The sequence below is a fragment of the Oncorhynchus clarkii genome, chromosome 24 (assembly GCF_045791955.1).
Source record: "Oncorhynchus clarkii lewisi isolate Uvic-CL-2024 chromosome 24, UVic_Ocla_1.0, whole genome shotgun sequence".
In the NCBI taxonomy this organism is placed as follows: domain Eukaryota; kingdom Metazoa; phylum Chordata; class Actinopteri; order Salmoniformes; family Salmonidae; genus Oncorhynchus; species Oncorhynchus clarkii.
The window spans coordinates 4,797,088-4,941,266 of record NC_092170.1 but is presented as its reverse complement, the minus strand read 5'-3'; the positions used below and the strand labels follow the sequence as shown (position 1 = coordinate 4,941,266).

Genomic DNA, 144,179 nt, shown 5'->3' with positions numbered 1-144,179 from the left:
CGTGTAAAGACATGGGGGCGAAGACCAAACAAACACGTAACAAAACACAGGGTAGAAACCCAAAACAAAAGAGCGAGGAGTACCTCGAATAAATAACACACGAGCACAATGATTAACCCGTAATCATCCGCGCAATCCACAAGGGCACGAAAGCCCAAAACACACAGCACGGGTACTCACACGCACCAACAGACATGGGAACAATAATGGACAGCACCATGGTGAACAAAGGGAACATATATACAGTCAGTGGGAATAGGGGCCAGGTGTGCGCAAGGAAAGTTCCAGAGGGATCCGTGACAGAACCAGTGGACTGACTAGTCTGGCTACATAATAGGTTGACGTTCTCTTGTAAAAGCTCCTGGCTTGGCTTGGCTTTCGAATAGTTCAAAATATGCTTCAGACTAGTTTAAAACTCTGTCGTAGGATAACATCAGTGATGTAGGTAAGAGCAGTACATGCTCCAAAGTGATGTATTTGTTCCAGGTCTGATTTCAATAAAACTCACAACAGCAGTTCAGTGGTGTCACAAAGGTTTCCATGTACTCTATCAGACCTGGTTTTCAATCACGGATCACCCCACATGTAAAATATATGATAGATATCCTGTTTCATAAGATAAAACCCTCAATAGCAGCTGTGGTCAAAGCCTCCCCAGCTAGCATGTTTGGTTCCTTGGAAGTTGTGGGAACGAAGCAAACGTTTTTTTAATATTCTGAGAACGGAAGTGAAAACTTTGCCTGGTTCTGGGAATGTGAATTTTTTTAGGTCACAGAGAGGTTCTGAGAGCGTTTTATTCTGGTTTCTAGAGGTTTTATTAATGGAAATGATAGGGGATTTGAAGGTAGTTAAATAGCATTCTGGGAACAGAATTGTAATTACACTGCTAGCTTATGTTAACTCTTTTGGCCTCCAAGCAGAGATAGGACACATGAATTTGCTTAGGCATTAATCACGCAAACACACATCTTTTTTATTGTGGCACTGCATCAATGAGATTCAAACCTATGATCTTCGTTTTTTTTTTTATTCATGGAATTAGTCCACAGCGCCACCGGGATGGAGCTAACATGCCATGTTTTTTTTACACAAAGATGTTTATTTTAGTTTATTCAAACAGACCCCATTTCAAAGGAAACTAGCACTCATTGAGAGTAGGTGTGGCCAATTAGTGGGCGTGGCCAACACACCTGAACACATTAAACAAGAAAAAAGATAAGAGTTTTGTTGACGCCGAGAACAGAATGTATACGTTTTGAAATAGGCCTTGGCTACTGATACAGATTTTTCACCCACTCCCCTCCGGAAACCTATTTCTTAACCGGATCATGTCCTGCGCATGTGTTATTTTACGCACACATTCGTTTTTCTAACATACCTGCTGCTCACACTCCCCCCTCACTTCTCTCTTTACACAACGTCGCTTTGCCATCAGCGTCGTGTCAATGTGATGTTCTACCTGCTACACAGAATGCGTTGCTTTGAGAGCGGAGAGGAGCAGAGGAAAAGAGCGTTTTTGTTACGTTATTATTTTTTGCATGGGCAAATTGGGATACAGAAACTCAGTATCCGTAGCCACTCCGTTCTTTGAACGTTATTCATGTTTTCCTGTGTTTTTTATGGAACGTTTTGTTAATGTTATTAGCGCATTACTTTAAATAGAACCATGAGGAAAACTGTAGAAAAAGATATGCTGAAGTATTGACATTCTGAGAGAAGAACATTGTTTCTTAACGTTCTGTGAACTATTTGAGAACATTCCCAATGTCAAACCAGTTGGAGAACGTTCCCAGAACACTACCAACGTGTAAATGCAATTGAACCATGTTTGAACATTTAGGAAATGTTCTGTTAAAGTAATGAAATACCAATAAATAACTTTTTTTTGGTTAAGTTCCTTAAATGTGCTGAGAATGTTCCAAAGCCAAGCAAATATCCTGAACCATTCCAAGAACGTTGTGGAAAGATTGTGTGCAAGATAAACATATGATAAACACGCTCTCACCAAGCTCTAAGAAACGCATGGTCTCAGAACGTTATGTGGTAGCTGGATCCAGTTTGCTGAGTTGGTGGTTGGCCTGGAACACAGAAAATAGATAGCCAGGGTTTTGGGTTTCACCTATGGGCTTCAAAAATGGACCCATTCTGGAATGAATGACAAAACATTGACCTCTGGGTGAGTGGGTCACAGAACAAGGCAGGTGCTGCGGAAGCCAGCCTGTCATGAAGCTGGGAAGGCTGACCCCAATCCCCATCCTGGAAGCAGACCGGAGCGCCAGGAGTGTGTGACTCCTGGGGTGGGAGTCACAGGGTCTGGGATTGGTATGGTGGGCTGGGGGTGGTTTGTGGAATTGGGGGATGATGGTGTGGGTAAATGGGGGTTATGGAGGTTTGTTTGGGGGATGAGTTAGGACCAGCTTGTGGTCTCTGTTTGTGCGTGTTGCATCCCTGTATCCCATTTCTTCCTGGAATCCCTGTTGAAGTCTTGTACCAGAGTCCTCGCCATGGAAATGCAAGGCTGGATAACGACTTAGGGGCGAGAGAAAAGCATGAATTCCCCCCCCCCCCCGCCCCCAGTCCCCACCCTCCAGCCAGCCATGCTCCCGTTCCCCCTCCGTTTCTCCCCTTCCCTCCTCCCCTCAGTCCCGGGATGAAAAATTATGTTTTTACAGGTGTCTCACGATGCGGATGCTGTCTGCACTCGAATGGAAATCGCATTCGTCCCTCCCTTCCCACCGTCTCTCCTGCCATACTCTCCCTTCTGCCGGCCTTTGCTTTGCTGTCAACACTGGAAGCGGGCGTTAAGGGGAAATATATCATCAAAGTTGAGAGGGGGGAGGCGATCTTCCTTAAGTGTTGCTTTAATGAGCAACTTGTTGACAATAAAGGCAGTGTTTTGAATCCTGTCATTACCTCAACCCCTAAACTCCTCACTCCTTCATCCCTTCAACCCCCCACCGTGTAGACCAGACCCTCGCTTCTCTATGGGACAGCCCCCTTAATTACCTGATGCTCTTCTAACCCTAACTCCCAGAGAGGGGCTTCAGACGAGCCCCAGATACACCCTCCTCATCTTTCCTAACTGACTGATTCAATTATCTGCCCTATTTAGTTTTTAACTTGATCTGGCCCTACAAACAAGCCAAACATCCATCAATAAGCTTCCTGGGAGAGAGGGTGGTATGGAGAGGGACACACAGAAAGAAAGAAAGAAAGCGCGAGAAAGAGAAAGGAGCCGGTGGAGGACAGCTAATGGTCTGTTTACTTGGCTGTCACTCTTCTCCAGATGTTCTGAATCCCACAGAGGAAAGGGCGTGGGGGGACAGAAGCGAGAGATGGGGGGGGGGGGGGGGGGGGGGGGTTTGTGGGTCGTTGCCAGGATAGAATCATCATAGAACGCATTTCATGACTTTCACATTCATTGTGCTACGTGGTCAGGTACTGAGGGTCAACAGTAGGAGTACCCGGCCCCGGGGCCCCTGGTCTGTGGCAAACACATTCCAAACAGTCAGAGCCCAGCAACACAACAAAAAAACAGAGCTTCCCTGTCCAGCTGCTCTCCTTGATTAACTCACTGATGTGTTTGTTTTTATATGCCTACATATGATAGATATCATTGTGTTGTATATTGAATCGGTCTCCAGTACTGTACAAATGATGGGTCATAGCAGACACCATTCCCACTTACTTCTATACACTTCATTAGACTCTCACGTCATTGATATTATTTGTGGACGTTTCTGATAGTACTTCTGTGTCTTGTCTAGCGTGTCTGGGGTGATACAGGTTAAACCACAGGGTTGAGGTTTGCAGTCACATTAGGAGAGTACAGTTCCTGAACATGTACATCCGTTGAGTCGGGGGGAGCTGTCACTATATTTCAATGGGGTTACTGTATTAGACAGACTACTCTTTCTCCCTGGCAAGAGATTGAAGGAAAGAGGAAAGGGAGAATTGTGGCGAGGAAAGGACAAAAGGGGGAGGAAGGCAGAGACGGGAGGAGAGAGGGATTCGGTAGTCAAAATTCAAAGTATGCCCTTAAACATATCCAATATTTTACTATGCGGTGGCAATACGATCCCTTTGGTTCTTTACCGGGAGCAAAACTGTAACATTTTGATAGTCAGAATATGGGTAAAGGAGACATGGATAAGCTGAATAACTGCTTGAGTAAAAAATGTGAGTTCATCGAATGTGATGAATGGTCTCCAGGGGTGACATAACTAAACAAGAAACAAGCCCCTCCCTCCCTTCTTCTTCACGTTTTTTTAAGGTGGCTTTGTGTTTTGCCTGAGTGAGTAGGGATATTTTTATCTCCTTTTTTTCAGGCAAATCTCCCTCATTGCATTAGCACATGTGTCTAAGCCTGAGAACAGGGCCGATAACAGGCGCATGAATAACTGCGGGCAATCTCTGAGCAGTACACGGTGCTCCTGAGGAACATTAACATGGGCTTCAGCCCATCCAGAGTTGAGAAACAAGGAAGAGAATCAAGAAAAAAGGAGGGAAGGGAGAGAGGAGGGGGGAAAGGCCTGGCATAGAGATTAGATTAGCACTTTAAAACATCTGTGAATTTGTCCGGCCCAAGCTACCGCTTCCCGACAGATCTGGGCCCGATCTCACATTCTCTTCCCCCTCCCGCCATCCTCCACCGCCCTCATCCCCTCTGGTTTGTCTGTTCTGTTTTTTCTCTGTGTGAGTGCGGTTGTTTCTTTTTGCGGCTCTTCACTTCCTTCAGCCATTCATCTCCAAGCTGCAAATGTTAAATTGGTACAATTTATATAAAACAAATGTCTACAGAGCATAGATCCTACAACAAAATGGTTGGATGCTTTGGTGCCTCTTGTGCCTCCGTATAAGTCAGCGTTTCCCAACCTAGGGGTCGTGGAAAAAAATTGGGAAAAGAAATGGGTGCTTGGTTCATAGAACCGGGGTTACTTGAGTAACCTCCGGTAGCCGCTAAGTACTTTTGTTATACGGTTGTTTCTGTTTTCTTCCTAGAAATGTGGCTCTAACTTTTGAACGGTTTACGCTACAAATGATTATGACCGCATTCCTGAAAGATAACTCTCACAAACACATCCGCATGGTTTGTTTCCGTCAGAAACCCTAGAACAGAGTGTACAGGACCAGCCAAAAAAATCAGACTGGTGAAGACCGGTGGTAAAAGAACATCATTAATGATGATGTTCTTTTCTACACAGAACATCATACACAATTATTGCCCAATGATCTTCCTTGATGTTTTCCTGAACTTCCCAATACCTTTCTGATGCATTTCAAACCATGCTTCCTTCAGATTAAAATATTATTACAAATCATTCTAAAGCAGTTTTTGTCATAGCTTCAATTTTTTTTAAAGTTAAATTTTTTTGACATGATGGGGTTGATATTATCAATTTTCTTTTATATATCTTAATGGGGTCACGGAACAGAAGCATTTGGGAACCCCTGTTATAAGCCTTTGTCTGACACTATACAGACCATACCCATGACATAGCCCAATAATGTACAACTAACTACTTCAAGCATTGTACTAATAATCTGTTTCTGATTATTCTTCCTCAATACCACACCCATCACTAAACACCACCCCGTCAAGGGGACCGGACCTGTTGAGTGCCTCATTCTATCATACAGCTAACAAGGCTCACCCCCATGCAGTGTTACACCATCAACACTCCCAGTGATGAAGGTCCAGTGACCTGTTTCTAAGGCATGACAATGCTTGATATACGCCCGGACAATCCAACCTAGTGAGAGAGGGTGTGAAAGGATAACATCCCCCCCCCCCCCCCCCCCCCCAACACAGAGAAGGCGTGGGCCTGGTTTGGCGCAACCTACGCCATTCCCTTCCCTTTAATTACGACCTCTCTCCCAGCACCATTGAGCTAAGACTCCAAAGGGAGGATGGGTTGGTACGGCGTGAAGACAAAGCTATAGGGAGGCTGGTACGGTATATACCCTCTTATCTCCAGGGGTGGGCCGACCAGGGCTTAATTACTCTGGCCGAGTCACCGCGCTGAGACTTTTCTGGGAGGAGAGTAGCTAACAGGTGCTAACAGCTAACGCTAATGTAATACACTGTTAATGGAGTTGCAAGCTAACTGAAGCATGCTACCTAAGCACCTCCCTGGAAGCCCAGGCCCAATCTCCACGCCAAACTAGTTCTTGGAAATATAGCGTACCGTATCCTCACTGGCCAGTGAACTCAGTCTGCTGGCTACTGCTGTACTTGGAAGTGTAGCACTCTCTCTCTTCCTCTCTCCTTCCTCCACGGACTGAAGACTCAACAGCAAGGAGAGGGATGACTAACATTGTTTCACCCACAGGAGGTTGCTGACACCTTAATTGGGGAGGACGGGCTCGTGGTAATGGCCGGAGTGGAATTAGTGGAATGGCATCAAATACATCAAACACATGGTGTCCATGTGTTTGATGCCATTCCATTCACTCCGTTCCAGCCATTATTATGAGCCATCCTCCCCTCAGCAGCCTCCACTGGTTTCACCCCAAGATCTGGTGATGCCTATGGAATGTTCTCTAGTGACAGAAACTCAAATGTCACTCAGCCGAACTCAAATGCCACTCTTGTCATATGTGTCAAATACAAATCTCTTGCTGTTTCCACCTTGTTTCCAACCACATTTTACTATAGGAGACATAGATGGGAAATATCCTCCATCAACACATAAACCACATGGTCTCTGCTTTCCATAACGTACTGTAAATCACGTTCAGGTGTATAGCCGACTAGCCCACATGTTTTCACATGTGGGTGATTCAGACTCCGAGCTCAACTGCGAAGGAAGAGAAAGAGAGGAAGCCCCACTACCTCAGCTTGCGCATCATCCAAAACGCTTATTGGCTACGGACAAAGCCTCCGATAACAATGAGAGCTATAACAGCGCACCGTGACCAGTGTCGTGTCTTTGGCTATGCCGGATAAGTGATATGACATGCTATTCTATAAAATCCTTTCTCCGTAATTAATTTTACCTGATTGAGCTAATCATGTACATGTAATTAACTAGAGAGTCGGGGCACCACAAAATAATATTTATAGAGCTGTTATCTTCCGAATAAACTCTTAAAGACCTAGTAATATTTTACATCAATAGCAGTCAATATTAATCGTCACCTTAATTCAGTCACACCTGAAAGTTGTAAATTCTTGGTTATCTTCACAAACCCTGGCTAACAAGTTGAATCAGCAATGCAAAATTGGGTTTAATTATTTATTTACTAAATACCTAACTAATCACACAGAATTACATATACACAGAATTAATCATACCTTGATTACAAATGACGTCATAAAGGAAAACGTCCCTAGCGGGCAGAACAGATATGACAGCTGGTTACACAAAAGAAAAGGGGCTGGGTTTGAGCGAAAGAGCGGGAAGACTGAGGGACAAAGGGAGAAGCTGTGCTATCGTAAATACAGTATCTTATGCATTCTAAATTACCTCCCATTTGGAAAAGGAAAATGCAATAAATATTTACTCTGAGCTGCGCTTCGGTAGGTTGGTGGTAGATGGAAGGCCGTGTTGCCAAACCGAGTCCTTTGTCCTTTGGAGAATGTCTCTGGTGGTCAATTGGATACGTTGTAGTAACATCATTGTGTGGTAGACAGGATACTCTGTCTGTTCTTTCCTAGCCCACGTTTGCAGCTGCTGTGGCTAACTCAAGGGCTAGGAGGTATCACTTCTGCAGGGAATAAGAGTTCAAAGTTCATACCATTCGCAACCAAAGCTCACGCTGAGGTTGGCTTAGTTCTGTAGTTGACATGTTAGTCCTTTTAACGCAGAGGCTGCAGACCTCACGTACTTGGAACAGGAGGTTACATTTTCGTCAAGGCTTTATATAGTGGAGCGAGAAGGGTGTGTCTGAAAAGTTTTATAACCCATGTCTCTTCACAGGGCCGGGCCACTGGTTGAGCAAAGCCCTAACCTTATGAAAACACAAAACTCTCATTTGGAAGCTGAAATTACATTTAATCTTTTCATCAATAATTTTATATTCAAACATTTAAATTTAACAACAATTCCATGTGAATCCGATAACTCTGGGGAGGGGCGGCATGGTAACCTAGTGTTTAGAGCGTTGGACTAGTAACCGGAAGGTTGCATGTTCAAATCCCCGAGCTGACAAGGTACAAATCTGTCGTTCTGCCCCTGAACAGGCAGTTAACCCACTGTTCCTAGGCCGTCATTGAAAATAAGAATTTGTTCTTAACTCACTTGCCTAGTTAAATAAAGGTTAAAAAACCTCTAGATGCGTAGACTTTCCACTGTAGAGTTTATGTCATCCTATCATTGATGAGAATGTCTCAGATGACAACCAAACTGACATCATATTCAGTAAGTACCACCGCATATGTTCAATTGGTCGGATTACCAGAATATAGTTCATTTCCCCCCACCTTCTGATGTTCCCAGAATCCCTATGTTAACCAAGGGGTTTTCAAATGTCACATCAGTAGGGTAGAGAGAGGAAAAAGATGGGAAGAGGTATTTATGACTGTCATAAACCCAGGCCAACGTCATGACCAGATTGTCCTTATTTCACAGTCACCTGGCACAGAGCTCGATGGAAACATTATTACACGGTTTCCTTTTAATATGTGACTGACTGTATTTTGTTTCATTGCATAGGGAACCTGGGGTAGATTGTGGTTGCTTATGGCAAGACAACACCAAAACATCCACCTCCAAGGAGGAAGTGACAATGTCAACATGGTGATGACTGGTCCATTTACTACACATTTCCTGGCTGCTACTAGGGCCAGACACAATCCAAAAGGTCAGCCTTACTCTACACCAACACCAGACACACAGTCAAAAACGTAAGGTCCTGCAAAACTTCGATTGAGCAATCAACACCTGTTTTCCTCCATTGCACTGTCCCTCCGTCCTGTTTTGCCTGAGCAATAGCACAATAAGATAAATCAATCACAGAATGAGAAAAACAAGCCTGGGAGAATGTTCTAGACTATGCATCTGCCTTCCCAGACCTCCAAGCTCTCTACACAAACACACACACACACACACACACACACACACACACACACACACACACACACACACACACACACACACACACACACAAACAAACACAGGCATGAGAAGGGCCTTGTGCAGTCATCAGAGGGACCTCCATCCTCCTGCAGGTTATTTTTATAATCATTGACAGGCACAGAGGGACCGACCTGAGCCCTGTAAGGGAAGGAAGGAGGGAGGGAGGGAGGAAGGGAGGGAGGGAAGGCAGAGGAGAGGAGAGGAGAGGAGAGGAGAGGAGAGGAGAGGAGAGGAGAGGAGAGGAGAGGAGAGGAGAGGAGAGGAGAGGAGAGGAGAGGAGAGGAGAGTGTGGAAGGGGAGAGGAAAGGATGTAAAGGGAGAGGGCGAGAGGAGGAAGAGGACAAGTAAACGGGAGACGTTATGAGAAGTACAGTTACCTCTCTTTCCCCTATGCGACTGCAGACAGGGAGGTTGAGTGGAAACGATCGACCACAGAACCAGATCAGTTCCACAGACGTCCATGTCCCCCATTTCCATCCTCTCTCCCTTCGTCTGCGCATCGTCTGTTCTGGACCACCTCTGAGAGTCTGGGCTCTTCCTTGACTGAGATTTGTGGTCGCCATAATGTCCGGTTTTCTTGTCTGTTCGTGGCTTTGTGGTGTCAATGTGTACATCTATTTCAAATCTGAGACCATAGAAAATGTACCTAAGTTATTATGAATCTAAAACACGTTGTGTTTATATTGTTTAGGCGTTATTTTTGAAGCCACGCAGAAATAGTTTTGATGGAGAAAAACATCTGGAACGATCATGATTGGCAGCACAAGGGTGGTTTGTGGTTTTTCAAATCTTGTTAGGCCCTTTTATTGGATGTCTGTCCTAGGAATCATACCGTACAAATTCTCGGAAATATCCAGCTGTGAAATAGACTAATATGTTTAGTATATTAGAGGTGAGCCATAGAAGTTGTCCTGGTGATGAAGGGATAGAGTCTGTAAGAAGGAAGAGGTTAGCACAACAACTATTCCATAACAGAATCCCAAGGCCACTAATGCTAAATTAACAGTGACCTGTATGGATGGGGACTCTCACTTTCTCACTTCCCTAACCCTATTCTCACTTCCCTAACCCTATCCTCTAGCTGGGAATAGGAACGGGGAAAAAATGGGATTGGGACACAATGCCATGGTTTTCAGGGAAGTGAGAACACTGCGAACAGGAAACCCTTCAGAGCATATCCCAGTCAGACGGAAATTAACAAAAAAAAAATGTGTGTGTGTGTGTGTGTGTGTGTGTGTGTGTGTGTGTGTGTGTGTGTGTGTGTGTGTGTGTGTGCGTGCGTGCATGTGTGTGTGTGTTGGAGGGACAGGAGAAGCAGGAGACAAGAGAGAAATCTCTACTCAAGAAGAATGATTGAGGGATATAGACATGGGGTGTGAAAGAGAGACCCAGCAAGTTATGGATAGAGAGAGGAAGAAGGGATAGAGAGAATAAACAGATGGTGGAATAAAAGGCAGGAACGGACGGAGGCTTAGCACAGGTGGGATGGACGGGTGGCTGGATGGATGGATGGATGGATTGCAGTGTTGGAAAGCCTCCCACTCTTTCTTCCCTCTCTTTTTCTTCTAATGACGTGGCAGTGGATCCGAAGCACCTCTCTGTTCCTCATCAGTCCCCACACACAGGTGCTCAGTGACAGATCAAATCCTCATTTGATTTTATATCTCTCAGGACCCGCCTTGTATTTTCATAATGTTTAAAGAGAAAAGCGTTTAGATTGGGAAACCGGGTGGACATATGGTAGCCATTAGAGTTGGCTTAAAGCTGCAATATATAACTTTTTAGGCGACCCTACCAAATTCACATAGAAATGTGAGTTGTAGACCTGTCATTCTCATTGAAACCAAGTCTAAGAAACAGTAGATCTGTTCTATCTGCATTTTTCTATGCTTCCCGTTCTCACGTTTCGTTTTTGCGTCTTTTACTTTTGTGCACCAGCTACAAACAGCTGGAAAATATATTTGACAGCCGTTTAGATTGTACAAGGATTCTCAACACTATATTTGCTTGTTTTGTGAAATATTGAAATTAGGCAAACTTTTAGAATTTTAGCAACCAGGAAATGTCAGAGCGATTTCTGCATAGTGCATCTGTAAGACCTGAGGAGAGGAGAGGGCTACCATCAATAACGCCCCTGTACCTACCCCTACGCTAACCTCCCCGACTAGGGCTTCCTCTCTCCAGACTCCCCTAAAACAGAGGAGATCCAGAAATACATTGCACAGGAAAGACCAACTCTGGAGACAGAGCATGCATATAGATATTACATTCCCAGAACGAGACTGGTCCTATTTTCAGGATGGAAGAATACTGAACGAACACACAGAAGTTCTCTAACAAAAGTAGTTCCAGTTTATCATGATGACATTCAGGACTACTGTACTACCACAGACAGACAGAGTTTTGGGAAGCAGCAGAGCATCCTCAGCAATAGTAAACCTCTGCCAGAGACAGCAATCTTCATCAAAGCAAAGTGACACAAGACACAAGAGTAGTGAAACACCTTTAAAAAATGTCAACCCTGCTGGAAAAAAACGGCATAGACCAGCATAAATTTCAAGCTAGTCAATGCTGGCCCGTGCTGGTCAAGCTGGTCTGACCAGCATGGTCTAGCTGGTCAAGCTGGTCTGACCAGCGTGGTCTAGCTGGTTTGGCTGGCTGACTAGCTGGTCATGCTGGTATGCTGGTATACTGGTGACCAGTTTATGCTGGCATGCTGGTGACCAGCTTATGCTGGTGAGCAGTTTATACTTGCATGCTGGTGGTCTATCTGGTCAAGCTGGTCTGCAAAACCACATCCTTCATATTTCCCAGCATGCTCTATTGCAGTTAGATTTTAGGAATGGTTTGTTTCAATATGTTTTTTTATTTGTTGTGTTTTTGCATGTCCATTGATTGATTATTGACTTTAAAATAAAAAAAAACACAGTGAAGGCTGGTCAGCAGCAAAAAACACAGAGAAGGCTGGTCAGCAGCAAAAAACACTGTGAAGGCTGGTCAGCAGCAAAAAACACAGCGAAGGCTGGTCATCAGCAAAAAACACTGTAAAGGCTGGTCAGCAGCAAAAAACACAGAGAAGGCTGGTCACCAGCAAAAAAACACAGCGAAGGCTGGTCAGCAGCAAAAAACACTGTGAAGGCTGGTCACCAGCAAAAACACTGTGAAGGCTTGTCCCCAGTGTCCAAAACAGAGCAAAGGCTAATCACCAGCATATGCTGGTATATGCAGTGCGTTTCACATTCCACCACTATAGTTAATTTTCATTCATGCTCTTTGAGTGCCCGTGTGTTTCTCCAGCTCTGTTGAACATTCCTGTCACACACTGGTTGAGTCAACGTTGCGGAATAGACGCTGAACTGACGTCTGTGCCCAGTGCCCTCTGAAATGGCCAGAGTTGGCCTCTACATCAACGCTTGGAACAGGGTTGCTCCCCATCATACGGCCTGGAACTGGGTGTGTGTAGTGTGAATATTCATGTATTTGTGAGTTTATGTATTTGCGTTCATGTGTGTGAAGATTTGTGTGTTTGTGTGTGCCAACAAGTGTGTATTTTAGTCTGTAGTGTGGTCTGAGTTTCTTATTGACAGTTTACGGTGTGTGTTTGTGTACATAGAGGTCATAGATCAAGTTGCATCCCCTGGTCAGCTTCCGGGTTGGATGCGCTCTGTGTTAAGAAGCAGTGCGGCTTGGTTGGGTTTCGGAGGACGCATGGCTCTAGTTTTTTAGATATATATTAGATTTTTTTTACCCCCTTTTTCTCCCCAATTTCGTGGTATCCAATTGTTAGTAGTTACTGTCTTGTCTCATCGCTACAACTCCTGTACGGGCTCCGGAGAGACAAAGGTCTTCCGAAACACAACCCAATCCAGCCAAGCCAAGCCAAAATCTAATATATATCTAAAAAACTAGAGCCATGCTTTCTCTGAAACCCAACCAAGCCGCACTGTTTCTTAACACAGCGCGCATCCAACCCGGAAGCCAGCCGGTGAGACAAGGATATCCCTACCGGCCAAACCCTCCCTAACCCGGACGACGCTAGGCCAATTGCTGCGACAGAGACCGGCTGGACAGAGCCTGGGTTCGAACCCAGAGTCTCTGGTGGCACAGCTAGCGCCTTAGACCACTGAACCACCCGGGAGGCCCTTGGTCAGCTAGTTTTTAAGTACAATTTCTGTAACTCTCTCTGTCTCTGCCTGCCCCTAATTCTCTCTTTTTTTGGTGTCTTGGTACAAAGCGATACAATTCATTTTTCATATCTGGTGTACCCATGTACAATTTCAATCAGGAAAGTCCTGGCCATCAGGTTTCAATGTTCAAATCACAATTTTATTTAAAGTGCATTTATACAAAGTCTCCACACACTTTACAATAAAAAAAAGTCAAAACAACAGAGAAACGGACATACAGACAGTACATTGGCACCAAAAACAAAAAAGTACAGGGGCAATACATGGGGTTAAGACAGTAAAACACGAGGGACATTAGTTGTTTATCATGTTCAATGGGAGGGAGGACAGCTCCACCCAGTGACAGAGGCCATGGTAAACCAATCATTAACAGCCGAGCCCAATTATCCCTTAGGGGACGTGGGAGAAGGGGACAATTGGAAGGGCCCGCAGGACCAGGTGACTTAAGAGACACAGGCTCCACAGTGGGTGGCCATAAAGACTATCCATGGGTATTGTTGTTAGTGACACATCAGCCAAACTGTGGAAGTTGTAATTGGGTCATTACCACCAATTACAGGCAAGTAAGTCTATCTGTTTTGTTGCTGTGGTTACTGCATTATTATCACCATTGTCTGTGAATCTATGAAATGGGTTGTTGAATATTGTCCATGAAGAAAGACATTGCCAACGATACTCAAAAATTTGTAGAGGCTTGGTCATTCTCGGGGAGGGTTATTCCGTTTTAGCTATAACGCGGAGGCCCTTGATTCCACCAGCAGCACTTCCTTGCGTGTGTGAAACAGATCAGAGATTGACTCTTGGATTTGGTTTATTTAGAAGATTGATTCCTTCCTCGGGACCCAGGGCCGACCTCCCCCAGTCCTCGCCTGACATCTCCATAAAGCAGAGGAGAGGAAAAAGGCATGAGTCAAAGTAACAGTGCGAACCTCCTAGTCGCCACGTTCCAGGATTTATGACCGACTAGCGGGGGAGGCCCCCCTGACTGACTCCCATCCATGGAAGAGCTGCACTCAAGCAAATCACGCTCCCGTTCCCTGCACAGCACCTGTCTAGCCACAGCTACACACTTAAAACCGGCAGGTGGCTGTTTGTGACGACAGGTGTTATACCCAGGCGTACTATTGTCATCCTCTCCCATTGACGATGAGTGAATTGACGATGAATTGGACAATTGTATGGTTCAAAGAAAGGATGCACATGAGGTGGCAAACCATCCTTTTCGATGTTGCAAATAATACGTCTGAAAATGTGGACGTTAAATGACAACATTGAACAGTGAACCATCATATTTTTGTATGATCGATCTAATAAGGAAAGGGAAGGATTGTTGTTTTGAATTTGATCAAGTCAGTGTGGGAGAGTTGGAAAATTATTGTTATCCATTAATAAGGATAAGGCACCAGATTAAGACAACCCTTGATGGGAATCTATTGAGAATGTTAGGGACTGTATTGCCACCCCTATTTGCTATATCTTTAACCAAAGCCTAGATAAGTGTGTGTCCACAGGCGTGGAAGGACGCTAAAGTAATTCCACTGCCTAAAAATAGTAAAGCACCCTTTGCTGGCTCTAACAGCCGCCAATCAGTTTTCTGCCTGTTTTTAATAAACTGATGTAGAGACCAATTTCAGAGAGAACTACTGACTTTCAGCATGCATACAGAGAAGGGCACTCAACTTGTACTGCACTGACTCGGATGAATGATGATTGGTTAAAATAAATGGATAACAAGATAGTTGGAGCTGTATTGTTAGATTTCAGTGCAGCCTTTTATGTTATTGAAGAATCTCACTAGCTATGGCTTTACATCGCCTGCTGTGGCCGATGAGTAAGACGTTTAAGTGTGTTTGTTAACCCTCGCAAGGCTGCCAACCCAGAAGGCATCCCAAGCCTCGTCCTCAGAGCTTCTGCAGACTACTTAGCTGGAGTGTTTATAGACATATTCAATCTCTTGCCTATCCCAGTCTGTTGTCCCCACTTGCTTCAAGATGTCCACTGTTGTTTCTGTACCCAAAAAAGAGACGGTAACTGAACTAAATTAACTATATATATTAAAAAAGTTTGAAAAAGTGAATGTAGCCTCCTGGGTGGCGCTGTGGTTAAGGGTGCTGTACTGCAGCGCCAGCTGTGCCACCAGAGACTTTGGGTTCGTGCCCAGGCTCTGCCGTGACCGGGAGGTCTGTGGGGTGACGCACAATTGGCCTAGCATCGTCCGGGTTGGGGAGGGTTTGGCCGGTAGGGAAATCCTTGTCTCATCGCGCACCAGCGACTCCTGTGGCAGGCCGGGCGCAGAGCGCGCTAACCAAGGTTACCAGGTGCACGGTGTTTCCTCCGACACATTGGTGCGGCTGGCTTCCAGGTTGGATGGCGCTGTGTTAAGAAGCAGTGTGGCTTGGTTGGGTTGTGTATCGGAGGACGCATTACTTTCAACCTTCGTCTCTCCCGAGCCCGTACAGGAGTTGTAGCGATGAGACAAGATACTAGCTACTAAGCAATTGGTTACCATGAAATTGGGGAGAAAAAAAAAAGTGAATGTACGGGGGAAAATGTTTTATTAAATTAGTGCACTTGGTCCTTTAAATGCTTCTGTATGAGCGGAGCCGAGCAAAATTCCCCCCCAACTGAAGTGGATTTATCAAGTGACATCAATAAGGGATCATAGCTTTTGCATTGATTCACCTGGTCAGTCTATGTCATGGAAAGGGAAAGAGCATATTGTTTTGTACACCCAGTGTAAATAAACAGCACCTGCCTTCGGAAAGTATTCTGACCCCTTGACTTTTTCCACATTTTGTTACGTTACAGCCTTATTCTAAAATTGATTAAATAAAATACAAATACTCAGCAATCTACACACAATACCCCATAATGGCAAAACAAAACTTGTTTTTAGAAATTTTTGCAAATGTATAAAAGATAAAAAGTGAAATACTTTAATTACATAAGTATTCAGACCCTTCGCTACGAGACTCAACAGGACACCGACCCAACGCAGGACTGGCCTCTTGACAGTCTCTGAATATCCTTGAGTGACCCAGCCAGAGCCTGGACTTGAACCTGATCGAACATCTCTGGAGAGACCTGAAAATAGCTGTGCAGCAACTCTCCAATCCAACCTGACAAAGCTTGAAAGGATCTGCAGAGAACAATGGGAGAAACTCCCCAAATACATACCCAAGAAGACTCGATGCTGTAATCGCTGCCAAATGTGCTCCAACAAAGTACTGAGTAAAGGGCCTGAATACATATGTAAATGTGATTTCAGTTTTTACATTTTGTACAAATTAGCAAAAATGTCTAAACCTGTTTTGCTTTGTTATTATGGGGTATTGTGTGTGTATATTGATGATTTTTCTTTTGTTAATCAATTTTAGAATAAAGCTGTAATGTAACAAAATGTGAAAAAAATCAAGGGGTCTGAATACTTCCCGAAGGCACTGTATGTACAAAACATTAGCAACACATGCTCTTTCCATGACATAGGGTGACCTAGGTGAAAACTATGATCCCTTATTGATGTCACTTGTACAATTCACTTCAAACAGTGTAGATGAAAGGGATGTGTGCCATTCAGAAGGTGAATGGTTAAGACAAAATATTTAAGTGCCTTTGAACGGGATATGGTAGTAGATGCCGGGTGCACCAGTTTGTGTCAAGAACTGCAACGCTGCTGGGTTTTTCATGCTCAACCGTTTCCTGTGTGTATCAGGGAATGCTTGTTCTGATATTTCTTATTTTATTTTTATTTTGGGGATTTGTGTGTACTGTTTTGTACTGTTGGAGCTAGAAACATAAGCATATCGCTGCACCTGCAATTACATCTACAAAATATGTGTACGCGACCAATAAAATGTCATTTGATTGAGATTTTATCTCACCATATGGTAGGAGAGGTTATTTATCCAATAGAACCCAGAGTGTTCGTCAATGGAAGCTTCTCTAGCATAGGATACACTACATGACCAAAAGTATGTAGGCACCTGCTCGTCGAACATCTCATTCCAAAATCATGGGCATTAATATGAAGTTGGTCCCTCCTTGGCTGTTATAACAGCCTCCACTCTTCTGTGAAGGCTTTCCACTAGATGTTGGAACATTGCTGCAGGAACTTGCTTCCATTCAGCCACAAGAGCTAAACTGAGGTCGGGTATAGATGTTGTGCGATTAGGCCTGGCTTGCAGTCAGCGTTCCAATTCATCCCAAAGGTGTTCAATGGGGTTTAGGTCAGCGCTCTGTACAGACTGATCTCAACAAACCATTTCTGTATGGACCTCGCTTTGTGCACGGGGGCATTGTCATGCTGAAACAGGAAAGGGCCTTCCCCAAACTCTTGCCACAAAGTTGGAAGTGTCACGATCGTTATGAGAGACGGACCAAGGCGCAGCGTGCGTATAGTTCCACATCTTTATTAAACGTGAAACTTCAACGAAACAAACAACAAAACGTGAAGGTCGTGGTGCACAAAAACACTCACACAAAAAATATTCCACAACCACAGGTGGGAAAAATGGCTACCTAAATATCATCCCCAATTAGAGGCAACAATTGCCAGCTGCCTCTAATTAGGAACCATACAAAACACCAACATAGAAATATTGAACTAGAACACCCCCTAGTCATGCCCTAACCTACTACACCACAGAGAGACAAGGGCTCTCTATGGTCAGGGCGTGACAGGAAGCACAGAATTATCTAGAATGTCATTGCGTTAAGATTTCCCTTCACTGGAACTAAGCGGCCGAGCAGAACCATGAAAAACAGCCCCAGTCCATTATTCCTCCTCCACTAAACTTTATTGCTGGCACTATGCATTGGGGCAGGTAGCGTTCTCCTGGCATCCGCCAAACCAAGATTTGTCCGTTGGACGGCCAGATGGTGAAGCTTGATTAATCACTCCAGAGAATGCTTTTCCACTGCTCCAGAGTCCAATGGCAACGAGCTTTACACCACTCCAGCAGACACTTGGCATTGGTCATGGTGATCTTAGGCTTGTGTGCGGCTGCTCGGCCATGGAAACCCATTTCATGAAGCTCCCGATGAACAGTCCTCGTTCTGACGTTGCTTCCAGGGGTAGTTTAGAACTCAATAGTGGGTGTTGCAACCGAGGACGGACAATTTTAAAGCATACAAGCTTCAGCACTCGGCGGTCCCAATCTGTGAGCTTGTGTGGTCTACCACTTTGCGGCTGAGCCGTTGTTGCTCCTAGACATTTCTTCTTCACAATAACAGAACTTACAGTTGACCGGGGCAGCTCTAGCAGGGCAGAAATTTGACTGACTTGAAATAGCCAAACCCACTAATTTGAAGGGGAGTCCACATACTTTTGTATATATAGTGTATGTACTGTGCTGTGTCCCTCAGGGCAGTTGCCTTGGGCCGTTACTCTTCTCTATTTTTCCAAATGACTTACAACTGCTCTTACGCAAAACTAGAATGACTATGTATGCGGAAGTTTCCACAGTCTTTATGTCATCTCCCAAATCCAGTTAGTTGACTGAAATTGTAAATAAGGAGTTAGTCAGTATCAGAAAGGGTGAATAATAATAATAAACTGGTCTTGAATACATCTAAAACAAAACATTGTATTTTGTTTAAAACAATCTGTAAGAACGCAACTGGAGTTGTACATGAAGGGTGTGACCATTGAGCAAGTTGAGGAAGCTAAACTCCTAAGTAAACTCCTACGTAAACTGCTAGCTAAACTCCTAGGTAAACTCCTAGGTATAACAATGGATGGTCATGTTTTTTTTTTTACACAAAAATGAACTGTACTAGTTGGTCAGGCTCTGGTCTTGTCCCATCTTAATTACTGTCCGGTAATATGGTCAAGTACAGCAAAGAAAGACTTAGCAAATCTGCTCAAAACAGAGCAGCACGCCTTGCCCTGGACTGCACATGCAGAACTAAAATCAACAACATTCATGCCTGTCTTTCCTGGTTGAGGATTGACGAGAGAGCAACTGCTTCTCTTCTAGTTTTTATGGTACATATTATTGTGATAAATTCCAGATTGTCTGCATGATCAAATAACATTCAGCTCAGACACCCATGCATACCCCACAAGACATGCCACCAGGGGTCTCTTCACAGTCCCCAAGTCCAAAACGAATTCACGGCAACACACAGTATTATACATCGCCATGATCGCATGGAACTCCCTTCCATCTCCAATTACTCAAGCAAACAGCAAAATTATCTAAATGGATAAAACAACATCTCATGGCACAATAGGGATTGTGAAATGACACACACACAGGCACACTATCACACTCTAACACACAATCTACACGGCACATTATTTATTAGCTGTATTGTTTGTATATCGTTGTATTTTAAAGTTGTGAGACTGTTCTTGTCTATCAGTAAATCAGTGGTTTGTGACTCGTCTTGTTTTGTGTTTTTGTGTGAACCTCTGGAAGAATAGCTGCTCCTTTGGCAAAAGCTAACGGGGATCTGAATAAACCAATAATCTTATAGGGTGGAGTAGGGTGGAATAGGGTGGCAGCAGGAGTATTAGGTGTTGGAGAGGGTTTGATTTCTGCCATGACCAACTCAGTCATGGCTGAGTCATCCAGAGAGTACTGATTTGGCCTGCTTGGAGGAAAATTCATGACTACTCCAATATGGTTTGCATGAGTAATCTTGTTACCCCTGACCTTCTGAACTTTCCAAATGTGAGTTCCGACACTTTCACTGCTTTTCTCTAGTCTCTCTTCCATCTTCTCTCCTCACTCATCATCACACAGGCCACTGTGACCAGCTAGTGTCACTAATAAATAGGCCAGCTCCTGTCACTAATAAATACAGAGAGCCTTCCGCCCTTGTCCTGAGCACGACTCTCACAAGATACAGACAAAACAAATAGCTGGTCCCAACGATGACATCCCACATGATGAAAACCTAGACGGTCACATACGTTGATCCATTTTCGGCAGAATGAAAATAAATTGTGTTGGGATCTCCGCACAGTGTGATGGCTGGCTTCACTTTACACACACTCACTCACCGAACAGGAAGACCAGGCGGATCTGTAGCTAGCAGCCTGTCTATGACAGCTAGTGAGTCCTCCCCTATCTCCCACTTTAGAATCAGATCAAATCTGTCCAAGGACAACCTCTGGGAAGGTCCCAGCTTAATTTGTCTTCCCGTGGTGCAGCCGTTGGCCCAATGCCATGTTTAAAGTGAATCTGAACTTTTACTCAACCCCCCCACCCCTCTCTCTCTCTCCTCCACCTTTTTGCTTTTAGAATTTAGGGATAGGGAAACGCACAGCGGACACAGTTGGTTTTCCTCAAACTGGGCAACCAGGAGATTGGCAGTGACAAAGCAAGCCATTAATGATTGCTGAGGAAATAGAGTGCTTCCAATTTGATGTTAAAATATTTACTTTTGTCCACCCGTGGGAGGTCTCCGTTTCCCGTCCTGCTCTGTCTCTGCGCGCCAGCTTTCAACTAAATCCTTGTTCGTTGCATTAATCTGGGATCCCAGACACATTAGAGCGGCCTGGTAACTGTTTTCAGTCCTCATTCTTTTGCAGGGGGTCACGCACGACATGTCAGATGGTGTTGATGTATCGGGAGACAAACCCAGGGAACTGTAGGGTAATACACCAGCCTGACCATGTGGGGAGGCCATGATGATATTAACACCGCTCTGGAACTCTGTGTTAGACTCATTAATGTAAATAGACCTATTCCTTCATAATGAGGCATACATCCATCACAAAGACAGGGGGATGTTATGTTCAATACTCTATATCCTGCGTAGTAACAGACAAACAGGCAATATTTCTCTGCACCTCTCCATTACAGTTGCCTATGTTGTGTTTAGCGCTTCACAATGGTAATGCTCCAGATCATGTTAATCAATATGTCACGGGGGGCGCTTGGGAAAATGCATTCCATTATTAATAACTCATCGATGTAGTCCCCCGTTTTTCACTTATAAATCGATCGAAATGGCTCGCATTGAGCGATAGCCCTGGTTCCCACGGACACAGTAGTATATTTTTTTTGAGCCTGTGTGACATAAGATGTGCAATCTGAAACCACTTGAAGCTGGGATGTTCCTCCTACTGTTTCATTCACTCTTCCGACTATCCATCAACTCCTGGCTGAGCCTACCTCAAAGGCACTAACAAAGCACATGCCTGCAACCCTTACATCGTCGCACAGGAGATGAGAATGGTTTCATCACTGTAGCACAGTCAGAGATCGATTTACAGCCATTAATCAAAAATAATTCATTGATTTGAAACAAAAAACACTTTCTATTTATCATAGATGGACTAATATGAGATGAAAGGCGAGTTCCTATCGAGTTCAGGAAGCCAAGCTAGAGCTCTGTGAGACGCTCACAGCGATGGGGGCAGACGCTTTGATCAAGAGTGACCTTAACAAAATATGCACATTTTCTCTAACACTAAACATACAAATACTGTATGCATTTTACAATTATAAGAAAGGTGAAATCTTATAGTTAAGTCGTTTTCTAATTTTATTATACTATATTTATAAAGCATACAAGTCATTTCAAACAGTATTCAAATAGTTATGTTGAATAGGAAGTATACAATTTCATATTTGTATCATATTTGTACTGTTTACTTGTGCTTATGTCCTCAAAAGTGAGTACACCTCAGCCATTTACATACATTTTTACCAGAAAGATGAGATTTTAACCTGTATGAGTGTTCAGCATTAGTGTTTATTGTTTATGGCCCTCATGATAAATAATTACTTCTGGGGATCACATAGATTACATTTTGATTTACATTGAACTGGTTTTAATCAAACAAAGAAAGCGGCATGTGATTTGTGATTACACAGGACATGAGAAGGGTAAATAAAGCCATGAGTTGAGTATGTGTTTATAGTGTCCGAACGTATTGAATTAGGCTACATAAATCCACTTTCACCATCAATAAATGTTTCTTTATTTCTTTAAATAAAACCACCCAGGGACTTACTGCCCTCTAGTGTTATGATTGGTTATCAGACAATCATTCTGCTGTCAGGTTGGTCGAAATCCCGCTACTGGTATAATGTATTGTATTTCAGGATTAATGAGAAAAGTTCTCACAAAATGCAGGAAATGTTTCACATACAGTTGTTTGTGTACCTTGATACTGCGTCAATATCTTAAGATGAAGAATATGCACACCTGCCAACCAGGTTTGAGTAAGCTACTTTCTACTACAAATGTAATCCATTAGTTACTACTTACCTGTCTAAAATTGTAATCAGTAAAGTCACTTTAGGATTACCCAAACTCAGTAACATAATCTGATTACTTTCTGTTACTGTTACTTTTCCCTTAAGAGGCATTAGAAGACGACAAAAAGGATCCATCAAATGCATTTGGTGTGTCATCATAGTGCGGTTGTGGGTCAGACTCACTCAGGTGGAACAAACTTAAACTTTAGTCTTTTTTTCAATGAATGTCATTGAGAAAACAGAAAGGTGTCATAATGCAGTTGTTCTGCTTTATGAAGGACCCTACACTTCCCACTGGGCACACCACGTCATTTCAATGTGGATAACTGGGTACTCTTTGGTTGAGACGTTGATCAATAACATTTATACCTATATTCACCCCACTCAAAAAAAGAGCTCAAAGTTAGTTCAATTTCCAACGTGTTATCACTATGCTTTCAACCATTTAAAAGCACAACAACGTTCAAATGGGAATACAAATGTCAGATATTTTCTTTATTTCTTCAACAGATGAATGTGTTATCACTGTGCTTCAGCTAGCAGATCCAAATTACCTGGATTGCAGTAAAAAATATGACATTAAAAAGACATGGTGCAAGTGATCAATGCCTTTCGAGATGTTGGGTAGATTATTACAGCAATTGTCAAGATCTCCAAAAACCTGCAACGACCTATGCATGCCATGCTATCTTGAACTTGCACGCTTTCTATGATTACATAAGAAAATATTTTTTAGTTACAGTAACCTCAAAATGTGGCATGGATGTGTTACTCATTTTAAGGTTTAAAGTTACATGATTTGTTTAAAAAGGTACAAATTCAACATATTTATGCAAGGTTTGTCTATGGTGAATTGTGGTTACCATGTTTGTACTGCTATGTACATATTCTTTATCCCTTTACACTTGTGTGTATAAGGTAGTAGTTGTGGAATTGTTAGGTTAGATTACTCGTTGGTTATTACTAAATTGTCGGAACTAGAAGCACAAGCATTTTGCTACACTCGCATTAACATCTGCTAACCATGTGTGACAAATAAAATTTGATTTGATTTGATGTTTGAAATCCAACGTATTTTCCACGTAGACTCCACATTCACAATACATTGACAAATTACATTAAAACAACATTGATTCAAACAGATTGTGCCCAGTGGGCTAAGAGGTCTTCACGGGTCCACCTTTGCCCGAATACCCGAGACCTGACCCGTAGTAGTGGCGCGTCGGTAAAATCACTGGAGAAAAAAAAGCCATATTACAACCTATGTGTTTTGATAATTGAGTTTGCTCTATAACCTGTTAGTTCACCTACTGTACCTTGACACCACGCTAAATAGACCTAAGGCGGAGACAATAAGTAGACAGTGGCAGAATCAATTCAAACACACTTTTGTTTCATCACAAAACCTGAGAGCAACCTCTTGTCATCTGTCAAGTCCACAAAGCATATTGCATGTAACAAACAGTTACATGACCTACAGCATGGTCAAGGAAGTTCCTGTTTCTGACATTTTCGGACTACTAAATAACTATTGATTTACAACAACGGAGAATTACCGCAAGTCACAAAGAAAACAGGAGCTGCCTCCACTATTCCAGCACCATTTCAACATCATCAAATCACCTATGCTTAGTCTAATACAGTGACAAGTAAAATATGCCAAAATCTATTTAGTCCAATCAACGTAAGCAAAATATGATACGGCTGTCTATGGTTATGATTTTGTGTGTGTGTGTGTGCGTGCGTTCATGCATGTAGAAACAACATGTTGACGCACCCTACTTGTAGAGAAACGAGAAAGCTATCCTCTTTCACGAAACGGTCTATGACTCTCATATAGTACACGCTTTTATGTTTTGATGTCCTAGGTTACGCTAGCCTATTTTCCTTTCATGGACAATGTTAACTAGTTATAATTAGTCTTCTACGTATTGAACTTCCATCCTCTCAGGCCAGGGGCACAATGTCTGAATTTATGGTTGAATCAGAATTGCCGTTATAATCAATGGCCAGTACGGAGAATTAAGTAAAATCACAAGTCCAAATCCCTATCTCCATAAATGATAAATGGCTAGCTAGCTAGCCAACGGAGGACAACACAACAAGATGCACCAATTCAGATTGTTTCTGTCAATGACGTATGCCCTCGATGTGATTGGAGTGAATAAAAATCCAAACTGGTTTCCCTTGATACTTTTTTTGTGCGCCAGGGCCATTCACAGTTGAGCTCACTCAGTTTAGTTCAATGCCAATTGGCCATTATTTTGTACTCTTTTTATCAAGGGAGATCATATGCTGGCTTATCTTGCATTAAATGCTACAGGCGGCAAAAATGTCATAGTCATATGGCCTTAACATACAGAGGGGCACTGTTTCACTCACTCAGATGCTTTCTCCGCTGAGAGACATTCAACCTCGTGAGGGTTTTTGTCACGCCCTGACCTTAGATATCTCTGTTTTCTATATATTTTGGTTAGGTCAGGGTGTCTAGGGTGGGTACTCTAGTTTTTTTGTATGTCGAGGGGTTTTGTAGGTCTAGGGGTTTTTGTAGGTCTAGGGATTTTTGTATGTCTATGTTGGCCTGATATAGTTCCCAATCAGAGACAGCTGTTTATCGTTGTCTCTGATTGGGGATCATATTTAGGTAGCCCTTCTTTCCCACTTTCTGGTGTGGGATCTTGACTATGTGTAGTTGCCTGTCACCACTATTTTGTATAGCTTCACGTTTCGTTTGTTCTTTATTGTTTTGTTTCGTGAGTTTCAGTTTATTAAAATATGTGGAACTCTACGCACGCTGCGCCTTGGTCTCATTCATACAACGAACGTGACAGTTTTTCTCTATTTTTACTATTTTCTACATTGTAGAATAATAGTGAAGACATCAAAACTAAAAAATAACACATGGAATCATGTTGTAACCAAAAAAGTGTTAAACAAATCAAAATATGTTTATATTTGAGATTCTTCAAAGTAGCCACCCTTTGCCATGATGACAGCTTTGCACACTCTTGGCATTCTCTCAACCAGCTTCACAGGGTAGTCACCTGGAATGCATTTCAATTAACAGGTGTGCCTTGTTAAAAGTTCATTTGTGGAATTTCATTCCTTAATGCGTTTGAGCCAATCAGTTGTGTTTTGACATGGTAAGGTGGTATACAGAAGATAGCCCTATTTAGTAAAATATCAATTACATATTATGGCAAGAACAGCTCAAATAAGCAAAGACAAATGACAGTCCATCATTACTTTAAGACATGAAGGTCAGTCAATCCGGAACATTAAGAATTTTGAAAGTTTCTTCAAGTGCAATCGCAAAAACCATCAAGCGCCATGATGAAACTAGCTCATGAGGACCGCCACAGGAAAGGAAGGAGTTAAAGGAGTTACCTCTGCCGTAGAGGATACGTTCATTAGAGTTAACTGCACCTAAAATTTCATCCCAAACACATGCATCACAGAATTCAGGTAACAATCTCAACATCAACTGTTCAGAGGAGACTGTGTGAATCAGAAACATGAGCAATGGACATTAGACTGGTGGAAATCTGTCCTTTGGTCTGATGATGCCAAATGTGAGATTTCTGGTTCCAACCACTGTGTCTTTATGAGACGCAGAGTAGGTGAACGGATGATCTCCGCATGTGTGGTTCCCACCGTGAAGCATGGAAGAGGTGTGATGGTGTGGGGGTGCTTTGCTGGTGAGACTGTCAGTGATTTATTTCAAATTCAAGGCACACTTAACCAGCATGGCTACCATTGCATTCTGCAGCGATATGCCACCCCATCTGGTTTGCGCTTAGTGGGACTATCATTTGTTTTTCAACAAGACAATGACCCAAAACACACCTCCAGGCTGTGTAAGGGCTATTTGACCAAGGAGAGTGATGAAGTGCTACATCAGATGACCTGGCCTCCACAATCACCCAACCTCAACCCAATTGAGATGGTTTGTGATGAGTTGGACCGCAGAGTCAAGGAAAAGCAGGCAACAAGTGCTCAGCATATGTGGGAACTCCTTCAAGACTGTTGGAAAAGCATTCCAGGTAAAGCTGGTTGAGAGAATTCCAAGAGTGTGCAAAGCTGCCATCAAGGCAAAGGGAGCCTACTTTGAAGAATCTCAAATATATTTGGATTTGTTTAACACTTTTTTTGGTTACTACATGATTCCATATGTGTTATGTCATAGATGTCTTCACTATTCTTCTACAATGTAGAAAATAATAAAAATAAAGAAAAACCCTTGAATGAGAAGGTGTCTAAACTTTTGAGGTACTGTATTTCCTGCATCCTATATAACTACTGTCCATACACAGCATCATATACATTGTCTTATGAGTATTCTCACCCCTCGACTTATTCCACATTTTGTTGTATTACAGCCTGAATTCAAAATGTATTCATTTGTATTTTTTTCTTACCCATCTAGACACAATACCCCATAACAACAAAGTGAAACATGTTTTAAGAAATGTTTGCAAATTTATGGAAAATGAAATACAGAAATCCCATTTAGATATATTCACACCCATGAGTCAATACTTTGTAGAAGCACCTTTGGGTCGTCTTGGGTATGTCTGTATCAGTTTTGCGCATCTGGATTTGAGGATATTCCCCCATTCTTCCTTGCAGATTTTCTCAATGGGATTCAAGGCCCCTCAATGGCTTTCACATTTTTGTTCTGAATCCATTCCAGCATTGCTTTGGCTGTATGCTCGGGGTCATTGTCCTGTTGAAAAGTAAATATTTGCCCCAGTCTAAGGTAGTTTTCACTCTGAAGCAGATTCTCAAGTATTTGCCCGTATTTGTCTTCAATCAATGTTCCCTCAATCTTTACCAGTCTCCCAGTCCCTGCTGCTGAAAAGTATCCCGGTTGGCCATGATGCTGCCACCATCATGGTTCCCGGTGGGGATGGTATTAGACGGTGATAGTCTGTGCCGGGTTTTCTCCTGACATAGGGCTTTGCATTCAGTCCAAAGACTTAAATGGTTCTCTCATCATAACACAGACTCTTTTGCCTTATGCTCTCAGAGTCTTTCAAGTGCCTTTTTACAAACTCCAGGCGTGCCATCATGTGCCTTTTTCTCAGGAGTGGCTTCCGTCTGGCCACTCTCCCACAAAGCCCAGATTGGTGAAGTGCTGTAAAGACTGTTCTCGAATGTATGTAGGTAATGTTGTCAGTCTGGTGTAGAATGATTGTTCTACTCAGTTATATCACCATCACCAGTTGGGTGTTCTGTGTGCAATGAGTTTTGAATATTTGTTTTATTTCCCGGTTCTTCCACACCGTACTGACAAGGAACTCTGTATTTCTGTCAGAGTGGTCATTGGGTTGTTGGTCACCTCCCTGACCAAGGCTCTTCTTGCCCGGTTGTTCCTTTTGGTCAGACGGCCAGGTCTAGGCAGAGTCTGGGTAGTTCCATATTTTGTCCATTTCCCAACAATGGAGACCATTGTTCTCTTGGAAACTTTCAACACTCTATAAATTGTTTTATAACCTTCCCCAGATATATGGCTCATCACAATTTTATCTCGGTGCTCTAAAGACAGTTCCTTGTCTCTACAGACAGTTCCTTGTCTCGACATACAGTTCCTTCTGCTCTAACATGCACTGTCAACTGTGGGACCTTATATAGACAGGTGTGTTTTTTCCTAAATCATAAACAAACAATTGAATTGGCCACAGGTGGACTCCAGTCAAATTGAAGCGACATCTTAGGATGATCAAAATAAATTGGATGCACCTGAGCTCTGTTTGGAGTGTCATAGCAAAGGGATGTGAAAACTTAGGTAAATGAGATATTTCTGGATTTCATTTCCAATAAATGTCCAACAATTTCTACAAACATGTTTTCACTTAGTCATTGTGGGGTATTGTTTGTAGATGGGTAAGAAAGTCAGGCTGTAACACAACAATATGTGAAGTAAGTTAAGGGGTAAGAAATCTTTCTGAAGACAATACAGTATATACTGCAAAAATATATAAATGCAACATGCAACAATTTCAAAGTTACTGAGTTACAGCTGATATAATGAAGTCAATCAATTGAAATAAATAAATTAGGCCCTAATCTATGGATTTCACGACTGGGAATACAGATATAATGTTGATCGCAGAATAAAAAATAAAAAAATTAAGTAGGGGCGTGGATCAGAAAATCAATCAGTTTCTGGTGTGACCACCATTTGCCTCATGCAGTGCAACACATTTCCTTCGCAAAGAGTTGATCAGGCTGTTGATTGTGGCCTGTGGAATGTTGTCCCACTCCTTTTCAATGGCTGTGCGAAGTTGCTGGATATTGGTGGAAACTGAAACACGCTGTCATACACATCGATCCAGAACATCCCAAACATGCACAATAGGTGACCTGTCTGGTGAGTATGTAGCCCATGGAAGAACTGGGACATTTTCAGCTTCCAGGAATTGTGTACAGATCCTTGCGATATGGGGCTGTGCATTATCATGTTGAAACATGAGCTGATGGCATTGGATGAATGGCACAGAAATGGGCCTCAGGATCTCATCACGATATCTCTGTGCATTCAAATTGCCATCAATAAAAGGCAATTGTGTTCATTGTCCGTAGCTTATGCCTGCCCATACCATAACCCTACCGCCACCATGGGGCACTCAGTTCACAACGCTGACATTAGCAAACCGCTTGCCCACACATTGTCTGCGGTTGTGAGGCCGGTTAGAAGTACTGGCAAATTCTCTAAAACGATAATCTAGGCGGCTTATGGTAGAGAAATTAACATTCTCTGGCAACAGCTCTGGTGGACATTCCTGCAGTCAGCATGCTAATTGCACATTCCCTCAAAACTTGAGACATCTGTGGCATTGTGTTGTGTGACAAAACTGACATTTTAGAGTGGCCTTTTATTGTCCCCAGCACAAGGTGCACCAGTGTAATGATCATGCTGTTTAATCAACTTCTTGATATGCCACACCTGTCAGGTGGATGGATTATTTTATCAAATGAGAAATGCTCACTAACAGCGATGTAATCAAATTTGTGCACAGAACTTGAGAGAAATAAGATTTTTGTGCATATTAAACATTTCCTTGATATTTTGTTTCAGCTCATGAAATATGGGATCAACACTTTACAAGTTGTGTTTATATTTTTGTTCGGTGTATATTTATATTCCCGGACTCTGACTTTGCTCGTTCTGATATTTCTTAATTTTTGCTTTTGGGATTTGTGTGTATTGTTTTGTATTGTTATGTATTACTGCACTGTTGGAGCTATTACTGCACTGTTGGAGCTAGAAACATAAGCATTGTGACACCTTGTGACCAAAAGTATGTGGACATCTGCTCGTCGAACATCTCATTACAAAATCATGGGCATAATTATGGGGTTTGTACCCCCTTTACTGTAATAACAGCCTCCACTCTTCTGTGAAGGCCTTCAACTAGATGTTGGAACATTGCTTCAGGAACTTGCTTCCATTCAGCCACAAGAGAATTAGTGAGGTTGGGCACTGTTCGGCAATTAGGCCTGGCTCGCAGTCGGCATTCAAATTCATCCCAAAGGTGTTTGATGGGGTTGAGGCCAGGGCTCTGTGCATGCCAGTCAAGTTCTTCCACACCGATCCTGACAAAACATTTCTGCATGGACCTCGCTTTGTGCACGGGGGCATTGTCATGCTGTAAGAGGAAAGGTCCTTCCCCAAACTGTTGCCACAACGTTGGAGACACAGAATCGTCTAGAATGTAATTGTACGCTGTAGCATTAAGATTTCCCTTCACGGGTATTAAGGGGCCTAGCCCGAACCATGAAAAACAGCCCAAACCATTATTCCTCTTCCACCACACTTTACAGTTGGCACTATGCATTGGGGGCAGGTAGCGTTCTCTTAGCATCCGCCAAACCAAGACTCGTCCGTCAGACTGACAGATGGTGTTTCTACTGCTCCAGAGTTCAATGGCGGCGAGCTTTACACCACTCCAGCCAACGCTTGGCATTGTGCATGTTGATCTTAGGCTTGTGTGCTGCTGCTCGGCCATGGAAACCCATTTCATGAAGCTCCTAACAAACAGGTATTGTGCTGACGTTGCTTCCAGAGGCAGTTTGGAACGTGGTAGTGAGTGTTGCAACTGACAGCTGATTTTTACGTGCTACCTGCTTCAGCACTCTGCTGTTCTGTTCTGTGAGCTTGTGTGGTCTACCACTTCGCGGCTGAACCGTTGTTGCTCCATTGTTGATACACAGCTTCATTCTTGATACACTGTTGAGCGTGGAAAAACCCAGGAGTGTTGCAGTTCTTGACACAAACCAATGTGCCTGGCACCTACTACCATACCCCCTTCAAAGGCACTTACATGTTTTGTCATGCCCATTCACAGACTGAATGGTACACATACACAATCCATGTCTCAATTGTCTCAAGGCTTAAAATCCTTCTTTAATCCATCTCCTCCCCTTCCCTTGCAGGTGTCCTTAATGTTTTGTATACTCAGTGTATATTTTTGGTAAACACTACAGACATGAAAAATAATGTTTGATTCAGTATTCTGATTAAGTGCATAAAGAACTGATCACACAAAGAACACCTGGAAGGCGATTTGGCATTAGTTGTATTTTTTTCCAAGTCTGTCATTTCATTCTGTTCACATAATACTGTCATAAGGACACTGTAAGTGTGACCCAACAATCTAATCAATGAATTATTGTCCCAGAGAATTAGGAATAAGACTAGTAATTTAATAGGATATCTATGGACTGTCCTTCCTTAGGGGGAGATCAACAATTGACCCATTGTTCTGCCCATCCCAGTGTTCTATTGATTCAATCACTGGTAGGTCTATTCAGAGTTCACCAACACTACCATCTGAGTCTGTATGCAATGAGATGAATTGGGATTCGTAGGCGATGGAACTGTAAACAAAATTGTTTCTCAAATCAAATCAGTTCAAGTATCACTGTGTTGTCACCCTTGGTGGTACATGATGCAAAGATTAGGATATTTTCAAAGTTAGTTATCGTAATTACAGTATTGTCGTCATCATTCTGTACAGTTGTGTGGTGGTCACTATTGCCACAAAGTCATAAACCCTGCCTATTTCTACAATTGCTCTATTCTTTTCTACGATATAGACCATTTTAACTTTGTGGCTGTGTTATCTAGTGGAAACCCAGTTGTGTCCACATGTTACAATTTGATAAATTTGACTACAAGGGCCAAGGGGCGAGAATTTGTGAATGTGCATCACACTTTCTTGTCAGACATAGCACATTTTTGTAACACCTATTGCGACAATAATTATTTTTGTTTTAACTGACTGTATGTTTTAGGTGAAAGCGCTTACACCAAATGATCACGTAGCATCGTAATCATTCTCAGCAACATTTTAAAACGCTGCAAATAGAAATAGATGATATGAATTAGAAGTGTTCTACGTCAAACATATTAGCATACCTACGACCGTTCGATGTTGGCAGCGTATTGCATTTCTATTGGCGCTTGTTCTGCTACGTTGCGTCCACTGAACATGCCCCTGGGCGTCACTAGTTGCCACAAAGCAATAAACCACGCCCATTTCTACAATTTCTCTTCTTCAAATCTGATTGGCATGCTTTATACCTAACCATATTAAATTAAGACCAATATTGAATTTGTGGCTGTGGTAACTAGTGAACCTCCCCATGCCCACGGATTTGCGATGACGTAGAGACAACAAACAGTTGTTCGACTTGAGTAAGCTAATGCTAGTTAGCACACGGACGAGGAGATAAAACAGCATATTTGCATTCAAGCACTTCTCGGGGGAACGTCAATAAGCGGCACGTCTTTGTTTTACAGTAACAATCGAAAAGGAGAGTATTGCTCTACAGTTAAATCATTTTGGGCACGAACTAAAACATGCTCCGGACTGTGACGCTTGTTTTTTCCTTGCCTATTCGGGGATTGCGATGCGAGGTGCTCCGGTGAGACCGCGAGCGACATTAGGAAATCATTTTTAATGTTTTTTTTTAATAGAATGATAAACTCGAAAACAAAGCATTTGGATCTACCGAAAGGTGCATGAAACTAAACTGTTCTAGATGTCATTGTTGGGTAACTACTTTAGCTAGGTAGCTAGTTTGCTTAATGCACAATGCATAGTATTTTGCTAACGTAATGGAGGCACCGTGAGCGAATTGTACAGTTTTAGCTAGTTAGCCAGGTAACGTTAGCTGGTCACCCAATATATAGTTAGAACGTTAGCTAGCTTCCACATCCACTTTTAGAGCGCGCTGACGAACAAAATACAGAATACTTTAACTAAAAACGGCTATCTATGCACTTCATTATCTATCGTGGTTACCTAGCATTAAATTAGCTAGCTAAAGAAATATAAACTAGATTGAGACTAGCTACTGTCGCAGGATAATGTTATTTCTCGGTTAGGATTTGTTTGTCACAGTCGTTTGACACACGGTGTGTTGCCTTTAGGTCTTTATAATTTGACAACTATTTACAGTTGCTGGACATGGGATATGGTCGATTTATCAAAGGTTTTCTGAATTACAATTTCAGGCTATAAATATTCCGAACTGCAGGAACGCATCACGTATCGAACCAGTCAAGAAATTATATCTTGAAATAGTTGTGCATGTGAGCACAAATAGCTGTTTTGTCAACCAATTACTTTTAACACTCAGAATGCACTTTATATTGTCGTTGTCATAACAAAGTTGTAAACATTTTCGATGAAGGTACTTATTTTACAAATTGTTAGCTATTTTAGGAACGAAGACCAGCATTCAAAGGCTAGACTGAAATCAACCTTGTGTCAAGTGCAGAGTTCTCGAATCCCGTCAAATTGCTAGATCAATTGCCAACACTACCTTCCTGGAAATGAAAATATGAATATCGAGGAGCAAGCTCTAGATTTGTGCAATGTCAAAATGAAGAGTAATGTCGATGACAATACTACCAGTAACTCGGAAGAGATCATACCCCGGATTTCGGAACTGATGGATGGAGACTTGTGCAAACAAGGCATTGGCACCGAGGTCGCCGACACGTCCTCTCTAGCCAGGCTCACTGACAACCCGCGGGGGGAGGACAACCACTGGTCAAAAGAGACACTAGAAATCGACGAAGTGAACGGGAATAAGAACAACAGTGTCCCAAATACCCCTGCAATTGTCAGTTCTGCCATTTCTAATGACGACCAAGACCAAGAGGAGAGTATCAAGGATACAACACCATCGGCCCTCATGTTTGCTATTGAGGAAGGGGATGATGGTGGGGATATGGACATTAGTGTGGATTTGAGCCTGGATGAAAGTGGCATGTTGGAGTCAGAACCTACGGACCAGGGACCATCCCTAGCAGAGGAGACATTCTCAAGCGGTACCAATCCAGATTCATCTACCCCAGATGTTGTCACGGACAAGGAACCTGATAAACCCTCAGAACAGGAGGACTCGCCACCTGTCATTGCCACAGCAGAGGCCCTCTCTCCAGCCCTGGATGAGGGGGATGATAAACACAAAAATGGCAAGAGGGTGACTTTTCCTTCAGATGAGGATATTGTCTCTGGAGCAGTGGAGCCCAAGGACCCTTGGAGACATGGTAATTTCTCACTCAATTTTCTAAGCAATATTTGCTGATGTGACCCTTTCATATATTTTTAGGCCTTGTTTATATGGTGTCCTTAGCCTTGCTGGGGATGCCACACAGTGTAGACTGGCGCTCTACACTGACTGGCAGAGGGACACTGTCACGGAGTACCTTTCTGTTGTCCCGGCCCTAATAGAGGGTTGTTGCACTCACCAGACTTTGCGCTTTTACTGTTGGATTGTAGGGTAGTTGCACATTTTACTTATTGATGAAACCACTTGTAATGTTAGAAACAAACAGCATTATGTTGTTACCTAGAGTCAAAAACATTTTTTTGCAAGCTATAGCACCCACGATTTGACAAAGTAGGCTTTTATAGGGCCATAGTGTTTAGTCTAATCTTTTTTGCCATGAAATATCTGGTCTCGTAGTATCGCTATATTGATAGTGAATCCTATTGGATTGTTTCATTCGGTCTTGCTTCTCTGCCTTCCATGGTGACCATTGGGCCCATGTGATCACACCATTATACATTTCATATCGATTTCATCCCAAGGCAATACCTAGGCCCTGTATAAATTTGTCAGACCCCCTTGTAAAAATGAAGAATTTAATCATCAGAATACAAGGTGGGGACCAAAGCTAGTTCAACACCCAGGTCATTTTTTTGTTGTCACTGATGTCTTCAGGACTAAAAAGCCCACTAGTTGGCGTCATCCCTTTTTTCTTTCTTATACATTTGATAATGGTTCCACATGAGTTACTTAATTTTGAGCTGGTGGAGAAAGTTCCTTTAGGCGTCTTAGTCGTCAACCAGACCAGGCACTCCTTAAAGGTATGCCGTTTTAGTAGTGGGCAGTGTTTATTTCGTGAAAACATCTCAGTATTAGCCTATGTTGTTGTATGTGGCTTATAGTGATATTCCTTACATCTGATATGGGGGTAGAGGTGTATTCATTCTGAATGGACAATTTGTTTTTCAGTTTTGTTTCCGTTTTGCATACAGAACAAATCATGTAGGACTCCCAGTCAAGTATTTGTATGCCTGTGGGTTTATTCTTTTAAAGATTCTGCAGTTTCTCTTTATTGAACATTCCCGGTAGGCACCCCAAGCACTTGCAGACTAGGTTTATTTAACGTAGGAGGGTCGGGTGGGGAGGTTTCAGGTATTGCAAAAAATCAGCAAGGTTGACATGCATATTCAATTGAATTGAAATTGTATAGTTAACGTCATAGTACTATAACACCAAAACAAACCTACTCAGACAGTCATGTCCAATGAGTGTCAAGTGGATGACATTTACCATGTCATTAACTCAACACAGTTCAATTTGTTTTACGTTAGTTCCTAGATAGGAGAACATGACTAGAAATACCCTAATTTGTGCAATTTGATTTCACATCTAAACAGGAATTCGTTCAGTGAGTTCATTCATGGGTAACATTCACGGCGAATGCAAACGTCCAAATGGGCAAGTGAAAATTAAACTTAATCAGGTTGCAGGCGACGTCTCTCCCCGTTACATCATGGGGTTCCTGAGTTTACAGCCATGGTCGACAAGAAGTTATCAGTTTATTTAAGTTTCAAAGGTCCAGTGGCCGGAGAGGGAGGGTGTCAGGGATATCACATGATTCAAGATAACGTTCTGCCATCTAGGGTAGCGATATGACTTATCTTGATCAGTGAGTGCATTCCTATATTTCTATCAATACAATACTATCAGTCATGTCAGTTACTCTGCCGACTGTAAAAATGACTAAATGATAGTAGGGCTGGGGGATAAGGACAAAAGATCATATCACAATATCGTTGACATTTATGATGGTATTTGACGTTTTTTTAATAATATAAGTTCTAAATATGCTTTGAGTAGTTCATGACTCTAGGGTGGCAGCACATACATTCTAAGTGATTTCAATGGGTCTTTCTCCATTTTTATACTGTTCAATCTAACACGAAACAAAAAACGTTGTCAGCATTTTCATCAATTTCTGTGTTTCCTGTAGTTTTAGTATCATTTCCACACTGCCACACAGCATGAAATGTAAGGCCCAGTTAATTGGTGAACTGTTGGAAATCATGGAAATATAATGATTATTCTAATTCTATAGTTGGAGTAGAGTGGTCAGCTCCTTGAATACATTATTGTTTGACATGACAATGAATTAATAAACCAGGGAGGAATTATTGACAGGAACCAAAGTGTTTGTCAGTGTTTCCAGGTGAACCTAATTAGATGTTACATTACATGTTTTCTTTCTTCATGTAGCTAGCTAGCCAACATATTAATGTTTCGCCTATTACTCTGTAATGATAAGATAGCATTGCACAAACATGCTTATCTAGGCCGATACCAGCACTGGTACCAGGCGGTATTAGTTAGCTGTGTTTGCTCTGACCCGTGGTTCCTTTAGCAAGCTAGCTAGCTAACTAACTAGTGATTAGCATTAGCGGCTAACACAAATGATTTCAGCAACACCTTGCTAAGAAAAGACAAACTAGCAGATACACTATTAGTTTGTGCATAGAATGCTTGTAGAAAGCAGCATGTCACCAACATTGCTGCATCCATCTGACCATGCAAAGTGAACGACAAGAACGTGCCCGTGACTCTGTGGTCGAACAACTGCTCTCTCCTTGAGTGACGGGGCAGGGCTTGGTGGGGTTAGCGGCATGCAGGAAAGGAGGAGATGACTTATGTAGAAAATAGAGTAAACTATAAAAACTGACATTGAATACACCAGAGTTTCATATCACCTTTAACAAACCAAATTTGAAATGCAGTTTGAGATAAAGTAAAATCACAAACCAGTCCGTGCATCAATACCAGTATATAGTCAAATACGGTATACCGCCCAGCCCTAAATGGTAGATCAAACTCAGGCCAATGTTAAATGGCTTTAATCATGATGATAACCCATTTATTGTTAAATGAATCAGTCATGCTGTTGAAGGGTTCTGCAGAAGAATGAGTGATGTTGTATACTGCTGTTTTACTCCCTCGACACGTTCATTATTTCCATTTTCACCATCTGAAACCATCTGATCTAGACATCCTAGGAAGTTTGAGCCATAGGCCTAGTATTCGTAACAAGCCGGCATTGTGCTCAATCCCCATCCGGTACCCTTGTCTGTCTTTGTCTTTCCGTCCTCTTCACTGCTATTTCATGAAGGAGTAGGCCTAGCCCGGATCTCTCTCTCTCTCGTTGTCCTGATTTTAGCAGTCTTTCCCAGGGTGATGTTCACTCATGGAGAAGAAGTGTGTCTAAGAGGGTGTGATAGGCAGTGACTGAACTGAGGCCCAGTAAATGAAATGTATCTCCATCCCCGCCCCCAATCCTCTTCATGGTTCACTTGAACTCATCATTGCCACAATGGATCCGGCCTGGATACTTCCTTGACTCGCTGGCCTAGGATCAGCTCTTCACAGCCCAAACCTCATCTTAGCCATCAAGAGGAACAAAACTGGCCTCAAACAGGTGCTTGGTGCTGCTCTCTCCACCAGACCCAGCAATGGGATGCTACTCAGTATTAGACTAAACTGTAGGCTGTTATTTCCATAATGGTGTAGGCCTAGTTGTGATCGTAGCTACAAGTCATGCAATTATGTAGCCTTTCCTTGTTGTCTTACACGCTGACATTTTCAGAATGGTCACAGTTTACATGGCCATTAGGGTAACACTCACGATTGTCTGTTAAGTTTCTGCGGCGCGTCGCTAGTTCAAAGCATTGACGATGTGGATAGATCACTATGCAGTTTGCCACTGAAGTACAGATCCACTCAGCATTGTAGAGCCTTGATAACATTAAAGGTGAATTTTAGTCTGAACAAATTGATCGATGACTCTGCTCCCTACATGGTGTTTGTTTGCCGCCCTGCAGTGAGATTGTACATGGAATCCTAGCCTCTTTGTTTTGTAGAACTTGTCCCTTCCCTTCAGTCCTGGCTGGGCACATGTTGCATCATTTCCTCGGATTCCTGAGCTTCCCAGCATGACTCTTAGCCGCTTTGCTTCCTCTCCTCCCTCATTATTCCCCCTCTCCTTCCCTCTTTCATTCTTCCCCTTTCACCCTCTCATCCAACCTTTCTCCTTCTCTCGGGCTTACATGGGGAAACTCATGTGCCGACTCCTTACGTCAGTGGTTCCCAACTTTTTTTCGGTTACTGTACCGTCAACTGAATTTCTCCGCCCGGAGTACCCCGGAAGTACCCCCTCATGTGCATTTTACCAGTAAGCCTACGGGCTCATTAATATTCTTAACTACACCCTGTGGATATGCCAAGTACCCCCAGGGGTCCTAGTAACCCTGGTTGGGAACCACTGCCTTACATTATGCAAGAAGCATGTGGGCTGTCGTTGGTTTTCTATTGACATATTACATACCCAAATTAGATTAGTTGACAACTGTAAATATTTGGGTTTTGTAAACAAGTAAGAGTTATCTCCAATTTTATTTTTGTCAATTTCTTATCTAAGCTACACTGCATTTTGTTATGAATATAAGTGAAAGCATTTTCCCATTAATAAAATAATATGTAGAAAGCTGCATAGCCTACATGTGATCTCATGTCAACACAAAGGCCCACTTGGAAATTGGCACCAGTAATGATGTACCTTTGGACCTTAGAGGCTTAACTCTTGGTTGTTTAGCCTAGGCCAACACCTTTTCTTGGCTACAGTTTGTAGTGTGCTGTGTCTGTCCTTCTCTGCCCCTGTAGTTTGGGGTCATGACATGAACCCTGCCCTTTTAACTGTGTGTCTGTCTGAACTTCAGTCATGGACCTTGGGACTGCAGCCAGTGCAGTCAAAGGCCACCATTTTGACCAGTGTGTTTACAAGGGGGGGAGCTGCTCTGCTCCACTTCACTTATGAAAACAACATGCCTCTAGGAGTTTGTGGTGTTTAGGATGACAACCTTGTTTTTGTACTAAAAACTGTTCTTCAGCCACCTCTGTCCTTCATTATTTTTCTCTTTTGGAAACTGTAGGCTATTGAAGCACAATTTTTGCCTGAGGGATGGCTAGCTTCCCACATAAAACACCTATCACCCCTCTTATCTGTTTTAAACAGGGCTGGCCGACGCTCATCACAAAATGCCTGCTCACTTATAAATAGACAGGCCCGGTGGAGAGCCAGTTCAGTCATACTGTTTTTAGCCCATGATATTACAATCCTTCTTTGCCTGACAATGCCTCCGCTACTGTGTTGCTGTTCAGTGGCATCACAGTTACAGTGAAGCTGTCTTGAAATTGAAGTGTTTTTTTTTTAAATTAACCTTTTATTTAACTAGGCATGGCAGATAATAACATATTCTTATCTACAATGATGGCCTAGGAACAGTGGGTGAACTGCATTCACGGGCGGAACGACAGATTTTTACCTTGTCAGCACGGTGATTCGATCTAGCAACCTTGCGGTTACTACCTGCCGCCACAATTAATTACAGATTAACACGTCACTAAGATGGAAGAAAATATTTATCTTGCTTCCTCAGGAGTAGATGACCCTTATGACCTGTTATGATGACACGTTAATTCACTTATAACAGATGTTAACAAATTAAATTGGTGTATAATGCAACACTGCCTGCATCTAAAGGTGAAATCGCTCCCCTTGGGCAGTGAGAGAAACAGAAATTTCCCCTGTGTTACCGGAGAGGCTAAGTGCCCTCTGTTAATTATTGACAAGCAGGCTAGCTCTAAATTAGCGATGTTTCATAATCACGTTTCATGTGGTTCTGGGCACTTGATTCCCTGCTGTTGCTGGATCGACATCGTTACCAAATCCAGACATGCCGACTTTTCAGGAGGGAGAAAGTTGGAGGAGGTACAGAGGTGCCACTGTGTTTGTTTCTTCTAGACAGCCAGGCCTGGACATTGTTTGCTTGTTTCTCATAGTCATGTGTGTCCCTGAGTGAGTGGGGCCAGATGTGGTCCAGGGGGAAAAGCAGCACTCAGTCTGAGATGGTCAGTCAGCTGTTGGCCTTGGATCAGCCCAGGGGTGTCAGTCCAGTTGCTCAGGTGGGGTGGTGGGGGGGGGGGGGGGGGGATTTTAGAAACTGATCTTCCTTATTATCAAGCTTGGATTAATATAGGGTTCCTCCTAGGCTTGGGTGATATACCTGACTATAGCCACAGGATGATTGTTCAATACCCTCAATAGTTTTTTTTATTTTTATATATATATTTGCAGCTACTTTTTAAGTAAATACCTGCATTTAACTTGTGCAATACGTTAGAAGATAAAGCAGATCACGTTAATTTCATCTGTCACATTTTTACATTATAAAGCTTACCATAGTTCTCCAGAACAGTTTAGCCCAGTCACGCGATTGTTTGTAAAATAGCACACGGGAGAAAGCGGGAGCATGTGAGTCCAGCTGCTTATTGACGGGTGGCATTTTATATTGAAGGCCAACTTTCTTCTTTTTTTTTTTTGCTTCAATCAAGTGATCAGGGACGTGCAAAAAAACATTAGTGCAACGCATTCGGCAGAAGAGCTTCATTTCCATCAGATTACAACAGAAGTGCAATAAGTAAATGAGCATGCAACAGAAAGCAAGGTCTTTTTTGCAAAAACGATGCATGGCCATCATATTTCTAATGTTTATCATAGCAAGAATGTAGCCAGCTGCACTGACCAAATATATAAACGCAACATGTGAAGTGTTGGTCCCATGTTTCATGAGCTGAAATAAGATTCCAGAAATGTTGCATATGCACGAAAACCTTTTATTTCTCACATTTGTTTACATCCCTGTTAGTGAGTATTTCTTCTTTGCCAAGATAATTAATCCACCTGACGGGTATGGCATATCCAGAAGCTGATTAAAGAGCATGATCATTACACAGGTGCACCTTGTTCTGGGGACAATAAACGGCCACTCTAAATTGTGCAGTTTTGTCACAACACAATGCCACAGATGTCTGAAGTTTAGGTAGTATGCAATTTGCATGCAGACTTCAGGAATGTCCACCAGAGCTGTTGCCAGAGAATTTAATGGTAACTTATGGGGATGCACTGATATGACATTTTTGGCCGATATCCAATATTTTCCTTTCCAACAAACCCGATAACCAATATTACAATTTTGAGCGGCCTTTTAAGCATTCTAGTACAGTTAAATAGTTGAAACCCACACACTGACCAAAAAGTAATTTTGTTGGCATTTATGTACGTCCCCATTACCAGTAAAATATCAACCTATTTATTTCACTTTCTTACTGGGCTGTTTCGTTGTTCATTTGTTCAGTCGTTTCATTCCCAGACAGGATTTCATCATACGTGTCAAACAGTGAAGTTTCAGCTCTGTCAGTGGCCTCTTCTGTCGTGGGTCCTCTTCCTCGGTGCACACTGTCACTGTGTCTGTTTCCATCTTGTCCAGCTGTGTCTGTAACATTTTACGTAAACCCTGTTTCTTGTCTGCATCGAAGTAGCGGTCCTTGTACCTAGCATCGAGCATGGTGGCGACACAGTAAAGAGGCTCAGAGAGAATGCCCCTGAATCATTTGTTCACAGCCTCTAGTAGAGTACTTTTGCCAGTTTTAACCCCACGGTCTGTGTAGGCAGGTTTGTTGGCAGGCATTTCAATGCCATGGCAGAGGGTATCACGTCTGCTGCAGACTCAGTTGATGAGCTTATTTCTTGAGTCAGTAGTTCGAATGGAGCAAGGAGTGTATTCATTTTCTCAAATGCCATTGAAATGGCAGCAGCGGTATGAGAACCAGGAACATTTTTGTGCATGCAACATGGCTTTCCTCAGTACGAAATCCTTGTCGACCCGCTGTGCTTTCAGACTCGGCATGCTGATGGGGCTGACGTTGCTGGTCCAAATGTCAGTCGTGAAGCTAATAGCAGTGACGCCCATAGCAAGTAGCCCATGGATGTGAGTTTCAACAATACTGTCTAACGCCGGTAGGGCAACATCTGAAAAATGGAGCCTACTTGGTAGTGTGTACAGGTGCTCGACCAGTCGACGAAAGCCAACATCCATCCACGACAGAGAGCGGTTGATTATCAAGGGCAATGAATTCCATTATCTTGGCTTTAATGGATTTCGCCTTTGAGTTGTCTCGCTGAAATGTTCTTACTCTTTCAAATGACTGCTCGACTTTAACCTTTCTGGTGCAGGCGTTCTGCTAGCAACCCACCTCGAACAATCCGGTGAAATTGCAGAGCGCCAAATTCAAAATACAGAAATAGTCATAATAAACATTCATAAAAATACAAGTGTTATACATCGGCTTAAGGACTAACTTCTTGTGAATCCAGCCGCTTTGTCAGTTTTCAAAAAGGCTTTATGGCGAAAGCATACCATGCGATTATCTGAGGACAGCGCCCCCCCCCTTACAAAAGCATATAAACATTTTACAACCAAGTAAAGGAATTGCAAAAGTCAGATGGCGATTAAGGCAGTCAAAAGGCAGTCAAAACATATACAGACGAATACATCCTAATAGTACCGGTAAAGTTCATCAACATGTCAAATGATGTTTATAATTAATCCTCAGGTTGTCAATTGTCTAAATAATCGATAATATTTCACCCGGACAATAGCGTATTCAATAGAAAGGAAAAACAACAAAGGGCGCTCACTCGGTCACGTGCAAAACCAGCATTGCATGATTCTACAGTCCACATTCTACAGTCTTCTTCATTTTTTAGAAAACAAGCCTGAAACAGACTGACATTTAGTGGTTCTGTTATACACAGACATTTTAACAGTTTGGAAACTTTAGTGTTTTCTATCCAAATCTACCAATTATATGCATATCCTAGCTTCTGGGCCTGAGTAACAGACAGTTTACTTTGGACACACTTCTCATCTAGATGTCGTAAGAAGCCATAAGAAGTAAACTTTTTTTTTGTATATTTTTTTTTACCCCTTTTTCTCCCCAATTTCGTGGTATCCAATTGTTGTAGTAGCTACTATCTTGTCTCATTGCTACAACTCCCGTACGGGCTCGGGAGAGACGAAGGTTTAATGTCATGCGTCCTCCGATACACAACCCAGCCAGCCGTACTGCTTCTTAACACAGCGCGCATCCAACCCGGAAGCCAGCCGCACCAATGTGTCGGAGGCTACACCTGGCAACCTTGGCTAGCGCGCACTGCGCCCGGCCCGCCACAGGAGTCACTGGTACGTGATGAGACAAGGAGATCCCTACCGACCAATCCCTCCCTAACTCGGACGACGCTAGGCCAATTGTGCGTCGCCCCACGGACCTCCCGGTCACGGCCGGTTACGACAGAGCCTGGGCGCGAACCCAGGGACTCTGACGCCCTTAACCACTGCGCCACCCGGGAGGCCCTCATAAGATTGTTGGAAGAGTGGACTTCGTTCCACTTTTCTTCTAAGTAGTCGCTCAACGTCTGATGCACTTTCAAATGAGTAATTAGGTTTGTGGTATTGAAAACTGTCAATTGGAAATCATAGCAGCACAAACATTGCGTATTTTTTGTTCTTTTGAAATGTGAAAATGTATCCACACAGCAGACATTGTGTGCTAGGTTAGGACTGCTGTGTTGCACGTGTAACGCTGTACTCTTTTTGTGCCGTCATTACGTCATCTATCTACGTTATATAGGTATGCATGTCAGCTTTGACATTGGTTTTGTGTTTAAACTAGACATGCCGATGTTAGCACTTTTAGCTAGTATCGTCCGATTCCGATATGCTTACCCATATATTGTGCATCCCTATTCATTTCTCTATCATAAGCCACCTCCATTTGTTTTAGGCAATTTGGCAGTACTTCCAACCGGCCTCACAACCGCAGACCTCATCTAACCACACCAGCCCAGGACCTCCACATCCGGCTTCTTCACCTGCGGGATCGTCTGAGACCAGCCACCTAGACAGCTGATGACACTGTGGGTTTGCATAACCAAAGAATTTCTGCCCATACTGTCAGAAACTGTCTCAGGAAAGCTCATCTGCACAGAGATACCGTGACAAGATCCTGAGGCCCATTTCTGTGCCATTCATCCCACGCCATCACCTCCTGTTTCAGCATAATAATGCACGGCCCCATGTGTACACAATTCCTGGAAGCTGAAAATGTCCCAGTTCCTCTATGGCCTGCTTACTGGGATGCTCTGGATGTTCCCATTCCCGCCACTATCCAGGAACTTCGCACAGCCATTGAATAGGAGTGGGACAACGTTCCACAGAGCACAATCAACAGCCTGATCAACTCTATGAGGAGTGGTGTCGTACTCCATGAAGCAAATGGTGGTCACACCAGAAGTTGTGGCATTTTATATTTTTATTCAGTGTACATTTCCTATTGTTTGGCTAAAAGTTAATATTGCATTTTACTGGAGAAATGTATGCTAGCTACACCGAGAAAGTACCAAAGATGTTGTCTGCTGATGGAATGCTGTTTGAATTATCATCCGAATGGAGAAGTGCGACTGAAGCACAGAACACAGAATTCTGCGTTAACGCGACCCATAAGTTTAAATCGCTAGCTATCTAAGTAAGTGGCTGAATTAATAAGGTGACGGGGTGTCATATTGTGTTAGCACCTGCTGTGTTTGAGAAGTCAAAGCCCTTTGGATGAGTATTCTGTATATTGATTTCCTTGCTTGTTTTATTTTCTTCTCTTTGTTCTCGGCCCGTCTGCTCCTCCCCCATATTCTTCGAGCAGGCAGGCCTGTTGCCCTAGTGATTCCAGACTGCACACAGACCCAGTGTGTACACACGCTGTTCTTCCGTCATACAAGCATGCGTCAACTTTGTTCATTAGCACAATATCTCTTGTTCACATTCGCTTGTAAATGTCCTTACATTCGCTTGTTCGCTCTTACTTGTGCTCATTTTCTTAGCATTTTGGTTAGACGCCCAATTGGCTTTTTTGCGTTTTTTTTTTGGCGCCCTGCTATGTACTAAGCCGGTAATCCCGTAAATCCCATACTGAGAGGATGGTATGGAGATATGAATATCTGTATAAACTCAATCCTAGTTCCTACTATGTGAAATAGATTAACAACTACTTCCGCATGTGTTTCAGGTGGATTCAGTTATCCATCCACCTATATTTCCTCCCATGTAAAGCTGTAGGGGGCTCCCTTCTTTGTGAGATGTTGTTTTTCCATCCTGACCCTCCCCCCAGCAGTAGTGCTGACCCCATTTAGTCGACTGGTCGATAGACTGTTGGTCTTTTTTAGTCAAGCAGTCGCAAATGTATATATTTAATTATTTTATGGCACACGAGATAGGTGTCAATCAGACAGGTGTCTCACGCATGTCTCAGTGGACTAATCCATTGTGATGGCTCACCAGTATCAGTAGTACATTTACCGTTAATTCCTGTAATTTTTGTTAATGCTTTCAATATTGTTATTATTATTTTACTGTTCTCATTGTTGGAGTGGACATGTTTGAGGACCTCACAACCTAGGTTACACTTTGTGAGGAACAAGTTTTAATTATTATTTTTTTCACTTAAGAATTGTACATTTATTAATTGTCTTTTGTTTGTTAGCGCTCCTGTCAATCTTGAGTGAGGATGCGCACCTGATTATGGTTAAAGTAGGCCTAGGCTACTTGCCCTCCGCAAATGTAGGCCTATAAATGTGCCCATTTGGGAATCTGATAGTATTTCTGATTTGTTGTAACTCACCACCACTGTGGAGATTCTAACAGCAAGTTAACGGTTTGTTTTTACATCCATTGAGAATGTCAATAGTTCCTCAACATAGCCTATTTGAAAAATCTTTCCAGCTCTCTTTCAATAATCACTCCCGGCCACTTCAGCCCAGACCCAAGTTAATAGTTGATACAATGTTTCAAGTTCCTTGCAGACAGGCCAAGTGTGTAGCCATGTGATTTAGAGGATATTTATTTATCAGGATATTGTCTATGTTCATATGAAAATGTTCATATGAAAATCCTAATTGGCATGCAGGTCGGTAGAAATGGTAAAATTAAATTGGTACTCCAAATGGGAAAGGTTGCCGACCCTTGGTTTAGCTTATTACCGGCAACTTCAGGAGCTTAACGGCAGAATCTGCGAAGGCCAGCAGCAGCAGCAGAGGGTCATGAACTTTTTTTTTCTTCTTTTTTTTTCTTTTATTTTTTTTATCTCTGGCTCCCTCTTGAATCATTTGTCTTCATTCATTAATCACAGTGTTCTTAAAGCATCAAACAAGCTCAGTAACCTACATAGTTGATTTTTTTGGGAGAAACGCAGGGTGTGTCTATGTAGGGGGGGAAAATGGTTGAAAGATCAGACGACTAGGTCGACCAAGATTTTATTTTGTTGTGGACAGCCCCACCTAGCAGGCATCCATCCAGGGCACTGTCAGTATGGCTCGATCTGTAGCATAGGCTGTTCTCTGGCATGGACCATGCGTTCTTCTCCCCCTGTGACCAGCGTCAGCTGTCATGTGTGACTGACGCTGCTGCCACCCTGTGCAGCATGGTGGTGTGAAATGGCAGGGATGAGGCCCGGGGAGAGGGGGTGTGCTATTTTAGACTCTCTTAACACTCAGTTGTTAAGTAGGCGTCCGTTCCAGTCCCGGCCCCCCTCCCTCCTGGAGGCTCGTCCAGAGGGCGACTGCTGGCTGGCTGACTGACTGACCATTCCTCCTGTCTATTCCATCTGAACCCTACACCCAGTCCTGGTGACCTCTCAACTTTACAAAATGGCTGCTTTGCCATTTCTATTCCTCCTAGTCCCCTGAATGTGGGGGCCGATCGATACAGGTCACAGAATGAAATGGAGTGTCTATTAAAGAACCTGTGATGTTGCATGCCGCAGTGTTGCATGGATTTTCTCAGTGACAAGTGCAGTTCCTCATCAGGTGTGCCTAGCTCTACTCTTTTTCTCCTCGTCTCCTTTTCATCCTTTGTCAACCCTGATCGTTAGACCACCTTGTCTATTGGCATGGCCCAGCAAGTCTCAATCTCACCATGTCATCCACACCCTGAGTCACAATCAGTGTTCACCCTTCAGCCACAATTGATTAGCTCAGGTGACTTTCACTTTCCATTGTGCCCTGACTATAAGTTAGTCAAACATTCATGCTTTCTCTTCCATGCTAATTTGTCGGTCATTGCAGAACGGTAATATTAATTGACAGCCGAGATCATAGTTATGTTTCAGAAGAGATTATTTACCATAGAACATCAGAAGTAATATGCTGTTATCTTCAAAGCAGCATTCAGTCGTGCCCCCACTCTCTCTCCTCCTTTCTTCTCCCTCCCGTTTTAAGTGAAGACAACCCTATCCTCTGAAGTCTCAGTCCCACATGCGGTCCGCAGATGACTTGGATGCTCTAGCTAGTGCAGACACCTGGTCCCAGTACCTTCACATACACCGTGCCCAGCATAGAATTAGAATGAGTAGAATGGACATGGCTCTAAAATCTACAGGAGATGTCATTGTCCACGCAATAGAAAAGCATTGCTCCACATGTCAAACTGAGACTAGGCACAGAATTCTTACAGGTGTTGATAAACAAACGTTTAAACATGGACACAGCCGGTCCACCCTACCACAGAACATTTGCTTTTAATCTACTCAATCAAATTCTATGGCACTGACTGCTTTCCCTCTCTAACCCAGACAGTCCCCCTCAGCACTGATAAGTGTCTCCACACTCTGCTCTATGCTCCTCCCAGCCAATGTGGTGAAGGGAAAATGCACTGCACTGATGGCGAGTGTGTGTTTGCACTTTGTTCCTTGTCAACAAGAGACCGAGAGAGGAGGAAAAGAGGGAGATTGACACACAGGGAGAAGTTGTCAGACTGCACTTGGATTCATTTAAGAAGTCTGCATCTAGCTTGTTTTGCATTTGCTGTAGTAAACCCCTCCAAAGCAGTAGTAGCGTAAACATACTCCTAATACTACTTATAATTTTCAATAGGATGTAGGATGTATTTAAAAAAAAAAAATGTTACCCCCTTTTCTCCCCAATTTTGTGGTATTCAATTGGTAGTTTGTCTTGTATCATCGCTGCAACTCACGTACGGAGTCGGGAGAGGCGAAGGTCGAGAGCCGTGCATCCTCCGAAACACAACCCAACCAAGCCACACTGCTTCTTGACACAATGCCCCCTTAATCCCGGAAGCCAGCCGCACCAATGTGTCGGAGGAAACACCGTGCACCTGACGACTCTGGCAGCGTGCACTGCGCCTGGCCCGCCATGGATTAAAAAAAAAACTTTTAGTGCACGATGAGACAAGGACATCCCTGCCGGCCAAACCCTCCCCTAAGCCGGACGACCCTGGGCCAATTGTGCGCTGCCCCATGGGTCTCCCAGTCGCGGCCAGCTGCGACAGAGCCTGGACTCTAACCAGTATCTCAAGTGGCACAATGTAGACTGTATCTAGAGGTAAAAGGAGGCATTCCTGTCAGCTTAAAGGTCAGATTTGTTTAGACTGATTTAAATGACCGTTACAGTGCCTTCAAAAAGTATGCACACCCCTTGACATTTTGTTACAGCCTGAATTTAAAATGGATTAAATTGAGATTTTGTCACTGGTCTACACACAATAACCCATAATGTCAAAGTGGAATTATGTATTTTGACATTTGTTAAAATTAATTTAAAAAAATAAAAGCTGTCTTGAGTTGATAAGTATTCAACCCCTTTGCAAGCCTAAATATGTTCAGCAGTAAAAGTAGCTTAACAAGTCACATAAAAAGTTGCATGGATTCACTCAAGATTTTTGATTGACTACCTCATCTCTGTACCTCACACAAACAATTCTCTGTAAGGTCTCTCAGTTGAGCAGTGAATTTCAAGCACAGATTCAACCACAAAGACCAAAGAGGTTTTCCGATGCCTTTTGAACAGAAAAAATGTGGAATAAGTCAAGGGGTATGAATTCTTTCTGAAGGCGGTGTAGGTTTCTGAGTAAATAACTACTGCACAATATAAAATGCCCACCAAGACTGGCCCAGAGCATTGTATTTAGACTGGCCCCTTCCCTGCTGCCCTACCCAGACTAGTAACTCAATAGGGATTGCTCCTCTCCGTTCAGGCCCCAGGAGAAGCGAGCAGGTTCTGCCTGTTTCACCAGGGCTCACTTTTTAATGGCTTCTAATTGTTTGAGTCCTCTTCATATGCCAAGCCAAATTGTCCCGCACTTGTTGAAGACTCTTAGGAGACTGTACTCCCTTTTGGCTTGTGCTTTTGTTCTAGTTCTACCAACCTGGCTAGCTAGTGCAAAGGGATCAGGGCCAAGTGTCTAACACTTACTAGGCTAATTCTATGCCGCACCCTCAGTAGAACTGCCTGCCTTCTACCCTCTTTCTCAGTGGCCTGCTTGTATTCCCTCCATTCTTCACCCCTGTCTCACTTCCACATATCTGCTTACCCTCTTTGTTCTCCTTCCACCTTTTGGCTCGCTCTGCTGAGTTCTGTGCTGTCAGCAGGGTTTAGCAGAGCTCCTCGGTCTCCATCCAAGTCTTTTTCTTTACTCCCATCCTTCGTTCCTTCGTTCCTTCGTTCCCTCCTTCCCTATCATCTCTTTCTGCCTTACCTGCCTCACTGACTCTCGTTCAGTCCTGTCCTCTCCATGATGCAGTGGCCAATACCGTTTTTTATTACTCCCATCCTCCCTTGTTCCCCTAATAATGTTTCTCTCATTCACCTCTGTACACTGCCATATAGGCCTACAGTGTGTTGCCGGAGGGACAGTGTAGTGATGGTGCAATGTCTCTGATGGTGTACAGTGCCTTCAGGAAGTATTCACACCCCTTGACTTTTTCCACATTTTGTTGTGTTATAGCCTGAATTTTAAATGGATTCAATTGTGATTTGTTTTGTCACTGGCCTACACACAATACCCCATAATGTCAAAATGGAATTATGTTTTTAGAAAATTTTACAAATGAATTAAAAATGACAATTAAAATATCTTGAGTCAATCAGTATTCAACCCCTTTTGTTATGGCAAGCCTAAATAAGTTCAGGAGTAAAAATGTGCTTAACTCATTTAAGTTGCATGGAATCACTGTGTGCAATAAGTGTTTTAACATACTTTTTGAATGACTACCTCATCCCTGTACCCAACACATACAATTATCTGTAAGGTGCCTCAGTTGAACAGTGAATTTCAAATTCTTCCACAAAGACCAGGGAGGTTTTCAAATGCCTACCAATGATGGGTACCTATTGGTAGATGGGTAAAAATAAAAAAGCTAACATTGAATATCCCTTTGAGCATGGTGAAGTTATTCATTACACTTTGGATGTTTATATCAACAAACTCAGTTGTTGGAGAGGAAGTAAACCACTGAGGGATTTTACCATGAGGCCAATGGTGACTTTTTAAAACAGTTTTAGAGTTTAATGGCTGTTTTTAAAGGAGAACTGAGGATGGAATAACACTAGTTACTCCACAATACTAACCTAACTGACATAGTGAAAAGACTGTTCAGAAAAATACAGCTCTGGAAAAATGAAGAGACCCCTGCAAAATTACCAGTTTCGCTGGTTTTACTATTTATAGTTATGTGTTTGGGTAAAATGAACATTTCTGTTTCATTCTATAAACTACTGACAACATTTATACTAAATTCCAAATAAAAATATTGTCATTTAGAGCATTTATTTGCAGAAAATGACAACTGGTCAAAATAACAATGAAGATCCAATGTTGTCAGACCTCGAATAATGCATCGAAAATAAGTTCATATTAATTTTTAAACAACACAATACTAATGTTTTAACTTAGGAAGAGTTCAGAAATCAGTATTTGGTGGAGTAACCCTGATTTTTCAATCACAGCGTTCATGCTTCTTGGCATGCTCTCCATCAGTCTTTTCATATTGATGTTGGGTGATTTTTACGCCACTCCTGGTGCAAAAATTCAAGCAGCTCGGCTTTGTTTGCTGGCTTGTGACCATCCATCTTCCTCTTGATCACATTTCAGAGGTTTTCAATGGGGTTCAGGTCTGGAGATTGATCTGGTGGTCCTCCATCCACACCTTGATTGACCTGGCTGTGAGGCATGCAGCACTGTCCTGCTGGAAAAACCAATCCTCAGAGTTGGGGAACATTGTCAGAGCAGACGGAAGCAAGTTTTCTTCCAGGGCAACATTGTACGTGGCTTGATTCACAGGTCTTTCACAAAGACAAATCTGCCTGATTCCAGCCTTGATGAAGCACCCCCAGATCATCACCTATCCTCCACCACATTTCAATTTGCGAGACCTGGAGAGGCTTACAAGACAGTGTCTTGCAACCACTGTGACATTTGGCGGTGATGATCTGGGGCTGCTTCAGCAAGGCTGGAATCTGGCAGATTCAAAAACAACTTGGCAGTTTAAAAATGAATGGGCATTTATCAATAGTGTATATAAACTATTGTAAAATACTACGTGCGATCTAGTATGTTCGTACGCACAGAAAAAGCGTGATTTATCAAACAATCCCACGAGAGTCATACGTACACTGGTAGGAGAGAACCATCGATAAATACCAATGGTTCTCAGCCTCGGTGATCGTGCACGACCATGGCTATTTGCATTTCAAAATGATCCCTTTAAAACTCATGGGGAATATAAAACGCCCTACCGTGAGAGAGACTACGGCGCAAACAAAAAAGTGTAGAAAAAAATCACTTTTCAGCGACTGAAATAGAGGTGCTATTGTCAGAGGATGAGACGAGTACAGCCAAAATGTTTTCTTTGACTCGCTCAGTTGTGGCTTGACCAGTAAAACATTTTTTATTGAGGACCATAAACCATCCATCCTCAACAGCTCCCTCCTGGAGGCGTAAAGGCCAACATTGCTGTTCTGCAGAATGAACGAGTCGTGCGTTCCACCGGGCCACCTTGCCAGCACATTCAGCAGCATCTTTTGCGCATCACATAACCTGTCACTTTCACATTGTGGAAGCCTGTTCTGTTCACATGGTAACTCATTTTGGGTTGGTGCTTTTATGGCGATGTGGGTGCAGTCTATTGGTCCGTTTGTATTTGTGAACCCATTGATGGCAAAGAAAGCCCTCTTGCGATGGTGTATACTTTTTTTTATGTTACTGTTCTTTTTGCTTTTGATTGCCTCCAAAACATTGGCTCATTGGGGGCTGAGAGATTCCAGCTGAGAACTGCATGTTGCCAAACACCCAAGGGTGGATAGCACCGGAATGGCATGTTTGCCTTTCTGAAGTAGGTCTTTCATCCTCGCAAAAATCTTAAGGTTGGCTCATCAGATATCGTTTCCCAAAACCGATCTGTGCTTTCTGCAAAAAAGTTCCACCTCTCTCTAGAAACACGCTCTCTGCTAAATGCACAATGTGCCAAATCATCCAACAGAGCAAGATCAGCCATCTCATTCGATTTTTATAGTATTTCAAGAGTAGTTTCACTTTCACACGTGACTAATTCAACAAATTACTATACTTTATATGCACTGATGTGGTCCAATCATATGATATATGTTCCATGAATTCACAATTAACCTTTCTAGGGCAGGCTAGCGGAATGCTAGCGGAACCCCTCGACAACATTCCGCTGAAAAGGCAGCGCGCGTAAAATTCAAAACTATTTTTTTAGAAATAAGTAACTTTCATCCATTAACAAGTCCAATACAGCAAATGAAAAACTTCTTGTTAAATCGAAAAAATGATTTATTACTCTCAATTTCACAGATGTTCAACATATTTTCCCCATTCCACACCTTGACAAGCAAGTTCCCTTATTCCACCACTTGGCACTGCATACTCATGGTCATAGCTGTGCATAAAGTTACGCTCACTCTCAAGCAAATGTGTTCATATTGATAAATCTCACACCTCGAGTGGAAATGATTACAAGCATGGTATACGCACAGATTCGTGCCAACGCATGATTGATAAATGAGGGCCCAGGTGTGCAAAGCTCTTAGACTTTCCCCAGAAAGACTCACAGCTGTAATTGCTGCCAAATGTGATTGTGATGTATTGACACGGGGAGGTTGTTTACTTATCTAATTAAAATATATTAGTGTTTTATTTTTCATGAACCTTTAAAAAAAATTACAAAAATAATCCATTGTCATTCCATTCATAACAATGAAATGTGGAAAAAGTCAAGGGGTGTGAATACTTTCTGAAGGCACTGTACATAACTGATTTCTAATGGCATTTATTAGTTTTTCTTTCATATCCTGTTACCTAAGAGCTTAGTAAACACAACCAAATGATTATTTTTACAATAGCATATATGAGATGTATATATTTTTTTAAAGACTGTTCGCGTTGACGTCCAAAATATTTGTCAATAGCTCGTGGGGTCCCTCAAGGCCAGGCTTTTCTAGTGTTAATTTTTCGTGTTGTCGGCCCGATTTGATTAGGAATCAGCAAGCTAAGCTCAGGAGCTGGGAGCGGAGGCTCTGCAGCAGCACTTGAGAACTTGTGCATTCCATGGCGGCTTAATGAAGGCTGGCCAATACCTGCAGTAGTGTTGTAATCGCATAGCAGCCCCAGACTGTACAGGTTCTCTCGCCTGGCCTCCAGCTCACCACTGAGGTGAATTCTGTCATTGTTTATAACGTGTAGCCCAATTAGGGACCGTCTGTTGAACATTTGCTTGAACTCATAAAATATGGTTCAATGGCTCAAATACCTGCATTTGTGGTGAAGGGTTTAGGCTACATTGTTCCTGATGGGATATATTTAAATAAACCCAAATCTGCCAAACAAAGAAAAGGAATGCGAAAGACAATCGATTGTCATCCAATTTCTTTTGTTATTTCACAACAGTGTGAACGAACCCCAAAGGTTTTTGTGCAGCCAGGTGCCGTACAAACAAGTTATTGATGTCGGCAATAGATAATCCTAGTGACAGTACGTGTTGGTTTGTGCCTGCTGCCTGCAAATTTTTGTCATTTAAGGAGAGATAAAAGGGTGCGTTTGGCTTGTCCTCAGAGCTCAGACAGACAGCATCTCTCCTTTCAAACTGTATGTTGGTTTTAGGAGTCTAGTTTAGACCCAGGGATTGGGTGATACAGCCCCCCCCTCCATACAGTAGGGTTTGTGGTGCTTAAAGGTGAATTAGTGCTCAGTGCTGTTGCAGTAAAACCCACAGATTACTGGGGGAGGGGAGCAGCCCAGACTTTATGGCCCTGTAGCTTGTATTGCAAGTCTTTCCCTGCTTCTGTTGACCTTGAGCTGTACCTGGCCAGGCATCTATATGGTACACAGTGTGGCCCCTGGCCTCTCAACGGAACACTCTCCCATTCCAACTCTAGTTTCTTACTTGCTGAGTCCTAGCGCTCTACTGTACTGAGAGTAGGTAACAAGGTGATCATGAATATTCCAGAATGTTGTATGTGTGTGCATGCTGTGAGAACCAGCGGAGTTTCTCCACCTCTGGGCTGTGGGAATGATGCTCTCTTCCTGCGCCTCACGTCTCTCTACCCCCCCCCCCCCCCCCTCCGGAAAGTGTTTACGCTCACTCTTGCTCTACAACAACACTGCAAGCTAGACCAAATTCTTATCCAAGGACACACACACACACAGAGAGTGTTGACATGAGCTGACATGTACCTCAGTTTGTCTCACTTAGGCTTCACTTTCTAGAATGGAAGCGATATGTTCTATGTTGAGGTTGAATGTGTTTTTGGGTGTGACGTTGATGGCAAAAGAATGGTCTTAATTTGAGGGGGAGGGATCGTGACAGTCATTTCACAATCTGCTTCTAGAGATTTGGTTGGAAGGGAAGATGCTCGAGCTCTGTTAGTTTGAGGAGATCTCACAAGAGACTTTTGTGTTGTATTTAGAGACGGGTGATTATTGAGTTGCTGCCTGCCCTGGATGTCCAGCCAGGTGGTTCTAATACAATCCAGCCTCTCCTGGATCAACAGGTCTGGGTGCACACGCACGTAGCCTACACTCTTTCTTTCTTGCTCTGTCACACACACAATGCACTCACTCGCCCTCTCTTCAGACACATTTTGTTTTTGACCGCTTTTTAAAGCCTTGTCCCTCTGTTGTCCGCTCTGCCGTATCCTCATCAGTCCTAGGCCTAACACCTGATGCCCTGAACCTTTTGCTCAGTGTGTGTGATTGAGCGGTAGGTGTGTTGCATAGGCAGCGCAGCTCTGTTTATGTGCTTTCCAGGGCTCTTTAGAGCAGCCTGCCAGGCTGTTCTTTCATTCTGGGTCTGAAGGCTGGCAGAGCCTCATGGTACTGATCCCTGGCTGGGCCTGTCTGGCCTGCAGGAGAGCTTTAGTTCTGCTGCCATGGCCTGCTTCTATCTGCCTGCAGTTGCAGGTCATTAGAATTGGCACAGGAAGAGGACTGTGGGTTATAGGTGTTTGGAAATTGACTATCTGTTTTGATTACATGCTTTCGAGGGAAGCTAACACCTGAACTATAAGGTGGGTTTCTATCTCTGTCACACACACTGTTGTTGTCCGGTGGTGCTCTCTGGTCATGAGTTATTTGGGCTGTGATTGGAGGAGATCAGACAGTCGTGTGTGTGTGTGTGTGTTGGGGAACACTGAATAGTTGTCTCTACTGCAGACAGACAAAGCCACAGTATGTGACTCCCACTAGCAGATCACTTACACACACACACACACACACACCCTCTCATTCTCGCGCTGTGCACTGTACAGACTAACATCTGTTACACACCCACACACACACAGGCCTACACCTTGTGCATATGGACACACACACACTAACATGTTCGCACACATGATCTCTCTCTCTTAAGCACACACATGTCGACCCAGTAAGCCTAATTGTGGGATATTCCCTGGCGACTCATTGCTATTATTACATTGTCACTTGACTTTGAATGGGTTAGAATTACTAAAGCCTCAGGTTTCCTAGAAGCCACTAGGACACAGTGTTATCTTTGTTGTGGATTCATATAAAAAAAACTTGATGTGTTAAGATCCCACACTACGAAAATGCCCATGCAGCGCCTGAATGTCTGGGGTTGAACCATACTGTATGGAGTCAAATCGCGCGGAGTCTGTATGCATTGCATTTTTTATCTTCAACGTTCACTGCCTTAGACAATCCTTAGCCTGGTCCCGTGTCTGTTTTGTGCTTTTGCGTGATTCATTGGCAAGCTAAACATAAATTCCATTTGGAGTTGGCACGAGACTGACTGGCACCCGGGCTAGGGATGACTGGCCTGTCACTCAGGAGTGGGGCTGGGTTAGAAGGAAGAGGCAGAAGTCAAATGAAGGGTGGGGAAGAAAGGAGAGGGGAAGGGAAGAAAGGAGAGGGGAAGGGAAGAAAGGAGAGGGAGGAAGCGAAGAGAGGAGGCAATTTGTCTCACTTTAGTGTAAGTTGCCAAACTACTGATGGCAGCACAAAATATCAGACCTTTTATGCTGTGTGTGTGTGTGCGCGCACCCACCTCTACCCCTGTCCCGTTGTCTGCATTTCTCTCATTAGTCTCTCTGAGCTGAAACAATGGGGATAAATCTGCACCCCAGTCATCTGACGAGTTAGCTCTGAGCGAGATGGTATTGGGTGGCAGTCGGTCTCACACACACGGTGGACTCTTTAGAAATCTGCAGTACAGAGGCACCTTGAGGGGTATTTGGTATTTTATTAGGATCCCCATTAGCAGTTGCAAAAGCAGCAGTTACTCTTGCTGGGGTCCACACAAAACGTGAAACAGAACATTCATTGATAAAGGACAGAACTACATTAATTTAAAAATGGGGCGGCAGGGTAGCCTAGTGGTTAGAGAGTTGGGCTAGTAACTGTAAGTTGCAAGTTCAAATCCCTGAGCTGACAAGGTACCAATCTGCCGTTCTGCCCCTGAACAGGCAGTTAACCCACTGTTCCTAGGCCGTCATTGAAAATAAGAATTTGTTCTTAACTGACTTGCCTAGTTAAATAAAGGTAAAATAAAAAATTAATTTAAAAATGAAACTTAGTTTGTGTGCATGTATGCTGTCTTAATTAATGAAATGTGGAAAAAGTCCAGGGGTGTGAGTGGCTTATTTTTTTCCCTTTATTTAACTAGGCAAGTCACTTAACACATTCTTATTTTCAATGACGGCCTAGGAACAGTGGGTTAACTGCCTTGTTCAGGGGCAGAATGACATATTTTTACCTTGTCAGCTTGGGAATTTGATCTTGCAACCTTTCGGTTACTAGTCCAACTCTAGACTACCTGCCGCCCCATGTAGCCTAGTGGGGTGTTGCTTTATCTGTTGTTTTTTTTTAACCAGTTTTATTGTTCATTTGAGCAATATGAGATGGAAATTCCATACAATAATTGTTCTATGTAATACTGTACGCTTTCTTGAATTTGTTCTGGATTTGGTGACTGAAAAGGTCTCTGGTGGCTTATCTGGGGGGTAAGTGTGTGTGTCAGTCAGCTGTGTGTAAATTGACTATGCAATTTAGAATTTCACATTGACTGCATCACTACTTTTTATAAGAAACAGTCTCTCCTCAACTCTTAGGCAAGAGAGACTGGTATGCATAGTATTTATATTAGCCCTCTGATTACAATGAAGAGCAAGACGTGCCGCTGTGTTCTGGGGAAGGTCTTTCCTTGCAGCACTCGACCACACGAGTGGACAATAATCAAGATAAGACCAAACTAGAGCCTGCATGACATGCTTTTGTAAGTGCAGTGTCATAAAAGCAGAACTTCTCTTTATTACCATTGAATCTATATGTTTTGACCATGACAGTTTATAATCTAAGGTAACACCAATTCATTTAGTATCCTCAACTTGTTCAACAGCCACACCATTCATTACTAGATTCTGCGGAGGTCTAGATCGTAGGGAATGATTTGTACCAAATACAATGCTCTTAGTTTTATATGTTCAGGATCAGTTTATTATGAGTTGACATTCCAAAACAGACTTCAACTCTTTAAGGGTTTCAGTGACTTCATTAGCTGTGGTTGCTGATGCATATATAGTTGAGTCATCAGTTACATGGAAACACATGGTTTGTTTGATGTCAATGGTAAATATAGAAAAGAGTAGAGGGCATAGAGAGCTGCCCTGAGGTACACCACACTTTGCATGTTTGACATTAAAGAAGCTTCCATTTAGGAAAACCCTTTGAGTTCTATTATATAGATAGCTCTGATATGGCAGATGTTGAAAAGCCATAACACATACATTTTCACAACAGCAGGCTATCGTCAATAATGTCAAAGGCTTTTATTTTCAATTGATTTCAACCAATCATCAGTAGTTTGTGTCAGTGCAGTACATGTTGAGGACTTAAGCATGCTGGAAGTCTGTTAATTTGTTTACAGAGAAATAACATTGTTTTGATAAGAGCTGGCAGCAAGCTGATTGGTCTGCTGTTAAAGCAGCCTCTACTGGTTCTAACACTCTTGGGTAGTGGAATGACTTTGAGTTCCCTCCGGCCTGAGGACAAAGACTTTCCTCTAAGCTAAGATTAAAGACATGACAGATAGGAGTGGCTATAGAGTCAGCTACCATCCTCAGTAGCTTTCCATCTAAGTTTTCAATGCCAGGATGTTTGTCATTATTGAGCGATAACAATAATTTTTCTACCTCTCCCACACTAACTTTACAAAATTCCAACTTGCAATACTTTTCTTTCATTAATACTTTTTTTTATGCATATGTATGATGGCTCACTGTTCGTTGTCTGCACTTCCTGCCTAAGTTGCCAATGAAGGAATCAATTTAAATAATAGGCAACATCAAATGGTTTTGTAATGAATAAGCCATCTGATTCGATGAAAGATGGATTTGAATTTGTCTTTCTACCATTTACCATCAATCAATCAATCAATCAATCAAATGTATTTATATAGCCCTTCTTACATAAGCTGATATCTCAGTGCTGTACAGAAACCTAGCCTTAAACCCCAAACAGCAAGCAATGCAGGTGTAGAAGCACTGTGGCTAGGAAATCTGTTTCTTAACAGGTGCATGTTTATAAATAATTGGAAGAAGCAATTTCATAAATTCATCAAGTGCAGCATCTGGATGCTCCTTATTAATCACATCAGATCAACAAATATTTTCAACATTATCCACATAAATGTTTTGTATGATCTCTCATACACTATTTTAGGCCCAGTTTTCAGAACTTCGGCTTTCCTGGATATAGCCACTATATTGTGATCACTGCATCCAGTGGGTACAGATACAACTTTAGATTCAAGTTCTACAGTATTAGTGAAAATGTGATTAATACATGTGGATGATCTTGTTCCTGTCGTGTTTTTAAACACCCTGGTAGGTTGATTAATAACCTGATCCAGATTACAGGCACTGGTTACAGTGAAAAGCTTCCTCTTGAGCGGACAGCTTGATGAAAACCAGGCAATATTCATGTTTATTCTATATTCTATTTACATCGCATTTCAGAAGCATTATTTAGATACTGACTGTTAGCACTTGGTGGCCTATACCAACACCCCAAAAGAAAAGGCTTTAGATGTGCCAATAACACTTGACATAATATATTCTCTAAGCATTACAGGGATATATGTGTGCGTGTGCTGTGAGGTTGAAGCTATGAACCAATAGGCTTGTCTCTCTCATTCCTTCCAGGCTTTTGGGAGGGTGGACAATGAGCCTGTCATAGTGGATATAAGCAATGTCCCCAGTTATTTCCTCTTCTGGCGCACAGCGTCCGCATAGTCCTCGTTGAGGAAGATAAATGTTCCTGTCAAGTTCTTGGCTCTTTCCAGAACAGCTACCTTGTCCTTGAACCTCTGGAACTTTACCACTATCGCCCTGGGCCTGTCACCTGGGCCGGTGGTGTGTTTTCCAGTTCCCTTTGCGCGCTCCACTTCAATCTTCCTGTGGTCCATCATCTGTTTCTTCGAGATAATTTCCCTCACTTTGTCCTCAGACTCCGTCCAGGTCTCGTGGAGATTCTGCAATTCTGTCCACAACCATGTTCTGCCTTGATTGTCCCTATGTTACTGTTATCATGGATTCACATACAGTACTGATGTCCTCTCTCAATGACTTACAGATTGCTGTCCCAACTTGCCGTTATCCTGTTTATACTCATCGAGCTGACCCTGAAGAACTGCAAACTTCAGGTTCTGGACCTCTGGTCAGGTCGTCCATTATTTTATAAGTTGACTGCACCAGTATTTGGACACAGGACTTGAAGTTATTTTCTTGTTGTAACAACTGCTTGTAGAACTCTTTTTGTTTTTCTGATTGAGCGACGCCACTCTCCTCAACGGTACTCCAGCCGGCTTTAGCTTTTGTCGTTGTAGCAAACTTTGTTATGCTGTTACTCTACGCAGTTCCAGACAGGGCATGTCACAGGGAAGATTAAAAACAATAAACAGCAGGGATCTAGACAGCCACAAGCTCAGGAATATCTGCGGTCCCAGCCACAATAGCGAACCACATTGTGGGCTGCGTTCAAGCCCTCAAGAAAACCCTGCTAGCTAGTTAGCAGCTAGGCTAGTTGCTACGCCAAACAGCTCCTCAGACCCAGCCTTGGTCGGCAGGATCGAGGACAGATAGTAGCAGTCCCACCTACTGATGCTAACCACATCGCGGGATCCAAAAACAAAAGGTAGCTAGTTATTAAGAAACGTTTCAATAGACTTTCAAAAGGTTCCAAAACAACACACCGTACTCTCCCTCGTTCTGCGGGAGTCTCCATGTTGTGCCCCTCTCTCCACTGATGAGTCCGACGCAGTCTGAACACTGACACCAGCCATTTTATAGAGAGTGGATCCGATTGGCTTTGTTCCTTGTCCATTTGTTAAGGAGATGGCAAATCCCATATACTTACTGTCTCAAAATGCCACTTGTTTATGACTCACTCAGCCAATGTGTGAAATCACTGCATTTTTTTGAACTGTTTTAACTCACTTGCTGCAAATGTTTTATAAAGAGGTGAGAACATAACTAGAAAATTGGAGTGTTATGTCATTGTGTTGTCAATCGTACTGTGCTATAATGTCTGATGCAAACTAATGTCATCAACAGGCCACGTGTGTGTGTGTGTGTGGTGTGTGTGTGTGTGTGTGTAATCATGTCTCACCTTGTTGCTCTGACTCTTGTTTTTCAGCCCAGAATGTGACGGTGGATGAGATTCTCGCTGCCTACAGACAGGCCTGCGTGAAACTCAACTGTAAACTCATCCCCAAAGTGCTCAAACAGATGCAGGTAAACCTGAATGAAACGCGCACAGATATAGATAGAAAAATAATTCTCCATGTCACTACTTCAGTAGCCTAATAACAGCACTGAAACACCGGGCATCATTCAGGCTTTAGAGTCTTGTCGTAGAGCTAGATTAGGCCTACATCTGGACTTTAAATCCCCAACTCCATCACCACCTCATCGAAATCTGGTACCAGTGGAACCCTCTCACCCCTCATCACTCCTGGCACACAATCAAACATCTCAATCTCAAACCACCCTGCTGGGGCAGCTCACTCACACCCACCATGGGGATTGTCATGTTGCTAGCTGGGCTTTGCTGACAGCAGCAGGGGGGTTTATGTGCTGTGTCTTTCTTGTTTGTTGATGTTTGTTTTTCTGTTTGCAAGGTCATGTGTGCTCTAATCCCTAAGAATAAGCAGTTCCTGAGATCTGCTAGGGAATGCCTCTACTGTTTAAAAAAAAAAAGAACAAAAATATATATATATATATATATATATATATATATATATATATATATATATATATATATATATATATATATATATATATATATATATATATATATATATATATATATATATATATACACACACACACATATACTGCTTAAAATAATAAAGGGAACACTTAAACAACACAATGTAACAAAGTCAATCACACTTCTGTGAAATCAAACTGTCCACTTAGGAAGCAACACTGACAATAAATTTCACATGCTGTTGTGCAAATGGAATAGACAACAGGTGGAAATTATAGGCAATTAGCAAGACACCCCCCAATAAAGGAGTAGTTCTGCAGGTGGTGACCACAGAGCACTTCTCAGTTCCTATGTTTCCTGGCTGATGTTTTGGTCACTTTTGAATGCTGGCGGTGCTTTCACTCTAGTGGTAGCATGAGACGGAGTCCACAACCCACACAAGTGGCTCAGGTAGTGCAGCTCACCCAGGATGGCACATCAATGCGAGCTATGGCAAGAAGGTTTGCTGTGTCTGTCAGTGTAGTGTCCAGAGCATGGAGGCGCTACCAGGAGACAGGCCAGTACATCTGGAGACGTGGAGGAGGCCGTAGGAGGGCAACAACCCAGCAGCAGGACCGCTACCTCCGACTTTGTGCAAGGAAGAGCAGGAGGAGCACTGCCAGAGCCCTGCAAAATGACCTCCAGCAGGCCACAAATGTGCATGTGTCTGCTCAAACGATCAGAAACAGACTCCATGAGGGTGGTATGAGGGCCCGACGTCCACAGGTGGGGGTTGTACTTACAGTCCAACACCGTGCAGAACGTTTGGCATTTGCCAGAGAACACCAAGATTGGCAAATTCGCCACTGGCGCCCTGTGCTCTTCACAGATGAAAGCAGGTTCACACTGAGCACATGTGACAGACGTGACAGAGTATGGAGACGCCGTGGAGAACGTTCTGCTGCCTGCAACATCCTCCAGCACGACCGGTTTAGCGGTGGGTCAGTCATGGTGTGGGGTGGCATTTCTTTGGGGGGCCGGACAGCCCTCCATGTGCTCGCCAGAGGTAGCCTGGCTGCCATTAGGTACCAAGATGAGATCCTCAGACCCCTTGTGAGACCATATGCTGGTGCGGTTGGCCCTGGGTTCCTCCTAATGCAAGACAATGCTAGACCTCATGTGGCTGGAGTGTGTCAGCAGTTCCTGCAAGTGGAAGGCATTGATGCTATGGACTGGCCCGCCCGTTTCCCAGACCTGAATCCAATTGAGCACATCTGGGACATCATGTCTCGCTCCATCCACCAACGCCACATTGCACCACAGACTGTCCAGGTCTGGGAGGAGATCCCTCAGGAGACCATCCGCCACCTCATCAGGAACATGCCCAGGCGTTGTAGGGAGGTCATACAGGCACGTGGAGGCCACACACACTACTGAGCCTCATTTTGACTTGTTTTAAGGACATTACATCAAAGTTGGATCAGCCTGTAGTGTGGTTTTCCACTTTAATTTTGAGTGTGACTCCAAATCCAGACCTCCATGGGTTGATAAATTTGATTTCCACTGATCATTTTTGTGTGATTTTGTCAGCACATTCAACTATGTAAAGAAAAAAGTATTTAATAAGAATATTTAATTCATTCAGATCTAGGATGTGTTATTTTAGTGTTCCCTTTATTTTTTTGAGCAGTATACATGCATACATACACACACACACACACACACACACACACCGGTGCCTCGAACTTGTTAATGCGTGAGTGGGCATTGTTTGGGTTCGTTCAGTCGAAAGCCTGTTATGCAGAGACTTCCCTTCGTCTTGGCGACAGAACAGCAATGAATGGGGAAACCTGTGAAGGGCAGAACAGGGGGAGGGCTCATGATTGGATAACCGATTATGACACGGACCTTGCCAGTTTGTACTTGGCTTATTGCTGTAATTATATTGTCCAGTAGTCTTTTTCCTTTCCGTTCATGTGAGAGGTCAACCAATGCAGCATTGAGACCATGATATTTGCTTGTAAAGAGAGCAATCACAGATGGAATTAGTAATGTATTGATGGATGGAAATTAAGAGCAAGACCGTGGCACAGCCATAAGTAGCATAAGAGGGGGAGGGGGAGTGTGTGAACCTCCTACTGTAAGTTGCCACGGTTACCTGCCCAGCCACCCCTGCACTCCAGCATGTCTCTGTCTGCTGTGCCGTATCATTAGAAAGTTTGAGTGAGTATTTACGGAAGTGCTTACTCTTCAAGACCCACCCCAGAACTCTGGCCACCCATCCATCCACCCTTAACACACTCACGCATACGCCCACACATGCACACAGACATTCCAACAATTCTCAAACACACCCTTGAACAGTACAAACATACACACACACACCCACACGCTTAAGCTAAAGCAGCCTACTGTCAACATTCTGTTGATGGTCAATAGCCTTCTGTTGATGGTCAATACACACCCCCTTGCTTGCATACAGAAGTATAGGCGGGTTTTAATACCCACAGTATCTTCCTAAAGCCTCCTCAGCAGGTTAGTCTTTCTCTGTTGTGTCTTGTCTTAGCAAGACAATGGGCTTCAGGGTGTGTGAACGTGGGATGGCAGTAGGAATCTGCAGTGGGTAAGGATGAGCTCATATGGACGAGTCACTGAGGGTGAGTGACAGGCGGGCTGGTAGCAGCTTTGTTGTATAATTAAAAGTCAAATCCACAGCATTTAAAACAATCTATTGAATTCAGAGCTCCTGAAATTATACCTAGGCTGAATATATGCCTTCCACAACCTTAAGACCCACTAATAATTTAATTATTTTAAAAATGACCTTTTTGTTAGGGGATCCCGAGTGGCGCAGCGGTGTAAAACACCATCTCCGTGCAAGAGGCTACACTACAGACCCTGGTTCGATTCCAGGCTGTATCACAACCGGCCGTGATTGGGAGTACCATAGTGCGGCACACAATTGGCCCAGCGGCGTTCCGGTTTGGCCGGGGTAAGCCATCATTGTAAATAAGAATTTGTTCTTAAACTGACTTGATCAAGTTAAATAAATAAAAATATTTCACAAGCTCTGAATTCAGCTAACAAGGCAAAACCTTTGAATAGTTATGAACACAACCGTCTGTCCGTCTCCAACTGTTTGAACAGCATGCTAGCCTGTCCGCTTGGTTCAGATGTTGAAATCAAGTGGCCTATCTTATTTCTCAGAATGAGAACGAGTTGCCAATTCCTTTATATAATAGTTTTGTGCTTATTGCACAAACACTAAACAGCTAATATAACAATCTTTATTTGACCAAAATGATGCTAGCGAAACGTAATGCGCGCACAACAAACTAAGCATTCATTTTTCAGAGTCAATGTTCATTGGAATATCTGTTTTAGTAGTATCTGCTCTGCTTGAAATTTGAGTTGAAACATAAACAAGGTATGGTTAGAAAGGTTAACTTCTCTATTACAGTAAAATAATGTCTCCATGTGTTTCTGTGTCCGTATGACCAATTCTGTTGGACCAAACCTCAAATGCAAATAGCGAGTTAAAACCATTTGTCAGAGCGGATGGCGTGAGCTTAAATTTTTGTTGTTGTGGGTGGTAGGGGGAGGGGCTTGGGAGAAAGAGGCGAAGCGAGAGGTTTCACACCTGCCAAAATCTGTCCAAAATAGTCCCTATGTGCTTATTTTTAACCTAAGCTTGTCGCCTGCTTTCCCGCCTTTGGGACAACGACTCCCGTTGTTCTGGCAGAGACATGAGCATCTCTTTATTATATACAGATCTCTGGTGTAAATGGGAAGGTGTACACTGCACAGAAAGGAGCGGACGAGACCAGAAAGACAACATGAGAACACTCGGACATAAATGCTCATAAAAAAAAATTAAAAAATCAAATCAAAAAAAAAAAAAACAGGCATTTGGAATATCGTGCCGAAACATACATTCAAATTAATTGCATTCATTTGATATATTGCCCAGCCCTACAGGGGACACGCACTGTACAAACACACATGTTCCTGGTAGAGGAATTGCCTCCCCTTTACTTCCCTCTCAACCCTTGTATTGTTGCCGGTCTATCCCTCCTGCAGCTCTCTCTACCTCGCTCATTCCTCGCAAAAACAACTTGCTCAATCCGCCTTCTCTCTTTTTTGCTCTATCTTGCTTGTGTGTGTGTGGGTTTGTGTGTGTGACGGAGGTTCAGGGAATCTCCCATCACCCCACTCAGGCTGTGTTTAGTCATTGGCGAGAGAGGGGGTGACCTCACGCACACTTGTGGAAAGACTCATCACTGCGCTTAGCTGGCCTTCTGCTCGGGCCTTAAATAAAGCCTGAGTAACTTTCCACTGTGGGGTTAATAGCTAGTGAATACACTGTCGTCAGTGTGTTGGCTACTGGTCTGCTCTGATCCACTATGGCACAGTTTTTCTGCTTAGTCATCCTTGGGGGGAGGGGGAAACGGCTGTATAAACAGACCCGTCAAACAAAATGGCTTCCCAGAAAGAGGAGTTTTTAGTGGGCCACCCCCCCCTGTAAATGCACCCTTTATTTAGTGCGTTCTGTGCATGTGGTGTCCGGCCAGGGGCCTACAGGTTAACTACATTAAGTTTGTGTGTTTAAGGGACTCTAGCCTATTCGGTGGCTGTGTGGAATGCCTGAGCCTCAGTAGCCCCAACCAAAGCCCTCAGGGTCTGGACGCTTGGCAGCCCTGTGTCACATTTCTGCCTCTTCTGCTCCCCCTCTGCACAAGGACATTTAATCTCCCTCTGTCACACACACCCATACTGTACACACACAACTATAGATCTATACTCGCATGTACACTCACTCATAAGGACACAGATATTCACTTTGGCATACTCATGACTCATTAAAGTGTGTAGGCCTACACACACATACTCATTATTCAGGTACAGACATACCTACAGCCACACAGTCCTATTGTTTCTTGTTGTTGATGCCCTGTGCACTGCCGTATTGGGTTGCCTTTCCATAGTTCCTCCCTCACCCCTCTGAGACACACACACGTATGTGTGTATATATATACATATATACACTGCTCAAAATAATAAAGGGTGTGGGACTAACTCCCTATGTTTTTCCATCAGAAGACTATGATCGATAATGTAAAAAGCCGTACTGAAGTCTAACAAAACAGCTCACACAATCTTTTTATCATACATTTCTCTGCCAATCATCAGTAATTTCTGTAAGTGCCATGCTTGTTGAATGTCCTTCCCTATAAGTGTGCTGAAAGTCTGTTCTCAATTAGTTTACAGTAAAATGTAACCCGTTTCAGGAAACTAGGCATATGTCACAGGTCACTACTTTACAGGAGAGCCGTTTTTATATAACCTTTATTTAACTAGGCAAGTCAGTTAAAAACAAACTCTTATTTACAGTGACGGCCTACCAAAAGGCCTGCAGGGACTGGGGCCTGGGATAAATAAATAAAATACTATATAAATATAGGACAAACCACACATCACGACAAGAGAGAAGACTACATAAAGAGAGACCTAAGACAACATAACAACAACATGGTAGCAACACAACATGGTAGCAGCACAAAACATGGTACAAACATTATTGGGCACAGACAACAGCAATACATCGCGCAAAGCAGCCACAACTGTCAGTAAGAGTGTCCATGACTGAGTCTTTGAATGAAGAGATTGAGATAAAACTGTCCAGTTTGAGTGTTTGTTGCAGCTTGTTCCTGTCGCTAGTTGCAGTGAACTGAAAAGACGAGCGGCCCAGCGTTGTTTGTGCTTTGGGACCTTTAACAGAATGTGACTGGCAGAACGGGTGTTGTATGTGGAGGTTGAAGGCTGCAGTAGATAACTCCGATAGGGGGGTGTGAGGCCTAAGAGGGTTTTATAAATTAGCCTCAACTCGTGGGTCTTGCGACGGGTATACAGAGATGACCAGTTTACAGAGGAGTATAGAGTGCAGTGATGTGTCCTATAAGGAGCGTTGGGGGCAAATCTGATGGCCGAATGGTAAAGAACATCTAGCCGCTTGAGAGCACCCTTACCTGCTGATCTATAAATTGTCTCCGTAATCTAGCATTGGTTGGATGGTTATCTGAATCAGGGTTAGTTTGGCAGCTGGGGTGAAAGAGGAGCGATTACGATAGAGGAAACCAAGTCTAGATTTAACTTTAGCCTGCAGCTTCGATATGTGCTGAGAAAAGGACAGTTTGCCTTGGACTGTTTTCCAAAACAAACAGGGAGCAAATAGAAAGGTCATTGTTTTTCTGCTGTCGTCTGTAGTTTCTCACACTAATGGCTGTCTGGCTGGGTTATGTTCAACTCAAAAGTCGCATCCTAGCAGTGCTTTGGGACCATGATCCATTCTCAGCTATCTATCACTGCTGAACTTGAACAGACTTGGTTTTATTTTATTCTCTGCATTTTTAAGTATTGACATTAACATACATGCAGATGGCTCTAATCTTGGTCTTGGTTGTGTAGGTCAAATTTTTTAAATTTAAAGTTTTACCTTTATTTATACAGGTTTTTTGTCATTGAGATAAATTATTTTCCAAGAGAGACCTGGTCCAATAGCAGAGACCTGGTCCAATAGCACTCCGGTGAACTTTGCTTTTGATACGAGGACACGGGTCTGTTTTAGCTAATGTACTCAGCGTTGGCTAACTGATGAGCAGCCAGCGAACGGTGGTGGGGGAGGTAAGGTTATTGAGTGCATGTTCACTGTGCCGTGTAGTGCAGCGCAGTGGGATTTGCTGGGGGGGGGGGGGGGAGCCGCAGGTTTTGTCGGTGGGCTGGGGGAGGGTGGATTGGAATACACCCCCCCCCCGGTGGTGTCGTTTTCATCCCTAGAGTGGGAATACAATTCTTTGAATGCAGCAGCATTGACACTAAACGTGCAGAATAGAATTGGTTGCTGTGGAGTGAGGACACACACACGTCACGTAAACAGTCTTGTGGGGTGTATAGAGAGGTGACTGAGGGCAATATCTGCCAAAGGCCTCAATAATACACTGTAATCACAATGTGTCCAGCTCAGGTTTCATGGACCTGCTACATTTCAGATGGCAATATTTCCCTTGTCCTTTGAACGCGTGCATTTTATTGGCACAAAATGGCTGCCGTGCGTCAGTCAGGTGCATGTTTCAACCAATGTTCCCTCTAAAACTGCGTGTTTGGGCAGTAGCTCCGAGACTGCCGCACAGAAATATCAGCCCACAGAGAAGCACGAGATTGAACTTCACTCAAATTTCTAGAGCAGTGGTCACCAACTGGTTGATCGCATTCCTTGTCGATTGCCAAACATTTCTGTAAAAAAATATATATTTTTAAACGATAACTCCTTGTTCTTATTTATTTTTTTATCTTGGGCTGTTGGCGGTAGGAGCACCCGATGCAGTTACCCTGTGCCCGGGAGGGGAACAGTTGCCTTTTTGAACCATTGCATGTGTCTGAAGATCTAAACTCTGCCTTCCCAGGCCTACCGCTGGCCAATCAGATGGCTCAGATGACTGTGTCTACAGTAACGTAGCAGGTGCAAAAAAAGCTACAGCAAAAGTTGATACTTTGAGATTTCAAAACGTTTAAAACCATGACTAGAGACTGTCAACAAATGCAGCAAAGACTTGCTGTTTTTATGAGTGAGTTCATGTTTAAGTTCTTACTCAGCACTGTCAATACTTTGTATTCAACCGTTTTATAAGCCATAAAATGCGCGATCTTCCTATTTCCATTCAGCGCCTACAACAAGCACTGCAGCAGTACTGAATGAGTAGGAAAGTGTAGCTATAGGCTTGCGTTGTTAGCGGCTTGGGTCTTTTTTTAATATCGAGGAATATTTCACTTTTTCTGTTCACAACATGAGTTTGTGCATGAGACTGATAATTTCCCAGCTGGAAGACTGTGTCCCTTTTTGGTCAGTGTCAGTGGAGGGCTGTTGTGTGGCAAACCCTCAGTCTGCTGCTGCTCTCCCTCCGCTGTGACTGACCATCAGAGGCAGGCACCATCAGCCCAGAAAAATAAAAAGCAAATTATTTAAATGTATGTTCACTCTGCTGTGCTTCACAAGTAATACAACAACTAATCATGTAGCCTACCTCAAGTTTTAAAATAGATGTATTTTTAAATGTCCCAAACAACAATGCATTGGCAGGCCAGTTCAAGCAAAGCCAATATGCTGTGATAATGTATTGGTCCTATATGCTTATTGCACAAACCTCATTGCTATTGTACTGTTTTTAATTGGTTAATACCTCTTGAAGCTAGGGGGAACTATTTTTATGTTTGGAAAAATAATGTTCCCAAAGTAAACGGCCTATTCCTCAGGACCAGATGCTAGAATATGCATATAATTGACAGATTAGCATAGAAAACACTCTAAAGTTTCCAAAACTGTCAAAATATTGTCTGTGCGTATAACAGAACTGATATTGCAGGCGAAACCCTGAGAAAAATCAAACCAGGAAGTGGCTTCTATTTTGAAAACTCCATGTTCCATAGCCTCCCATTGCTCCATATCAACCAGATTCCTCTTCCTATCGCTTCCTCGAGGTGTTAACAGTCTTCAGACATAGTTTCAGGCTTTTATTTTGAAAAATGAGCCAGAACGATAACATCGCATTAAGTGGTCACATGAGTTTTGCTCACGCAACAAAGTTCAGATAGGTATTGCTTTTCCCTCTCCTACTGTGAAAGACATTTGCGGTTGATATATTACCGATTTATTTATCTTAAAAACAACCTGAGGATTGATTATAAAAACGTTTGACATGTTTCTGTGGACATTACGGATATTATTTGGAATTTGTCTGTTGTTGTGACCGCTCATTTGTTGTCTAACTTGGAGTCTTGTGAGTGAAAACATCTGAAGATTTTCAAAGGTAAACAAAATCATTTGATTGCTTTTCTGATTTTCGTGACCAAGCTACCTGATGCTAAGTGTACTTAATGTTTTGTCATGTGATCGATAATCTTACACAAACGCTGGGATTGCTTTCGCTGTAAAGCATAATTTCAAAATCTGAGACGACAAGTGGATTAACAAAAGGCTAAGCTGTGTTTTGCAATATTGCACTTGTGATTTCATGAATATGAATATTTTTTTGTAAAATTATTTGACTGGGGCGCTATGCTATTCAGCGGTTGCTGATGACAATTATCCCGCTTAAGGGATGGGTAGCGTCAAGAAGTTAATGTTCAAAAATAATAATAATATGAGTGGTAGATCTCGGATTGCTTTTTGACTCCGTGATCTTGACTCAGAAAAGGTTGGTGACCACTGTTCTAGAGTTTTCCCTGTTAACACTGTCAACCTTTCCCTCTACTATGGCAGTTTTGATCGACTCAACACCATAGTAGCCACTTTCAATGCAACATACCGGAAGGAAGAAAAAACAACGGAAGAGATTTTGTTGTAGGCATCGGAGTAGGATTCTATTGTATTGACACGCGCTTCTCAGCCCGTACTCTACACAGACCGCTGCGGCATAAACAATCAGAGCTGCAGTAAGCCTATATGCAAAATAGACAATTGACATATATGTGACCGACCACCTTGACTCGGTCTTATATATCACAATTTGAATTTGTCTTTTACATTGGATAAAAGCAGAGACGCAGAGTTATAAAATTGTATATTATACACTGCATTTGAGGAGCAATGGGAAAGTAATTTTGCTTTGAAAGTTGATAAACATGTAAGCTCACTTTTGAGAAAATGGCCTTTGAATGTTTTGGTACCTACTGGAGAGCTCTTCTTTGTCTACACCCTTCAGCATCAGTCGCACCCTCTTAAGCTTTAGCCCCCGCACAAACTGACCAGTTTACTCGCCCTAGCATAGCTGTTTAGGCTGTTTTTCATGTTATCCAGAGTGTTGGTGACTAACTGCTGCTGGCAACAATTTTAATTACGTTTTTTTTTGCCAACGTTTACTGACACCGGCCATATTCAACGAGTGTTGAGCGTTCTTAAATTTATCAGTTATTCTGTGCTCTGTCACACTCAGTCGAGAGTGCTCTGAAATCAGAGTAGATGGCCAGACTGAATTCCCGAACGCACCCGAAATGGTTACTTGCATTGTCTTTTTGTTAAGACATGTAGCTAGCTAGCTAAACAATGAACCATGACCACAACTCATGACGTTATTACCCTGCATGAATCTGCAGGTAGCTAACCAATATCTGAAAATGTAGCTAGCTAGACTATCTTACCCATATACATCATTCATTGATGGACACGTCTCCTTTCGGATGCCATTGTTGCCCTTTTAGTTTGAAGATGTAATCTGGAGACAGGTGTTTTCTCAATCTTCTTAGCTATCATACTCAATTTCCATTGATTTCAAAACTCTGTCCTCCAGAAAGTGGAGAGCAACACTTATGCAGGATTACCTAGACATACTGACTAGCTCAACTAGACAGAAGTGTGCTACAGTATATGGCAGACCAATCCAAACTCATCTGTCAGCATGTCCAGCCCACTCATTATCTCAGCCAATCATGGCCAGCAGGAAGGTTGTGGTCTTTTTCTGTGGTTAAAACCAACTAGGATCGTAATTTTAACAACTTGACTCATATTTACAGATGGCATACATGAAAGTTCACATGTTCAAGAAGGCATTTTGATTAAAAAAAATCAAGTTTACATTCAAACGGCACTCCTGTGAAGTAGTGACCCGCGACATACACCTAGTTTCCTGAAACTGATCACATATGGGTCTGTACCATTTGATTTGAACTGGACTGTGTTTACAGCATGAGCAGTCGTGAGTAGATGCAGCTCTCGCTTTGATCTCAAAAACAAGCGCATGTAGCCACGTGTGCACATGTTCACATCCTTTGCTAGTTAGTGAGTTATTAGCCCAGTTATAGATCATTTGTAGTCAGCAATAAGCACAAACCGTATACATTTCTAGACATCTTTGAAAAGCGAGTCAGGTAAAGAGCTTCTTTCTTTTTTTTGTCTTAAAGGGGCAATGTTGTATTTCGAGACACAGGCTTGAATAAGCTAAGTAGCCAAGAGGCAGAATGTAGCATTTGTTTGAGTTTGTAATAATGGTATGTGAATAATGCATTTTATTTTAAGTGGTTTATTGCATCAGTCAGTTACCTTGTCTGAAGGACAAGTGGATAAACAGGTTCATTTCAAGCCCTGCATTTTTTTATTTTTTTTTGTCTCATCGAATGAAGGCCTACGTTGAAGACCAAACATTGGCTGCTACCGTAGGCTGAATAATATATCAGCTTTTTCCATTGTTTTTGATGGGAGGCCACTATGGTAGGCCTACATTATGATCAAATAGCCACAGTAGCCTACATTGCCACTGTTTTAAGCTGTAACTTAAGGCAAGTACAGCGTCCGTGTTCACAGTAAACGCTCGCTGGAAGTTGCACAGAATTTTCACAACATTCAAGTTTGCGCTCAGCAGACAAATTTGCTCAGTGCTGGAAAAAATGAGGGAACATTGGTTACAACACACACACACACACACACACACACACACACACACACACACACACAGTGTGTGAATGGGAATAATCACCCTGTACCAATGTGAAGATCTGAGACATGTAACAGATAAAGACACTGGATATTATTATTGGCACTCTATCATACTATATGTCACTAGTCCAGATAACAGAAGAAATGCTTTGTCTGCCGTTTTCCTGTCTGTTCAGGCAGGTCTTGGCTTGATGTTGTATCCTGCTGATGTAAGAGTGCACACACGCACTTTAATCCCATTGAGCAATCGTATTTTACCGATCTGTTCTTCGTGTCAATGGTTTAGGTCTATGTACACAGGAGCAGTTTTTCATTTACATGGGTTCAAATTAGAGGTTGACCGATTATGATTTTTCAATACCGATTATTGGAGGACCAAAAAAGCCGATGGCGATTTTTATTTATTTGTAATAATGACAATTACAACTACTGAATGAACACGTATTTTAACTTAATATAATACATCAATAAAATCAATTTAGCCTCAAATAAATAATGACATGTTCAATTTGGTTTAAATAATACAAAAACAAAGTGTTGGAGAAGAAAGTAAAAGTGCAATATGTGCAATGCTATGTAAGAAAGCTAACGTTTCAGTTCCTTGCTCAGAACATGAGAACATATGAAAGCTGGTCGTTCCTTTTAATGAGTCTTCAATATTCTCAGGTAAGAACTTTTAGGATGTAGTTATTATAGGAATTAAAGGACTATTTCCCTCTATACCATTTGTATTTCATTTAACCTTTGACTATTGGATGTACTTATAGGTACTTTAGTATTGCCAGTGTAACAGTATAGCTTCCGTCCCTCTCCTCGCTCGAACCAGGAACACAACGACAACAGCCACCCTCGAAGCAGCGTTACCTATGCAGAGCAAGGGAAACAACCACTCCAAGGCTCAGAGCGAGTGACATTTGAAACGCTATTAGCGCGCGCTAACTAGCCAGCCATTTCACTTCGGTTACACCAGCCTCATCTCGGGAGTTGATAGGCTTGAAGTCATAAAGAGCGCAATGCTTGACGCACAACGGAGAGCTGCTGGCAAAACGCACAAAAATGCTGTTTGAATGAATGTTTACGTGCATGCTTCTGCCTACCACCGCTCAGTCAGATACTTAGATTCTTGTATGCTTGTATGCTCAGTCAGATTATATGCAACGCAATGCAGGACACACTAGATAATATCTGGTCATATCATCAACCATGTGTAGTTAACCAGTGGTTATGATTGATTGTTTTTTATAAGATAAGTTTAATCCTAGCTAGCAACTTACCTTGGCTTACTGCATTTGCGTAACAGGCAGTCTCCTTGTGGAGTGCAACAAGAGAGAGAGCCAGGTCATCATTGCGTTGGACTAGTTAACTGTAAGGTTGCAAGATTGGATCCCCCGAGCTGTCAAGGTGAAAATCTATCATTCTGCCCCTGAAATAGGCAGTTAACCCACAATTCCTAGGCCATCATTGAAAATAAGAATGTGTTCTTAACTGACTTGCCTAGTTAAATAAAGATTAAATAAAGGTGTAAAAAAATAAATAAAAATAAATCGGTGTCCAAAAATACCGATTTCCGATTGTTATGAAAACTTGAAATCGGCCATTCCGATTAATCGGTAGACCTCCTAGTTCAAATGTGTAACCTTTTTATGTGATCAAAGTCAAGTCTGTCTGTGTGGTGACATTTTCCTGCTGTGTCGTCTGTCTGAATGATTGGGTTTGTGTATTTGACTGAGGGTTGTTCTGTTCCACTGTGTTTCTTAGGAGCTGAAAGACCTAACTCATCGAAACGAATGCCTGGACCTTAAAGGTAAGCCTATACTAAGACACACGCATACAAAAACACGCACGTACACTACCGGTCTTACTTTAGGTGGAACTGTGTGTCCCTCCAGGTGAGAAGCTGGACTATAAGGCGTGTGAGTCCCTGGAGGAGGTGTTCAAGAGGGTCCAGTTTAAAGTGGTGGACCTGGAGCAGACCAGCCTGGATGAAGATGTATGTTTGTCCACACTCTTTCCCCCTCTTCTCCCTTCCCGGTTTTCCCCTACCATCTTCCATTTACCATGTCTCTTCAACTCTTTCTCATTATTTTTTCCCCTCCTTTGTCCCTGTCCTGTCATTCCCCCTCTGTTTTCCTCTCCCTCCCTCCCTTTGACAGGATGTCTAGTGTTTCCCAGGGTCGTGTGATTACTCTAGAGCTCTGAGTGTAAACACTATTCGAGAGGGGTTGGGTTGAGAGAGACGGACAGACGGTCAGACAGAGCTCTAGAGTAATCTGACCACTTATTTCCTCAAACAGATATTTGTAGGCTTGGCTCGATGAGCGGATGAGAGACACACACACACACATACACACACACACACACGGTCAGACACAGACAGACAGCTCTACTGTAGAGCAGAGGGACACAAACCGACGCTGCTGAGTCTGACCAGTTATTTCCTTTTGTAGACTTGGCTCCATGAGCTACTCGCTCATGTACAGTAAATGCACACACGTGTTGTCCATGCTTGCACAGACTATACTGTAGACCTACACTTTTATACATTCATGTGTGCATGCATAGATGCACCGACAGTACTGAAGAGATACGTCACGGTATAAATGCAGGCACACCCCCACACTTGAGTACCACACTCACTGACTGCCCTGAAAATGTTACTGAACTGACTAGGTGAGCTCATTTACCTTCGTTTCAGTGGCACTACCACGGAGTCTCTCCCCGGGGAAAAGGGTCATGGTAGGGTACGGGTTGGAGGGAGGCCTAACTTGGGCGACAGAGGGAAAGGCAGCAAAAGAGTGGGTGAATGAGAGAAGCAGTGGTTGCGGCAGGGCCATGGACCAGCCCAGTCGCTCTAGTGTGTTCCAGCTGCCTCACTTCATCAGGCTCACTGTTAATGAGACTTACTGGGCTGTCCTCCATTCTTGTTCAGGTAGTGTTGTAGCTACACCAGCCAGTCAGGGTCATCCATCAGGACTTATTTGTTTAGTTTCTTTACTTTTGGATGGTCCTCGGTCATGGTTCTGGTCAGATAGAATCTGGTTGTCTTAGCTTATTTAATTAAAGACAATGTTCTGTTTGATTTGCATGAATAATTCCACAGGCACAGTATTATTGCTGCCCTAGCCACAGTCATCTCGCCCGCACTCTCAACCACACGCTCGCACGCACACTCACCAACCAGTGGTATGTTCCAGCAGGCCCCCACCACCACCACCACCACCCTTGAGCCAGATAGCCGTTTCTGTAGTAAGCGGTTGTGCACAACACTGTCAGCCCTTCCTCCCATAACACCCCCCCCTCTACTTTTTTTTAATAACATACAGCGACACTTGTAGGGAATATGTTTAGGGAATATTTTTCTGATCTTATCTTAGTAGTTGGGACATAAGGCCAGTGTAAAGTGTGGCCTAACATTTGATCCTCTCTAAACATCTCTCCCCTCTCTTCCTCCCAGGGTGCGTCAGCTCTCTTTGACATGATTGAGTACTATGAGTCGGCCACACACCTCAACATTTCCTTCAACAAGCACATCGGCACCCGCGGCTGGCAGGCCGCAGCCCACATGATGAGGAAGGTGAGAGGTCTTGACCTCGAGGGGTGTGAAATTAATGGTAGAACAGAGGATGTGATGCATGATATTATCACCAACTATCTTTTATGGATTTTCTAAATGATTTTCTGAATGTTTTATTAGTCGTATGTACGGGATACACATGGTATATACTGTCCAACGAAATGTTTACTTGCAGGTTCATCCTCGACAAAGCAACAACCAATAAGAAAATATAAAAATACGGGCATGAAGGAAATGGCTCAGTAGAATAGAATAAACATTGTAGCATAAGTATAGTACAGGAAGTTGCGATTTTATAGTCCAATGTTTTGACTTTTAGGGATTGGGGTCAAGTGTTTTTAAATCTTGCATTATTTAGTAATCATAATAAGCAAGTGATGGGCTCTTCAATGACACAATGGGTAGAATCCAGCAGCATGTGTTGAATGCATTTAAACCAACGGGGTTTGCAACGTATCCTATCCCCTGAGTTGATGAAACACAGTGAGTCATTAACACTTAGTCCATGTCGGTTTAGAAAGACATCTCCCCTGGACATGTATGATGATGAGACTTGCCTGCGGTCTCCACCTTAAGCTCCCCCTGGGGCAGCGATCGGATGCTCGGGCATGCCAAAGGTTTTTTGTATTCATATGTTCAGTGCACATACACGCATGCGCTTTTTTGGCGTACGTGTTAGTGTAGCAGACAGGGATCTGTGAAACTCACTCCTCGGCGTGAAGCGCCGCCCCGTGCTCAATTTGAAGGCCTTTTTCAATAGCGCGATGTATAGAGACGTCACGGCAAGGCAGAGGTCCTGGGATTGAGCCTCTGAGCCAAATCGCAGGCGAAGAAATACTCTGAGCAAGCAGAGCGTTGTCCTTTACATTAGCAGAGGTGCTGTGCGTGTCTGGACATGGCTATGAATATGTCATCATCGCTGCATGGGAGTCGTATGTATTTGTTAGAGAATAATGGTATTGGCTTCCAGTACCAGCCAGGGGATAATGCTCTTAACTGGCACTGTGACGTGAGTCATCACTATCAGAGCTCTGATTACAGATTACGGGAGGTTGCTGGATTATGGAAGAGAGGTCAGGTCACAGTAAAACCCGAAGGGGTGTGTGTGTGCCTGCCTGCCTGCCTGCCTGCCTGCGCACGTTGTTCCCACACCCAGGGATGCTGGGAGGATTATCCAATATACATTTCAAGGACGTCCTCTATACGAGCGTGTTTGTGCACACGTGGTTCAGGGCACATCGAAATTTTTCCCCTAGCGACTTTTCGGTTATTGACACAATGCTCTAACCGCTAGGCTACCAGCCGCCCATATTAGCCCCAGCGTACAGTACGTGGGCTGTAGATCGCCGGCTTACTGAAGACGCAAGCAAAACTGTCTGCTGTCATGGGTTAGCATGTCTATGTAGCCGATGTGAAATGGCTAGCTAGTTAGCGGTGGTGCGCACTAGTGGCGTTTCAATCGGTGACGTCACTTGCTCTGAGACTTTGAAGTAGTGGCCGCGGCTTTTGTGGAGCGATGCTTCGAGGGTGACTGTTGACGTGTGCAGAGCGTCCCTGGTTCGCGCCCAGGTCGGGCGAGGGGACGGGCGTAAAGTCTATACTGTTACATCTACACGGAGGAGAAAATGTTGTTTCTACCTCTGATTGTAAGAAGGTGTCAGTGACTCATGAGGATGTCTGTATGATATCTAGAAAATGGGTCTCCTTTGTACAACTGCGTATGTAAAAAGGGCTAAATAAAATAAATATGATTTTTGAAATGTTGGTTTGTGTTTTTGTCTATCACCAGACGAGCTCTCTGCAGTACCTTGACGCCCGCAACACGCCCCTGCTGGACCACTCTGCCCCGTTTGTGGCACGGGCTCTCCGCATCAGCGGCAGTCTTGCTGTGCTGCACCTGGAGAACGCTGGGCTCTCTGGACGACCACTCATGCTGCTGGGTAAGAGGACGGAAAGAGGGGAGACAGGAAATCATCACTGTGTTAACTGAGAAGTTTTTTTGCCTCCATTTCCTCATCCTTCACTCATTTGTGTCTCCCTCCCTCCCTCTCTTCAGCCACGGCTCTGAAGATGAACATGAACCTACGGGAGCTGTACTTGGCTGATAACAAGCTGAACGGCCTGCAGGACTCTGCACAGCTGGGCAACTTGCTCAAGTTCAACTGCAACATCCAGATACTGGACCTCCGCAACAACCACATACTGGACTCTGGTAGGGATACAGCTCACTGCTATCATCTCACCAACCTCTTCACTCTGTTTCTCATCCAGTCATTTCTCACTCTTTCTCTCTCGCTCTCATTTTCTCTGTTTCTTGTCTGTCGCTCTCTCACACACCTTTTCTGCCACATCATGACAACCTCGTAACCCAGTGTTGAGTTTTCCGTCTCGTAGTCCAAAAGGTCAGGTCTACAGGTCTAGCCCTGCCCTCTCTCTACCTCTCCCTCTGTGTGGTGTACAGGTCTGGCCTATGTCTGTGAAGGCCTGAAGGAACAGAGGAAAGGCCTGGTCACTCTGGTGCTCTGGAACAACCAGCTAACGCACAATGGCATGGGCTACCTCGCAGCTGCACTGGTAAACACACACACACACAACAAAAATATAAGACGTTTTAATGTCACATACACAAGTACAGTGAAATGCGAAGCATCTTGCTCATGTGCGTGCACACACATACAAATGTAATACAGTCATTAGGGTTGAGGAAACTGTGGTTTGCATTTGCTCCCTGGACTCTGCTGATTAAACAGTTCTGTGTGTGTGTGTCTGGAGCCTGCCTCACATGTCCCCCATATAAAACTATGAATCTCTATGGGTTCCCTGCAGAACCATAGACATGCGTTTGCAGTTACATTGGACACCATTCTGTACATGAAGTTCATAACACGGTCGAGGCAAGCTATACAGTTAAATGAACTGTAAAGAATCCCACCCATATGGCTAATGTGACTGACGGTCAGTTTTTGCTTTCAGTGATGTCAATAGCAGTGCAATGTAACTCTTTGGTGTGCCCTTTCCCTCCCACTGCTATCTCCCCCGCCCAGCCTGTCTCTTGGCTTGTCCTGTCAAGACAGAGAAGCTGGGCTCAGCTTTAAAAGCTGGGCCTTGAATTAGGCATGGTAGTGATGTCTATATCTAGGCCTGTCAGTCAGTGGGATGGTGGCTCATGCACGTACTAGTGCTGCTCCCAACAGTCCTTTTATCTTAGAGAAAGGTCATGTTTTGAACTTGTGGAGGACTAGCAGGCCTGAGGGAGCGTGTTTTTCAGACTGGGTGGATGATATTGTGATTAGGGATACACGATATATCGTCCGACATTAGCTAAAAATTCCAACATCGGTATCGGCCTGGTGTCGAGTTTAACGCTGACGTTAAATCCCGATGTCAAAGCTACGGTGCATACCTATATAACGTAGGTGCATGACGTAATAACGCCACGTAAAATGTTGCGCTACAAGTGCAACACAGCATTCCTGACCTAGCCCACACAATATCTGCTGTGTGGATGGAGCAGTCATTTCAAAGAGTAAGAACATTTCAGCGAGACAACTCAAAGGCGAAATCCATTAAAGCCAAGATAATGGAATTCATTGCCCTTGACAGTTGACCGTTCTGTCGTGGGTGATGGCTTTCGCCGACTGGTCGAGCACCGGTACACACTACCAAGTACGCTATGTTTTCAGATGTTGCTCTACCGGAGTTGCACAGTAATAGCGTCACTGCCATTAGCTTCACGACATACATACTATGGAACGCCGTTTGGGTCTTTGCATGTCAAAAAAGATACAGTAGCACTGTCAAGGCTATACACAAAGTCTGCAAACACCGGTCACGAACGATGTGTTTACAATACCGCGTTGGTAATGAAGCATAATTTGTTCGACCGCAACTTCTGGGGTAGCTAACGTTAGTTTTAGCTTGGTACCTAGCTAGCACACATACAACCAGCCTGAAAACAATGACCAGTAGAAACTACAGTCATTTTAGTTATTCTTAGCAATGATTTAGGAATCCTAGTAAGTATTAGATAGGTTACCACTTTTTGTTCGCCTATTGAAATTGAACTGCAGTTCATGAAAATAAATAAATAGTTAGCCAGCTACTTAACCCTGTTGTCCAAAGCTAACGTTATAAACAGCCATCTGGCTAGTGAGGCTCAACCAGACCGGGTTATGTGTTGTGAAGCTAGCCACAATAAGGATTAGGCACAATAGTGCAATTTTGCCTTCAAAATAAAAGTATGTAATTTACAGTAATGCAAATGAATACAGATGGTATAATTATGCCATACTTTTATTTTGAAGGCTAACTGCAAAGTCGGCGGCTAATCCTTATTATGGCTAGCTTCACATAGATGGGTCTGACCCCCAAATAAGAACGGTCTTATAAATTAGGGTTATTTTAGATTACACCTAGCTATATAGTTACTGAAACAGATTGTTGTGTTATTTGACACGTCAACAGCACAGCAAGTAAGTGAAAGAAATAGGTTTTGATTATGTTTTACTGGTAATGGGGACATAGGTAAATGCCAACAAAATAACTTTTTGGTCGGTGTGTGTGTGTGTGTAACATTTATTTAACTAGGCAAATCCGTTAAGACTAAATTATTTACCATTTACAGATGACTATGGGCCAATTGTGCGCCGCCCTATGGGACTCCCAATCACGGCCGGATGTGATACAGCCTGGATTTGAACCAGGGATTGTAGTGGTGTGTGTGTGTGTTAACTATTTAACTGTACTAGAATGCTTAAAAGGACACCAGTATTTTAAATATCGGCTATTATCATCGTTTTTTTGCAAGGAAAATATTGGATATCGGTATCGGCCAAAAATGTCATATCGGTGCATCACTACTTGTGATTATACTGTATATTATCCAGTTGGCATGAAGGTTAGTTGGATCTCCAGGTGGACAGGTTTGGTACGACTGATACTTCCTACCTCACCATATCAAAATATAGAAATTTAAGGCAGCAGCTACTAGAATGATGTCCCTTTAGATTGGGGAGTGTTGGGAATACTGAGGCCTGGGAATGTTGGCACGTAGACACAAGATTCCGGGTCTTCGGAGAGGCCTGTCAGCTAGCATTCCCATCAGGGACTGGGTCCAGTGGTGCAGAAGACACGCTCTGGACATTCCTCTAACACTCATGCAAGAGATCCCATGACTGCAGACCTGCCAGCATGCACGCATTTTGCGTACCAACTACGCAATTCTCTGTCCATGTACGCAGGTATGAGATCCAAGTTAAAAGTACGCAGAAATTAATAGGGCTTGATTTATTTGTAGTTTTTTTAAACATTTTAATAATTAATAAATCCACTGAGTAAATCTAACATCCCGATTCTTGAGCTGCAACACAGACATGTACAGAGTTTGTGTCAATGGACATGGAGATTAATACATCATTATTTGACGTAGCTACCTCGTGTCTGCCCCTCCTGTTTGTTGTGATGCTGAGTTTGCCGACTGTCAGCTGTACGTAAACACATGGACAAATCCCTTTTCGAACATAAGATGGACATTCAGTGGGCTCTAAAGTGCCAGCAGTTAACTCACATTTGCTAGTGAGAGAAATTCAATGCAAATATGAAAAATAACTTGACGCATTTGTGCGGTTATGATACACACATAATTCTGCGTCTCATTAGTTGTATTTTCCACGTAACGTTACAAGGATCACGCAACCTGATAGACTGTACTGTAATTATGATCCGCATTACAAAAGTATAATCAAAAATAAATATAAACATCTTGGCATTAAATGGAGTCGGGAGTTTAGAAGACTGCCCGATGAATGAGTGTCCACTATTAGCTATAGAGGCAATGCTTCTAAAATGCCTTTGCACTAGATTTGCGAGTTGAATCTCCAATTTGGCTCGCGCATGTGGTACTCTAAAAAGTTGGACAGAGTTGGCAGGTCTGTGACTGCCTCCACTGCACTCTCATAATGGGAGAGAGACATGTGCATGTAGGTTTAGAACACCTACTCATTCAAGGGTTTTTCTTTATTTTACTATTTTCTACATTGTAGATTAATAGTGAAGACATCAAATTTATGAAATAACACATATGGAATCATGTAGTAACCAAAAAAGTGTTGATTTGTTTAAAATATTTTATATTTTAGCTTCAAAGTAGCCCCCCTTGATGACAGCTTTGCACACTATTGCCATTCTCTCAACCAGCTTCACCTGGAATGCTTTTCCAACCGTCTTGGATGAGTTCCCACATATGCGGAGCACTTGTTGGCTGCTTTTCTTTCACCCTGCAGTCCAACTCATCCCAAACCATCTCAATTTGTTTGAGGTCGGGTGATTTGTGCAAGGCTGGTCATCTGATGCAGCACTCCATCACTCTCCTTCTTGCTCAAATAGCCGTTACACAGCCTGGAGGTGTGTTGGGTCATTGTCCTGTTGAAAAACAAATTATAGTCCCACTAAGCGCAAACCAGATGGGATGACGTATCGCTGCAGAATGCTGTGGTAGCCATGCTGGTAAAGGGTGCCTTGAATTCTAAACAAATCACTGACATTGTCACCAGCAAAGCACCCCCACACAATCACACCTCTTCCTTGCTTCACGGTGGGAACCACACATGCGGAGATCATCCGTTCTTCAACTCTTCTCACAAAGACACACCGGTTGGAACGAAAAATCTCAAATTTGGACTCATCTGGCCAAAGACAGAATTTCACCGGTCTAATGTCCATTGCTCGTGTTTCTAGGCCCAAGCAAGTCTCTTATTGTTGTTGTCCTTTAGTAGTGGTTTCTTTGCAGCAATTTGGCCATGAAGGCCTGATTCACTTCTGAACAGTTGATGTTGAGATGTCTGTTACTTGAACTCTGACTCTAGTTTACATACACATACACTTTTAGCCAAATACATTTAAATTCAGTTTTTCACAATTCCTGACATTTAATCCTAGTAAAAATTCCCTTATTACGTCAGTTAGGATAACCACTTTATTTTAAGAATGTGAAATGTCAGAATAATAGTAGAGATTTATTTCAGCTTTTATTTCTTTCATCACATTCAAAGTGGGTCAGAAGTTTACATACACTCAATTAGTATTTTGTAGCATTCCCTTTAAATTGTTTAACTTGGGTCAAAATTTTGGGTAGCCTTCCACAAGCTTCCCACAATAAGTTGGGTGAATTTTGGCCCATTCCTCCTGGCAGAGCTGGTGTAACTGAGTCAGGTTTGAAGGCCTCCTTTGCTCGTACACGCTTTTTCAGTTCTGACCACAAATGTTCTATAGGATTGAGGTCAGGGCTTTGTGATTTACAAACAAGCTTCAACTTCCTGACTGATGTTGCTTCAATATATCCACATGATTTTTCTTCCTCATGATGTCATCTATTTTGTGAAGTGCACCAGGCCCTCCTGCAGCAAAGCTCCCCCACAACATAATGCTGCCACCCCCGTGCTTCACGGTTGGGATGGTGTTCTTCGGCTTGCAAGCCTCCCCCTTTTTTCCTCCAAACATAATGATGGTCATTTTGGCCAGACAGTTCTATTTTTGTTTCATCAGACCAGAGGACATTTCTCCAAAAAGTACAATCTTTGTCCCCATGTGCAGTTGTAAACCGTAGTCTGGCAAAGAGGCCCTGAGTTTGAAGGTAGGCCTTGAAATACATCCACAGGTATACCTCCAATTGCCTCAAATTATGTCAATTAGCCTATCAGAAGCTTCTAAAGCCATGGCATCATTTTCTGGAATTTTCCAAGCTGTTTAAAGGCACAGTCAATTTAGTGTATGTGAACTTCTGACCCACTGAAATTGTGATACAGTGAAACAATTGTTGGAAAAATGACTTATCATGCACAAAGTAGATGTCCGAACCGACTTGCCAAAACCATAGTTTGTTAACAAGAAATGTGTGGAGTGGTTGAAAAACGAGTTTTAATGACTGTACCTAAGTGTATGTAAACTTCTGACTTCAACTGTATATACATTTTGAAAGTGATCGATACAGCCATCTGGTGGCACTTTGTTGTACTTTCCTTCGTACGTAACAGTATATTTTCTGCCCACTGTCCTATGCTATGTGTAAACCCTGTTCCTCTCTCTCTCACTCTAGCCCTGTACCCAGAGTTTGGAGACCCTAAATATGGGCCATAACTCTGTGGGGAACGAGGGGGTCCACAAGCTGAAGGACGGGCTGATCTCCAACCGCTCGGTGCTCAGGCTGGGCCTGGCGTCCACCAAGCTGTCCTGCGAGGGTGTGTGTGTGTGTGCACGCATGTGGTGTGTGTGTGTGTGTCCTTGTTTTGCTATTTACAGCTATTACAATCATTTTGATTGAAAACAACTCATTGTGCATGTAAACGGAGCTGTTAGTGTGTGAAAAGGCATTGAACTGAGCCCTGTACCACCACCTCTCCCCCTGTACCACCACCTCTCCCCCTGTACCACCAACTCTCCCCCTGTACTGTATGTCAGGTGCCGTGGCGGTGGCTGAGTTCATCGCCGAGAGCCCCCGGCTGCTGCGTCTGGACCTGAGGGAGAATGAGATCAAGACGGGGGGCCTCATGGCCCTCTCCCTGGCCCTCAAAGTCAACACCTCCCTCCTACGCCTCGACCTGGACCGAGAGCCCAAGAAAGAGACTGTGAGAGAGGGGGGGAGGTGATGGGGAACTGAGGGGGAACTGTATGCAAATTGCCCTTTTGTAATACATTGTCAAGATGAATTGTGTTGTCCAGGGAAAATAAATGGGAAAATTAATTTGCAGGAATGGGGGGAGTAAGGTTAACGTAGATGGGGGAACATCAATGTATGAACCCCCGATATCTCCTAGTTCTCATCCCTCTGTTTTTTCCTTCTGTCTCCCAGGTGAAGAGCTTCATCGATACACAGCGTTCCCTGCTGGCTGAGATCCAGAACGGCTGCAAGCGGAACTTCATCCTAGCCAAGGAGAAGGAGGAGACCGAGCAGCAGATGCATTCAGCCTCAATGGCCGAGATAGCAACCGAGGACAGAACCGAAGAGGAGGATGGAGCTGATTCCGGCGAGCATGTTGAAAAAGATGGGAAAGACGGTGAGTGTGAGGGAGGAGAGGAAGGAGTAAAAGACACTGAGAGCCTGACTGACAGCCAATCTGCAGTGTGCTCTGAGGGAATAGTGTTGCCTTTGCTGTTGGAGTCAGACTCGGACACAGACGACGATGAGGAGGAAGAGGTGGTTCTCTCTAAAGCGCCCACCGTCTCCCCTGTCCCCAAACACACTGGCCCTTCACTCCGGGCAGCGACAAACCAGCACCCCCTCAGTGCCTCACAGATGCCAACCGTTCCCTCTACACCACCAGCTACGGGGGCTTTCATTTCAGGGATCACCGTCACGGAGTCCACGGGCCCCCCCGGTACGCCCCCTTCGCCGGGCCGCTGTATCTCTGTGTCGAGCCCCGGGAGGGGCCACAAGATCTTCATGGTGACCAGAGTAGAGAGCCCCTCTGACCAGCAGCAGGTTCTGGGGAAGATTGGCCTGTCCAACCCCCAGGCCTCAAAGGAGCCAGTGGTGTCACTAGTGAAGCAAACCACACATCGACCACAGCCCCCTTCACAACCCTCACAGGAGGAGGTGAGAACAGAACAGACACAACCCCAGACCACACCACTGACACAGGTGACACAGAGCCTGACAGAACAGACACAACCCCAGACCACGCCCACGCCACTGACACAGGAAGTGACACAGAGCTTGACAGAACAGACACAACCCCAGCCCACGCCACTGACACAGGTGAGACAGAGCCTGACAGAACAGACACAACCCCAGACCACGCCCACGCCACTTACACAGGAGGTGACACAGAGCCTGACAGAACAGACACAACCCCAGACCATGCCCACGACACAGGAGCTGGTCCAGAGTTTAGATGAATCACAGACAATAGATCCTAAACAGACGGAGCAGAGTCCTGTTGCGCCAGAGGAACCTTCTTCAGAGGAGGCCGTAGTAGAGACTCCTAATGACCCATCTGAGACACTAGAACTACCATCCAACCTCCTAACCCAACCCACAGAGGAGGAAGTTGAGGGCGTTCTAGACCGTTCGCAACCAAGAACAGCAGCCCAGCCGTCACACACACCGTCCCTTCCTACAGAAGATGTAGCCACTCAATCACTAGCATCACCCCAACAGACAGAGCAGATGGTAGAGACAACTACAGAGCCCCGGCTAGAACAGTCTGCTGTTGAGCAGCAGTCCACTGAAGCTGTGCTGGAAGGAGAGGAGGCGGTGGTAGAAAAGGAGGCGAGTCAGGACCCAGTAGAAGAGACATTTTGTGAACAGGCAGAGTCTCAAACCAACACAGAGGAAGATGAGATGCAGTCAGAACGGCTTCCACAGCAGGAACAGGCTAGCGACACAGTTCAGCAACCGTTAGCGCCTCAGCTAGCGATGCAGACTAATACTAAGCCCCTGGGGGGTCTCCTTCTAACAGCACCACTCAAGTCACAGCCTGAAACAGTGCAGCCAGACTCTGAGCTTCTGCCCCCAGAACAGGAACCGGCAGAGACACTTCCACAGGCACACCGACAGGTGGTGCCAGAGAGTCCCTCTGAGCAGGGAGCCACAGAGAGTGAAGCAGAACAGGAACTATATCTGTCAGAGGAGCAGCAGCAACTAGCACAACAGGCACTTCCTGTGCAGGTGGAGCAGCAGCAACAACAACGTCCTGTTCTAGAGCAACTACAGCAGCAGCCTCCCCAACCAGAGGGGCAATCACAGACCACCCTTCCCGCCGAGCCCTCACCTGTTCCAGCCGAGACAGACACTTCTCTGAAGGTGGAGGGCCGTAGCTCCCCTCCCAAGGCAGAGGAGTCCCCAGACGAGAGCTCCACAGACGAGGGGGAGAGCGTGGAGGAGATGATGGGCTCGGCCCTGCCCAACGGCCTGAAGCCAGAGTTCGCCCTTCACCTGCTGGATACCGAGGGCCCCAAGCCTGGGCCTGGCAGCTGTGTGATGGAGCACGGTGAGTCACAGGCTCTGAGGGAACACCCTGTCTGTAGTGTGACAACAGGGTTGTAACCGACACATGCATACAGTACACACACACAATAGACCTTCGGACACACACAAAGTCTGACGAAGTGTGTGTATGTGCATTCTCCAGTGAGTGTGACTGCAGAGCTGAGCTGTGGTCAGGATCTGGAGGAGCTGTTGCTGGAGGCCAGCCTGGAGACTGGGAGAGACGCACCATAGCCCTGTCATGGTACACCTACACTAACTACAACGACACATTTGCGGTAACGCACACAAAATGAGACGTCATTATTTGATATAGTGTCGGTCGGCCAATGTGTTCTCTAATGTTGGTCCTTTCTGTTTCTTCTGCAGTGGTTCTGTAGGAGAGAGGAACACGGGAACTCGTATCGTCTGTGCCTCGGTGACTCTTGTTGCTCCTACAATTAATTTTTTTCTCCCGTTGTCATAATCCCACAACTCACCACCGCCATGACAACAGAGGACCAGTTGTCATCTAAGTAATACACCTAAAAAAAAAATCAAAAAAGACACAACAATAATCATTGAGCTTCATCACAGCACGTAATGAATTAACTACGTCTTCAACCGAAGTGCGCGCACACACACATTTTAAAGAAAGTAATAAAAAAACAAGAAGAAAGTCACACTAACCTTTTGCCTATCACTACATTCCGTCAATCAGGAAACCACACTCATGCAGGTAACAGGGAGCTGGGGGGGAGGGGGTGAGAAAGAGGTAAAGAAGGAAGGAGGGGATTAATCACTGCTCTACCCCAAGACACAGGACACACTGCTCACCCCCTGCTCCACCCCGACCTGTGTTCTTGATATTGTCGTGAGCGTGCACACTGAGACACAACCTTACTATTGCCCTCTGCTGGAGGAAAGAGAATGTGCACAGCTGTGTGTGACAGTGTGGGACCCAGCCAAGAGGACCTGCTGGCTTTTTAGTGTGTCATTCTCTGACAATGACAGTTGGGCACAGAGGGTTTTATAACCAAGGAAGGTGTGACAGGAGAAGGCATTTGTTTTGTGCGTATTTGTCTTGTTAGTTTTATTTGCCCCCCCCACCTCGTAAGGGATCTCTGCCAAAGTGACCGCTTTCTTTTCTGTTCCTTCCGTTGGCTTTGTCCCCCTCAGGAATCGTCCCCTCCAGTCTCGCTCCAGCAACGCTCTGGAACATCCAAACCATCTGTCATCTGCCAAAAACACAGTGTCTCAATCAAAACTTATTTTGGGATCAGATAGCAGAATTACTCTAATCTAAAGCCTTCTGGAAACCTCTGTAAATGTTGGATAACAAAATGTCTGCCTTGATGGAGTAATGCCATTCATTAGAGTAAGTCTACTCTTCTTTTTTTCCTCCAGACAGTTATCGGACCGGACCGGACAGACCGGACAGTTATCTCAGACATTCTTTTCCAGACAGATTTTCATGTTTGTCCGACCAGAGTGATTAAATGTAGTGCGACACTCGATAGGAGTATAAAGAAAAAGTAGTTCTGACTTTGTCTTTCGTGTCCTCCCCTCTTTCTTTCAGTCTTCTGCTGGTACAACACTGTGCCATCTCTTTTCCCAGCTCTACGCAGGATTAATGTTGCCTTCGACTCGGCTAGGTTTAAATTTCATCTCCTTTTGTTTTGCTGCTTGGAGAAATCAGTCGTTTGTATTTATTTTATATGAGCCTTTTACTTTGTGTGATTTATTGTTCTCCCCTTCTCTCCCTCTTTTTATTAGTTATTTTCCATGGGGTTAGCTTTTAAAGATTTCCCCCCTTTGGTGTATATTTCAGATTCAAATTAGAGCAATTATTACGTTGAGTTTTTTTTGAGGGGGGGGGGGGATAAATGAGACTGCTGGGTGGAGGGATCAACGGTTATGGCAATAGGGAGGGAGAGTGCAGTTATGAAAATAAACGAAAAGGACGTTTTCTTAAGGAGGGGCAGTATGAGTGGTGGTTGACATCACTGACAACACACTGACTGAGAAACTATCCCTGTTTTGAGACATCACATCTTAAACACTACTGTGCTAGGTTAAGCTATGGCCACCTGGGGGCGCTGGGGCTGCTGGTGTTATCCTTTCTAGATGTAGACATACTGTATTACCCAACAGCAGTTACTGCTTAAGACTTTTGTAGGCCAGGAGGACATTGATTTGAACACAAACAGGTGGGTGAAAGTTTGAGTGGACTTCCCAACAACACTGAGGACATGTGAGCCCTGAATGCCCAACACTGTGAACCTATGGGCCAGCTACCAAGGGCCCTATTCAACTTGTATCCAAAAGATTCCAGGGTAAGGTAAAAACTTGCTTTCTTACAGTGCAAGAAGAATACAAGTTTGACTCAACCGCGGGATCCTCTGGATATAGGTTTTGGTTGAGTAGAGCCCCTTGTTTCAATCCCTCTGTTCTTTCACCCCTGGTCAACCAGGTTGTTTTTCAACCCAAATCCTCATTGCTGTGCTGCCCTCACTATTTGTAATGCTTACATTTTTTTTTGTGTCATTTTTAATTATTTGTTAAATGAATTGAAATGTGCTGGTAATCACAAAGATATGTATGGCAACTTTTTTTTTGTTCCTCTCTCAAATAAATGCATGTAATGACTAATGAAGTGACTGGGAGTGTTTCACTTAAAATACTCTTTGGGAACGGCATTGATTTATTGGATATTCTGAATGGAAGTGATTGGGAGTTTTCTGAAAATAATTCATTTGACGGACCATCATATTTAGTACAAAGTACTGTAGGTCTGAAAGTCTGTTCTACAATGCTATTCCGCTGGTAAGTACTATCCAATCACCAAGCAAAGTAAATGCTGCTAGTGTTTCCATGATATTGCTCTACAGTAATACTTTTTTTTGTATGTTTAAGCAAATTAGCCAATGGCCATATTTCATTTATTCCGATGTAGAGAAGAGGAATTTATTGGTCAACGTGGCATGGTCCTAAAAAGGCTTTCTATAAGAGGAAGGAAATGGCATGGCTTTAACTGACAATGTCACAGCACAACAGTTTTATAGAGACTCTCAAGTTAATAAAATAGGTATTTGTAGGAGGCCATTGTTAGTGTTTCATAGGCCTGTTACAAGAGGTTTCGAACCTACATTGTACAAATTTTGTAAATAGTACCGGTGGCCATTTGTTCAGCAGTCTTATTGCTTGGGGACTGTTAAGGAGTTAAGCTGTTAAGCTGTTAAGGAGCCTTTAGGTACTAGACTTGGCGCTGCGGTACGGCTTGCCATGCAGTAGCAGAGAGAACAGTCTGACTTGGGTGACTGGAGTCTGACCATTTTTGGGGCCTTCCTCTGACACACCTAGTATAAAGGTCCTGGATGTCAGGAAGCTTGGCACCAGTGATGTACTGGGCCGTTCGCACTACCCTCTAGTGCCTTACGGTCAGATGCCGAGCAGTTACCATACCAGGCGACGATGCAACCGGTCAGGATGCTCTCTGGTGCAGCTGTATAACGTTTTGAGGATCTGGGGATCTTTTCAGTCTCCTGAGGGGGAAAATGTGTTGTCATTGCCCTTTTTTTCTTTCTAACCTTTATTTAACCCGGTAGGCTAGTTGAGAAAGTTCTCATTTGCAACTGCGACCTGGCCAAGATGAAGCAAAGCAGTTTGACACGTACAACAACAGTTACACATGGAATAAACAAAGAGACAATCAATAATACAGTAGAAAAATCTATATACAACATGTGCATATGAGGTAGGATAAGAGAGGTAAGGCAATAAATAGGCCATGGTGGCGAAGTAATTACAATATAGCAATTAAACACTAGAATGGTAGAATGTGCAGAAGATGAATGTGCAAGTAGAGATACTGGGGTGCAAAGGAGCAAGATAAATAAATAAATACAGTATGGGAATGAGGTAGATTGGATGGGCTATTTACAGATGAGCTATGTACAGGTGCAGTGGTCTGTGAGCTGCTCTGTCAGCTGGTACTTAAAGATAGTGAGGGAGGTAAGAGTCTCCAGCTTTAGTGATTTTTGCAGTTTGTTCCAGTCACTGGCAGCAGAGAACTGGAAGGAGAGGCGGCCAAAGGAAGAATGGGCTTTGGGTGTGACCAGTGAGATATTTATGCTGGGGCGCGTGCTACGGGTGGGTGCTGCTATGGTGACCAGTGAGCTGAGATAAGGCGGGGCTTTACCTAGCAGAGACTTGTAGATGACCTGGAGCCAGTGGGTGTGGCGACAAATATGAAGCAAGTGCCAGCCAACAAGAGCATACAGGTCACCGTGGTGGGTAGTATATGGGGCTTTGGTGACAAAACAGATGGCACTGTGATAGACTGCATTCAGGGCGGGCAGGTGTGGGCAGCGATCGGTTGAAGAGCATGCATTTAGTTTTACTTGCATTTCAGAGCAGTTGGAGGCCACGGAAGGAGAGTTGTATGGTATTGAAGCTCGTTTGGAGGTTAGTTAACAGTGTCCAAAGAAGGGCCAGAGGTATACAGAATGGTGCCGTCTATGTAGAGGTGGATCAAAGAATCACCAGCAGCAAGAGCGACATCATTGATGTATACAGAGAAGAGAGTCGCCCTGAGAATTGAACCCTGTGGCACCCCCAGAGACAGCCAGAAGTCCGGACAACAGGCCCTCCGATTTGACACACTGAACTCTATCAGAGAAGTAGTTGGTGAACCAGGCGAGTCAATCGTTTGAGAGACCAAGGCTGTTGAGTCTGCCAATAAGACTGTTGTGATTGAGAGAGTCAAAAGCCTTGGCCATGTCGATGAATACGGCTGCACAGTAATGTCTCTTATCGATGGCGGTTATGACATCGTTTAGGACCTTGAGCGTGGCTGAGGTGCACCCATGACCAGCTCTGAAACCAGATTGCATAGCGGAGAAGGTACGGTGGGATTCGAAAGGGTCGGTTATCTGTTTTGTTAACTTGGTTTTCAAAGACCTTTAGAAAGGCAGGGTAGAATACATATAGTTCTGTAGCAGTCTGGTTCCAGAGTTCTCCCCCTTTGAAGAGGTGGATGACCGCGGCAGCTTTCCAATCTTTATGAATCTCAGGCGATACGAAAGAGAGGTTGAACAGGCTAGTAATACGGGTTGCAACAATTTCTGCAGATAATTTTAGAGAGAGAGGGTCCAGATTGTCTAGCCTGATTTGTAGGGGTCCAGATTTTGCAGCTCTTTCAGAACATCAGCTATTTGGGTGAAGGAGAAGTGGGGGAGTTTTGGGCGAGTTGCTGTGGGGGGTGGAGGGCTGTTGATCGGGGTAGGGGTAGCCAGGTGGAAAGCATGGCCAGCCTTAGAGAAATGCTTATTGAAATTCTCAATTATAGTGGATTTATTGCTGGTGACAGTGTTTCCTAGCCTCAGTGTAGTGGGAAGCTGGGAGGAGGTGCTCTTATTCTCCATGGACTTTAGTGTTTTTAGTTTGTGCTACAGGATTCAAATTTCTGCTTGATAAAGCTAGCCTTAGCTTTCCTAACTGCCTGTGTATATTTGTTGATACATTTATATGAATGTTCTTACGTGATGTGGACACCAAGGAACTTGAAACTAACGACCCGCTCCACTTCAGCCCTGACGATGTTAATGGGGGCCTGTTCGGCCCTCTTTTTCCTATAGTCCACGATCAGCTCCTTTGTCTTGCTCACAATGAGGGAGAGGTATTTAGTCCTGGCACCACACTGCCAGGTCTCTGAACACCTCCCAATAGGATGTCCTGTCGGTGATCAGGCCTACCACTTGTGTCATCAGCGAACTTAATGATGGTGTTGGAGTCGTGCTTTGCCAAGCAGTCTTGACTGAACAGGGAGTACAGGAGGGGACTAAGCACGCACCCCTGAGGGGCCCCCGGTGTTGAGGATCAGCATGGCAGATGTGTTGTTGCCTAACCTTATCACCTGGGGGTGGCTCGTCGGGAAGTCCTGAATCCAGTTGCAGAAGGAGGTGTTTAGTCCCAGGGTCCTTAAGTTAGTTATAAGCTTTGTGGCACTATGGTGTTGAACGCTGAGCTGTAGTCAATGAACAGCATTCTCACATAGGTGTTCCTTTTGTCCAGGTGATAAATGGCAGTGTGAAGTTCCATTGAGATTGCGTCATCTGTGGAGCTGTTTGCGCGTTATGCGAGTTGGAGTGGGTCTAGGGTTTCCGGCATGATGGTGTTGTGAGCCATGACCAGCCTTTCAAAGCACTTCATACTAATGTCCCGTTGGTAGGATAGTCTTAATCGTAGCTCGTCCAGTTTGTTTTCCAATGATTGTACGGAGGGTAGTGGTGGTTTACCTACTCTTCGGCGAACTCTTACAAAGCACCCCTTCCCCTTTTCCTCCGTCTTTTCTTCACGCTGATGGGGATTTGGGCCTTGTCTTGACAAACCAGTATATCCTTCGCGTCGGACTCATTAAAGAAAATCATCTTCTTCCGAGGTGAGTAATCGCTGTTCTGATGTCCAGAAGCTCTTTTCGGTCATAAGAGACGGTAGCAGCAACATTGTGTACAAAATTAGTTCCACAATGCGAAAAAACAAACAGCTGGTTAGGAGCCCTTAAAACGTCAGCCATCCCCTCCGGGGCCATTATTACACAATCTGGAACTACAATAACAATAGTGGAAGTCTGATTCGCATACCAGTCCAAGGCACAGTACAAGAGCTGACGGGGATAGTTTGGTCAGGCTAGTGACCCCTCTGTGCAATATGTGACCTTTCACCTTTCAAGGGAAGTATTGAGAGAACTGGATATGTCACTGTATATGCTGTTTTGGTTGCTTGCCATTGTTTTTTTTTATCGAATATCTTTTTTTTTGTCCATTGGACATGTGTACTGATAGAGATGGTTCTAAAAACAACAGAGAGACCACTCGGATCAGCGATTGCGTACTACAACGACATGGCATACTTGAAGTATAAAGTGGCATCTTGGCCAAGCATTCAGTACTATTCTGGTATGGATATTTATATTCTCTGTTATGTCAAGACTCAAAAGGTTTGTCTTTTAAATCAGATTTCAGGAGATGGCAGGTTCAGTCTTAACTTTCCAAAATGTGACCATGTTAAGATGGTACGTTGAGGGGTGAGGCGGTTCACCGGACCCCCTGAGACGGGCTCATGGGGCGAGGGTATTGTGTGTATGTGGGGGGGGGGGGGGGGGTCTGTTCTCTTTATATTACTAATTCTGTTCTGAAGGAATTCCAGCCAATACTAATCCAACCCCACCCTCCCACCCCCAGCCGCTTGAATGATCATGAGCTAGAGAGAGGAAAGGAGAGGGGGCTAGAGAAAGCCTTAAACAAACTTCAGAAGTGAAACTATATAGTGGATAAAAATGGAATGATCCTTCATTCCATTCTCTTTCTGTACAGTAGACTCGTGTGACTTGATTGGATAGAGAGACTAAGGGCAGAACCTGGAATTTAAAAAAACCTCAATAGCCATGTTAACATTTAAGAACTCTTTTTCTTTCATGTTTTGTTTCCCTTTTCCTAGTGTATCTATGCAAGTATTTCCTTTGTTCTACTTTTCCCCAGCCCAAACTGCCACCCATGAATTGGCTTAAATCCACAATGAAAGCAACACTGAAATCTAATTAAAACGCGACCTTCAGTTCTAAGTCTGCTTTTCTCAGCTTCCCCATTTTACCTTTCATTTCAGTAAACCTATAAGTAATGCAGTGGGTTTCAGCTCCCAGTACATCTCACCTGAAATACATTGGTGTTGTCTTTAGCGCACAGGCAGGCTGTTGAGGTGAATCATATAAGCAATGGCTGTGCAACATTGTGACCTGTGGTGTTTTGTAGCTTCACCTACGTCTCATAATGTGCTCTTCTAAACTATCTACGGAGGTGAAGTGTCACTTGTTTTTCTTTATTTGTGGTAAAAGTTTTTATGGGATTTGTGTATAACGTTGGTTGAAATTAAGGATTTCCTCATTTCCCGTGTCTCTTGGTTTCATGTTTGTTACCTTGCCTGACTCTTCTTTACAGCTAGGTTCATATGCACGTCTCCAAACTATGGGGGACAAAGCCTTCATGCTCCCTTGCCCCTCACCTATAGAATGCTCTCCCTGACCATCTGAGACCTGCTCTGTCCACGGGGGGGCTTTAAAACCCACTTTTACAGACTTTCTCAAAACCTAGATTGCTTGCCCACTGTTTTTATTGTATCTATATTTATTTTCCCTTGTTAGAGTTTCTGTCATGAAAAGTGCTTTACAAATTACATTTGATTTGTTATTTACTGTATTTTCCACAGGTGTCTTGGTGAAAAATTGTGTAGCATTTGTACGACAGAAAACCCAATGGGCAAACCTGCACGGTGTCAACCGTGTTTCTCAGCTGTGTTGAGCACTAGTGTTGTGGTTGACACTCTGCTCTAGTTTTCTGTTCCAGCAGACTGAGTGAAACCGGAGGTCAACAATCTGGTGTCTAGTTAATAAACCAATGTGGATGTCTTGGAAAGTTATGGGTCAGCAGTGTTAGCTATTAAACTATTTGGGAGTCAGTGGACAGACCAGGCTCATTGTCTTGTGTGTCCGTTCTGGCTAGTGATTCCCTTTGGCATCCGGACAACATACCCAAACATCACTGTCATAACGGTGATGACATGCCCAGTGAGCACAAGATGTCTTTTCAACATCTGATGCTCATAAGAGGGAAATTATGCACATCCACAGATGTCCCGTAGCCTTCCCAGCACCTGTTGATTCTATGTGGGATAATATATTTTGTAGGCTGATAGATGAACAAATACTCCACATTAGATGTTGATGTTATGTCTTGTAATATTATGCGAGTTGCATAATCAACCAACCGCTGGAGAGCGTGTGCCTGTGATGCTGAAAGAGCAGCTGTAACCTGGGAATGTATATGAGGAGAAGCGTTACTAATTATCTGCTACTCTGGCTGATGTCACTCGTACCTTTATCCTCTTTTTCATCAAAGGGTCACAAAATCTGTAGGAACCAGCAATTTAACCTTTTTTAAAGGAGTGTTGTTGTTTTTTCAAAGGACAGTGGCAAGTGATCAAATGTTTCCTTGCCAGGCCTTTCCTTGGGCTTAGCAGGGCCTGAGGAATGTGCAGGCGTGTTGGTATAAGAGAGAAAAGGGACTTTTCCATGGTGTCAACCCTCATCTAGCCTGTTGGCTCACTGTCCACTGGACTGCACCAAGCTTCTGCACTTAGGCAGGGAGCTGTCAGAGATGGGGCTCTGGCACCGTAATCGAACAGAGTGCCTTTGGAAAGTATTCAGACCCCTTGACTTTTTCCACATTTTGTAACGTTAGTTTTATTCTAAAATGGATTAAATAAAAACACACAATACCCCTTAATGATAAAGTGAAAACAGGTGTTCAGAATTCTTTGCAAATTATTCAAATGATAAACGTGCTTTATATAAGTATTCAGACCCTTTGCTATGAAATGTGACTTGAAATTGAACTCGGCATCCTGCTTGCATTGATCATCCTTGAGATGTTTCTACAACTTGTTTGCAGTCCACCTCTGGTAAATTAAATTGGTTGGACATGATTTGGAGACACACACACCCCTGTCTATATAAGGTCCCACAGTTGATGGTGCATGTCAGAGTAAAAACCAAGCCATGAGGTCGAAGGAATTGTCAACAGTGCTCCGAGACAGGATTGTGTTGAGGCACAGATCTTGGGAAGGGTACCAAAAAATGTCTGCCTCAATGAAGAACACAGTGGCTTCCCTCATTCTTAAATGGAAGTTAGGAACTACCAAGACTCTTCCTAGAGCTGGTCTGCCCAGCCAAACTGAGCAATTGGTGCCATGATTATTGTATATATGTGATAACCTTTGTATGCTTGCAATGTGCAATGATGAAAAAGTACTGGGTAATGGAGATGTACTGCTTTAGTTCTCGGACTGCGAATGGTCTGCACCTGCTGATAGTCACGCAGCCTCAATGCCGAGATAGCAGAGTGACAAACCACAGTCTAGACATGTTTTTCTCTTCTTAGATACTTTGTATCTAATCCAATGCAACAATATGATTGGCGGTAGGTTGTCCGCACCAACTAGTATAAGGAGGGTTGTTTCGCCACACAGATCTTTACTGTAGACTACGGAGGTATTCTGTATGTGAATCTGTCTGCGACTGCATTTTACTTGAAAGTTTTATACCAACGTTCCTGTGTCTGTGTCATCTATCTGGAAGACTGATTGTTGAAGGAAACTTAAATCACCCCATGCGAAGGACCACCCAACAGCAGCATCATGCTGTGGGGATGTTTTTCAGCGGCAGGGAGACTAGTCAGGATCGAGGGAAAGATGAATGGAGAAAAGTACAAAGAGAGCCTTGATGCTCCAGAGCGCTCCGGACCTCAGACTGGGGTGAAGGTTCACCTTCCAACAGGACAACGACTCTAAGCACACAGCCAAGACAACGCAGGAGTGGCTTCGGGACAAGTCTGAATGTCCTTGAGTGACCCAACCAGAGCTTGGACTTGAACCTGACCGAACATCTCTGGAGAGACTTGAAAATAGCTTTGCAGCGATGCTCCCCTTCCAACCTGACAGATCTTGAGAAGGATCTGCAGAGAAGAATGGGAGAAACTCCCCAAATACAGGTGTGCCAAGCATGTAGCGTCATATCCAAGAAGACTTGAGGCTGTAATCACTGCCAAAAGTGCTACAACAAAGTACTGAGTAAAGGGTCTGAATACTTATGTCATTTGATATTTCAGTTTTTTTAAATGTTATATTTATTCTTATTGATACTATGTGCATATACTGAACAAAAATATGAAGCACAACATGTAAAGTGTTGGTCCCATGTTTCATGAGCTGAAATAAAAGAGCCCAGAAATGTTCCATACACACAAAAAGCTTATGTCTCAAATTTTGTGTACAAATTTGTTCACATCCCCGTTAGTGAGCATTTCTCCTTTGCCAAGACAGTCAATCCACTTGACAGGTTTGGCATATCAAGAAGCTGATTAAACATCATTACACAGGAGCACCTTGTGCTGGGAACAACAAAAGGCCACTCAAATGTGCAGTTTTGTCACACAACACAATGCTGCAATTGGTATGCTGACTACAGAAATGTCCCCCGGGTCTGTTGCCAGAGACCAGCCACCTGGACAGCTCATGAAACTGAAGAGTATTTCTGTCTGTAATAAAGCCCTTTTGTGGGTGGCTGCGCCCCTGACCAGTCATGGGAAATCCATAGATTAGGCCCTAATCATTTTATTTAAATTGACTTGATTTCCTTGCATGAACTGTAACTGAATAAAATCGTTCACGTTTTTGCATGTTGCGTTTATATTGTTGTTCAGCATAGTATCATCTTTGCTCAGGTTTAAATTATTTTCACTCGGAATCATCTTTTCCTGAAGTGTGGTCAGTAAAAGGGTTAAATGGGTGGGCTTTCCTCTTGACCCCCACAAGGGAATGGGACAGCGGATAAATGAGGAGGATGATGAGAGCGAATCACCTCACATGACAGCGATTATAACCTGGGAGTTTGGTGGGCGTGGGAGAGAAAGAGAACGAGAGAGAGAGAGGGAGAGGGAGAATAACAGAGCACAGAACACGTGAAGAAATGTCTTAATTCGGCGCGCAAATGTGCATGTATTATCTCACCGCCATTTACCGGGTGATTATTTGACGCTTGTGATCTACCGTTCATCAAAGGTAAAGAAACTCTAAAACAATAATATTATTAACTCCTACCATTAAAAAGTGATAGTGGCAAACCATTTGCCAGGGAGTTTTTTTTTCATCTGTCAGACTAGCCTACATTTAAGTGCTCTGAATTTGGAGCATATTGACATATTGGTAAATTCATATGGTAGTGTGTGTGTGTGCACGCGTGCCAAGCAGGTTATTCATGCTGTGAAACATGAATTCCTATGTGACTTTTTAGGATCAGCTAGGCTGGAGTATTAGTGAGTTTGGTTGGGACCATTGCAAGGTAACACATTCCACTGAACAAGAGACATGCTAAAGCTCCTTTGATACATTTCAAATCAAATTTGTCCATTTATGGCACTGGGCAGACAGGCTAATACTAAAGGTTAAAGAAGGTGCCTGGTTTGTTTGTTTCTATCAGTGCAGTCTTAGAAAAAAAGGTGCTATCTAGAACCTAAAAGGGTTGTCCCATAGGAGAATTGGAGTGTATATTGTACTTTGGGTAACCAAATAACCTTTGCAGCAGTGGTCATTGATAGGAAGTCCTGGCTTTTACAGACCTTTATGTCATTTTTACATTAACTTGCATCTGATGGGCTGCTCCACCAATATCGAGCATGACATTTGACTTTTTCGTGTGCCTGTATCCTCGGGCAGGTGAGATGGCGAGCAGGTTGGGGCTCCCCCATGACAGTTCCCTACACAGATGCATGCTGGTCCTGACCTTCCTGCTCCTACTGTGCGAGATCATTGTCAGCCGCCTCTGTAACTCCCTCATCACCATGGTGGATGTCTTCCACACCCTTTTCATCCTCATGCACATGGCTCTTCCTCAACCCACCCTGGGCAGAGGTTCCCCAAAACCCCCACCTGCCTCCTCTCTCTCCACCCCCAACACCTCCACCCCCACTCAGTCACCTGTCAAAACTCCCCCATATTCCCCAGCCACCTCCGGTGTGTTCCCCAGACCCCTCGCCCCTGTGGCCTCCCTGTGTGGCCTGTCCTACAGTGGGGCGAGGGTCCAGCCCCTGGGGGCTCTGATCTCAGCTCTTCTGCTGGCTGCCTTGTGTCTCTCTGTCTCTCTAGAGATCCTCAGCCACACCCTGCAGCCCCACCCTATACAGCGCCCTCTTTTGGCCACGGTGATGGGGGCTGTCAGCCTGCTCTACAACCTCCTGGTGCTGGCGCTCAGCTGGGGCAGCTGGCTTGGGACCAAGACTAGAGCTGCCTGGGAGGGGGAGGAGAGCTCTGTCCTTGGTGTGAATGGAAAAGGCACAGTGCATTCTTTGCTTTTAATATTAATGTCTGTGTGGGAGGGAATTGTGTACAAGTTCTGCATTATTATAGTAGGTTCAGTAGAATATAAGCAATGAGCATCTGTTTGTTTTTCCATTCTTTCCAACACACCACAGTCAAGGTCCAGACCAAAGACAGCAATGCAGTGGGGGGAGAGAATTACATCAGTAACCCCCCTACATCTCTAGATGGTGCCTTCCAAGATGGAACACTTGTACTCTGTAACCCTGGGACCTCCAGTGTCCTGAACCCTGACAGTGATACTCCGCACCCATCCCAGACATCCCCACTCCATACCGTGGCCCCTCAGGGTCCCCTTTCAGACCACTGCCACGGAGCACACACACTCCCTGCAGACTGCACAACTTCAGAGACACCAAGCAGCTTCCCACATCCAGTGGCCAGTGTCTGTCATCCAAAGGACCTCCACTCTGAAGTGTCTAAGTATAGGGCCTGCATGGGACACAGAGGTGAGGAATGGTATCTTCCTGTCTTTGACCTTGGCAGTACATTTTACTATTTGGTAGATGAGTAATTTCTATGCTTGGGGACCATGTTGCATTTTGTGGTCTTATCTGTCCTAGTCTGGAATTTAAACAACAAATCAAAAGGAGGACTAGGGAGTCGAGACATGGTCAAAGACTATCCACTTATTTTATGGGGGTGGGGAAGGCTACACCCCATCCCCTGATTGGAGTAAACTATCAGACAACAATGCTTGTACTGCGACATACAGCTATTTTCACTCATGTACAGTACATGTAGTTAAATAATTATGCATACCTGTATATCCCTCATTTCCTTTTTCTGCAAACTCCAACCCTCCGATGTCCACAGATTAACCCATCTTTCCCAGCAAAATACCATTTTGTATTGCAAAAGGAAATAGCATCTCCCCATTTTACTGTGATGTCTTACGAGGGTCTTGAACCTCCCTATTTTTAAAATGTTTACCGATATTTCCCTATAAAATAAATACATTACCCAAGACTATAATGATATTTCCCATTGACTGATCATGATTTTTCAGATCCCCCAACAATATCTTGCAGGTCCATCTGAACCCGGATATTATGACATAACCATCACAGAAGTGCTCCACCGATGGACAGCACTAGAAAAGATGCCCTATTTATTCTGTTTCCTCGTGGCTGCCCCGGTCAGACTGTTCAATGCCCTACATATTGAGCATTCTTTTTATAGCAAGTATTTTATATAATAGTTTAAATTGAAATGAGCTAATTGATGTGTCAATTGTTGTTTTATATATCAGTTCATAGGCCAGATGCCAAGGTATTGGGACATCAAAGACCTGTTCCGAACAGACTTGAATTTTATGCAGCATTGCTGTCAAACCCTTTGACTTTAAAGACATGCTCCAGAACTTTGGCAACTACTTTTTTTTGAAGTGGGCTGGAAGTGTCAATGTGTACTTCATAAATGCATAATCTATGATCAAATTTACTTACCTCAATTAGGCACAAAATCACTAGTTTGGAAGCAACTGTTTTTCTGGAACCTGTGCTGTGCCATTTCCCCCCATCTGGGCCAGCCCCCCAGCAATTCGATTTCAACCAATGAGCTTCAGCCCCTTGCTATATGAGTGACGGCTAGCAAGATGCACACACACAGCAGCACGACGGAGAGAATAATGACATGGTGCACTTATCTGCACATTTTCCGGGACCACTTGTCTCGTTAACACTACTTTCAGAACTACTGGGTAAAAAGTAACCAAAAGTACCGGAGAATCTCTAAGTGAAACAGGTGTTTTTCAATGTTTATACTAATCAAGTTAAGCCATTTCATGGGTGGCAGACAGACTAATTATTACATAATTTCAGATTTGTTCAGTTCTTCCTGCCTTACCCTCTTTTTATCCTGTCTCCTCCTCAGAAAATCAGACAGACCCCACCACAGCCTCAGCCCTAAAGTCAGAAAGCCCTACAAGCCTCAGGGTCCAACTTCCCTCCTGTCTCCCATCCCTCATCGCCCTCACTCAGGCACTGCTAGGCTCCATCCTGGCACTCACCAACGGACTTACCTTGCTACTACTGGGCCCAGACTGCATGCATGGCTCTGGGGCCTGTGGCCATTTCGTCTACCTGGACCCTGGCTTCTCCATGGTGGCTGTGGGGGTGCTGCTGGCCACCACTCTGCCCCAGGTGTGCCGCTACGGTTGGCTGCTGCTCCAGGCCGTCCCGCCCCAGGTGTGTGTGTCTGATCTGGGCCGGCGGATCGCCAGTGTGCCAGGGGTGCAGGCGGTGCACGACCTCCATGTGTGGCAGCTGACAGAGAGCTGCCTGGTGGCGTCTGTACATGTCCACTGCCACGCTGGGTTCCAGATACACAGGTTTGTGTCTGTTTTTGTAGTACAATACAATGCATGTTGCTGATGGGGAAATGGTTTTGGATGGACAGTAAATATAGTTAACTCAATATGCATCTATTCCCACAGGTGTGGTGATTTGTTGTCGGGGGTCACCAAGGTGCTGCAGAGTGTAGGTGTGAGCTGCTGCACCGTACAACCAGAGTTCCTCCTCTCTACTCCCACAGCCAACGGCAACCTGGATAACAACGGCACCAACCCCGCCATCATCCATAGGGAGATGCCCTCACACCTCGCCTGCAGCCTGGCCTGTGGGAAGGGCTGTGCTGGGAAGATGTGCTGTGCTCCTCTGGAGGAAGGGCCTGCAGAGCCACTGGCACCCCCTGCTGGGGAAACTGAGGAGGAGCCTCACGTGCTGATCATCGAGAACACCTTTCTTTGAGGGAAGGACCTCTAGGATGTATCTCAGTAATGTAGAGTGTGCTCCTTGCATCCTTTCCTTCATATGAAACTGATGTGAGAGGCCTGAAGTGGAGCAAACCACTTTTGGCAATTAAGATTCAGCTTGGGGATTGAATAGAATTCATTATTATTGTCAGAATATTCTTAAAGACTTCTGTCCCCATGTCATTGAGGTACTTTTAGAGAGCTAGATAGCCTAATGTAAGAATTAGGCTCAGGTAAAGAGTAGAAATCCCAGTAGTCATCATGCGTGTGTGTATTTTGGGATGGGGTGGGATAATAAACAGCATTCCTACGGGTACTCAGAAAGGGCCTGTATGTGTACTGTATCTACTGTATGTATGTATGTACTACATTATGTTGGGATTGTATTTCATTGTATTAACACGGTGCCATACCAAAGATACAGTAGATTGTAAGCCAAGTCACTCACCTAATTAAGTGTTTATTCAATAATGCCATTTCAACATACACTACCGTTCAAAAGTTTGGGGTCACTTAGAAATGTCCTTGTTTTTGAAAGAAAAGCCTACAATTGTCCATTAAAATAACATCAATTTGATCAGAAATACAGTTGACATTGTTAATGTTGTAAATGACTATTGTAGCTGGAAATGGCTGATTTTTCTATGGAATTTCTACATAGGCGTACAGAGGCCCATTATCAGCAACCATCACTCCTGTGTTCCAATGGCACGTTGTGTTAGATCATCCAAGTTTATCATTTTAAAAGGCTGATTGATCATTAGAAAACCCTTTTGCAATCATGTTAGCACAGCTGAAAACTGTTCTGTTTAAAGAAGCAATAAAACTGTCCTTTAGACTAGTTGAGTATCTGGAGCATCAGCATTTGTGGGTTCGATTACAGGCTCAAAATGGCCAGAAACACAGAATTTTCTTCTGAAACTCGTCAGTCTATTCTTGTTCTGAGAAATGAAGGCTATTCCATGCGGGAAATTTCCAAGAAACTAACCAGAATCGAAAGAGGAGTGGGAGGCCCCAGTGCACAACTGAGCAAGAGGACGAGTACATTAGTCTCTAGTTTGAGAAACAGACACCTCACAAGTCCTCAACTGGCAGCTTCATTATAATAGTACCCGCAAAACACCAGTCACAACGTCAAGACTGAAGAGGTGACTTCGGGATGCTGGCCTTCTAGGCAGCATTGCAAAGAAAAAGCCATATCTCAGACTGGCCAATAAAAAGAAAAGATTAAGATGTGCAAAAGAACACAGACACTGGACAGAGGAACTCTGCCTACAAGGCCAACATCCCGGAGTCGCCTCTTCACTGTGGATGTTGAGACTGGTGTTTTGCGGGTACTAACATTTAACAATGTCTACACTGTATTTCTAATCAACTTGATGTTATTTTAATGGACAAAAAATGTGCTTTTCTTTAAAAAACAAGGACATTTCTAAGTGACCCCAAACTTTTGAATGGTAGTGTATTTTCACTGCCATTATTGCACATTAATGACAAAGTATGTCTAATCATTCACTTTTTGTGCACATTGAATGTGTAAAATATTTAGGGCTGTCAAACAATCACAGTAATTAATGGAGTTAATTGCTAAATAAAGATTTTTACATTTAATTAAAAGGCAGTGCATTGAGGTACAGGCACACTATGCTTTGATTGTAAGGGACGGAAACACAACATTATCTACTAGGGGTGTAGTATATCCTATAGGACACTAAATTTGGTCAGAGAGCGACGCCTTCATGGCACGCCGATGATGCGGCCGTATCTGTCGCAAAATGTAGCTGCTAACCTTGTGCGACAGCAAGCCTTTTCCTTTTGGACAAAAATCATAAGAATATGTAGAGTTATAAAGTTATGAAAACTGGGTGTTTTGCAAATGTTGAACTTATAATATGGCTACTAATACTGGAAAAGCTAAATCAAAGTCCAAGTAAACAGATTTGATGATATTCTTGCAAAAAAATGTAATGTGAATGTCTCCTTCACAATTTGCCCAAATGTACCTGGGTGACTTCGCACTGAATGTCATGTAGTTGGCTCATACTTCAACTTTGCTCATACACGGAATTACAACCAGAGTGCTGGCTCGGTGTGGGACCTTTCTGTTGCATTTCAAAGATGGTGATCTATTGCGTTATATTCTCCTACATTCAATTCACATTTCCACAAACTTCAAAGTGTTTCCTTTCAAATGGTACCAAGAATATGCATATCCTTGCTTCAGGTCCTGAGCTACAGGCAGTTAGATTTGGATATGTCATTTTAGGTGAAATTTGAAATAAAGGGGGCTAACCCTAAGAAGTCTCCAAAACACAACATAATGATATCTTTTCAATGTAGTCGCTTTAACTACCAGTTAATCCACTAGCAAATGTAAGATATGTGTTTCAAATCACCCTTAGAAGTGCTGAAAGTAATATGGTACAGTACTGTAAATTACAGTTCAGTTTTCACATTAGGCAATACACTTATATTACCCAACAAAATTGACAGAAAATCTATCATTTCCATAATAAAGTACTGTATATATCCAATGTGTAATCAAAGGTGTGATCAATGAAAACATCCTCTACAAAATAAGTATACTATCTGTAATCAAATGTAAGAAATGAAATGTAAAATTGATTAATGAATTTAAAAAAATAATAATAATTTAGCACACATTAATTTGCATCAAGCCTGTCTTGAGCATTTGGCCATAAATTCTCATCCACATCACAGTGAATGTCCTCATTGTTCATGCACCTTGAGAAAAACCTTTTGCCATGGTGAATCCAAGCTTGACATTGGTCTGCGTTGATGTTGTCGCATGCCTCATCCATGGAAGGAGGGTGGCACACCAAACCATCTTAAGAGATAGCTGCGCACACAGAAATGTTTTCCCCCACATTGTGCAGGCACTTGGAAGGTTGCCTGTTGGCCTATGAGCTGGTTTCCATGTATTTGATAACATTCCATTTACTCCGTTCCATACATTATTATGAACTGTACATTATGAACACAGCAGCCTCCTGTGCCTTAGACACACTCGGAGAATGGGGTCAGAGCCAGGGACCAGCCATTATTTGATGGTGACCCTGGATGCGCAATATAAACACTCCACCCCTTTTGTTATCAACCAGCCAATCAAATCTTATCAATTTTGCATTCTTTCGAAAAGCCCTCCCTTAACAAGAAACTTCGTTTAATTTCTGTGTTTCTTTCAATATACAGTCACTAAAATGCTTGAGATTTTCATTGTAGAAAAACGTACATTCCTTATACTAAACAATACGGTTGCTTTTACCACAACATTTTGTCACCGACACTGAAACACTTATGTACACCCTCAGGTGTATATAGGCACTGCGAACTCTCATTCAAATGCCCGGATGACCCTCGGTGGTCCGGGGTGCAGGCTTCAAACCTGTAGCTGCTTAGCGGCAGAGTGGTTCAATTCCACCTTTCGGGCGTAATTTATCAACATTCAAATGTAATGGACTTTGATCACCAACAATTGTTCGTACGATATATAGTCGCTGGTATATATATACTACGCAGCAAACGAAACGTAATTGTGTTCTTGGAGGTACAAATTGTGGATGGGCCTCCTACGTCTTACCACATTTCCTCCCACGTTGTCCAGGCACTTGGACAGTGAGCTTCTGCCCACAGTCCTGAGTTTTGGCCAGGTTGAACAAGCATCAAGCACCATCACTCTCTAAAAATATATTTTGGTTAGTTATTTTTATAGTACAGTTCCAATATGATATTGTGAAGTAAGTTGCATAGCATGTGCATCAAATAGTAACAGTAATACACTATATAGTGATGTACCTGAACATACTCGGACCCCAGTTGTTCCACCCGGTCGTTGTTTCTCTCAAAAGGCACCAGAAAAAATGTGTTTCGTAGATACCTGGTGCCTCTTCAAAAGAGGTGGGCGTGTCAACGTTCTCCTCAATGGGCCAGCGTCATTTCCGACAGCCGCATGTCATTCCTGGCTTTCACCGTTTCCACCAGAATACTGTAACATGTTTTGCGAATGTGTTAGAATGTAATTTACTGTAAATGTAATAGTAAAGTATTGATATGTAGGCTATGAGTGCCTTTTAAAAAAAAGTATATAGTTCTGTCCTTGAGCTTTTTCTTGTCTATTGATGTTTTTTATTATGTCATTCTGTGTAATGTTTCATGTTTTGTGTGGACCCCAGGAAGAGTAGCTGCTGCTTTTGCAACAGCTAATGGGGATCCTAATAAAATACCCCCCCAAAAAAGTATAGTGCATATCCTGCAGACGGGTTTTCTTGGCGAAATGTTCTTGTGATCGAATTGGCAGTTGATCTTCTCAGATTGGGGTGAATTTATCTGGCAGCCTCTGCAATGGTAAGGCCGGTGTTTACCACATGGTCAACAACAACGGCCCAGACTTCATTAGACACAACAGTTCCCTGCCGTCTGCCTCCCTCCCTCTGATGTCCACATCTTTGATGGGGCCCATGCCCACCTCTTTGACCTCTTTGACGGGGCCCATGCCCACCTCTTTGACGGGGCCCATGCCCACCTCTTTGACTTCTTTGATGGGGCTCATTCCCACCTCTTTGACCTCTTTGATGGAGCCCATGCCCACCTCTTTGACCTCTTTGACGGGGCCCATGCCCACCTCTTTGACCTCTTTGATGGGGCCCATGCCCACCTCTTTGACCTCTTTGATGGGGCCCATGCCCACCTCTTTGACGGACCCCTTGTCCACAAGCTATTTGATTTCTTCCTCTCCCTTGCTGTCTATCCTGCTCCGTATTGAAATCAATTAGCAATAACAAGTAGTCATTATGCATGGTTATCATGTATCATACATGTCATTTAGATGTTTATACTTTAAACACATTTTATATCTGTAGTTCTCAAAATCCATTAAGCACAGTTGGATTAAATGATGGTCAAATGTAATTAAGCAAATGAGAAGAAAATCATATGAAAAGTATTGTGAGCAATTATTTTATATGAAAGGTATTTCTAGATGAAACTGATTAGGTTTGGTGAAAAAGTTACTGTGTGAATTTGTGTGTTGTACTTGAGATTGTGATTACATTTTTGGAAAATAAACAGCCTTTTTGAAGATCTGTTTTGAGTTTTTTATTAAGAGTTGTGAAATTTTATCCCATACTTGTGAATATAGTTTATTTTCATCATCACTCAATGCCTAGGTTCACCTCCACTGTATTCACATCCTGCCATACCTTTGTCTGTACACTATACCTTGAATCTATTTTATCGCCCCCAGAAACCTGCTCCTTTTACTCTCCGTTCCGGACGTACTAGATGTCCAATTCTCATGGCTTTTAGCCGTACCCTTATCCTACTCCTCCTCTGTTCCAGGCCCTGCAGTGCCTAGCTCCACTCCTATTCCCCAGGCGCTCTCTTTTGATGACTTCTGTAAACGTAAAAGCCTTGGTTTCATGCATGTTAACATTAGAAGCCTCCTCCCTAAGTTTGTTTTATTCACTGCTTTAGCACACTCTGCCAACACGGATGTCTTAGCCATGTCTGAATCCTGGCTTAGTAAGACCACCAATAACTCTGAAATCTCCATCCCTAACTACAACATTTTCAAACAAGATAGAACGGCCAAAGGGGGCGGTGTTGCAATCTACTGCAGAGATAGCCTGCAGAGTTCTGTCCTACTATCCAGGTCTGTACCCAAACAATTTGAACTTCTACTTTTAAAAATCCACCTCTGCTATAGACCACCCTCTGCCCCCAGCTGTGCTCTTGATACCATATGTGAACTGATTTCCCCCCATCTATCTTCAGAGCTCGTGCTGCCAGGTGACCTAAACTGACATGCTTAACACCCCAGCCATCCTACAATCTAAGCTTGATGCCCTCAATCTCACATAAATTATTAATGAACCTACCAGGTACAACCCCAAAGCCGTAAACACTGGCACCCTCATAGATATCATCCTAACCAACTTGCCCTCTAAATACACCTCTGCTGTTTTCAACCAAGATCTCAGCGATCACTGCCTCATTGCCTGCATTCGTAATGGGTCAGCTGTCAAACGACCTCCACTCATCACTATCAAACGCTCCCTGAAACACTTCAGCGAGCAGGCCTTTCTAATCGACCTGCCTCGGGTATCCTGGAAGGATCTCGACCTCATTCCGTCAGTAGAGGATGCCTGGCAATTTTTTTAAATGCCTTCCTCACCATCTTAAATAAGCATGCCCCATTCAAGAACTTTAGAACCAGGAACAGATATAGCCCTTGGTTCTCTCCAGACCTGACTGCCCTTAACCAACACAAAAACGTCCTGTGGCATTCTGCATTAGCATCGAACAGCCCCCGTGAAATGCAACTTTTTAGGGAAGTTAGAAACCAATACACACAGGCAGTTAGAAAAGCCAAGGCTAGATTTTTCAAGCAAAAAGCTGCTTCCTGCAACACAAACTCAAAAAATTCTGGGACACTGTAAAGTCCATGGAGAATAAGAGCACCTCCTCCCAGCTGCCCACTGCACTGAGGATAGGAAACTCTGTCACCACCGATAAATCCACTATAATTGAGAATTTCAATAAGCATGTTTCTACGGCTGGCCATGCTTTCCACCTGGCCACCCCTACCCCGGACAACAGCACTCCACCCCCCACAGCAACTCGCCCAAGCCTTCCCCATTTTTCCTTCTCCCAAATCCAGTCAGCTGATGTTCTGAAAGAGCTGCAAAAGCTGGACCCCCACAACTCAGCCGGGCAAGACAATCTGGACCCTTTAATTCTAAAATTGTCCGCCGAAATTGTTGCCACCCCTATTACTAGCCTGTTCAACCTCTCTTTTGTGTCGTCTGAGATTCCCAAAGATTGGAAAGCAGCTGCGGTCATCCCCCTCTTCAAAGGGGGGGGACACTCTTGACCCAAACTGCTACAGACCTATATCTATCCTACCCTGCCTATCTAAGGTCTTTGAAAGCCAAGTCAACAAACAGATTACCGACCATTTTGAATCCCACCATACCTTCTCTGCTATGCAATCTGGTTTCAGAGCTGGTCATGGGTGCACCTCAGCCATGCTCAAGGTCCTAAACGATATCTTAACCGCCATCGATAAGAAACAATACTGTGCAGCCGTATTCATTGACCTGGCCAAGGCTTTCGACTCTGTCAATCACCACATCCTCAGCGGCAGACTCGATAGCCTTGGTTTCTCAAATGATTGCCTCGCCTGGTTCACCAACTACTTCTCTGATAGAGTTCAGTGTGTCAAATCGGAGGGCCTGTTGTCCAGGCCTCTGGCAGTCTCTATGAGGGTGCCACAGGGTTCAATTCTTGGTCCGACTCTCTTCTCTGTATACATCAATGATGTCACTCTTGCTGCTGGTGAGTCTCTGATCCACCTCTATGCAGACGACACCATTCTGTATACTTCTGGCCCTTCTTTGGACACTGTGTTAACAACCCTCCAGACGAGCTTCAATGTCATACAACTCTCCTTCCGTGGCCTCCAACTGCTCTTAAATACAAGTAAAGCTAAATGCATGCTCTTCAACCGATCACTGCCTGCACCTGCCCGCCCGTCCAGCATCACTACTCTGGACGGTTCTGACTTAGAATATGTGGACAACTACAAATACCTAGGTGTCTGGTTAGACTGTAAACTCTCCTTCCAGACTCACATCAAACATCTCCAATCCAAAGTTAAATCTGGAATTGGCTCCCTATTTTGCAACAAAGTATCCTTCATTCATGCTGCCAAACATACCCTTGTAAAACTGACCATCCTACCGATCCTCGACTTCGGCGATGTCATTTACAAAATAGCCTCCAATACCATACTCAATAAATTGGATGCAGTCTATCACAGTGCCATCCGTTTTGTCACCAAAGCCCCATATACTACCCACCACTGTGACCTGTACGCTCTCGTGGCTGGCCCTCGCTTCACACTCTTCCCCAAACCCACTGGCTCCATGTCATCTACAAGACCCTGCTTGGTAAAGTCCCGCCTTATCTCAGCTCACTGGTCACCATAGCTGCACCCACCCGTAGCACGCGTTCCAGCAGGTATATCTCACTTGTCACCCCCAAACCCCCAATTCCTAATTGGCCGCCTCTCCTTCCAGTTCTCTGCTGCCAATGACTGGAATGAACTACAAAAATCTCTGAAACTGGAAACACTTATCTCGCTCACTAGCTTTAAGCACCAGCTGTCAGAGCAGCTCACAGATCACTGCACCTGTACATAGCCCATCTATAAATAGCCCAAACAACTACCTCTTCCCCTACTGTATTTATTTATTTAGCTCCTTTGCACCCCAGTATTTCTACTTTGCACACTAATCTACTGTCAAATCTACCATTCCAGTGTTTTAATTGCTATATTGTATTTACTTCGCCACCATGGCCTATTTATTGCCTTACCTCCCTTATCTCACCTCATTTGCTCACATTGTATATAGACTTATTTTTCTACTGTATTATTGACTGTATGTTTGTTTTACTCCATGTGTAACTCTGTGTTGTTATGTGTGTCGAACTGCTTTGCTTTATCTTGGCCAGGCCGCAGTTGTAAATGAGAAGTTGTTCTCAACTTGCCTAAAAAAAAATATATATATATATATTTTTTTTTAAATAAATAAAAAAATAGTATTAGGCATTCTAAACGGCTATAGGAAATGACTATTGGGGAAAATAACTGTCTCTATAGATACAAAGAACAGAGCTTTTAAACCCTACTGGGAAGGGAGGGAGTTGTAACCCTACCGGGAAGGAAGGGAGCTCTGACCCTACCAGGAAGGATGGGAAATGGACAACTAGGTCAGGGGAAACATCAGGGGTGACTTCTGGCAGGTCCCCTGAGGCAGGGTCTGGAGGTTGCAGAACCCTCGGACCGGAAATAGCACGGTTCTTGCAGGTGGGGCTAAAGGCTTGGGACCGGCAGGTCTCACCTGGCTGTGACTGGAGAGGCCTGAACGTCTGGGCTGTACTTGACGTCCGCAGTATACTTATAACTGATTGGTTTGGTTCTGTCCTCTATCGTGCTGTCTGGTTAGAACATGATGTTGAGGCCCATCACTGTGCTCTTGATAGTCACCACCACACAGTTTCCTTTGAAGATGTTCATATGATTTTGGTCATCCGAATTACTTGGAATCTTATTGTTGTGGGAATTTAGATACACGCACAACATTCAGACATTCAGGTTACTGTCGACAATAAAAGGTTCTCAGAAACATGTGACTTCTCCCTTTGGATGGCAATAACACTCAGAACTGAGTGGGCGGGTGCAGTGTCCAGATGCACATTTCCAACCGCTCTGATTGGTTGGTAATGGCAGGGCTATAATGGGTGGGGGATAACTTAGGTAGGCTGAGCAGCAAAACTAACAGGACTTAAGGGAAGCTGAAGGGACTGTGAGGGGAAGTTAGGTCGAGAGGAGAGGAGCAGGACGGTCTTTTTTACACCCACACTACTTCCCGCGGCTATGAGAGGCACAGAGACTCACATCAATACCTTTGTCAGATAACACTGTTAATTAAACAAATAGCTGATGCCATTGCTAGCAATCTACCAGGCTTATGCTGTCCAAATGGATGTTAGCTGTGAGAGCCGAGGTGCACGTACACGCTATGCATGTTGGAGGATGCTATTCACAGGGACATATTGTTCTGTCTCACGATTATTGTTATTTTGTGTATGTGAATAACTCACGGCAAAGAGTTTGGTAAAATGCAAGCATAATCCTTTACTCAGGTATTTCGTGTTGCAGGTCACGACATCCTCATCAGACACTCATAATGCACCTGTTAATATATCTTAGATAGGTGCCCCACCAGCGTCATCTTTGGGTTGGCAATTATGCCCATTATCTTAACATCAAGCATGAAATGGCACAGGGTATGTTCTGTGTGCTGTGTGGCTATATTGACGAAAACAGATTCCATGGGATCGAATAGTGGGCTGTTGCACAGATGGGTATGGAAAGGTGAAGAAAATCATGTGTACAAAAAATGACATTTGACACTTGAAAAAAGCTAGTGAAAAAATAGAATTATCAAGTATTCAAATCACCTGTAAACACACACTGGACAAGTGAAAAAAACACATGTAAAGAAAAGGACATTTGACACTTGATAATGATAAAACTATAATTACAATTGCTAAGACGTGTTCCAGGTAAAACGATTTGATCATTTTCGCTTTCCATATTTGGGACCTACTTCCCAATCCATTTGACTGTGATCCTGGCTCAGTTGACTTGCCGGTAAGTGAAATTGAACAGTTGATAGAGCTGTCATGTGTCAGAATGACACATGGAGAAGATGGAGAAGTTTTGGTTCCTGCCGTCTCCCTCTGAGAACTAATACCGCTTCGAAGCAACTCGGAACTGAGAACTCGGAAATCTCCAACTTCTGACTTCAGTGCGTTCAACACTAGCTCCGACATGGAAAAATCCATTTGAACAGTCATCCAACTCGGAATGCCAACTCTTTCTAGAGCTCAGACTTTCCGACCGGAAGATCACTGACATATTTGTCCGAGTTCGCAGCTCTCTTGAAAGCACCGTAAAACTCATGGTACTCTTCACAAGCTCATATCTGTGTGAAGCTGGATTCAGTACTCTCATCTGCATTAAAACCAAATATCGATCCAGGTTGGATGTGACAGCAGAGATGAGGTGTGCGATGTCGACCACGCCCCCTGACTTTAATGCAGGATTCAAAACAACTGGGAACTAGGTTGAATCCTGACGTCGGTGATCTTCCTGCCGGAAAGTCGGAGCTGTAGAAAGAAGCCTGAGTTGTAATTCCGTGTTGGACGACATTCAAAACGTCGGAGCTAATTTGTTTCCCAAGCTCCCAGTTATTTTGAACTCACTGAAGTCGGAAGTAGGAGATTTCCAAGTTCCCAGTTCCTAGTTGTTTTGAATGCGGCATAAGATGCCCCAAAGCTGCATGCATCAAGCACACCCATCTCATTGGTGAGATAAGAGACATTATGTCAGACTAGATTGCAATTGACTGTCATAGTCCCACATTAAAAGTATGTGATGGTGAGTTGAGAAGGCAATCAGAAATACGGTTAGAATGTTTTTCAATTGACTATCATTGCCCCCAATAAAAAAGTAAACATTGGTTGTTAATTATGCTGTATAATTGTTTTCACATGGTTGGGTGAGCAATAATTTTTAGATATCTAAATGGGGTTGTGGTGCAAAACAGTTTGGGAATCTAGGTCTTAGTATATATGAATATGTATACATGATCCTGAAATATCATTTGGATTTCTTTTTTACAGTCGTGTGTCTATCTTCACCAAAAGTGCTGGAATAAAACAATTTAAGAAATTCTGCTTCCTTTGTGCACAAAACATGCTTGAAATGAATGAACCCACAAATACATTGCCGACTGTAATGCATTTTGTCATAATTTCTCTTTATAATGGGTAATTATACCCTCAGTGTCCTGCCAACCATATAGAGTAAATAGGCCCAAAAATACAGTATTTTGCCTAAGACACCTCACTACAGAGATAATAAGATAAGATAATTAGGTGGGTGCTTACATTTGTCCTATTTCACACATGTAAAAGTGCATGTGTGAATTGGAAATGAATTTTTTGGGATATCCCACTCCCCCTGAAACCACAGGAGGTTGGTGACACCTTAATTGGGGAGGGCTGGCTCGTGGTAACGGCTGAAGCGGAATCAGGGGAATGGTATCAAATAAATCAAACACATGGTTTCCATGTATTTGATAACATTCCATGTACTCCGTTGCATACATTATTATGAGCTGTACTGTTCTCAGCAGTCTCCTGTGCCTTAGACACACTCTGAGAATGGGGTCAGAGCCAGGGACCAGCCATTATTTGATGGTGACCCTGGATACACACTATAAAAACTCCACCATTTTGTTATCAACCAGCCAATCAAATCTAAGCAATTTTGCACCCTCCCTTAACGACATACTTTATTTCTGTGTTTCTTTCATTATACAGTCACTAAAATGCCTGCGATTTTCACTGTAGGAAAATGTACATTCCTCATACTAAATGGTACGGCTGCTTTTACCACAACATTTTGTCACCGGTACTGAAACACTTATGTATACGGTTAGGTATAAATAAGCAGTGAGAACTCTTCATCAAATGCCCGGATGAGCCTCGGTGGTCCGGGGTGCAGGCTTCAAACTTGTAGCTGCTTAGCGGCAGAGTGGTTCAATTCCACCTTTCGGGCGTAATTCATCAACATTCAAATGTAATGGACTTTGATCACCAATGATATTCTTTCTTACGAATTCGCTGATATATACTACGCAGCAAAACAAACGCAATTGTGTTCCTGGAGGTAAATACAGAGTCACAAATTGTGGATGGGCCGGGACCTAACAATGACATCTTCACATTGACAGGTCCTACTGAATTTTATTGTGCGATGTTGTAGGACGTCCTACCACATTTTAAGCGATGAGTGCACACATTCCCCCCACGTTGACCCTGGATATACCCTGGATACACACTATAAAAACTCCACCCCTTTTGTTGTCAACCAGCCAATCAAATCTTAGTATTTTTGCATTATTTCGAAAAGCCCTCCCTTTAACAACATACTTCGTTTAATTTCTGTGTTTCTTTCATTATACAGTCACTAAAATGCTTGCGACTTTCATTGTAGGAAAACGTACATTCCTTATACTAAATATTACAGCTGCTTTTACCACAACATTTTGTCACCGACACTGAAACACTTATGTACACCATCAGGTATATATAGGCACTGCGAACTCTCATTCAAATGCCCGGATGAGCCTCGGTGGTCCGGGGTGCAGGCTTCAAACCTGTAGCTGCTTAGCGGCAGAGTGGTTCAATTCCACCTTTCGGGCGTAATTTATAAACGCTCAAAATACATGGACTTTGATCACCAACACATTCGCTGATTTATATACTACGCAGCAAAACTACAACAATCTAAGTGTGTTCCTGAAGATATATATGTTGTTTTATAATTAGTTGTATTTCAACAGAGTCACGCTGTCTGATACATTTATTTGGGTATTGATGATGAGAGGTAGTTTAGCGGTTAAAGCGTTGTGTCAGTTGCCGAAGTCCCGGTGGTTCAAATCTCCGACAAGGTGAAACATCTGTCAATGTGTCCTTGAACAGGGCATTTAAGGCTAATTGCTACTATAAATTGCTCTGGATTACAGTGTTTTATAAAATGATTATTGCGTCACTCAAAACAGTACAAAATATGGTGCAGCGCGGCGCAAATTCTATGCATCCTTCAACGAACAAGACCGGAAGCACAGAATGACTGCCAAACCCGATAAACCAATCAACGCTTCGCGGTCTTTTTTCTTAACCAAGCAATGTCCTTGTTGGAGTAGGCGGAAATGTTGCATGTTCTTGTAACGTGGAGAGATATAAACGGCATCTGATGGTGTAGTTGGTCGTTTATCCAATTCAAAGGTAAGTTGCCGTTTGAACTAAGTAGAGACTAGTATTTGGCAACAAATTTGAAATTATATTATAAATAGCTTCGTAGCTGTCCTATCCAGCTACTGTAGCTAGTTTAGTGAAACCGAACGTGCGGCATTGCTCGCTGTTGACCTCCAGACAACCCAGCAGCAACATCTAGCTAACGTTAGTGAGCTACACCGACTCTTCCATATTCCTATTTAAATAGCTATTTCACCTTACCTTGCTGTTGTCTAACAATGAGTTTAACAAAAGCACAATTAAATGTAAAGAGATTTAATTGAACAAATAAGTAAAGGAATTGCAAACAAGACTACTCTTGGTCCAATTATATGTTTGTTTTCCCAGCTAGACATGCGTCAATACCAACCCAGTGACCATGCCTCTCCACAAGTACCCCTCAAAGATCTGGGAAGCCCTTAAACTGAAGCAGGGGATCTATGCCTTCCTCCCCAAACACTACCTCTGCTCTCTGGAGGAGACTACGCAGGCCACCCCGGTCCACTGGAAGGCCCTGGGAGTCAAATACAGGGCCAACCCCAAAACAGGGCACAAGAAGCGGGTCCAAGACATCCCCATTTACTACCCCCTGAGTCCCAGGACGGCCTATGGGGAGGTGAAGGATGGATATCAGGCTTCAGATATGCAAACAATGACAAAGTGAGTGCTATGAAGGGCATTAATGAATATCATGAGCATTTGTTGTGTTCCCTGTATTCACAGGCACACTTTATTCTATATCTGAGCATGTATCCTAACATTGTCTATCTCTTCAGCTCTCCACCAAGCTGGAAAGAGTCTGGAAGCCCCAGCTGTTCACCAGAGAGCTGTACAGTGAGCTTCTCAACCACAAGCTCACCATCACCGTCACGGCTCGCATCCTTGACCTCATTGACTATTACATCCTGAGGGTGAGAGAGAGGAGTCTGCATGTTGCCGTCTTTAGCTATAGTGTGTGGATACATGTCAATTGTTCAACGTGCCGTGTTTTGAGAAGATGGCACAGCGTGGGTTTCATCATCCAATGACTCGCTTGATTCTCCTCCAGACACCAAAGGAGGACCTGAATGGACCTGAGACGGGCCATGCTCCTGAGGCTGGCCTTTAAAGACACCAAGCTCGACCCAGAGGACCCTGTCAAGAGGGAGAGGATCTACACCAAGCACAAGGTCGGTTCGTTATGTTTTGGACCATGACGGTTTGAAATTCCAACACACTTTTGTCTTGAGCTTTCACCAAGTTGCTATAGGAGATGACGCAACAACCATTCATAAAGTCAGTGAAAGTGCTGCACAAAGTTTATAGATGATGTAATGAGGTCTCCCTCATCTCTCTCCCTCGCATTCTGTCCTCGCCCCTCTTCCATTGCCCTCAGCAGGAGTTTGAGATCCCCGCAGAGGAGGCCGAGTGGGTTGGCCTGAGTGTGGATGAGGCCGTGGAGGAACAGAGACAACTGGAGCACAAGGTAACTGCATCGTTTCAGTCACATGGGACATATGGTGTCCCACAGTAATCACCCTGCCAGGGTAAAAATGCACGGGTGATATTGACTGATTTTTAGATTGTATCTGCTCGTGCCCATAATCTCTCTAACGGGACTCTATTGTTTTGTTTCCCAGGAGCCGGAGCCTTTGTTCAAGAGCTGTGTGGAGAACCCGGTGAAGGAGCTGGCCATCCAGAAGCTCTCTGAACCACAGCTGGTGGAGGGAAAAGTAAGGGCCATTTTTTCGAGGAGCGCTGAGGTCACTTCCTGTTGATGGTGACACTTGGGGACACTTGGTGGTCACTTGGTCCCATTGAAAGACACTTATTTATTCAGGTTCTATTTTTCAGCAGCTGATTTGGGCTGATTCATCTGGGTTGTTACCTTGTAAATATCACCCATTCAGTGCTATATCATTTGTCTAAGGAATAAAATATTCATTTTTAATCTGTTTTTATTGGCTGATTCTTAGTTATTGTTGTGGTTAGTTGTACAGTACTGGGCTCTTGATTCCTAATCTAGACTGTCATACTCATGTTTATCCTCTAGATGGGAGTGATTACCACTTTTTCAGTATCATTTTAAGAACGATAGAAGACAGCCATGGGCCTCATTTAGAATATGGCAGGGCAGAATATGCGGACAGTATTTGGCACTCGCTGTAGGCGGCATGCATTTGGTTTGAAAAAGTAACTTCAGAACATTACCCTTCTGCCCACACCTTTCCAGAAATGTGCTAAGATTGGCCATTGCGCTTTCTTTTAGAGACCGTCAGGGACCAGCTCCAAAATCTCAATCATACAGCAAATGAGGGTGTTTTTGTTACCATAAAAGGTGAATGACGTTTTCCAGACATGGTTGTAATGCTGGTTCACGAGCACACACATATATACTGAACAAAAATATAAACATGTAAAGTGTTGGTCCCATGTTTCATGAGCTGAAATGAAAGATCCCAGAAAATGTCATAAGTATTCAAACCGGAGTCAAAACTTTGTAGAAGCACCTTTGAGTCATCTTGGGTATGTCCGTTTCAGCTTTGCACATCTGGATTTGGGGATTTTCTCCCATTCTTCTATATTTTCTCAAGCGTTGTTAAAGTAGATGGGGAGCGGAGGTGAGCAGAAATGTTCAAGTCTTTCTACAGATTTTCAATGGGATTCAAGTCTGGGCTTTGGCCGGGCCACTCAAGGACTGTCACATTCTTGTTCTGAAGCCATTCCAGCTTTGCTTTGGCTGTATGCTTGTGGTAATTGTCCTGTTGGAATGTAAATCGTCGCCCCCAGTCTATGGTCATTTTCACACTGAAGCAGGTTCGCATCAAGGATTTGCTTGTATTTGGCCCCGTTCATTGTTCCCTCTATCCTTACCAGTCTCTTCGTCCCTGCTGCTGAAAAGCATCCCCATAGCATGATGTTGCCACCACCACGCTTCACTGTAGGGATGGTGTTAGATGAGTGATTAGCTGAGCCTGGTTATCTCCAGACATAGCGCTTTGCATTCAGGCCAAATAATAAATTTTTTGTCTCATCAAACCATGTTATGTTCTGTCTTTCATGTGCCTTTTTGCAAACTCCAGGTATGTTGTCATGTGTCTTTTCTCAGGAGTGGTTTGTTTCGATCTGGCCACTCTCCCATAAACCCCAGATTAGTGTACTGTAGAAACTGTTGTCCTTCTGGCAGGTTTTCCCATCTCAGCCAAGGAACTATATAGTTCTGTCTCCTCCCAGATCAAGGTCCTTCTTGCTCGGGTTGCTCACTTTGGTCGGACGGCCAGCTGTAGGCAGAGTCTGGGTAGTTCCATATTTTTTCCCATTTCCCAATGACGGAGACCACTATGCTCTTGGATACTTTCAATAATCAAGAAATGTCAGAGATCTATGGGTAGTTCTTTGGATTTCATGGTGTAGTTTCTGCACTGACATGCACCCCTATCAACTGTGGGACCTTATATGGAAAGGTGTGTTTCTTATTAAATCACATACAAACAATTGAATTGGCCACAGGTGGACTCCAATCAAGTTGTAATGACATCTCAAGGATGATCATAGGAATGCACCTGAGCTCAATTTGGAGTGTCATAACAGAGGGTTGTGAATATGTATGTACATTTTATATTTCTGTATTTCATTTTAAATAAATGTAAGAAAAATAAATAAGTAACTTCATCGTTATGGGGTGTTGTTTGCAGGTGGGTGATATTTAAAAAAAATATTTAATCAGTTTTGAATTCAGGCTGTAACACAACAAAATGTGGAGTAAGTCAAGGGATATGAATACTTTCTGAAGGCTCTGTATGTTCCATGCGACAGTTTGATAAATTCCAATAATAATTTGTTGCACAGGCAAAGCCTAGAATCTCCACCTACGCCAGAATTTTGGACAAAATGTACACGCCGTTGATAAATGGGGCCCCAGGTCGTCATCATGGTTTTAGTCTCAACACAACACAATTTAATCTTAAATAAGCTTATTTACATTTTGAATATAACACAGCTGTGTAATGTCCCACTCTCTGTTTGTGCTTCTTGGAAGATTACAAGGACTATAAGGCAAGATGGAGTTCATCCACACACTCCTTAACTCACTTAAATGTAAATGTAATGAAGACCACATACACCTGTGTTTATGAAATTCCCTTATATGGTACACAACTATATTATTGAAAAAGAAGTTGCTTGGCTCTTCAGTAAACACTGTTTTTTGTTGTTGTGTGGCTTTCGCTTTCGACTCCTTCAGTGTGCCTGCACATATCCTGCTGTAACTGTTTCCATGACCAAATAGTGTGTGTTTAGGCGGGGAATCCCTGTTAGTTGGGGGACTCCCGTGGGTGTTGTAACCTAGCAACCGAGTAGGACTTCTCAACAATTACCTGTCTAAAGGTTCATCCTCAACTTATAAGGATAGGCGATGTTGTATGCCAAAGGCTGGAATTACCCTCACTCTAAATCTAAAAGGCCCATACCTTTTTTTAAAAACCTGTCTTTATGCCATTACGCAGGCAGAGTCTTCAATGAGGATTGTGCACAGTATGCAAACTAAGCATTACACAGTGAAATATACCATGCGTGGATCATCGTTCAGGGAAGATGCCTCATTTGCTGTGTGATCAGGGCCTTAAATTATTTAATTTCATTGTAAAGATAGTGAATGGAATGACAGTGATGTATACTATAGATTTAAATATGGCCATGTGACATGATCTGATCATTGCAACTTGAGACTAAGCTTCTCAACGACTTTGAATTTGACAAGATGTGGTAATTGCTTTGTTCCATTCCCTCATGATTGTATGGGTATGTATTTACATTATGTCATTGACTGACAAGTGGGTCGGCGGGCGAGGTTTATTTACTTGGCAAACCTTTTCTGGATTTGAAATCAGACAGTCATCAGGAGATGACATACACTGAGTATACAAAACGTTAAGAACACCTGCTCTTTCCATGACGTGACCAGGTGAATCCAGGTGAAAACTATGATCCCTTATTGATGTCACTTGTTAAATCTACTTCAGTCAGTGTAGATGAAGAGGAGACAGGTTAAATAAGGATTTTTAAGCCTTGAGACAATTGAGATATGGATTGTGTGTGTGTCACTCACAGGTTGAATGAGCAAGATAAAAGATTTAAGTGCCTTTGGTAATAGGTGCCATGCGCACTGGTTTGAGTCAAGAACTGCAACACGGCTGGGTTTTTCACATTCAATAGTTTCCTTTGTGTGTCAAGAAATGTCCACCACCCAAAGGACATCCAGCCAACTTAAACACACCTGTGGGAAGCAATGGAGTGAACATGGGCCAGCATCGCTATGGGAAGGGGGCAACTCAATATTAGGAAGATGTTCCTAATGTTTTGTATTCACACTTTCCCCTTTTGCAGGTATTCCCAAACTGGGGTATATACAGTGCCTTGCGAAAGTATTCGGCCCCCTTGAACTTTGCGACCTTTTGCCACATTTCAGGCTTCAAACATAAAGATATAAAACTGTATTTTTTTGTGAAGAATCAACAACAAGTGGGACACAATCATGAAGTGGAACGACATTTATTGGATATTTCAAACTTTTTTAACAAATCAAAAACTGAAAAATCGGGCGTGCAAAATGATTCAGCCCCCTTAAGTTAATACTTTGTAGCGCCACCTTTTGCTGCGATTACAGCTGTAAGTCGCTTGGGGTATGTCTCTATCAGTTTTGCACATCGAGAGACTGACATTTTTTCCCATTCCTCCTTGCAAAACAGCTCGAGCTCAGTGAGGTTGGATGGAGAGCATTTGTGAACAGCAGTTTTCAGTTCTTTCCACAGATTCTCGATTGGATTCAGGTCTGGACTTTGACTTGGCCATTCTAACACCTGGATATGTTTATTTTTGAACCATTCCATTGTAGATTTTGCTTTATGTTTTGGATCATTGTCTTGTTGGAAGACAAATCTCCGTCCCAGTCTCAGGTCTTTTGCAGACTCCATCAGGTTTTCTTCCAGAATGGTCCTGTATTTGGCTCCATCCATCTTCCCATCAATTTTAACCATCTTCCCTGTCCCTGCTGAAGAAAAGCAGGCCCAAACCATGATGCTGCCACCACCATGTTTGACAGTGGGGATGGTGTGTTCAGCTGTGTTGCTTTTACGCCAAACATAACGTTTTGCATTGTTGCCAAAAAGTTCAATTTTGGTTTCATCTGACCAGAGCACCTTATTCCACATGTTTGGTGTGTCTCCCAGGTGGCCTGTGGCAAACTTTAAACGACACTTTTTATGGATATCTTTAAGAAATGGCTTTCTTGCCACTCTTCCATAAAGGCCAGATTTGTGCAATATACGACTGATTGTTGTCCTATGGACAGAGTCTCCCACCTCAGCTGTAGATCTCTGCAGTTCATCCAGAGTGATCATGGGCCTCTTGGCTGCATCTCTGATCAGTCTTCTCCTTGTATGAGCTGAAAGTTTAGAGGGACGGCCAGGTCTTGGTAGATTTGCAGTGGTCTGATACTCCTTCCATTTCAATATTATCGCTTGCACAGTGCTCCTTGGGATGTTTAAAGCTTGGGAAATCTTTTTGTATCCAAATCCGGCTTTAAACGTCTTCACAACAGTATCTCGGACCTGCCTGGTGTGTTCCTTGTTCTTCATGATGCTCTCTGCGCTTTTAACGGACCTCTGAGACTATCACAGTGCAGGTGCATTTATACGGAGACTTGATTACACACAGGTGGATTGTATTTATCATCATTAGTCATTTAGGTCAACATTGGATCATTCAGAGATCCTCACTGAACTTCTGGAGAGAGTTTGCTGCACTGAAAGTAAAGGGGCTGAATAATTTTGCACGCCCAATTTTTCAGTTTTTGATTTGTTAAAAAAGTTTGAAATATCCAATAAATGTCGTTCCACTTCATGATTGTGTCCCACTTGTTGTTGATTCTTCACAAAAAAATACAGTTTTATATCTTTATGTTTGAAGCCTGAAATGTGGCAAAAGGTCGCAAAGTTCAAGGGGGCCGAATACTTTCGCAAGGCACTGTATATTCCCCCAGGGATACGCGCAATGCCTTCGGGGGTACACCAAATAATAATGTGATTCACATTAAGAAAAACAGTCCATTTATATTTTCTAACGGGGCTATACATTTGGGTGAGGTTTTTTTCTCGTCTGGGTAGCCTCGTTTCACTGCCAAAAATAAAATTAAACCGTCTAGTGTTCAGCGAAATAACAATACAATGTCAAGTACAGGTAGCCTCGTCAAATAGATAACATCCAATCGCATTAACCGTTACTCTCTCGCGGGAATTCCACTAACGGTCCGTATGTAGCCAAACGTAGCTGCTGCTCATGTTGGTATCTGTACTGCTGGTGCCAAAGCCATGACAGGGAGACATAGTGGAGTGGTAACGCGCGTGCAAGCAGTTGCCCCCGACACCACTTGGGTACACTGCAGCATCCACCGAGAGGCTCTTGCTGCCAAGGGAATGCCTGACAGCTTGAAAGACGTTTTGGACACTACAGTGAAAATGGTTAACTTTGTTAAAGCAAGGCCCCTGACCTCTCGTGTATTTTCTGTGCTATGCAATGATATTGGCAGCGACCATGTAACGCTTTTTACAACCTACAGAAGTGTGCTGGTTATCAAGGTGCAAAGTATTGACACGTTTTTTTACTGACCATCATTTTCACTTGTCTGATTGCTTGCATGATGACTAGTTTCTCACAGGACTGGCCTATCTGGCTGATGTTTTTCTCACCTGAATGATCTGAATCTAGGATTACAGGGACTCTCCGCCACTATATTCAATGTGCGAGACAGAATTGAGGCTATGATTAAGAAGTTGGAGCCCTTCTCTCTCTGCATTAACATGGACAACACACACGTCTTTCCATCATTGTATGATTTTTCGTGTGCAAATGAACTCAAGCTTATGGATAATGTCAAATATGATATAGCGAAGCACCTGAGTGAGTTGGGTGCGCAATTACGGAGGTACCTTCCTGAAACGGATGACACAAACAACTGGATTCGTTATCCCTTTCATGCCCTGCCTGAAATTGCAACAAGTGGTTCTGTGAAAATGTAATTTAATCAGAAGCCACTGCCAGATTTCTGGATTGGGCTGCTCACAGAGTATCCTGCCTTGGCAAATCTCACTGTTAAGACACTGATGCCCTTTGCAACCACATACCTATGTGAGAGTGGATTCTCGGCCCTCACTAGCTTGAAAACTAAATACAGGCACAGGCTGTGTGTGGAAAATGATTTAAGACGCAGTCTCTCTCCAATACAACTCAACATTGCAGAGTTATGTGCATCCTTTCAAGCATACCCTTCTCATTAACCTGTGGTGAGTTATTCACAATTTTCGATGAACAAATAAGGTTTCATATGTAAGCTGGCTAAATAAAGAGCAAAATGATTGATTATTATATTATTATTTGTGCCCTGGTCCTATAAGAGCTCTATGTCACTTCCCACATGCCAGGTTGTGATTAAAACTCACACTCATTCTTATGTTTAATAAATGTATCGTATAGTGTGTGTGTGGCAGGCTTACAATGATGGCAAAAAACAATATTTGAGAGTGCGCTGATCCTGGTGCTAGAGGGGGTACACGCAGCTGGAGGTTGAATGTTTGAAGGGGTACGGGGACTATAAAAAGTTTGGGAACCACTGCCCTATTGTAACCGTTGTGGTTCAGGAGGTGACAACACTATCAGCTAAATTCAGATAGCATCTTGTTTGCTAACTGTTTCCACACTAAGATCAGCCAGTCAGCCTACAAGGCCAGGATTCCCTTGAATCCCCCAGAGAAACAGCTATGAAGGCCATCTCTAAACCACAACATCCTCTGCACACAAAGTACACATCACACTAGTACATATTTTCACCTTAGGCTGCATTTAGACAAGCAGCCCAATTCTGATATTTTTTTCCACTAATTGGTCTTTTGATCAATCAGATCAGTTATTTTGCAAATAACTGGGCAAAAGATCAGAATTGGGCTGCCTGTGTAGATGCAGGCTTTGTGACTGCTTGTGTTAATGTCGCCCATGATAAATTATAGTCCCACTGTGTATAGGGCCATCAACTTTCAATGCTCCCGAACCAGGGCTGGGTAGGTTACTTTGTAAATATAATCTGTTCCAGTTACCTGTCCAAAATTGTAATCCGTTACTTTTTGATTACCTGAACTCAGTAACGTAATCTTATTAATTTTTTAGATTACTTTCTCCTTAAGAGGCATTAGAAGACAAAAAAGATCCATCAAATGCATTTGTTGTGTCATCATAGGGGTCTCTGACTTGTGGTCAGACTCACTCAGGTGGAACAAACTTGCGCTTTTTTCCAATGCTGAATTGAATGTTATTGAGAAAAAAGAAAGGTGTCAATGTATTTTTCCCGTAAATATCCTGAGGGAACCACTAGGGAGCAGTAGCGAGTCTGCTTAAATGGAGTGCTAGGAAAACTGCCTAGTCATACCTCAGCCTGGTTCATCCTTATATAACAAACTTCCCTCCTGTATTTCTGTTATGTGGTAATTAAGTTTTATCCTTTATCATGATTGAAATGATTTAATCATTCCACATTTAGGACAATCTAGTTTTAATTCATTCTAAAGTGCCTTCTGAAAGTATTCAGACCCCTTGACTTTTCCCCATTTTTTTTTACCTTACAGCCTTGATTTATAATTGATTAAATACAAACAAATCTTCAGCAATCTACACACAATACTCCATAATGACAAAGTGAAAACAGATTTGTTTTTTGCAAATTTATAAAAAATAAAAATAAAAACTTTTTTTACACAAGTATTCAGACGCTTTGCTATGACACTCGAAAATGAGCTCAGGTACATCCTGTTTCCATTCATCATCCTTGAGATGTTTCTACAACTTGATTGGAGTCCACCTGTGGTAAATTCAATTGATTGGACATGATTTGGAAAGGCACACACCTGTCTATATAAGGTTCCACAGTTGACAGTCCATGTCAGAGCAAAAGCCAAGCCGAAGGAATTGTCCGTAGAGCTCCGAGACAGGATTGTGTTGAGGCACAGATCTGGGGAAGGGTACCAAAAAATGTCTGCAGCCTTGAAGGTCCACAAGAACACAGTGGTCTCCATCATTCTTAAATGGAAGAAGTTTGGAACCACCAAGACTCTTCCTAGAGCTGGCCGCCTGGCTAAACTGAGCAATCGGGGGAGAAGGGCCTTGGTCAGGGAGGTGACCAAGAACCTGATGGTCGCTAAGACCATGAGAAACAAGATTCTCTGGTTTGATGAAACCAAGTTTGAATTCTTTGACCTGAATGCCAAGCTTCACGTCTGGAGGAAACCTCGCACCATCCCTACGGTAAAGCATGGTGGTCGCAGCTTCATGCTGGGGGGGATGTTTTTCAGCGGCAGGGACTGGGAGACTAGTCAGGATCAAGGCACAGATGAACGGAGAAAAGTACAGAGAGATCCTTGATGAAAACCTGCTCCTGAGCCCTCAGCACCTCAGACTGGGGCGACGGTTCACCTTCCAACAAGACAACGACCCTAAGCACACAGAGTGGCTTCGGGACAAGTCTCTGAATGTCCTTGAGCTTTGCTTGCTTCAACAAAGTAGGCTACTGAGTGAAGGGTCTGAATAGCTGTGTAAATGTGATATTTCATCCCCCCCATTTTAAATAAACCTGTTTTTGCTTTGTCATTATGAGGTATTGTGTGTAGATTGATGAGGGGAGAAAAACTATGTAATCAATTTTAGAATAAGGCTGTAACGTAACAAAATGTGGAAAAAGTCAAGGGGTCTGAATACTTTACGAATATGTCACAGAGATTCAATATGTCTCACACACACACAGGTTGTTTTTAGCACCAGAGAAGGTGGCGAGAGGAGAGGTTAGACGTTGACTTTGTTATGTCACACATTCTCATTTGCGTTCAACCACATTTGCAGAACATAAAGTCAGTAACGTGTCAGTGAGATCTATCGATGGTTTGAGGAGGTGGAGGATTGTTGTATGGCCACACAGGACATTTCAACTTCCTCAATCAGACGCAAGTGTTTGGGTGTGTAATGTTAACCTTTTAGCTTTCACCTCTACTATAAAAAGGTTATCTCTGGAATGAGGAGGTATGACTCTTAGCTCAGTGCAATGGTATGTAGGCCTACTTGTGTGAACACTCACGTCTGCTTTCCTATGACTAATCCGTATATTAGGAAAAAACTCTTCTGCATGAATTCATGGGAATTTTTTGTGTTTCAAAATCCCAAAGTTTATTTCTGGGCAAGTATGCAAATTCTTCTGAAGCTGCTGAGCTAGTTTTAAAGTGAATTCAGACCAAAACACGTGGACATATACAGTAGGCCCATAGAAATAAAACCATTTAATGAGTGTGTATACTTTAGTCAAGTATGAAATGCACTATATAGTAAAGTAGGAAATGTGTATAGATTTACCTCTAGTAATACTCATCAGTGTGTAACTAACTGTGTACATACGGTAAGTTAACTTTTGGTTGCGAGCCCAGCGTGGAGTTTCCCTGTGGCTTTATGAAACGCTATTTCCAGTGTTGGTGAACAGTGAAAAGCACAGTGTGTGGTACACCTGCTCAGACTGGGCCTTATTGAGCGTATTAAACGAATGTATGTCGTCATATCGTTCACCATGGACCTGTGAAGAGAGATCCATTCAGGTTTGTGCCGTTTAGCAGATAACAATTTGTGCCTCTCTAGTGAAACATTTGCTGCCATACAGTAGCCTTTCACTGGGTTGCGTTCAGTAGGCATTAAAAAAAACGGATCAAACCCCTAAACTTCTCCTGTAAGAACATATGAAAAAATGTTTATTGTTTGTACCTAAATATCAAAACCTGGGTGAAAGCTTGAACTGGATTTTAGTGGCCTTATAACTTCCCATAATGCTCCTCTGACTCAGCAAAAACTCTGAACACAAGGGATTAACATCCAAATAGAAATGCTTCCAAATGAAGTTTCAGCGGCACTACACACAAGGTGTATGGGAGAATGAGTCATTGTTGATGCAGTGACTCACAGGTGGTGTAATCTCATCAGGCAAAAAGCCTTATCCAATGGCATTGGAGGACAAAGTGAAACGCCTCATCAGAGCTCTTCCCCAGAAACTGATGGGCTAACAAAAGAGCACCTCTGCTTTTACATGAGATAAAACACCAGTTACATACAACACAAACCATATATTTCTGTGTTGTACACTTATTGTCAAGTCAGGGCCCATGTACAAGAAGACTGTGTTGTGTTGGTGAGGTTAGGGGAAGTCACGTAGTTTTTGGAGTAAATGTGAGTGAGGCTTTTAGGAATGTGAGTGGGCTGGACTATGACCTGGCAACAAAAGCTGTGGCAGCTAAAAATAGGATGGCATTAAAAGCGGCAGTGCCTGAACACAAAGACGAACCCAGGAGGGCAGACACTCGTCTGGCTCCCCGTTCTCCCACAGCCTTTGCCTCTTTCCCTCTGTCTTTCATTCAGTCCCTCTCTCTTTTTCTCTCTCCTTTATCATTGGCCAGTTAGGTTTTTACAAAATTAATAAAGCTATCATGTAATTAATATTAAATAGCCCATATGGCCAACAACAAAACCCACTTGATGTGACCAGAGTTTAAGATGAAGACTTGGAATCATTTTATTTTTTGAAATACTAATGACAAAAATCTAAACACTACAGTGTGAAGGGTGGAGTCTGGCATACAGTGTACAATGAAGCTGTGAATCTGAACATACACAGAACATAATCTGAACATGTTTAACACTAGGAACAGATGGACAGCGCATTGGACTATGGTCGTTTCTACTGTACATGGAGATTGGTTATTACAATGAACAGAGTCAACAGGTGAGCCAGAGGTTAAAACTAATGTCAACATTCAAAAACTACAGATACCAGTCAAAAGAAAGGAACTTTTGACGATACAACTTTGACTATACAACAAAGAATATATCACATATGGAAAGTGAAAAATAAAACAGCATTTGTGGTTGGTCCCTTTTTATTTAACAATTGCTCCAAAGAGCGTTAGTTTTCAGGTTGTCTTGCGCCAACAATTAAATGCTTAGTGCTCGATTCAATCTGTAGTGCTGAAGATCCTTGCTACAGTGCGATGTAAATGTAACGGCAATGATGCCGCATTCGCAGAGACTGCATTCCTGGTAAATGGTGCATGTGTCGGCTCAATTGGAAATGACCTTGAAATTTCAATCGCGCTATAGCGCTGAACATCCGCGATACGGATTGAATCGAGCCCTTTTGTTGTGCTTTCCTTCAGTTGAACCCTCAAAATCAGGAATCTCCTGCAGGTCCTGGTGGAAGTCTGCCTCAGTCACAATATATACACAGTAAGGACGGAGCCTGACAAGGAAAACTGATAGGGCAGACAAGGGTTGAGTTTGTGTGTTCGTTTTGTATTTGGTCACCACAGGTAGTAATGACAATGGGTAGGTAGGAATCGTTCTTAACACCCATGGTTAGCCTAGTGGAAGGGCAACTCGCCTCCACCAGTATCACTCTGGTCCCCCGGAGGAGCGAAAGCTACATGTCTTCCGTGAGTGCTGTGCTGATCACAGCTATTAGCCTTAGGCTAATGTTAGCAGCATGGTGAAGGCAGCACAGTACACTCAGAGACTTGGGTCCGGGCAGACATTTTGAAACGTATCCTTTTAGGGTCTGGTAGTGGTTGTGTGTGGGAAGGGGGGGAACAGGGGTCTGGATTATAGCCTCAGCCAGCGAGGCCTTTGGGGGCAAGGGGTAACCACAACGTTAAGGTACAAGGTGCTACTGCTATTACCTGTGTGTGTTCAAACTCTCATACTGTACTTTATTTGGGTGAGATGACTGTCACAGGGCAGAGTTAAAGTCCTAACAGAGTTAGGACTTTACACACCCTACACTTCTGGTTTGAGGAGCAACACAACAAAAGCCCCTTAATGTTTAGGGGCTACATTCGCGCCACATTCAGTCTTAAGGGGTTACGTTTTGTCCTCATAGGTCCCCCTCTGTCTTTACCTGGACCAAATCACACCCCTCGTTATCACACTGGCCCTGGTCCTGAGGGGCGGAGCCGCGGAGTAACATTGGGAGGAGGTCCATCGGAGAGGCCTGATTCTCGTTGACCAGCTGGTTGAACTGCAGGTCGTTATAGTAGCCCAAGTCCTGCCCAGACCCACCCTGGTTGAAGTTAAAGTTCATGTCCATGACGCCTGTGGTGAAGTTGGAGTTGAGCTCCTGGCCAAAGCCAAGGAGGGCAGGGTCACTGAACAGAATTCGAGAGAGCATACTGATGTCGTCTGGGCTCATGTCCTCATTGAAGAAGTTGTCCTCCTGGAGGTCATTGTAGTGGATCTCCCCCATGGTGGAGGCCCCAGTCTGGGCAGGAGGATGCAACTCTTCTGGGACCAGCTGGCTCTCTGCTGGGGGGAAGGTGAACGGCTCGAATGGCTGAGAGGTGGAGGCTCCTGCTGCAGCCACATTTTGAACTGTGGGCGATAGAAAGGACTTACAGTGTATTCGGAAAGTATTCAGACCACTTGACTTTTTCCACATTTTGTTACGTTTACAGTCCTAATCTAAAATGGATGCAATTATATTTTTTCCTCATCAATCTACAGACAATACCCCATAATGTCAAAGCAAAAACCGGTTTTTAGAATCTTTTGAAAATGTATAAAATAATGAAATATTACATAAGCATTCAGACCCTCTACTCAGTACTTTGTTAAAGCACCTTTGGCAGCGATTACATCCTTGAGTCTTCTTGGGTATGACGCTACCAGCTTGGCACACCTGTATTTGCGGAGTTTCTCCCATTGTTCTCTGCAGATCCTCTCAAGCTCTGTCAGGTTGGATGGGGAGCGTCGCTGCAAAGCTATTATCAGGTCTCTCCAGAGATGTATGATCGGGCTCAAGTCCAGGCTCTGGCTGGGACCCTCAAGGACATTCAGAGAATTGTCCCAAAGCCACTCCTGTGTTGTCTTCAAATCAAATTTGATTTGGCTCTGTGCTTAGAGTTGTTGTCCTGTTGGAAGGTGAACCTTCACCCCAGTCTGAGGTCCTGAGCACTCTGGAGCAGGTTTTCATCAAGGATCTCTCTATACTTTGCTCCGCTCATCTTTCCCTCGATCCTGAATAGTCTCCCAGTCTCTGCCACTGAAAAACATCCCCACAGCATAATGCTGCCACCACCATGCTTCCAGATGTGACACTTGGCATTCAGGCCAAAGGGTTCGATCTTGGTTTCACCAGACCAGAGAATCTTGTTTCTCATGGTCTGAGAGTCCTTTAGGTGGCTTTTGGCAAACTCCAAGCGGGCTGTCATGTGCCTTTTACTGAGGAGTGGCTTCCATCTGGCCACTCTACCAGGCCTGATTGGTGGAGTGCTGCAGAGATGGCTGTCCTTCTGGAAGGTTCTCCCATCTCCACAGAGGAACTCTGGCGCTCCGTCAGAGTGACCATCGGTTTCTTATTCACCTCCCTGACCAAGGCCCTTCTCCCCCGATTGCTCAGTGGCCGTGTGGCCAGCTCCAGGAAGAGTCTTGATATTTGCATATTTCTTCCATTTACGAATGATGGAGGCCATTTTGTTCTTGGGGACTTTCAATGCTGCAGACATTTTTTGGTACCCTTCACCCAGATCGTGTCTCGGAGCTCTATGGACAATTCCTTCGACCTTATGTCATGGTTTTTGCTCTGACATGCACTATCAACTGTGGGACCTTATATGTGTGTGCTTTTCCAAAGCATGTCCAATCAATTGAATTTACCACAGGTGGACTCCAATCAAGTTGTAGAATCATCTCAAAGATGATCAATGGAAACAGGGTGCACCTGAGCTCATTTTCGAGTCTCATAGCAAAGGGTCTTAATACTTATGTAAGTAAATAAGGTATTTCTGTTTTTTATTTGTAATACATTTGCTAAACTTTCTAAAAACCTGTTTTCGCTTTGTCATTATGGGGTATTGTGTGTAAATTGATGAGAAAAACAACAACAATTGAAGGCTGTAATGTAACAAAATGTGGAAAAAGTCAAGGGCTCTGAATACTTCCCAAATGCACTGAATATAAGAACACCTTATTGACACTCAGATGTACAGTCATTTGTTTCGGAGATGGTCCTGTGTAAGCAGCTGTTATTGGTCTCGCTTTCATTTTATTTTTTTACTTTCTGTCCTGCAATAGGTGCAGAAGTTTAAGCTGGAAAGAGAAAGAGCCCGAGGCCAATCCTCACCTGCCACACAGGACCTCTCTGTGAAGCCGATGTCCGACTTTATCTTCCTCTTCCGCTTCACTTCATATGGATCTGAACACGGCATCAAAACAGAAAAAAAGATCTTTCATCCTCTGTTTGAATAGCTCTTATCTCTATAATGTTATATTATTGCACAATACATAACATGTTATATAACACAGCATTATGATATCATATATATATATCATTCATAAGTTGTATCAACCTGTGTTGTCGGGCTGGTAGGTAAACGTGACGGGGTCACTGTCCATGTGGTCCGAGAGACGACGCAGGAGGACATTTACTTTCACTTCCTCCCCCACGTCCTGTTCCTGGTAGGACGGGGTCTTGAACACGATAGCGATCTGCCGGTGGACGTCCGTCTGGGCAAACTCCGCCTTGGCCTCCCAAGACCCCCTCTTGAAGATTATCTCTATGTCGTCTGAGTGGGAAACACACACACACACACACACACACACACACACACACACACACACCAATCAGCTTGTATAGTCCTGCAGGCTGTATGACTTCAACCGTGTATTTCCAGAGAGGTGTCATTACACATCATGTGCCACTTCCATCGAGTTGTTTAAAACAGGATTTTGCCTTCGCCCTTTAATTTGCTAGATATCAGCGCGCTCAACACAGTGTTTCTATGTTACAACTTGGGAGTCTGGCTCGATCTCACCTTTCTGGACTTTGTCGCAGAGCATGTAGATCTCAGTCTTGCCGGTGCATGGCCCTTTAACAATGTTCAGACGGTTGATCTTCAACTCAGATGTGGTGGTCGCCTCTGTAAACACACACACACACACACTGAGCACCTGCTAGATGGTTCAGGAAGGAAGTACATTTACATAGCTGTGGTGTGACGGTACTGGTTCGTATCACGTTTGAAGACGATTGTAAAAGCAGTCATGCGCAGGTGTCCGTGTCAGGAGGACGTTTGGGAGGGGGGGTGGTGATCTTACTCTTGTCATAGACGGGGTTGGACACTATGGGGTTCAGGAAGTCCTTATTTCCATCCTCCCACTCCAGCTCACACTGGAAACACAGCCGCACCACGTTCATGTCCATGTCCTCGATGCTTTTAGAGTGGCCCGCTGTGGGAGGACAGAGGAGAAGATATTACCCTACGGCTAATGAAAATACAACTTTCTTGTACAATGATATTGGGTTTATGTAATTGGGTAAGTTCTGCGTGTGCTTGCGATGTGCTTAATGTGCGTGTCAGGGCTCTGCTCACTTTTAAAGGGGTCGATCTTCTGATTCCGTCTCTTCTCTAGAGAGGCATCCAGCTCCTTCCGCCTGACACACTGGATGCCCAGGTTAGCGAAACTGCATGATGCACACAGAACATGGTCGGTTACCAACCATTAAAAACAGACATGTTTACACTAACCTAGTGCACTTTCCTGGCAAAGCACTCCCAAAGAGGTGAAGAATGAACGAGAAAGAAATAGGATATGGGCCTCTGGTGGACAAAGCGAGAAAATGCACTTGTCAAGAAAAGAGAGCGATGAATAGAGGAGAGAAAGAGAGGGGCACCTGTGACGTCGGTTGCTGTGAGGGTTTAAGCAGATGACACAGATTCCGGTACCGTCAGCACAGTCTTTACCCACAAGGCAGTGGGGGTGTGGGCGGTACGGGTAGTCTTTGGTCACCAGGGAAACAGTGACCATCACTTTTTTTATGTTCTGAATGGGACCCTGGAGCTGAAAGAGGGAGGAGAGGGGAAAGAGGGAGGAGAGGGGAAAGAGTGTGAAGACGAGAAAGAAACGGGGAGAGAAAGCGGGGGAGAGGGACAAAGAAAGAGGGGGGGGGGAGATATGCATCAATCAAACCGTCTTTCTTCCTCCAACGCAAGTGAGAGCATGATTAAAACTGAATAAATGTGCAGTGATTAACCAAAAAAAACTCTCCCTTTCAACTGTCAAACTTCACACTTGTCTGGTAGTGTTAATCTTAGAGGGATGCGGTCTGAATTGTAGTATGTGGGTGCGAATCAACAGTGTTTAAAGGGGGGGGGGTAATCCCCTTAGTTTGAACCACACAAATTTGTGGATTTGTGGGGTACTTTCTATTTCAGTTACATGTAATTCCTCCCCCTTCCCCTCTGCCCCTGCTCCTTACACTAGCAAGGCTCTACATGTTGAGGGCAGCCAAACCAACAAGGGGGGAAACACCTTTATTCTGGGATAGATGGTACATTCCGTTAACCCCCTTCCACTTCCCACACAAACATACAAATCCAGTGCAAGTTAGGGATGACATTGGGAACACAATTTGCAGTAAACAAATATAAGGACTAGGTTCTATATTAATGAGACGTTAAACCAAGTGGTCACGATGAAAGATGTCCCTTATCACAAGAATAAGGGCATTAACTGCGACTTCGCTAAGTTGTCTTAAATGAAAGTGTTTCAAATCAACTTCAAATAAATACAAACTACAATATGGATCTATTGGGTACCTCTATAGCAGGCAGGGTCTTGGTGGAGTCTCCACTGGAGGCCCCTAGGATGCTCCCGGCCGAGCGGCCCTCACACTCATAACGGAATCTCATGCCTCTCTCTTTGGGCTGCTCTACCACAGCCAGGGTGGGCCTCTCCAGGATCTGCTCCAGCAGATCTGTGTCTGTCTGGGCCTGTCGAGAGGGACTATCTGGCCCCCTGGAAGTCCCTGAACCAGAGGACCCCCGTCCTCGTCCGTTTGAGCCCGAGTGAGAGACCCCACGAGTGGGGTGAGGTGCTGCCATATCTCTGGTGCTAGAGGTGTGCTGGGGCTGAGGGAAGAAGCAGGGCGGCTGCAGAGAGACATCGTTTAAAGTCAGTGGCCATGTTTAAAAATCCATGTAAAGAACACAGCAGACAACAAACAGTTAACTTTGCATCCAAAACATCATCATGACGGTACTGAGAGTGAAATGGTGAGAGCGTTTTCAAAGATAAACAATAATAATGCAGGTTATCTACATACTCCCTCTCAGTACACCACTTTCTATGTCCTCATTTGACACATTCTGTTGCCATGCCCCCCTTTCAACCGTTAAACTAGAGAGCACCCCTTCCGTTTTTGGTTAACCCCTCTATACTTCCGTCTCCCTTCCACCCTCTCAGGCTGCTGAGATGCATGACTGTTCTCCATCCTTCATGCCTCCATCTCTCTAGCTCTGTCCGTCTGCCCATTTCTCCTAGGTTCTCTTACACGTCAAAATGGTATACTTATATACATTATTTATTTATTTTTTAAACGGCCTGTGGTCATTACAGACAGACACAATCTCTCTCACACACACTTTGCCCTTCACTCTCCAAGTTCAACCACATACCTTCTAATTGACAGCCCGTTTGAAGAATCCCTAGAGACCAGCAACAGGAAAAACTACTCACCAAAAGCAAACCGGAACAGAGAAAAAAAGCTGACCGACTTAAGGGATCGCCTTCTCCCTTTGTTATTACAAGCTGCCCTTACAACTCAAGTCTGTCTAAACAAACCGCCAGAAGTTGAGCAAGTATGAGCAAAAAGAGGTGCGTGTGAGATCATTGTGCTCCACCGCAAAGTAGCGTCTACAGGCGGAGTATGTGTGCGAGTGTGTAAGAGTAATAGTGTTGGCATGCCTTAGAGCCTCTACACAAAAGCAACTAGGATCGAGCCGGGAGGCGCATGTTCAGGAAACAGGAAGTTGACATAATCTACAGCAGATCGACCAATTAGAAAAGCAGAAAAGCCTCCGAATGTGAACTTCCACCCTGAAAGGGTAGGGTCCAGGAAGGAAGGGAACTCAAAACGAAAGTAGGAATCAGATGACACTCTTTCTCTCCTTTTTCTGCCACCTCCCCCACGAGATGCCACAACATGCAGACGGGGGTGTGTCAACTCAGCTCACAGTCTCTCTCAAGGCACCGCTTTGACTCACAGACGTACACAGACCACAATTGTCTCACTGTGAGTTCCAGACTATTGGAGAACAGCAACCCAAGGCATGACAACAAGGTAATCAAGGCCGCCTTAGAAGTCAAAGCACCAGTGAATTGAGTCACCATGGTTATCCATGGAAACTGTGAGTAGTTGAGTTTCACTTATCCCTGAGGTGTGTCTGTCGGCCTTGGTTCCCACAACTAGCCCACGAGGAAGCGATGGCACACTTCCCAGATAAGACTAGACCTTAAGCTGTTTTCTTGACTTTATCTCCCAGCTATTACAACAAACTGAGATACCAAGCCCTGACAGTGTGAACTGATGCGACCACAAAGAGTACCTGAGTGTCTGCAGAAACAAATCAAATCACTAACTAACCACCACACAACAACTACAAGTTTTGAGCTGGTGTGTAGGCCATCTGTGGACCCCAGGAAGAGTAGCTGCTGCTTTTTCGACAGCTAATGGGGAACCTAATGAAATGTCAAATACCAAAAAGTCAACCCCTCCATTTTTCTGTTGAACTCTATGAATCAATGGCCTAACAAAGACTCTCTCCCGTGTAGAAATGTAGCATTTCTTGAATATATTTTTGTATTAGATCCCGAAAGGCCTGGTACTCACCCTGGAGGTCGTGCCCCTTGGCACCAGTACTGGGGGCGTCGAGGAGGGTGTCTGCCTGGGCATGGCCCTGTGGTTCTGGGCCTGGGGGTCAGAGTCTACGGGGGGGTGAGGAGGTCTGGGGAGGCAGAAACGAGACTGGGCCTGACAGGGAAACTCTCGGTCTGCAGAGATCACCTCCTGAATGATGTCTAAAAAGAGTAGAGGGAGTGGGATGAGGGAGACTGCAAACACGCTGATGGGGGGCCTGCAAACATTGAGCTGGTGGGTTGGCCATCTGAGTGTGATCCACGTCTGTATGTGTACAGTACCAGCTACATCAAACCATGAGCATGATGCACAGGCCTAGGAGGCACATACGTAGACTATATGACTACTAGCCTTTTTTTTTTTAAACAATACATTAATAACAAATAGCCTACTCACCCAAGTCATTTGCTGTTGTACAAAGCGGGAGAGAAAAAAAAGTGAGTTAACTCATTAATGATTACTTTGTGGCAGGCAAGACTATATACATGTATGACAGTGATTGTAATAGTGTAAGTATAACATGTATGTATTGCAATGTAATAGTATAGGTTTAACAGGTAGCCTAAGACTAGTGTCTAAGACTAACGTCTCTGAAGTGGGTGTTGACCCTTCTACTCAACTGTCAGTCACGCTGGGGAAGACAGAATGACAACACAAACTGTCAAATGAATAGCATGGGCAGTGTGTGCCGTTTGAATAGCATGGGAGTGTGTGCAGTTTGAATAGCAAGGCCGTGTGTGCCGTTTACACTATAGGATCTCTTGTCTAGGCCCCTGCAGTCTGTCCACTTTTTGACACAGACCCGTGACAATGCGTTTACACTACAAGTAGATAAATTATTTATGAAAATTATACTACTGTTCGTGCGAATGTGAATGACTTGGGTCAACACACATCAGACACCGTTGATGCATAACTCAGATTCCGTTTATTTAAAAGCAAAGACACTTACTTGCAGTGCAGTTTTGAACACTCATGTTTCTCATGGCACGTTACGACGTTTGTCCTGGAGCTGAAAACCTTGTTCGAGTATTAAAAAAAAAAAAACAGACACAAACACAATTCCGCCCTATTTCCCCTGGCCGATCATTTCGTGGCCATGGTAGGCTACTGCAATCAAATATTGTCCTCTCTTCGCTCTTGTACTTCGATATGGTTCAATTGGCCTTTCGTTGTTAAAAAGCATACAAATTCTACATCTCCTGCATGCGATGAGCTAGTGCATATGTTATGGCTAAAATGAGTCGCCTCACAAGCGCCCTGTTCGAGTGTGCGTTTAGTTCCGCACTTGTTGGATGGATTTGACTGGCTGTTCGGTTGGGTGGAAATCCCCTTACATCACTGCTTGGGAAACCCCCAGAGTCAGTGTTGTGCCGGCAGTAGCCATGTAGAAACTTCAGATGACGGCTCATATCATCAACTATATTTTGCAAACTACTGTTTTATAATAGCCGCAAAGTGCAATGACCCGAGTGTGAATATCCTGATATAAAAAAGAAGACCCTTCCTCATGTCCGGTTTTTACGCACAATGGGATCGATTATTGTACTTTAAAAATATAGCTACTTGCACTAAGTATATTTCAGAAAATAGAATAGTATATTTCATTGTTTAATGCAAAATAGAGTGGGATATTTATAATAGAATGAGGAAGGATACTGGTAGTGCACAAACATGCAATTTCTCATGGTGGTGCATCCCGGTGTGATTCAAACGATATGCCAACTAATCCAATTAATATATCCTTTATGTCAGAGATGAGCAATTTTGACAGTGGTGAGGGCCACAAAAAAAAATCCGAACTCATCATGAGGGACCGCAGTTGCTCGCAGGTCTGCATACCCACATCAATACCCACACCTCCAAACAGCGCCGGCCCTGGCGTTTTGGGGGGCATAAGTGGAAATATGTTCGCGTAAGAGTGACTAACCAAATCAATGGGGGTGTCATGGCAAAAAGTGTCCCTCCAAATCACAATGGGGTTCGATCAACTATTAGCGTTCGTTGCTATATCAACCTAATGCATCGAATTTTGGAGATCATTACCGCGAAAATTTCCCCTGTTTTAAACGAGGTTTGTTGAGCTAATATGACGAAAACATTACTTCCAAGTGTTTTTGGGTACCTTGTTAACATTTCAAGAACATGACATCCATGTCTTAAACTTTGCTACGTTTCGGAAATAGAGAAAATGTGTGATTTGTTTGACACATTAATGTTACTTACCTTACAGATCACAAAATCAGCTAATTTCCACTTCATTCATATGAAAATGCGTTTGATTCATACACTGGCTTGTCTGGCTGGCATGTTTTTAATTTGACCTGTCGTTCCCTTATCTTCACTGAAATAATATTACTTTCAGTAGTTCTCTTATGATACTTATGATACTCGCATAGCTCATTAGTACACCCTTGTGGTTGAATATATGCATCTATTGTAGGTTCTAGGACACAATAATTAATCATGTTGAACTAACGAATACCGTAAAGGGATACCTTACAATTTACAACATTGAACACCTTGTGCAACAGCTGTGAAAACCAACCTTCGATTCTGGGGGGTGATTCTGCAACTTCGGGCACTTTGGCCCTACAAGAGTTCAGAATTTTTTTTTATTGAAACACCATTTTTACCAGTATTATAATTGTGTTTGATTTGTCTAGAAATAATATCTGATAATGGCTGCGATCGTACTATTCAGGAATGTATATATTATATTAAAACAGCTATAAAATGTCATTTACATATAAAGAATAAAAACAAATTTCAAAAAATAAATCCCCAAAATTGACCCTGAGGACATAGAAGCTCCGTAGTTGCAGTCACCCAGGTACACTCACATGACAATCATAGACTGAACTACTGAATTATTGTGTGGACTAGAGAGGTGGGTGCTGTGTGGTTGGGAGGTTCTGCCTGTCTCTCAAGAGGGACTCAAAGAGGGAGACTGCAAAGTCCAGGCACTGCTGTTCTCTTTGTTCTGAGTGTTTGCAGTGCTAGTGTTTTTAGTTCATCTGTGTATGTAATCAAACACAAGGCACATGTGAGAACATTTGATGGATTAGTGCAGTGTTATAAATGGGAGATATTTACTTTTCAACAGTTGTTTAATGTATAGCCTACCTCAAGCTCCAACTCAGAGCACAGAATCAGACTGATCAGAACTCACTGGCTCTGGTGGATGGGATACCTCCTGTGTGTCTCAGACAGTTGATGGTCCTAAATTAATTTGGAGAGGTAAATTGAAGAGGTACACTTGTTATAAGCTAAGCATAACTACCATTTCTTGCTTTCTCATGTCACCCAAAGCTTATTATCACGTTTCAGGTAAAAACCCAGATGCAGACAATGTCGAATTAACAACAGTTTATTTATCCAACAGGGGCAGGCAAAAGACAGGTCAAGGGCAGGCAGGAGTCAGTAATCCAGATAGGTGGGGAAAAGGTAAAAACCGGGAAAACTAGAAAAAAGGAACAACCGAGAGACAGGAACAGAGGGAAACCGCTGGTAGGCTTGACCAAACAAAACGAACTGGCAACAGACAAACAGAGAACACAGGTATAAATACACAGGGGATAATGGGGAAGATGGGCGACACCTGGAGGGAGGTGGAGACAATCACAAAACAGGTGAAACAACATACACTACTAAAAATCTTTTTAGATTAAAAGACTATAAGAGCACAATATAGAATTTAGGAACAGCATTAGCTAGGCCAACCAAATTTGTATTTATTGATTGACTTCGCTAGATAGAGATGCACACACAACCCCAGACTTGACACAGGATACTTAACACAGGACAAGTAAAATTATACAATCTCAGCCTTTGCCACTCATGCTGTACAAATGTAACAACTTTCCATCTTGGTAAAGTTCCCGTTGTTGGATGTCCATTGTCTCTTGTAGGAACTCCTCTGCCTGCAACAGCAATTAGATTGCTGGCCAACTCTTCATCAATCAAATGACCGCTTGCCCACCGAAGGCTCCGCAACATGGTCTAACAATGACAACCGTGCGATACAGTTTTAACTACATTGCTAGCTGGCTAACGTTACTACGTTTTACTGATTCCATAACTAGATTATAGACGAGTGACGTTAGCTAGCGATCTTGAGTTCAGTTTACTGTCAATGGCAGATCTAGCTAGCTAACGCCGTTGGTAGCGTTACATTATCTAACCGTGACCAACCCCTTTCGGTACACATTTGCGTAACCACTACATTCAAACGAGGTTGCAATGAAAACGTCTGTGTTGACATCAAAATCTAGAGTGTGAACTACATTTCTAATCAAGCGTTGATTGACATGGTAATGGCTCAATAGTATTGGAGAAAGTTGCAAAAACTGAACCCCCCCCCCCCCCGTACGTTAAATTGTGATGCGTCATGACGTAACGTACTGCACGCATAAAGCAACTCACTCTGTGTCTTTACAGCCTCTCTCCACCAGGTGTAGCGCTTCTCTCACCGTTTAAAAACAACACAGGGACAGGGTAAGGGGGATATCAAGTCCTTTTTCGTTTTCGTGATCACTGCAAGTCATCATGATTTGAAAAAGCCGCTGTTTACTTCTGAAGATAACTTTAGCGGCGCCCTAAAATTCCCGATTCAAATTCGACACAAACCTTCCAATAGGTATAGGTAATGACACATTATAGAAACTCTTTATAGTGTTTTATTTACATTTTAGAGGTGAAGGTCGTCATTGATTTTGTTGGAAAGGGGAGAAAGTGTGCTTTACAATGGTATTGATATTACAGTTGATCTGGAAGTACTACGTTTTTGGGGGCGCTAAAATAAGGTAAATTGTACGGACCAGCGATGTAGATTCCAAGAACACAGGATGAGATGTTACTATCCTTTGTGCAAGCACTTCCAAGAGTTAATGAACAGTGAGCCTGGTGAAATTTGGGGAGCGCATCGTCAGTAGTGTACCTTTGGTTCCTAGGGTGTTTCGGCCTTTCACACTATTCACCCTCCCCAAAGGCGGCCAGCGACAGGGTGATCAATCCTACGCTTGCGTCCCATTCCCAATTAGTCATAGGAGTTGCCTTGTTGTTGATAGCCAACAATCCCATGGGACTATGCATGGCAGGGGCGTCCTCCTCCCTGAGTCAAGCATTGTTCACCGCATACTTCCTGGCCCTCTCACTTCGGGGCCCAGCTGGGGTCTTTCCTCTTCATCCAGAGCCACTGACTGCTGCCTTCTGCCGCCTCCGACACAGCTTTGATTGCCGAACGCTGGCTCTGGCCCTTAATTCCCAGGTCTCTAAGCAGTCTGGTTGTAGATGTTGCCACAAAACCTCTGCAAATACAAATAGCTACTTGTTTTTGCTTCTCAACACCGACGTTAGATAGCTAGCTAACATTAAGTCAACGTTAACGTTACTATGGATGGTTGAAGTCCATCTCTTCTGTCCGTGAGCAGCAGCCTGGTGCAATCAGAGATGGTAGATTTACAATTTTCGATTAATTGAGCTGCCATTGTTAACTAGCTAGCTAATTTGACCTCAGAAGAACAGAAAGTTTAGTGAACGTCTTTCATCGGTACCTGAGAATTGGGCGCAGTCCAAACGAATTTTATGCAAATGAAAATCTATGACTCATAGCATACGTATAGGTGAATCGTTGTGACATGATATACGAGTGAGAGTGTAATCAATGTGTAATAACTACGTTAAAAAAAATAACTATAGCTACTGAAACAGATTATGTCGTTTTACTGTGTTTTTGAGGAAGAACATTGTTTGCATCCATGAACTAGCTAGCTTTTTTACGACCAGCACTGTCCGGAGCAGTGATGGGCATTCCGGCTCTTTTCAGTGAGCCGGCTCGTTCGGTTCAACTCACCAGCTCTTTTGGCTCTCAAACGGCTCTTTAAAAAAAACATGTTTTGTATTTTTTCAAGTCAAACAGTTTGCGATAGATTTTGCTATGATTGGTGTTAAAACAATTCTAATTAAATTATTAAATTAAATCATACTCTACCTTAATCACAATGCATTTAAAAATGAATTGTTTTGTTATTAAAAAGAATGCTATTAAACATTTCCATTTAAAGTATAACTTTTTAATGTATATAAACAAAGTGCATATCAATCTGACCATTCAAAACGAATACGATCTGAACAGCATAATATAATATTGCACCATATCAAAGAAAAATAAATAACAATTTGCAAAACTGCAGCATCCCACAAATTGAAATAAATGTTAAAACGAAGGGTGCTATTACACATGTGCATTTAAAGTATGACTTTTTAAATATATATAAACAAAGGTCATATAAATGTAACAATTCAAAACGAATACAATCTGAACAACATAATAATAGAATATTGCACCATATCAAAGAAAAATAAGTAACAATGTGCAAAACTGTAGCATCCCACTTAAAACATTAAACTGGTCCCTCTTTTTTCTCTTGCTTCTTTATTGCCATGTTATATCCAGCAGCACACAGCAATGCTGACCATATTTTGCTTTTATGAGAGGTTTGCATTCAGAAATACAAGCTGAATGCAAAGGGGGCTGATGGGGCTGATGCAGTTTCTTCTCAGTAATTATTTGTCCCGTTTTTGAGAAGACCCTCTCAGAGGG

At 43.4% G+C, this 144,179-nt stretch overlaps 3 protein-coding genes, 3 non-coding genes and 1 pseudogene across 13 annotated transcripts; 6 read left to right on the top strand and 1 right to left on the bottom strand.

Moving 5' to 3' along the window:
• Positions 1 to 32,044: 32,044 nt before the first annotated feature.
• On the top strand, positions 32,045 to 90,236 carry LOC139383193 (protein phosphatase 1 regulatory subunit 37-like). 4 transcript variants are annotated; one of them, XM_071127636.1, is made up of 14 exons: positions 32,045 to 34,054; positions 61,014 to 61,111; positions 74,809 to 74,854; positions 74,940 to 75,040; positions 76,505 to 76,624; positions 78,414 to 78,564; positions 78,681 to 78,836; positions 79,086 to 79,198; positions 84,717 to 84,858; positions 85,079 to 85,245; positions 85,470 to 86,258; positions 86,331 to 87,609; positions 87,751 to 87,849; positions 87,975 to 90,236. In XM_071127636.1, the coding sequence occupies exons 1-13, from the start codon at positions 33,340 to 33,342 to the stop codon at positions 87,837 to 87,839; spliced, it is 3,966 nt and encodes a 1,321-aa protein (XP_070983737.1). In that variant the 5' UTR covers positions 32,045 to 33,339; the 3' UTR covers positions 87,840 to 87,849; positions 87,975 to 90,236. The 4 variants fall into 4 exon arrangements, with proteins under 4 accessions (XP_070983737.1, XP_070983738.1, XP_070983735.1 ...); XM_071127637.1 differs by having other exon boundaries at positions 87,751 to 87,883; positions 87,975 to 88,259; XM_071127634.1 differs by having other exon boundaries at positions 85,470 to 87,609.
• An 8,824-nt stretch (positions 90,237 to 99,060) lies between these two features.
• LOC139383109 (proton-coupled zinc antiporter SLC30A1-like) lies at positions 99,061 to 104,937 on the top strand. 3 transcript variants are annotated; one of them, XM_071127426.1, is made up of 5 exons: positions 99,061 to 99,257; positions 99,912 to 100,526; positions 100,667 to 101,020; positions 102,447 to 102,903; positions 103,009 to 104,937. In XM_071127426.1, exons 2-5 carry the CDS (start codon positions 99,917 to 99,919, stop codon positions 103,319 to 103,321), a joined length of 1,734 nt encoding a protein of 577 aa, XP_070983527.1. In that variant the 5' UTR covers positions 99,061 to 99,257; positions 99,912 to 99,916; the 3' UTR covers positions 103,322 to 104,937. The 3 variants fall into 3 exon arrangements, with proteins under 3 accessions (XP_070983527.1, XP_070983526.1, XP_070983525.1); XM_071127425.1 differs by lacking the exon at positions 99,061 to 99,257 and having other exon boundaries at positions 99,757 to 100,511; positions 103,009 to 103,502; XM_071127424.1 differs by lacking the exon at positions 99,061 to 99,257 and having other exon boundaries at positions 99,757 to 100,526; positions 103,009 to 103,502.
• A 1,754-nt stretch (positions 104,938 to 106,691) lies between these two features.
• On the top strand, positions 106,692 to 106,778 carry trnastop-uca (transfer RNA opal suppressor (anticodon UCA)). Its single transcript has one exon. It is a non-coding gene; the product is annotated as a tRNA-Sec (tRNA).
• An 8,676-nt stretch (positions 106,779 to 115,454) lies between these two features.
• Positions 115,455 to 115,541, top strand: trnastop-uca (transfer RNA opal suppressor (anticodon UCA)). The gene has a single exon. It is a non-coding gene; the product is annotated as a tRNA-Sec (tRNA).
• A 559-nt stretch (positions 115,542 to 116,100) lies between these two features.
• On the top strand, positions 116,101 to 116,187 carry trnastop-uca (transfer RNA opal suppressor (anticodon UCA)). The gene has a single exon. It is a non-coding gene; the product is annotated as a tRNA-Sec (tRNA).
• A 502-nt stretch (positions 116,188 to 116,689) lies between these two features.
• Positions 116,690 to 118,628, top strand: LOC139382947 (large ribosomal subunit protein bL28m-like; annotated as a pseudogene).
• A 10,750-nt stretch (positions 118,629 to 129,378) lies between these two features.
• Positions 129,379 to 139,923, bottom strand: LOC139382772 (transcription factor RelB-like). 3 transcript variants are annotated; one of them, XM_071126915.1, is made up of 10 exons: positions 137,972 to 139,923; positions 137,549 to 137,736; positions 135,477 to 135,809; positions 134,552 to 134,718; positions 134,250 to 134,341; positions 133,975 to 134,106; positions 133,692 to 133,796; positions 133,227 to 133,442; positions 133,001 to 133,072; positions 129,379 to 131,250 (listed from the first exon to the last, which is right to left on the bottom strand). In XM_071126915.1, exons 2-10 carry the CDS (start codon positions 137,609 to 137,611, stop codon positions 130,757 to 130,759), a joined length of 1,674 nt encoding a protein of 557 aa, XP_070983016.1. In that variant the 5' UTR covers positions 137,612 to 137,736; positions 137,972 to 139,923; the 3' UTR covers positions 129,379 to 130,756. The 3 variants fall into 3 exon arrangements, with proteins under 3 accessions (XP_070983016.1, XP_070983015.1, XP_070983017.1); XM_071126914.1 differs by lacking the exon at positions 137,972 to 139,923 and having other exon boundaries at positions 137,549 to 137,893; XM_071126916.1 differs by lacking the exons at positions 137,549 to 137,736; positions 137,972 to 139,923 and adding an exon at positions 136,335 to 137,163.
• Positions 139,924 to 144,179: the final 4,256 nt, after the last annotated feature.

Bases quoted from the DNA above. Each gene is read 5' to 3' on its own strand.
- LOC139383193 (XM_071127634.1), top strand. From the start codon at position 33,340: ATGAATATCGAGGAGCAAGCTCTAGATTTGTGCAATGTCAAAATGAAG. The intron at 61,112-74,808 runs GTAAACCTGAAT...TGTGTTTCTTAG, and splicing joins AAGTGCTCAAACAGATGCAG to GAGCTGAAAGACCTAACTCA. The intron at 79,199-84,716 runs GTAAACACACAC...CTCTCACTCTAG, and splicing joins GCTACCTCGCAGCTGCACTG to CCCTGTACCCAGAGTTTGGA.
- LOC139383109 (XM_071127424.1), top strand. From the start codon at position 99,872: ATGACATTTGACTTTTTCGTGTGCCTGTATCCTCGGGCAGGTGAGATG. The intron at 101,021-102,446 runs GTGAGGAATGGT...TCTCCTCCTCAG, and splicing joins GGCCTGCATGGGACACAGAG to AAAATCAGACAGACCCCACC. The intron at 102,904-103,008 runs GTTTGTGTCTGT...CTATTCCCACAG, and splicing joins GCTGGGTTCCAGATACACAG to GTGTGGTGATTTGTTGTCGG.
- LOC139382772 (XM_071126915.1), bottom strand. From the start codon at position 137,611: ATGCCCAGGCAGACACCCTCCTCGACGCCCCCAGTACTGGTGCCAAGG. The intron at 133,797-133,974 runs GTAAGATCACCA...GTGTGTTTACAG, and splicing joins CAACCCCGTCTATGACAAGA to AGGCGACCACCACATCTGAG. The intron at 133,443-133,691 runs GTGAGATCGAGC...TTTCCCACTCAG, and splicing joins CTGCGACAAAGTCCAGAAAG to ACGACATAGAGATAATCTTC.